We start from the raw sequence: 144179 nt of genomic DNA on the forward strand, positions 1-144179 counted from the left end.
GGAGTCAGGAGGACCTGAATTCAAATATGGCCTCAGACAATTAATAATTATCTAGCTTTGTGACCTTGGGCAAGCCACTTAACCCCACTGCCTTACAAAAGGCAAAAAAAGGCTTTGTCAGTGTGGTACATTCTCCCAAGTGTGCATTTTCCCAAGCCAGAAAAGCTTTTAGTGGTGGCTCAGTGATGGACTGTGGGTCTGTAGAGTGAGGACCAACCTAGATAAGTTTGTCCAGGACCAATTTGGCCACAAAGTGATGAAGCTTAAGGACACTGCCACTTAGTAAGATAATCTTCTCCAGGTATTGAGAGATCATGATTTACATTAGTGAAGGTAGTATCTATGCTCACAAAATTACAATGCTGGAAATATTTGACATATGGGGTGTTCTAAGTTTAAAACTACTAAAGATTTTTACATAACCCTATAGAAAACTAGAACAAACCTAAAGCAACAAAATATTTCCTGAACAAACTGGCATTTCATTTTATTCAATTTCACTAGTGTAACTCCTTCTTTTAGGGAATCAGTTACTGAATTCTTATGTAAAGTTTAGGATTTCTATGAAGTCCTATTCTAATTTTTCTGTTTGGTAGATTCAGAGAGTTTTTCTATTAGATTTTCTTAGAGAAGAACAAATCTGCTCTTATACACAATGAGTTTTCCTTTTGCAATTAAACCAGTAATTGTTCCTATCTGTAAACTTTTCTTTAAAAATTTATTTATTAAGGAAACATCCTACAGAGTGAAAAATGTCAGCTTTGTGAAATGATGATGATGACATTTGTCCTTCATTCTTGAAGAAGACCATGACATCAGGGAGGTGATGCCATGACAAGAATATGAATTGGTTTTGAGTGAGGGGTTGCTGTGCTAAGTCACCAGACTCATTTTCTCCTCTAGGGTCATCTGGGTCCAGTGGTCAGATATGAATCAGGAGTACTGGAAAAGGTCCTGGATGTGAGATAATGAGGTTAAGTGACTTACCCAAGGTCGCACAAGCTAGTAAGTGTCTGAGGCTGGATTCATCCTCCTGACTCCAAGGTTAGCTCTATCCACTATACCACTTAGCTGCCAATACTTTGTGAATCAGGAATAAGTGGAAAGTCCAAAATGGTCAATAAGAATGAAAACTCACTTGTTGACTAAACAGTTATCTTAGGAGCATAGATTTAGGAAAGGGTCATTTAGTTCAATCCTCTCATCTTACAGAGGAGGAACCCTAGAAAAGTCAAATGACTTGTCCAAGATCTCAAAAGCAATCTGGGTTTTTAACCCTGATTTTTTGATTCCATAGCCAACATTCCTTCCAGCACTCTACCAGGGTCCTTCCTCAACTGTTAAACTATCTGTAGATATGAACTTGGGTTAAAAAATCTCTATTTTTCACTATCTGTAAATGAAATTTATTTATTTATTTGTATAGGCAATAAACATGATTCTAAGCATTTATTTCAGTATATAGTCAGGGGAGTTCATTAAACAAATAAAAAGGTTTTAAGAACAGCAGCATGATTTTATGTTGCATTGGGAATGTTTCATCTCATTTACTTGATTTGGCCCATTCTACCATTTTCTTAGACCTCTTATAGACTCTTTCTAATATCTTCAGGGCTTTAGGACCATATTTACTTTGGACACTTACACCAATCTACCCATAGAACCAGGTTTGGAAACTTTCTATTTCACATTCTTTGAAAAGCCCCCTTCAGACTGCTTGAAAAGATGCAGCCATCGGCCGTGAGAATCAGGAGGCCAGAGAATTAACAGCTCAAGGTGTTTTCTTAGACACTTATTAGCTGATATTTGAGCCCTGATTTTGGCCTGGCCGAACCTTTTAGAGGGAATGGAGCTAAGAGTTGTGTCAAACTCTATATTTAGGAAGAACAACTGTAAGCAATGACAGGAATTCTCTTTTAACACTTTACTTCCAAACGGAGTTCTACTCCAGCCTGGAGTGGCTCTCAGTGTCGACTGGGACACAAAGCACTTGAGTTATTTCAGCCACATGAAGAGAACCAGAAACAGGATCACAGCTAACTGAAGATAGTATCTCCTTCCCAGCCTCCAGGAAGCATTGTGCTCGCTCACCTGACTGCTTGGATTTTTTTTTTTTTTATGCACTAAATAAATAAATTATCCAGGTAAGCTTAAGGAATTGACTGTGGAAATCGGGCTTTCTTCTAGGATGAAATCCTTCATAAGTGACTTTGAAGTGGTTACTCCTTTCACTGCTTTGTCTGCTTATTGGCAGGGAGTAGGGGCAGATGATTTGTGAGTTGATTGTACATTGTAATGGCTTTTGTTGTTATTCATTTTTTCTTTCTTTCTTTCTTTCTTTCTTTCTTTCTTTCTTTCTTTCTTTCTTTCTTTCTTCCTCTTTCTTTCTTTCTTTCTTTCTTTCTTTCTTTCTTTCTTTCTTTCTTTCTTTCTTTCTTTCTTTCTTTCTTTCATTGACTTCAAAGGGATGCTGTACTGAAAGGTCTTCTCTGATCCAGTGAAACAAACAAACAAACAAACCAAAAAAAAAAAAAAGCCAGAGTATTAGAGTGAAATAAATGTGACCTGAAAATGTGCTGTGAATTTGGGACATATTAAAGTTGGCAGGCTACTGCTAATAAATTTGGGTTTTATTCCTAGGAGGCTATAATGCTTAATCCAGAGTGTGGTAGTTTGTGAAAACTTATGGTATTATTGCTTTTGTCAAACTATAATGCAAAGTAGTGGTCATGTGTTGTTATCCTTTTCAAGTTTAGAAATATTTTAAATGCTCTGCCTCCCCTTCTGAAAACCAGGCTCTGGTTTTCAGTCATCCGGCTCCTGTCCAGGTCTTCTACACACGAGTCAGTATTCCGTAGCCATCTGTCCAATCACCCTGTGGTAACAATGTGTATCTATATTCAATATGGGTAACAGGGTATCATTTGCTGACCTATTTATTTCTGTTGGCAACAAATTATGAAACATGGAGAGGATGAAGATATCTTTCTCCCTTTCTTCTTTCCTCCCTCCCTTCTTTCTCCTCCTCCTCCCTTCTTCCCTCCCTTTCCTGCCCCCTTCCTCCCTCCTCAGCTTATTTAAGGCAAATTGAATAAGGAGTCAGTCAGTCCAGACAGCTGCACATCTTTCTACACCCTTCTCAGGAATTATTTTTAACTGCTAGGCAGAAGATAATTCCCCAATGGGTTTTAGATTTACCTCTGTATTTGATCTTTGATTAATAACCTCTTTAAACATTGCCCTTATTTCTTTATGAGTACTTCCAATTATCAACTATTCACCTGGATGATGTGATTTTATTAGGAAGTAAAAAAGATTGATTTAAAAGTATAATGTTAAATGCCTCCCACTTGAATGATGGGGCTTGTACTATTTCCAATTTCTATGACTAAGCATAAAATCCATAGAAAGTTAATGCTAATGTGTAGAGTAGCTAACAGATAGATTTCAAGTTTTCATCCTAATTTGGGAAGGGTGTTAAATGCAGTAAGATGTTTCTGAAAGTCAAAATCAATAGAGGACTTTTTGGTCAAATAGTTTCCAGATTTTAGCAGAATACCAAGAACAAAAGGGATACAGTCACATTATACTTCAAAGAACAGGATCCCAACTTAAGCTAAAGTTTTATAAAATCTTAGGATATTATGAGTAAATCTGCCTGTGGTATAGCTTTGCTAAGATGTTTGGAAAATGCAGTAGAAAAATGAAGCAGAATTCAGTACAGTAATGGAGGTGAACCAAGGGATAGGGAAGCAGCCAGGAAATATTGTCTATTTTTACTCATTGGTCTGCTTTGCCCTGATTTCTCTGAAAGTAAATGAGGACAGCAGGAACAGCCGCCTAAGAGATTTACATAAATGTGTCATTTGTATACCTTCTCTTAGGAGCTGGGGTTGGAATCTGACCAATTTTTTATAGACATTCAATATACTTCAAGGTGTGTATCATAATCATAAAAAGATTTGTATGTAGATCTGAACTGTGCAGCAGACATGACCCTAGCTATATGAATCCATAATATTCAGAGATATACAGAAAGACAAGATTAAAATGGAAGATTTAGGAGATACTTATTATAGACCAAAACAAGGTTTTGATTCAGATAATACAATGTAAAGTTAGTTTTAAAAAATCATGGTTTTCCATGAACTGAACTTTTTTACCTCTTAAGCAGTTGGTATAGAGTTCATGAAATCAGTGTTTTTTTCCAAATTGGAAGCATGATTAGGGATCATCAACATTCCCTCATTTTATAAATGAGAAAATTGGGGATCAGGGAAATGAAGTAACTTATCCAAGGTAGAATACATCTAGTCCTCTGATGCCAAAACCACTGGTCTTTCCTTTCCTAAAAGCTCAGCTAGACATAGATTTATTTTATAGCTGTGTATTATACATGTATGTGTGTCTATCTATCTATCTATCTATCTATCTATCTATCTATCTATCTATCTAATCTATCTCTGTTTCTGTCTGTCTGTCTGAGGGAAAGCCCTGTTTTCTGGTGTGAATCTGTTGAATTCATCTTTGCCAGGAACTTCTTGTAAGGAAAAATCTTCTTTTGGTACAGCTTGTCTATAACTTGGCCTGGATTTTGAAAAAGTTAAATGACTTGCTCATGCTCATATAGCTAGCAGGTCAGAATCAAGTCCCCTTCATACTCATACCTTGTATTTTAAGAATCAGACTAAAAAAAATTTGTATTTGGCCATCACCAACTTGAACTGGGATAGAGTTGTTAGACCTGGAGTCAGGAAGGTCCATCTTTGTAAGTTCAAATCTGGCTTCAGATACCTTCTAGCTGTGTGACCCTGGGCAAGTCACTTAATTTCAGACTCAGTTTCCTCATCTGTAAAATGAGATGGAGAAGGAAATGGAAAACCACTCCAGTATTTTTGCCAAGAAAACCCCAAATGGGGTCACAAAAAGTTAGATATGACTAAAAATGACAGAACAACACCAAATCACCAGCTTGGCCACAAGAATGAAATTTTTGTACATAGCCAATAGTACAAAAATCATCTATCATGCGATGCTGTCTCATAACTTTATTAAAAACTTAAACATTCAGGGGCTGCTAGGTGGTGCAGTAGATAGAGCACTGATCCTGGAGTCAGGAGTACCTGAGTTCAAATTCAGCCTCAGACACTTAATAATTACCTAGCTGTGTGGCCTTGGGCAAGCACTTAACTTCCATTGCCTTGCAAAAAAAAAAAAGCTAAAAAAAACCCCTTAAACATTCATTACTTATAAAATAATATAATAGTTGGGATCTGTATAGTGTTTTAAGGTTTACAAAGCAATTTGCAAATATTATCTCATTCTGTCCTCACCCTTCCCTGTTGTTGTGTTAAGCACTATTATTATCACCATTTTACAGAAAAGGAAATTGAAACAGAGATCAAATAATTTATACAGGATCACAGAGCCAGTAAACATTAAAGGTGGGATCTGAACTCCAGTTTCAATGCTTCTTCCATTTTGCCACTTACTTGTCTGCAAAATTTACTGTTTTAATCTTTTTTAAGATTATATATAATACTTTTTTTGAATGTGCTTTTGGAGTATGCTCTTTTTTTATTTAATTTCTAATTTTAGCTAGAAAGACAGAGTACCTTTTTATGAATACATTTGAGATCTATTAGGGGATTGGCTATATAGAGCTTTAAATAGCTTTGGAGAACAGTTGTATTAAAACATCACAAACTAGTTTTCCTTTGAGAATTCCATTGTGTCCTAGATCCAATGATCAGCACCATTAAAAATGTAGATTCTTCTTAGTTCTTACTGACTTCCCCATCAACCCAGAAATTATTTTGTCTGTACTTTGCATATACAGCTAAACTTATATATATATGTAATATATATATATGTATAAATAGCCAAATATCTGTTTTATATAAACACTCTCTATATGCATATCTCTTTAAACACACACACAGACACAAACACACACACACAGACACACATATTTGTATTTCTTTGCCTGTGTATGTGCTTCTCTGTTAAAATGTGAACTCCTTGGAGCCAGGAAAATTTTATTTTTGCCCTTGCAAATTTACAGACACAACCTCAAATTTGCTGTTTCATTATTACTTTTAAAATTTGGAAATGTCTAAGAGAAAAAAGCAAAATGTTAATTTGCTACTGCCCAATATGCTACAAAGGAAGCTAGTTTTCAACTTACTAGAAACTAGTTAGCCATAGTAAGTTAGCCAATGATAATGTGAAAAGGGGCTATGAATCACTTGCTTTGTCTCCATAATATCAGATAGCTACAGTTTTGTGGCAAAAATGATTAACAACATTTCCTTTTTTTATTGTTTTGTTTCAAGTAGAATTATGACAAGATAAACATGTTTCACACATTCCTTTATCCTATATTTTACTTCCCAAAATGTTCATAGGCATCAATTTCTATGCTGATAAGGCTATTCTGATACGGTATGGGCAAGACTGAAAAAAAATCATCTTGTGATTAAATAATTAAATAAAGTGATTTAAATAATCACTTTGATTGATAGTGTGAATTTTCCTTGTTGTTAGGCAGTGAGATATGCTAAAGTTGGGCCTATAAAGGGTCCTCTTAATGAAATTTGTACCAGGGCACTGACATTTTGAGCTATGGAAAATTTTAACACATGAACTCCCTCTGAGTCAGAATAGCATCTACACCTAGTTACAAACTAATAGTTTAGCACTTAGTAAGCAAGAATAATTAATTGTTTTACTCTCTCTTTGATAAAAACTGCTGGGAAAATTGGAAGTTAGTATGGAAGAAACTTAGATTAGACCAACACCTCACACCCTATACCAAGATAAGATCCAAATGGATATAGGATTTAGACACAAAAAACAATACTATAAGCAAATTAGAAAATCAAGGACTAGTTTACCTATCAGATCTATGGAAAGGGAAGCAGTTTATGACTAAGGAAGAGATGGAGAACATCACTAAAAACAAACTAGATGATTTCGATTACATTAAATTAAAAAGCTTTTGCACAGACAAAACCACTGTAACAAGGTCAAAAGAAATATCGTAAATTGGAAAACAATTTTTACAACTAATGTTTCTGACAAAGGACTCATTTCTAAAATATATAGAGAACTGAGTCAAATTTTAAAAAAACAAGCCATTCCCCAATTGACAGATGGTCAAAGGATATGCAAAGGCATTTTATGGATGAGGAGATCAAAGTCACATGAAAAATTGCTCTAAATCATTACTTATTAGAGAAATGCAAATGAAAGCATCTCTGAGGTACCACCTCACACCTCTCAGACTGGCAAATATGACCAGAAAGGATAATGATAAATGTTGGAAGGAATGTGGGAAATCTGGGACACTAATACATTGTTGGTGGAGCTATGAATTCACCCAACCTTTCTGGAGAGCAATCTGGAATTATGCCCAAAGGGCAACAAAAAATGTGCATCCCCTTTGATCCAGCAATACCAGTACTGAGTCTATACCTTGAAGAGATGATAAAAAGGATAAAAACCTCCCCATCTCTGCAAAGGACCAGAGTAAGGTGTTTTCTAACTTTCATTCTTTATAAAACTGCAACTTTCATTTTAAAACTTGTTGTGTAGTTCTTTCCATTTTTTTTAAATTTTTGCAAGACAATGGGGTTAAGTGACTTGCCCAAGGTCACATAGCTAAGAAAGTATTAAGTGTTAGAGGATTTGAATTCAGGTCCTCCTGATTCCAGGATCAGTGCTCTAGTCATTGCACCGTCTACTTGCCACAGTTCTTTCCCTTGTTGCAGTCATTTGTATATTTTCTTCAGGATCTGCTTACTTCATTTTGCATCAGTTTTTATAAAGTCCATGTTTTTCTATATTTCCCATGTCTATTTCTTTTCAGCAAGCTAATGCTCCATTACATTCATTTGCAACAATTTGTTGAGTCATAACCTAAAGTAGAAAGCATCTACTTTGTTTCCAGTTCTTTTCCCTAATGAAAGCTGACACTGTAAATATTTTGGCATATATGAGATCTCTCTTTTTGTCAAATACTCTAGATCTGGACATTTTAGCCATTTTATCTGTATAATTCTAAATTATTTCCTACAGAATGATTATTTAAATGAATTAAATCATAAATCCACCAACATATTGATGCAGTCTTTCTACAACCTCTCCAACCTTGACTCCCATCTTTTGTCATCTTTGTCAATAATCTTAGTTATTTCTTGCATAAATTTTCACTTAATGAACCCCATGAAAGTTCATTAGAGGACCCTTCCATAGAATCCAAAATTATGAATTAGCTTTGACCAGGATAATCTAATGATTTAGAAATTCTGTATTTTAAAAAAATTCAGTTCTGGGGAATCTCAAATATTGTTTTGTTGTTTGGCAGAAGAAAACAATCAACAGAATGCTTAATTTCTAACTACTTCTGATTACAATGCAAAGAAAAATGACTAACATAGGTTAGGAGATTCCAATTCACTATCTGGGTGAGAAGACAAAAGTTTTTCTTTCTATTCCCTATGTTGAGAAAAACAGAAAAGAAAAACTCTTTCATGATCCCATACAATATGCAAATATTTATTGACCATAGACATTCGAAGTAGTAGAAAGTAGACCATAGACATTCAGACTCAGATTTCCTATATTTAGATGTTGGTTTGTGTCTTTGTTACTATTTTGAAATTAACTTTAAAAGATTTACTAATGTCTTTTATTTGTTAGACTATAGTTTTTCCAAAAATGATTCTTTCCTTATACATTCCTCCCTTTGGGAAAGAAAAATGGCTAAACAGATACAACTAACATAACAACCAACTAGGCCAGCTTATGTAACATTAACTCTTTTATTCATTATCCTTCTTTTTATTTATTTATTTATTAAAGATTTTATTTGAGTTTTACAATTTTTCCCCCAATCTTACTCCCCACCACCATGGAAAGCAATCTGTCAGTCTTTACTTTGTTTCCATGTTGTACATTGATCCAAATTGAGTGTGATGAGAGAGAAATCATATACTTAAGGAGGAAACAAAAAGTCTTAGAGACAACAAGATCAGACAATAAGATATCTGTTTTTTTCCCCTAAATTAAAGGGAATAGTCCTCGAACTTTGTTCGAACTCCACAGCTCTTTATCTGGATGCAGATGGCATTCTCCATTGCAGACAGCCCAAAATTGTCCCTGATTGTTGCACTGATAGAATGAGCGAGTCCATCAAGGTTGAGCATCACTCCCATGTTGCTGTTAGGGTGTACAGTATTTTTCTGCTTCTGCTCATCTCACTCAGCATCAGTCCATGCAAATCCCTCCAGGCTTCCCTGAAATCCCCTGGTTTCTAATAGAACAATAGTGTTCCATGACATACATATACTACAGTTTGCTAAGCCATTCCCCAACTGAAGGGCATTTACTTGATTTCCAGTTCTTTGCCACCATAAACAGGGCTGCTATGTATATTTTTGTACAAGTGATGTTTTTATCCTTTCTCATCATCTCTTCAGGGTATAGACCCAGTAGTGATATTGCTGGGTCAAAGGGTATGCTTATTTTTGTTGCCCTTTGGGCATAGTTCCAAATTTCTCTCCAGAAAGGTTGGATGAGTTCACAGCTCCACCAATAGTGTAATAGTGTCTCAGATTTCCCACAACCCTTCCAACAATGATCATTATTTTTTCTGGTCATATTGGCCAGTCTGAGAGGTATAAGGTGGTACTTCAGAGAAGCTTTAATTTGCATTTCTCTAATAATGAATGATTTAGAGCAATTTTTCATATGGCTATGGATTGCTTTGATCTCCTCATCTGTAAATTGCCTTTGCATATGCTTTGACCATTTGTCAATTGAGGAATGGCTCTTTGTTTTAAAAATATGACTCAGTTCTCTGTATATTTTATAAATGAGTCCTTTGTCAGAATCATTAATTGTAAAGATTCTTTCCCAATTTACTACATTTCTTTTGATCTTGGTTACAGTGGTTTTATCTGTGCAAAAGCCTTTTAATTTAATGTAATCAAAATCATTTAGTTTGTTTTTGGTGATGTTCTCCATCTCTTCCTTAGTCATAAACTGCTCCCCTTTCCATAGATCTGATAGGTAAACTAGTCCTTGATCGTCTAATTTGCTTATAGTATTGTTTTTTATGTCTAAATCCTGTAACCATTTGGATCTTATCTTGGTAAAGGGTGTTATTCATTCTCCTCCTTACTGAGAGAAATTTGTTCATCTTCTGTCTTCAGGAACCAAGACTAGTCATTGCATTCAGTTCAAGTTTAGTTCCCTTTTTAAGTGTTGTTTTCATTTAAAGTTTTATAATCTTTTCATATGTACTGTTTCCCTGGTCCTGCTTTCTTCTTTCTGCATCAGCTCATACAAATTTTTCCATGTTTCTCTGAATTCCTTGATGACATTTGTTTTATTTCAAGTTTTTTACTAACGCAAAAAGTGGTGTGGCAATTTTGGTAAATATGAAGTTTTTCCCCCCTCTGTCCTTGACTGACTTATGGTATATGCCTAATTATGGGATTGCTGGATCAATAATTTTGAATTATTTAGTAACTTTCTCACATGATCACAAATTGTTTTCTAGACCAATTGAACCATGATAGAATAGTTCATATTTATATGAGCTTTGTTATCTATACTGTAGATAATACACACAGTTAGGGTTTGGAGAAGAGGGTAAGAGAGGTGAAGTACTCTCAAAGGGCTTAAATTCTGAACTGAAACAGACTCAGATTCAGTCTTGGGGTAGCCTGGCTCATTGAACCTCCCCCCCCCCCCCACCATCAAGGGAAAAACTCTTAAAAAGAGCTTATGTATGCTTTCATATCCAGGATTTTCCCTAAAGGGGATTAACAGGGTCTCTTCTAGCAAGGTATTCACTGTAAAAAGTAGTAGAAAGTAGGTATTGCATAGCCATTTATTTCTTTCACCTCAAAAAAAAATGCTTAAAACACAAAAAAGACTCATAGACAGGCATTAAGAACCACTTAAAAACAAACTATAACTCATTACCTCTATCATATGCTTATGAGATAGGAGGCTCCCAGGAGACTTGTGGGATTGCTAACAGATTCCATTTTTCACTTTAGTCTGCAGTATTTGAAAAGCAATTCAAAGTCCAGTTCTTTTGGTCAGCAAGGGTATGACTCATTCCTCTGGCAGTGGTCATCTTCTCTTTCAAGAAAGGTATATATATGCAGGTCTCTCTGTTCTCACTGGTCAAATTATCATCCAGTTCAAGTCTCTGGATCTCTTGTAAGCACAAAGCATACTAAGGGTGGAAACAGCTATCTCTTAAGATTGCTCTTTGGTGACCTATGCTCAGAGATAGCAACATAAAGTAGAAGAGTTATCCAAGAATCTATCTTAGACCAACTTGGGCAAGTGCAAATTCTCATTGCTCATTGTATGATTACCATTGCTGCCACTAAAGAGGATGGGAGAAAAATCTCTTCCTCACACCTTCCCTTCTGGAAGTTCAAAAGAAATCTGGCAGAACCTTGGGGGACACACTTGAATGAGAAAAAAGAGACAGAGGCAGAGTTGATCCTCTCTTCCTAAAGCCTCTGGAGTGGGTAGCTTTCCTGGCTCATTTGTCACTTGGTTTTGACCCTTTGTGTCATGGGTACCAAAAAACCAACCAATAAACATTAGTCATATAAGTCCTTTGTCAAAGAGCCAGGACACCTGAGGTTCACCAAAGGGCCCAAGATACAAGCCTGTCTGTATATAAGCTCCATGGGGTAACTACCATTACACATAAATTATATTCAGGAAACATTTGTGAACTTCTTACTAATGGCAAGAATACAAAGAATGCTCTAGGGATACAAATAGAAAAACCAAGTCACTTCTCTCTATATAACTTTGGGCAAGTCACTTCTCTCTGGACCTGAGATACCTCACACTTAAAATGAGGAGAATAGATTGGATAGTCTATGATGCTCCTTCCAACTCTAGATTTATGGTCCTTCTATGATCTTATGATGGCAACAGACATTTCTTAACCATCTATATGTGGTTAAGACCACATGTGCAAATGTGGAAATGACAAACAGTCTTTTCCCTCAAAGTGCCAAAAATCTATGGAGGAAGGGACAAAACATGCACAGAAATTACTTGAATATAAATTAGAATGTGATCAGTATGACAAGGAATTTAAGAAAGAGCAATGACTCTGAAATAAGAAAATGTATAAGAATATATATATATATATATATATATACCTCTCAGCTCTGTACCTTACTGTGACTTGGTGCAAATTACTTCAGCACTAAGGGTCTTCAAATGAGAGAGTTGGACAAGATGATCTCGAAGGCATTTACTCAGTTCTAAATTCTAAGTGTGTAAGAAAAGTTCATCAGAAAACAGGACTCAGAGAAGGAGGAAACTGGGGTACTGGGGAAGATTTCCTTTAAAAAGTAGTGCCTTGGGGTGGCTAGGTGGTGCAGTGAATAGAGCACTGGCCTTGGAGTCAGGAGTACCTGGGTTCAAATCTGACCTCAGACACTCAATAATTACCTAGCCTTGTGGCCTTGGGCAAGCCACTTAACCCCATTGCCTTGAAAAAAATCTAAAAGAAAAAGTAGTGCCTGAACTGGAATTTAAAGGATGATTTCAACCTGTGAAGATACTGAAATTATTTCATTTAGTTTCATAGTAACCATTTGAGGAAGTTGAAGTCAGTATTACTATTTTTTTTGAATATTTAAAAAATTTATTTTCCAATTACATGCAAAAATAGCTTTCAACATTCATTCTTTTGCAAGCTTTTGAGTTCCATAATTTTGCTACCCATGGTAGCAAACAATTTGATATAGATTTTACATGTATGTATAATTGTGTTTAGCATATTTCCATATTAGTCGTATTATGAAAGAAGAATTAGAACTGAAGGGAAAAAAACCATGAGAAAGAAAGAACAAACAAAAGAAGTTTTAAAAAGTGAACAAAGGAGGCAGCTAGGTGGCGCAGTGGATAGTGTACCAGTCTTGGAGTCAGGAAGACCTGAGTTCAAATTCAACCTCAGACACTTAATAATAGCCTAGCTGTGTGACCTTGGGTAAGTCATTTAATCCCATTGCCTTGAATAAAAATTTTTTAAAAAATTGAACAAAGTAAGTATATTTTGTTCTGCATTCAGAATCCATAGCTTCCTCTCTGGATATGGAAGGAATTTTCCTTAACAGGTATCTCAGGATTGTGCTGTTGAGAGAAATTGCTTCCATCATAGTTGATCATTGCACAATATTGCTATTAATGTGCTCATTTTACTCAGCTTCAGCTCATGCAAGTCCTATGCTTTTCTGCTGTCAGGCCACTCATGATTTTTTTACTGAACAGTAGTATTCCATAACATTTATATACAATAACTTGTTTAGCCATTCTCCATTTGCTGGGCATTAAATGGAGTATTTCACAAAATTTCACAAATACATCTATTAGCCGTACAATGTCATTCTTTCTTTTTCTTTTTCTGCAAGGCAATAGGGTTAAGTGGCTTGACCAAGGCCACACAGGTAGGTAAGTATTGAGTGTCTGAGGCTGGATTTGAACTCAGCTACTCCTGACTCCAGGGTCAGTGCTCTATCTACTGTGCCACCTAGCTGCCCCTTCTTTATTCCTTTTAATTAGCTCTACTTTGCTTTTGCTTTGTTTGTGATCAGAATTGTTGCTGTTTTTTTAAACTTCAGTTGAAGTACAATATTTTCTGCTCCAGCCTTTTACTTTTACCCTGTGTGTATCTCTCTGCTTCAAATATGTCTTGTAAACAACATATTGCAGAATTCTGATTTTTAATCCACTCTGCTATATGCTTCCATTTTATGGGAGAGTTCATTCCATTCACATTCACAGTTAAGATGATTTGATTCAGTATTTCTATTCATCTTATCTTCCCCCTCTTTGTACTTTGCTTTCTCCTTCCCCCCCCATCCTCATCAATGTTTTGCTTCTAACTGATGTTTCTCTCAATCTGAGACCAGTATTATTAAATTCATTTTACAGATGAAAAACAGACTCTGAAATAAGTGAGTTTTCCAAAGTGATGTGGTTATTTATTATCTTTGAAAGGGCATTTATTCAACTGGCATGGCAAGTATAATAGTTACAAAGCATTTCCCTTCAAAACGTGGAGTATGTTTTCTCACAAATACACACTGAGTCTCTGTGGGGAGAGTTAACACAAAGTTGTTGCTATTTAGTCATTCAGTCCTGTCCAACTCTTTGTGACCACATGGGACATGGTATGCCAGGTTGTCCACTGTCTCTCAAAGTCTGTCCAAGCTCATGTTCACTGCTTTCAGGATGCTATCTATCCATCTTTCCCTCTTCCATCCCCTTTTCCTTTCGCCTTCAATTTTCCCCAACATCAGTATCTTTTCCAGTATAAGGGAGAGAATATGTGTGTGGACAATTCAAAACTCTTGATGAGTAGAATCTTGATGTCCTTTTCTTCTCCAGAGGAACCTCATGAATATTGCTGTGGGATGGAACAGTTCAACTGCCCAGGCTTCTTGTAGGACATAGAGTTTCTGCTGGATGGGCAACTCACCTTGTAGAGGAGGCTGGATGGTCACTCTGTTTTTTGTGCCAAGTAGATCACTTGGCTGGTGAACTAGCTTCTCACTAGACTTGGCTGCTACCTGACTGAACCCAGGGTTCTTCTGGTAGGGAGAGGGTGTTGGATAGGTCAATCCTCTGTACTCTTTAGGTTCACTCTGATGGATAGCTGTAATCTTCATCTCTTCCAGATTCTAGCTTGATTGGGTGTTATGGTACTCTTTTCAGTTGGAGTGTTAAGAGTGTTCTTTTCAGCAAAGGCAAAGGCTCATAAATCTAGAATTGGCAGAAGCCCTGTCTTGGAATCTTGATTCTGAGGTTTGCAATCTTCAAGCAGGAAGTGGGAGATAGATAAGCTCTCCTGTTTGACATTCTTTTCAGGTACAGAGGAAGTTTCTTCATGTGAATGATGCTGCCTTTATCTATTTTTCAATGAGCATTTTTCTTTTTTTTTCTTTTTTCCTTTCTTTTTTATTTTTTTAGAAAGATTTTATTTATTTTGAATTTTACAGTTTTTTCCCTAATTTTGCTTCCCTCCCCCCACCCCCACAGAAGACAGTCTGTTAGTCTTTACATTATTTCCATGGTATGCATTGATCGAAGTTGAATGTGATGAGAGAGAAATCATATCCTTAAGGAAGAAAAGAATAAAGTATAAGAGATAGCAAAATTACATAAGATAATGTTTTTTTTTAAATTAACGGTAAATAGTCTTTTGGTCTTTGTTCAAACCCCACAATTCTTTCTCTGGATACAGATGGTATTCTCCATTGCAGATACCCCAAAACTGTGCTTAATTGTTGCACTGATGGATTGAGCGAATCCATTAAAGTTGACCATCACTCCCATGTTGCTGTTAGGGTGTACAATGTTCTTCTGGTTCTGCTCATCTCAAATGAGCATTTTTTTCAATTAGCAAGCATTTATTTTTTTCTCCTCTTTCTCTGACCCCCCTCCTTTCCCAATTGACATGATTACTTTTGTTTTATAGTTTTGTTTTTTTTTTTTGGCTAGGCAATGGGATTAAGTAGCTTGCCCAAGGCCACACAGCTAAGTAATTATTAAGTGTCTGAGGCTGGATTTGAACTCAGGTCCTCCTGACTCCAGGGCTGGTGTTCTATCCACTGCACCACCTAGCTGCCCCTAATTGACATGATTATTAAGGGTACAATTAGACTCTGAATCTGTCTTACTGCATATTCAACACTCTGTGGACTAGAGCAGAGGAAGTACTATCCAAAGAAAGAACTTTCTAAATCTCAGATATTTGAACAAATGATCTAAAATAATTGAATTAAACTGAGATTCTACAAGGCATAGTAAGAAAGATACCACACCTACATCTGACAATTTAGCATTGGGCAATTACTAGCTGTGTGACTTCAAGCAAGCTACATAACCTTTCAACCTCAATTTTATCATTTGTAAAATGGAGATTATTATACTCATGCTACCTAGGCCACAAGTTTAGGAGGGTAATGTTTAAAAACCTTGAATGATATACAAATATGAGATTATCACCATATCATTTGTAAGATAGCAATTTCTTGTTAAAAGGAGAGATGCAATGCTTGTCAAAATTCCAAAGGAATCAGTCAACATTTGTTGAGGATCGCAGTTTCTTCAAATGTTAAATTTAAGGATTTAGACTAGATGATCTATATGGTATGTTCTGGTAATAAAACCTATAAATTCCTATGAATTCTGAGTGAGGTTCTGTAATAAGTACACACATATACAAACAAATATGATATAGCATCTCTCCTCAAGGAAATGTCAATCTAGTAAATGGAATGAGATACATAAAATTCTAAAACACAAAAGGATTTTCTTAACCTCTGTGACCTCAGATTCTTCTCTAAAATCAGGGTTTGGATTAGAAGGCACCTGAAGTTCTAGATCTTCTTGTTGTTTAGTTACTTCAGTTGAATTTGACTCTTTGTGACCTTATTTGGGATTTTCTTGACAAAATACTAGAATAGTTTTACCATTTTGTTCTCTAGCTCATTTTATAGATGAGAAAATTGAAGCAAAAAGGGTTAAGTGAATTGTACAGGGTCACACAATTAGTAAATGTCCAAAGCCAGGTTTAAACTCAGGTCCTCCTGGCTCCAGGACTGGTATTTTATTCACTGTGGCACCTAGCTGGACAACAGGGACACAGGGATAAAATGACAAACCCCTCAAAAAGCTTAAACTAATAATCCAGGGCAGGTCAAAAGTGCCCAAGGTATGGCTTAGGCAGCAAGTACAGAGAAGTTCAGCAGACTGTTTCTCTAGGTCACCTTCCTTGTCTACAAGTCCAGTTTGAAGAGGAAAGCTTGCCACAATGGATATGAATGGAGGGTTAGTGCCCACAAGGGTCTTTCTTTGCTTTCTTCATATGGGTGGGATGGGGAAATGAGTTGATAGCACCTTTTGAGTTTCTAATTGCTTCTCATTAACATTAGGTGCAAGGGATATCACCATTTCTTCCTATGAATGATTTATCAGAAAAGCTCAGGTGTTCCCTCTCCCTTAGGTATTTGAAAGGGGAATAACTAACTAACTCTGAAAACTGAGACTGAAAGGATATATGACTAGTGAAAGGGATGACTGTCCAGTAGAATCATGAGTTAAATTCTAATTTATCAAGGTGGAGAATCTGAATGCTTCAGGCTCTTACATTTTCTTACTTGTTTTTCAGGGATAAGACTTCTTGAATATGTCGAAACAGCCAGCTTCTAATGTCAGAGCCATTCAGGTAAGCAACAATATTCATATTTTAGTAATAACAATGGGATCTCTATCTTGTTTGTTTGACAAAGTATATACATTTTTTGTGGTACTTGGCTTTGTTCATTTCAGTAAGACTAGTTGATCATTAACTTCAAGAAAGATCTCTTGGGTTATGTGCACAAATGAAGAATATGACCTCTAAATAAGAAAACAAAGCAAAAAAGGGATTTATGAATGAGGATTAAAATTCTTTCTTGTTCTAAATTATAATTATTTTAAAAGGGCTTCTAGGTGAAAGTGAATATGTTCAATTTTATGTTTCTACTGATTGATCTGGGTACATTGCTTTACTGAAGAAAATTTTGTGTGATCTAAAATTTTTTCTTGTCTCATCTATTTAAGCTTTCCTTCTTTCATCCTCTCATATTTAGTATTGACCCAGATTGACCCAGCTTACCCCTGAAAGGAGGGCATATGCATTTTAAAATGAGGGAAAAGAAAGGTTTTTAATATTGCTTGAATGACCATCAAATTGATTTGTTGATTCTTTTAATTACCTAAGGGACCCTTCCTTTTATTGGATTTATTGAGTAAGATCTTGATTCCAATTTTGGTCCTTATCAGTTTCTGCTGATAAAAATGGAGACAATCTCTTTCCCAGGAGGGAATAGTTCCAATTTTTCTGCTAGATTGCCTTGAATACAATAATGTTTTAAAGAGTTCCATTTTAATTTTAGCTCTGAGACTTTATCATGTCAGAAGCAGAGTGGAAAGCTCCTAAGTAATACTGGTACAAGGGAATTGTCATTGGGCTGTGGAGAAATCCTATCACAGTGAGAACTGTGAGGGAATGAACTGCACTTTATCAGTCATGACTAATGCATATCCTTGAATTAATGGAGCTCTTAATTGATGGAGCAAGATGTCCAGCATGCCCTGGATACACTGTGAGGAACAAAAGACCTAGAATGGGCCTCACTAATTGGCAAGAATGCCATTTTGCATGGAGCTTTTTATGCAACCTGATGAACTTCTGTCTTCTGGAGTAGGACACATCCTAATTTCTCATGTGCTCAATTGAAATGACTTGGCCTATATATTGAATTAATCTCTGTTCTTGATTCAGCAACTGATATTTATCTCATGTATTTTCGTGTAGTGGATAGACTTGAAATCAGGAAGACCAGAATTTGAATGTTCCTCTGATATTAACTAGTTGTATAAACATGGAAGAATGAGGATGGGGAGAGGAATTAGATTATGCAAGACATAGTGAGTTGAGTATTATACTTCCTGAAAGGCAGGAGGATTTGGACTTGATTTCAGCTTTTAATGCTTATGTGACTATGAACCATTTCCATGACCTCAAATTATGTATGTAAAGTGTTTTATGCTGTTGAAAGACCTCTACATACAGTTTTTACTGTCTAATAATATCCCATAGGTCTCATGCTATTGTTTTATTATACATCATAAATTTACAATTTGTGAGGATTTTTTTCTTTTGATCTTCTTTGTTGATTTCTTTGCTTCATGCTCAGTCTTAATTTTTCATTTAAAATGTATCAGTATTAGCCCTAATAACTTTGTGGATATAGAAATGTCAGTATCAGTTTTAAAAGAAACTATAAACAATAAACAATCTTAATAATATTTATTCTGCTAAAAACCAAACTGAATCAACCAACAATAAAAAAATGTCCATGCTATCAGCAATTCCTTTCTTTGAATGGGGAAAGATTTCTTTCACTAAACTCTATGGTCTCTAAGTGGGCTGATTTAATATGCCTTCAAAGAAGAAGAGATGTACTCTTTTTCCCCTCAGGAGTAGGATTTACTACTATTTGAAATCTCTTAGCACTATAAATATTGAGGTGAAAAAAATTTCATTTTACAATATCGGGGTTCACAGAGGTTATGTTATTTTAATAAGGTCCACAGATTATATGTCAGAAGTGGAATCTGAACTCAGATATTGTACCAGAACTGCTCATTTTTCTGCTATACCATGTCTTTGGGTACCTGATGTGATTTGAGAGGTACTGAAAAAATATCATAATGAATTAAAATAACTAGCAATATCTAGCACCTTAAAATTTGCAAAGCACATCACATTTGATCCTGATCACAACCCTAAGAAGTAGAAGGAAATATTATTCCCATTTTTACAGATGAAGAAACTGAGGCTAAGAAGTAGGTTAAGTAACTTGTCTATGACAGACAGAAGGTGAGATTTGAATTCAATTCCTGTCTCCAAGCTCAACACTCTATCCACTATCTTATCTAGCTACTTAAAATAGCTTCATATCAAAAAAAAAAGCTTGCAAAGGAAAGGAAAATTTTTCCCTATATTATTTTATTTTTTCAATTACATGCAAAGACAGTTTTCAACATTTATCTTCTCATAAGATTTTGAGTTCCACATTTTTCTTCCACCCATTCTTCCTTTCCCCCACTATGGAAGCAAATAATCTGATATAGATTTTACTTGTATGATCTTGTTTAATATACTTCCATATTAACATGCTGTGAAAGAAAAATTAGAACTAAAGGGAAAAATGAGAAAGAAAGAAAAAACATAAAACAAGTTTTAAAATGTGAAGATAGTATGTTTTGGTCTGCATTCAGAGCCCATACTTTTTTTTACTAGATATGGAGGACGTTTTCCATCACAAGTCTTTTAGGATTGTCTTTTTCACTGAACTGCTGAGAAGAATCCTTCATAGTTGACCATCTCACACTGTTATTGTTCAGTGTTGTCCTGGTTCTGCTCACTTCACTCAACAACAGTTCATACAAGTATGAAAACAAAATTTTGAAGAAGACTTACTATTCATAGGAACTGAAGATTTCTTATCAGTGTATGTTAATCCAAAGCGTGTACTTTAATTCTAATTTAGGTTCTGGATATTAGAACCTAATTTTTCTCTTTTCTGTCAGCATCTCATCTCAAACTGAATCAAGTGAGGTTTACTAATCCACCCTGAACCATATGTCAGGTATTAGAGGAATACTGTTATGGCACCCTTCTTGGGTAGATTGAAATAGAGCCAAAAGCTTTCCCAGTAATGTCCAGTATGGTCTTGTTCCTTTCCATATGGCTTCATCCACAGTGAGAAACTAGAACTTGGTGATTCTCTGCCCACGTCTAAATTAGGTGAACCATAGTATAGCACTCACCCATCACATCAACTTTCATTAGGGGAAAATATGGAGTCCAGTAGCAAAGTTTCTTTTAGTCTGGATAAATAAATCACATTCAGATTAGCATAGATCAAAAATATTTCGGTTGATGGTTACCCAGGTTGGATGGCTTTTGTTCTGTTGAATTTCTGGTTGAACTATGCTATTTCATAGGGCAAGATGTCCAAGTATAGGCCCTTCCAATGTTGTCATGATACTCGAGGAAATCAAGAAGACATAAGGGTATACTGGATCTGATATCTGCAATTAAAGAATTTGACATGACAGGTTGTGACGAAAGCTAGAACTGCTGTGACATCTAATCCTATCAACAATCTGCATGGTAACTGCTCCCTAATGAGACTAAATGACATAGAACTCATTGGCACCACCTCCCATGCATTTTTGCTTTTTGGAGAATGCTCCCTTTTGTGAGAATCATGATAGTCATTGCCATTTTTAAGCTCAATATTAAAGAAAAGTGCCCCCCACCCCAAGATGAACTGAGGATGGCTTCTCACTTCTGGTCAAATTGATAGCCATAGTATCCTCTGACTGTTCCTAAATTAAGTTTGAGAACTTCTTGAGAGCAATTCTAAGGCTCTTATCAAGTTAAACATTCCATTCATGTAACATTCCTTATTCTGAGGGCAAGTATTAGAAAATGGCTCTTGATTATTTAAAAGAAAATAGAAAAAACTAGGTGCCAATGCACAGATCGACATTACTCTGGTTTTTGGGGATGTTTTCTATGAGATGAAGTACAATAAATCCAGAGAGCTTCCATAAATATCATACCTTTTGCCATTAGAACCTCTAAGAAGAAAGGAAACAAGAATGATTGACTTTATCTCAAAGACAAGGGAAAAAAAAAAACATAGAATGATTTAATTCTAAATCCCAAGGAAAAGCAAGGCATTGCAAACAGAAAAATTTCAGTTTTTTGAATCCTAGTTTAGTTTTACTTTGACTAAATCATTATATTGGGATAGATGGTACAGTGAGTAGGGTGCTGACCCTTAAGTCATAGGACAGGAGTTCAAATCTAACTCAGGAACTTACTAATTGTGTAACTTTGGGAAAGTCACTTAACCCTGATGGTTTTGCATCCAGGACTATTTCCAGGCATTTTTATTCACATCTTGCCACTAGATCCAGATGGCTCTGGAGAAGAAAGTAAGGCTGGTGACTTAATATAGCACCTCCCCTCCCCCCACTCAAATCCAGTTCATGTGCATGTCATGGCATCATCTCCCTCAAGTCAAGGTCTTTTTTTTTTGAGAATGAAGGATAAACAATAACAACAACATGTTGGGATAAAGTCTTTCGTCCTTTGCGGCACTGAAATTAATTTGTGCACCCAGACCCAATCCTGGACAAAACTGTGATGTAAACAAATTTTTCTTCCTCTTTAGCATTTTCTCTTTCTAAATTTCTCAAAGTACTCATGGACCCATTGGGGAGAAAAGCAGATTATTCACACAAGATTTTGACAATTTAGAGATTTTTATCTCCCAGGAGTAGATCTTCTTAAATACTTTAAAAAAATTTTCAGATAAAGCAATATTTGATACAAAATAATCCTTGCTTATAAAATAAGGGCTTTGATGGGACAACATCAAATGTCCCTTCTATTCATATCACTATGATTCTCTGAATTTCTATTAGTGAACTTTAAGTAACATTGAGGAAGGTAGTTGTAGATAGATTTTTTTAAAAGCACCTTAATTCAGAACATCTATTTTACATATGACTATGTGTAATAACAACAGCTAGTATTTTCATCTTCAAGCAGCTTCAGTTATTATTTCATTAGATTCTTGTAATAACCCTGTAAGGCTGGTACTTGTATTTTCCCCATTTTACAAATGAGGATACTCAAGCTCACAAGGTTAAGTCACTTGCCCATGGTGTCATAGCTAATAAATGTTTAAAGCAGTATCTATGCAGAGTCTTTCTTTCCTTCCTTCTTCCCTTCATTCTTCCTTTCTTTTTCATGTTTTAGTGTATATTCATAAATATATATTTTTATTTCTAATATTCAAAACCTTATTAAGAAAGTATCTCATTTTAACTTACAAAGAAAATTCATATCTTCTCAGAAGCTCTTTGAAGGAAGCTTCCATTTGTCTTAGAAACAAATTACAAAACATCAACAACTGTTAATGAAATGACAGAATGATTCTGGTAAGTGAAGAGATTAACTTGGAGATGGACTACCATACTTCAAAATGAAGTAATATAGTGTTGCCCTGACTCCAAAAGTTTATTCACCACAGCTAGAGTTAGCAAAGACTATATATGTATACACATACATATCTCTCTCTCTCTCTCTATATATATATACATAAAACTTCAACTTTTAATGAAATGATATATATGGATATATAGATCTGTATAAATATATGTTTGCATATGTATATCTCTATCTCTATCTCTATCTCTATCTCTATCTCTATCTCTATCTCTATCTCTATATGGAATAATAATATATCAATCTTGGCCAGGACATCTGGGAGGGGGTTTAAGATTTTTGAAAACTGCAAAGATCAATGGAAAATAAAAACAAGTATACAATGGGTGAAACCTTGGAAGTGGTAGGTGCTGGTTAGCTCCTGGAGATAGAGAAGAAGTTGAAAAGTAGAAGAGTGGGGAGAGAAGGGTGTAAGTGTGAGAGAAAGGGGAGTTATGACGAGCAATGACAGATAAGAACCAACAGTGTTCAATAACATCACCCTAAATCCAACAAAGTTGGGAAAGAGACCTTATTCCATCAAATGCAAGGCAGATTATTGCCTCTGCAGGCAAAGAGTGTTTCTGGGATTCTCAGTACTCAAAAGATAGGAGGCCATGCAGAGAGCAATACAAATAATTAAGAGAGTGGAGGAATTGGCTTACAAGGACTTCATTTTTACTCCTGTCCATCTGTTGAGACCAATTGAAGGATCAGTTTCTCATCAGATAGGTTGCCTATCGGGGAACTCAACCCAGTTTTGGCAGAGGACAAGCCTAGAGATCTAATTGATCTTTTCCGTCCCTGTCTTCTAGCATGTAACTAGTAATGCCTAATTTGGAAAAGTGATGAGCAATGCCAACTGAGGCAGGAGGGTCTTTTGAAATGCCTGGCAGATGTAACTACAGAAGAGGGAAAGGAAAAGGGAAAGGTAATGAGTATTTGTTTGATTTCACTATGAAAAACAAAATATTAGAGTCTGATTTCCTTTGTACTTATTCAGATATTAGGCTGGTACTAGTATTTACCCCATTTTACAAGTAAGGAAACTCATTTCTTTCTTGCTGTTATAATAATGAGTTTTATAACTAATTCCCTCATCTCAGTTGATTTTTTTTAATTTGGGGTGTTTTGTTTATAAAATTAGCTCATTATTCTGTACAACAGAGGTAAAATAACTTGTATCCAATGTAGAGATGGAAAAATGAAGTCACCAAAGAACTTTATTTGCTTGTGGTTACAAGGAAAATTAAAGAATATATATGCACTCACCCAAATACATATATATATTTATATACTTATATACACAATATAAATAAAAAATACACACACACACACACACACACACACACACACACACACACACACACAAAGCAGTTAAATCAAGATATTTTGGAAAGGAGGGTATTATACTTCATGGAAAAGTTGGTACCTGATCTGGGTCTTGAAGAAAGAGAGGAATTGGATAAGATGATAATATTTTTGACAATTTAAGAGATCAACTGACAATTTTAGAGGGGTTTCAGTTGAATTATGAACCTCAAAATCAGATTATAAGGGGTTGAGGAATGAGTAAGAAGAAAGGAAATGGAGGAATTAATAGACAATTTTTCTAGCAATTTGGCTGAGAAATTAGCAGGGATATGAGATAATAGCTTGAAGTAAGTTCTAGTTATCTGAAAACATATTTTATAACTACTTTACTATATTATCTAAATCACTGAATTTTGAACATTTTAATTCAGTTCCCATGATCTCTCAGAATTTTCTAGATAGTATTTGTGTTAAAAATATTCTGGTGCAGTTTCTTTAAATATTATGCTCCCTGAAAAAGAAAATATTCATGTAACAATCCCAACTTTTTTTAGCCTGATCTTTATTTATTTTCTGCCTTTAGCAAGCATAGTTTTATGAATTTATTTTGAAGACCTTTTTCAAAATATAGACCTGTATTAAAAGTTTGGACATGGAAAGGGTCTTCAGAAATTATCTAATATAATTTCCTAGTTATACAGATAAGAAAATTGAGACCGAAAAGGATGAAGTAATGTTCCCGAAGTAAGTTGCTGGCAGAGATGGAACTCTTACACGGATCTTTTGATTTCCAGTTCAAGGTTCATATTTCCATTATCTCAAACTTTCCCACAAATGTGATGAGATAGAAATGTGAGCAACCAATTTACGTGTGGGAATAGTGCCACTCCCTCTAATCCCAAATCATTTTTTGGATATCATAATTTGGTTACATGAAATCCTATGTAAATGAATCTATTCTGTTTCATTGATCATGTTGCACTGATAACTCTTTTTATTTATCTGTACCCTGTGGCTCAGGACCTGCTGGAGATTTTGGGCTACCATAGACCCTGGCCTATTCTTGGATACTAACACCAAAAAAAAAAGAGACTATCTATTTCTCTGGTTGTGTCACTAGCCTGTATCAAAATGGGGAAATCTCTAAAACAAAGATTACTTATGAATCATATATGGGGTAAATTAGTCAGTCAATAAGCATTTATTAAGTCCCTACTATGTGCTAGTCACTGTGCTACATGATGGGAATACAAATATGAAAAAAGATAGCCTTTGACTTTATAATCTATAGGAGAAAGAAAATATACAAAAGAGAGCTAAAAAGTGGAATATTTGGGTAATAGGTTAACTTTCCACAAAGGTAGTCAATGTATCAGGTATAGGAAAGTTAAAAAAAAAACTTCCACTACAGAAAATACAAAGTGAAAAGTACTCAAGGAAAAAGAATTGTATAGAAGTTGGTATGTGATAAGCACTCAATTTTTTCTTTGTTTCTCTCCCCTCTGCCCCCTCAAAATAAAAAAAGTTTTTTTTTCATAAAAAAACTTGTAAATAAATATTTCCCATTCTCCTCAGATCAGTGATATCTATCAAACCCAGAAAAATTATCATGGAGGACTGATGAGGTCTAGGTCTCTAGACCACCCAACATTATTTTATTAGCTCTCCAGTTACAGGACAATTCTGGGAGTGGTCCTTCCATCTTCTGAGAAGTGTGCCGTTATGGGAAATTTTCTCCCTCTTGTCAACTGACACCTGAATACTAAACTCAAGAGTTTTCACCCCCAAGATAACTGTCAAGGATGGAATAAATTTCATTTATCTTATTTGTTACTTGCTGATCCAGACTCAGAAAAGAAAATGAAAGACAGAAAAAGTCATTCAGGGAATTGAATGGTCAAGAAGCTACCATCTCCTTAGACACTTAATAATTGCCTAGTTGTGTGACCTTGAGCAAGTCACATAACCCCATTGCTTTAAATAAATAAAAGAAGGTACTATCTAAGACAATTTTAGGCAAGTCCATGCCTTTCACTGATTGTGCTTCTGCTGTGAGCCAACATTGAACCTTTCCATTGGAGTTGGTGGAGGGAGCAAAGATCCTCTCCCCATTCCACTATAGAAAAGTTAAGGAAAGAAATTTTGCTATAAGGGGGAAGAGTTTAAAAAGAGAGAAAAATGGAACCATTTCCTTGTGGTTTAGAAAAATTCCTTTAACAAATCTATACCCCAAATTCTCAGTTAGCAATCTTTGATGCAACCTTAATCATGAGGAATCAATCAGAGGAGTTCTCTAAGGACACCTAATGAGGCTCATGCCTCTCTCAGTATGGCCACATTCTATATTCTTAAGTCAGTTGGAGTATTCACCAAATTGATTAAGGATTCTTCTGATCACTGCTCCACATTACAAATATACAAGAAATATACTTCATTTGATTTTATTAGTTATGAGAAATGTCCATTTGTTAACTTTACTTATAACTCCGAAGTCATATATATATATATATATATATATATATATATATATATATATATATATATATATATATGTCAGGAATTAATACATGGGTTGCAGTGGGAATGACTTCACCTCAGTTAACCTCTGAGCAAATAATATTTTTCCAGATTAGTTCCCATTTGGAACTCCTTTCCTTCCCTGTTGTTTTAAGTGGCACAGTTCAAGTCCAGAATCAGATACTTATAATTACAAGACCCGGGAAAAGTTTCTAGATCTCTGCCTTCCTGTTTCTTCAGTTGCAAAAATGTAGATAATACTACTCCCAGAGTTGTTGTGAGGATCAAATGAGCTAATATTTGGAAAGTGCTTAGCACTTAGGGATTAGCACATAGTAGGTACCTCATGTTTGTTTCATTCCTTCTTTCTAAAAGTAACTGGTATATGACAAACACATCTGAAGTTCCTGAGACTGATTCTCAGTATATTCCCTTTTGGCTTCAGGATTTCTGTGCTCTACTACCCAATATTTGCTCGTGTACTTGATGGGTATTCCTCTTACAAAGGAACTGTATTCTGTGGAAAAAACTTAGCATCCGTCTAATCATTGGAATAAGAGCAATCCACAGTTGCTTAAAAAAATCAGTTTTTTATAACATAAATGTGGGAATTTTCTAAGTACTATGATCACATATTTAGATGTAGAAGGCAACTTTGAGGTAATTTTGATTACCCTCCCCCCCACTCTATTTACATTTTATAGGAGAGGAAACTGAAGTCCAGAGGTATCAAATTCTTTACCCAAGATAAATTAGAGTAGGAATTTGAATCCAAATCCTTTTATTACATTTCCATCATGCTTTGAAATTATGCCTCCTTTTGTTTTAGAGGACATAAAACTTGAAAGTATTCTTATCATCTCTTGGTAAACATCTGGTTTTCAGTTATGTAATCTAGATTAAAAACCACAGCAGATTGTTTCTTCCACCTCTTTTATGAGTTGAGATACATATTGCCCTCAGGATGGTAAATATCTAATTATTTAAAAAAAATTTTTAATTCATTTTTCCAACTGCATGCAATGATAGTTTTCATCAGTTATTTTTACAAGGTTTTAAGTTTCATATTTTGCTTCTTCCCTCCCTTTCCTTCCTCTCTCCCTGACAGAAAGCAATATTATACAGGTTTTATATGTATATAACTATGCTACACATAAATCCATATTAGTCATGTTTTCCTAGAAGAATCAAAATGAAACAGGAAAAAAGCCCATCAGAGAGGAAAAAAAAACTATACATAAGACAGCTTTTAAAAACTGAAGAAACTAAGCTTTGGTCTGCATTTAAGCTCCATGGTTCCTTCTCTGGATATGGAAAATATTTTCCATCACAAGTCTTTTAGAATTGTCTTTAATTATTGTACTGCTGAAATGAAAAAGTCCATCATAATTGATTGCTACCTAATGTTGCTGTTAGTACAATGTTCTTCTGGTTCTGCTCACTTCACTCAGAATCAATTCATACAAGTCCTCCCAGGCCATGCTAAAGCCCTATCCCCAATGATTTCTTATAGAATAATGATGCTACATCACATTCATGATGTTCTGCCATTCCCCAATTAATGGACAACTCCATCTTTTCCACCAAAAAATTCTTTTCTTTTTTTTCATTTTAAACAATGGGTTAAGTGACTTGCCCAAGGTCACACAGCTAGGCAATTATTAAGTGTCTGAGGTCAGATTTGAACTCAGGTACTCCTGACTTCACTGAGCCACCTAGCTGCCCCCTACAAAATTCTTTTCTACCACAAAAAGAGATGCTTTAATATTTTTGTACATGTGGGTTTTTTTTACCTTTTTTTGTAATCTTTTTTGTGATACAGACATAGTAGGGGTATTTCTGGGTCAAAGGGTATGCATAGTTTTATTGCCTTTTAGACATAATGGTGAATAACTAGTTAAAAAATTGCAGTAATACCCGGTAGTTTCTTCTTTTAGGTACTCTTCTTAACTCCTACTTGTGTTTATAAAAATAGGGTTGTTGATAATCAAACATTTCCTAATACTTTGCAGAGTGTTCACAACCAAAGAATTCTATACTCTTATGGAAATGAACTGTTTTCAATGACCTATAAATATAAATAATTGCTATGAAGCCTATAAACCATTCTTATTTGATCAGTAAGGCAAGTCTTCAAAGGGTCTATATACTAGGTAATACTTCATAAGTTGTGTGACTAAAATGTACTTGAGTGTAATAAAACTGCAATATTTGCAGAAGTATATCAAAATGCATAGTTTTACACATAATAGACTTTTCTGAAAGCATCATAGTTAACTTTGTGTATATGTATCCTAATTCTCTTTATTTGAAAACTTCAGCTTTTACTATTTTTCTGATATTTTTAGTACTCATTTAATTTTAATGAGCAACATATATCATAGAATTTTAGAGTCAAATGGAGCTTAATTGATAATTTAATTTCAACTGATAAGTAAAATAAAGCCCAGAGAGGTTAAATTACTTTCTTAATGTCCTAAAGCAAATTCAGGACTAGATCTCAGGTAGCCTGCCTCTAGTATCCTTTTTGCTTCTTCTTTGGATTTTTTTTTTGTCCTTTTGATCTTTTGATATTCATGGTGTCTTTCATGTGATAACTCTCTCCACTGATGCAGATCAAGTAAGTCATTTATGTCTTCTCATTCTTCTCATTCTTGTTCATATGTTTTTTCCCAGAAGGGGCAATTAGGTGGTGCAATAGAGAGTATTCACAGTTTGCTTGAAGTTGAGAAGATCTACTTTTCTGAGTTCAAATCTGACCTCAGACACTTAACTAGCTGTGTTTTTCAGAAATCCTCTGCAGAGACAGTCTCTCCAATACATTAATAATAGTCTTTTGATATTTCACATGTACTACTGAAATATTTGTCTTATGTGTTATTTATTCCTTATTTTTCCTTAAGAACTAACCTTCTTCATTTTCCAATAACCTGTACCCTTGATGATGATTTTTATTGCTTTTGTTTTGTATGCAAGTCATCATTAATGATCAACTTTCACTTACTTTCAGTTACCATTTTCATTGTCCTAAGGGCTACTTACAATTTTGATTATTCTGAGATCATACTGGTCCATGATTCACATCTATACAGAATCATCAAGAAATCACTTCAGGATCCCTGTTAAATAAATCTGAATTAACTATAATAAGAAGTTTTTGAATTATTAAAAAATGGTTCATAATTTCTCATGATATGTTTTACTCTTATCCAATGCTAACCCCACCTCATTGTCCATATTGAGTGTCCATAACCAAGATTTATGTGTTAATGCACTGTGAGTGCTGCCCATACAATTTCATGTCATAACTTGAGCAATATGCATCAAGGTGGCACAATGAGCCTCAAATAAGGAAGATCTGAGTTCAAATCTGATTTCATACACCTATTAGCTGTGTGACCCTAGGCTATGTGATCACACCTCTGCCTGCTTCAGTTTCGTTGACTTTAAAATTGATACTGATAAGAACATCTGGAAAACATTGCCTATTAAAAGGATCCCTCTTCTATTTTGACTCAGTCTAGAGTGTTCTCCAAGACACTGGGAATCACCTTTGGTTTTTTGTGTTGATTGATCTTCTATGAAGATATGGGCAAAAATTTCATAAGACTGATGTGTTACAATTTGAACTATTGGAGGGTATGCTTTATATTGTCAAAAATGTTGAAGAAGTAGAATATTGATCTGTCAGCTTATTTGTAGTATGAGGAAAGAGGTAAAACTCTCAAAAACTTGTTTCAAAAGGTATCATTATTGGGTAATTCCTAGAAGTAACATTAAGTCTTTTAAATACTTCCTTCATTGATCTTTCAAATGTATATCCTTTAACTTTCATTTATTGAGTTTGAACATTAAAAATTCTATCTAAAACTCTTTTTTCCCCTCCCCAAAACTTTTAATCTTTTTTTTTGGGGGGGGTTAGGATATACACTTTATGAAATTAAACTACATATTCTAATGTAATTTTCTAATACCAACTGTAGGAAATTTTCTTTACTCTGTTCAGGAAACAATCTTTATAGATATATTTACATTGAAATGTTATATTTAATTATATTATACATATTCAAATGCTTTTAAAGTATTGGACTTTGCCCATTCCCTTCCTCTTAAGGCTAACAGAATCAGATGATAAGCTCCAGTTCCCTCTTTGGCCCTGGTGATGCAGTGGAATGAGCCCTGGATATGGAATCAGGAAGATTCATCATCATGAGTTTAAATCTGGTCTCAGACATTTACTAATCATATGACCTTGGACAAGTCATTTAACTTTGTTTGCCTCAGTTTCCACATATGTAAAATGAGCTGGAGAAGGAAATGATATCCTTGCCAAGAAAGCCATGACACAAATGGGGTCATGAAGTATTGGACACTACTAAAAAGACTGAATAATAAAAGTTCTCTCTCAGTTCTATGATATAAAAAGACATTTTTATTTTCTTTTCAAATATTTTATTTACTTGAGAAACAGAAAATGGGGTCATGTAAAGTTTATTGCACTGGATTTAGAGCTGAAAGAGACCTTAGAGGCCACCAAGTTCACATGTCTCACTTGAGAAAACTGAGGCACAGAGAGGTTAGAAGAATTAAGTTCAAATATTTTCTTTGACACTAACTGAATCTAAAATTCATTTTCCCCATCTGTAAACTGAGGATGATAGTTTCACTTAAATGGCTATTGTGGGGTTCAAATAAAATATTATTTCCTTTAAATCCAAGCTATTGGATTTAAAAAGGAGGATTACTTCCTACCATTTTCTCTGTCATTGGATCCTCAGGTCCTTTGGGGTCCTATTTTCTGCTCAGTCACTATCACTTTTGGACCCTAACACAGTGTCATTGAACTTGTTGATGGACTCTCAATCCCTAGGCTTTGCATTCTATCCCACAATGAACTCTTAGTCCTTCTGGGCCTTTGCATCTTCTCTGCAGCCAAATTCTCTTTTCTTGCTATTTCTACTTATTAGAATGTGAGCTTCTTGAGAACAAGTTCTGTCTTTCTTTTTCCTCTTTGTATTTCAAGGGCTTAGTACAGTGCTTGGCACATCCCCAGCCTTCAGTAAATGTTTTTTAACATTCATTCATGAGAGGCTCTATAAAACTCACAATGTCTTAACATTCTAAGAAGTTTTAAAATTTAAGGTACTTAAGTTTAATATCATAATCCTGATATGTTGTTGATGAGTATAATTACTATATTAAATCATCTAAATGGTATATGGGAGCCTTGATTCTCCAGTCTGCTGCCCTTCTCAGTCACTACCACAAATGACTACATAATGGGGAATAAAGACTCATTTATATGCTGGTATTGTCGGTGAACTTTTATGGAATAAGGATGTGAAGGAAGAGTGTCTAGCCTAGCTAAATCTCCTTTACACTGTAGATAAAAGCCTTGGATGAATGTGGAGGATGGAAGAGATTCAAATCAGGCTACTGAAGATGTTTACCTTCCTGGGCTTAGGAAATATGCATTTCCATCATGAATAGAAAGCGCAGAATAGGAAAAGCGCTATGTATCCTAAGAAATAAAGAACCATAATTGTCTTCAGTTCATACTCTATAATCCTGAAGGGTAGAACTATGGGGGCAGTAATGAGGTAGGCTATAATTAGCTTTGGAGTTCTGTTACACATGTTATCCTTCCTTATAAAATTCAATATCTGTTTGCATTCTCTCCAGCCTCTTTAGTAGGTAACTGGGCAGCAGGATGTCTTTCCAGAAATTCATTGCAGGACTATTATTTTCCTGTGATCACTATCTCAATGTTTTTCTCTCACAGGCGAATATCAACATCCCAATGGGAGCCTTTCGACCAGGAGCAGGACAACCTCCCAAAAGAAAAGAATTTACTCCTGAAACAGATGAGGTAAGGGAAGGAGAAGAAAAGCTGGGGCTGAGGTGCTTTTTATGTGAGCTCCGTCTCTTCCCACTAGAGGGGAGTAGAGGCCAAGAGCTTGGCTATGAGCAACATTCTAGACCTGGGAGAGAATGAGTGAAAGAACAGTCTAACCTAGAGACAGCTCCTCTATCTCTTCAATATATTCAGTGGAATAGCTTTTTTCCAGGACCTAGCTTAATTAGTTTTTGAGTCTATTTTCCCATGCAATTATATTTCTATGCCTATTTCAGTGCTTTGTATGACAAAAAGATTCCCTAAATATTTGTTGATTGATTTGTGGACTGATTCATGAAGGAGTGTAGTAATGCAAGAAGAGAGCCTAGAGGTTCATTTTGTTTTTTATAATTATATCCAATCAAAGTATACTATTCATCCCAAAGACAGAACTGTTGATGTCTGAATGTAAATTGAAGTTTACTTTTTTTTTCATTTTATTTTTCTTGAGGTTTCTCTTTCTTGGGGGGGTGGTGCATCTTGACTTTTACAGCATGACTTTTACAGTAATGTTTTTCATGACTACATATTTTTAACCTACATTAAGTAACTTGCTTTCTCAATGAGGGGGAGTTGGGTGTGAGGAAGGGAGAGAATTTAGAACTCAAAGTTTTGGAAGCAAATGTTGAAATGTGTTTTTGCATGTAACCTGGGGAAAAATAAAATGAAACAAAATAAAATAAAATTATAATTATATACAATCAATTTGCTTTGCTCTGGGTTGGAGGTTTGTATCTGTCTGAGTGGGACTTAAAGCAGCTTTTGAGGTATGATCAAGTTGAGTAGGTGGGCATGTAGTATCAAACAAAATTGTGTAGGAGCATTAAACAAAAAACATTTTTAAAGTGTATTAAGTCAAAAATTTCCTTTCCAAAACATAACAACAATAAAACAGCAATAGCAATAGTAACAGCAACAACACCTTTGCAATGAGTTCTCTTAGGTAATCCTTTCTGTGCCTTATTTTCTTCCTCTTCTTTACCAAGAAATTGCTCAACTAAAATGGAGGTCAGACTATTAAGGCTAATAATGAAGCCAAGATGAAGGTTCTTTGTGAACTTTTAAATGTTTATTTCCTTCCCTCTGTGTAATATCCCTGATAAAATTGGGAGAGTTTGTCTTTAAAGAAATAATAATTTTAAAAATTTTAGAAGCTTTTGCTACAATAAGGCAAAGGAAATGGAATCTAATGGGACTCATAGGGCAAAGCAGTTAAGTGTTAAAACTTTTTTTGAGGTTTTTTTAACTCCTGGACCAAATGGTTTGTGGTTGAACACCAAATTCCAAATTATGGTTTCTAATAAAACTTCATTTTCTGTGTCCAATCTTTCCCCTATGAGCATTCTTGAGGTAGCTTTAAGTTATTGTGCCAAAGAGAAATACAGTTTGGAAGAAGCAGTTTGAGGATTATTTCCCACAGTCAGAGGTTTGCTCCTCTGAATTTCCTCCATTTCTAGTACTAGAGTTCTCCATGCTAACTAGACATTTTGAACTGATATAAATAGATGGTTGGCTGGTTGGCTGACTGGTTGGATAAGATGGATGGATGGATGGATGGATGAATGGATGGATGGATGGATGGATGGATCAGTCATTTATTAAATAACTGTGTATGAAGTACTGTGTCATTACTTGTGATATAAAAACAAAGAATTTATATTCTCAAAGAGTTTACGTTCTAATAGGAGAAGGCAAAACATAAAGGGAGCTGGGAAAAGGAAAAAAAAAGTGCCTAAATGAGGATTAGTGTGAAATATCAAAACTTAATCTGTTTTTGTGAATATATCTATCTTTCTGATTTAAAGCTTTGACTGTCAGTACTGTAATGCCTCTGACCTCAAGTACTGAAGATTCCTCATCATTGGTGTGTCTGATTACCTTAGTTGGCTGGGAAAGTGTAAAATTCAGTCTTCCACCAGATGACTAAAGAGTCAAGACAACATAGCTCTCAGGGGCAGGTGTGATAGTTTCTCCCTTTTCAGGCTTCCCTTTGGCCTGGTAGAAGAGAGGAAAGTTAGTTCTCAAAGAGAAATTTTTGTGAAATCCCTCCAGAGAACAGTCATCACTGCCATTGTGAACAAGATGAACTAGGACAATTTTTCACATAAAAAATGCAGGAGATTACCTTGATAAGTGGCAGCAGGTTTCTTAGAAAATTTTTCACTGAAAGTTTGGTTCACCTTTTAATTTAACTTTGAGGATGAGAAGTTGATCCCCCCCCCACAAAAAACCAGTTAGTTACTTGTAAGAATAAGAAGAAACTAGCCTGAGGTAAAATTATAGTGAAAATGAAAATACTGAGGCATCAGTTTAAAAGATAGTTAATGGGGTGTGACAGACTTGGTTTTCTTTGTCATCTTTCATTCCATCTCTTGGCTAAAGATTCCAAGAGTAACAAGTAGGGTTTTACAACACCAGAGCATTGCCCAACTTGGAAACTACTTGAATGTCAACTGCAAGTCTCTCCCTACTAATTTACTTAGGAGCAATTTTATGGGAATTTTAAAGACCTGTTTCTGTGGTGATATTACTCCAGAATCCCTTTAGGTAGTCATGGCAATAACTTTCTTTAGGGTTCATTCATGTGACCTTTGCTGGCCTGACAACTCTAAGGACCTACATGAAGGGATTTTAGACAGTAAAAGCAGTGCATTGATACTACAAATTCTCCTTCTCACTCTACTTTCCTCCTTCTCTTCCTCTCACATTGTGATTATCACAATAAAATGTTAAGAGAGCTGCCTTTTTTGAGTCTACAATTCATTTTCATTTTACACAATACCCATCCAGAGATCAAGGCATACTCAAAGCACAAACAGGGTTAATTATAACAATGAAAACCAAAGATATTCTATTCAGTCTAGGTCCTTTCTGTTAAATATCCACAGGGGGCCAGGCAGAGCACCAGGCATTGTTTATATTTATAATGTTCTTTTCTTCTAAAAGATTTCAAAGCAAACTCTCCCAACACCATACTTAGTACATAGTGAAAGTAATCCTCTCCATTCAATGAAAAGGAAGTGTTGTATTATCCTTTCACCATTACTCAGAGTCACTGACAGAGAAAGACACAGAATCCTTCAATTCCTTCAATAACCTCATTTGGGATTATCCATTAGCTAATCCATGGCTTTGCCAATGGTCCATAATCTCTCAGGTTCCTAGAAAGGGCACAGGTAGTGGAGGTGTGAACATAATCTGGAAGTTTCTTTAGAAGCCTCCATTACATAGATAGAAGTACCTCTCTCTCTTTGCTGCCATGGTACTGTATTACATTACAAGAACAAAGCAACTGGAAAAGAGTACTAGTATCAGAGGATCCTGGGGTCAACTCCCACCTGTGATACAACTTTCAGCAAGAACCAAGTGACAGAATTTCTGTGGAAAAGTGGTAGGGCAAAACAAAGTTTGATTTACAATCATTTCAAGAAATAATTGTAAATGATCAGATCATTTACTTCCCTAGAGTTGCATGAAGTATCTTCATTTGTAAAAATATAGGATTGCATTAGATGGAATGTTCCTAATCTAGGATAAATGAACTTGTTTTAAAGATATTTTGATAACTGTATTTTAGTATAATTGGTTTCCTTTATGATTCTATGTATTTCATTTATATAAAAATTATTATTTTAAATTTTAATGAATTAAAATTAAACAACTAATTAAAATCTTAATTTAAAACCTTATTTATTATTTATTTGAACATGATTATTTATTTATTTAAATATTCTGAGAAGGGAGCCATGGGCCTCAGTTTCCCAAAGGCATCTATGACACACAGAATGGTTAAATATCCTTATATTAATTGTTTTCTTCTAACACTATGATATATTTAGTTCGTTAACTGATTATTTTGTCTTTATGAAAATAAGCAGTTTTTAACTAATTTTGACAAGGGATTGATGATTTGATCGACTGAAATGATTGTAAATCAGACTTTGTTTTGCTTTGACATTTCTCCTCAAAATTCTGTCATCTGGTTCTTCCTGGTGCAATTAATATGTTCCCTGTCTTCATTAATGTTTAGAGAAGTATTTTGCCATTAATGGTTGTGATTTTAGTATTATATGATGATTTTGACACATCCTAAAAATGGGAAGTTCATTTACTCTCCATGTAAAAGCATTTCCTAACTGCAAAAACCACAGTACAGGTCCATATCTCTGGGTTTTTATTTCCTCACATGCAAAATGGAGGAGCTTATTTTTGTGAAAGGCAGTAAGTTTCTTAGAAAGAACATTGAACTTGGAATGAGGAGATATAGATTTGAATTCCAGCTTAGCTATCACCATAGGAATATTAGTAATAGAAATATATGGTAATTAGCAGGTGACAAAATCCAAGAAAAGATACAACTATAAAACCCATGGTTCATATCCATAAGTGAATGTACAATGTATGAATAATAAATAAGATGAACTAGAGATTCCCCAACATAAAAAGGCAATTTTGTACTTCTAGGTATCACCAAAACTTGAGTGAATTGAACCAGAGGTATGCTGAAGCCTGCTCAAACCATTTTGAGAAACTGGTTGAATCCTTGTTCCCCTACTGTTAGGAACCAGTATTTAGTGATCTAGTTCCAGATAGCCAGAACAGAAGTACAAAACAACTCTGTCCTCACTTTACCAGCTCTGTTCTTAGAGAACATGGGCTTGAACTTCTTACAGTTTCTATATAGTTGTGATCCTACTAAATTCAAAATTGATATTTCTCCTAACCATGGACAGGGTTCCAAAAATCATTCTTTGAGACACTGATAATGGACTATCTGGTTTCTAAACCCAGAAGAGACTTTGTTCCCATATCTCCTGGTAGCTTGAGATTTTTAGTTTTAGAAATTTATTAGGAAATAGCCATCTCTAAACTTCTTCATTCAAAAGTAAGAATAGAAGTAACAAAGACAGAAACAATAGCAGGGCAATGCACTTTCAATTTCATGCCAGCTATAAGTAAGAGAGGGCCTGCAGTCCTGCCTCATTTACAAACACTCAGCAGTTCATCCACTTTCACCAGTATTAAAAGTTAGAAAAATATCCTCTATTAAGAGAGTTTCCTTCACTATTTGTATAGTCAACCTAAAAGGGTTCAACTCATCTAGTAGGTCAAAAACCTTTCTGCACAAAATATGTGCATTTTTCAAAATCCATGTGGGATTTGCAGCAGTCATACTTGGATTTATTGACTGTTTAGTCAGTTCCTCATTACATCTTGATGCTTTCATTCTTTAAAAAGTGCAAGAAACAAAAAGGAAAGCTATTATTTTGAACTTGATTTTGAGTAATAAAGATAAAATGATGGTTGAGATAAAAATGATAGGAACACTGGAGAAAGTTGACTGCTTTAATGCTAAAATTACATTGAAAAAGAGGAAATCTGAAAATAATCTGACATCCATCCTAGATTTTTGGGAAAGTAGATTTTTTTTTTGAAAAAGGGTTAGATTTCATAGGTTGAAGTCAGATCAAGAAGAATAGGAAACTCTCAAAAATCATTTTTTTTAGGTTTTTGGAAGGCAAATGGGGTTAAGTGGCTTGCCAAGGCCACACAGCTAGCTAATTATTAAATGTCTGAGGCCAGATTTGAACTCAGGTACTCCTGACTCCAGGACCGGTGCTCTATTCACTGCACCACCTAGCCACCCCTCAAAAATCATTTTTAAAGAAATTATTTTTATTCTGAATTTGATGAACACCAAATAAAACAATCGTTTTCATACCCAAAGTTGAACCAGAAAAGATTGTACATAATCATAAATTTCTTTTATTCATGGTTTTCTTTTAAGAATATATTAAATCCAACATTTAATTTTCAAAGATGTCTTGCTTGTCTGTGCTTCCTTTTGGTCCTCTTTGTGGTCTATCTTGTGTATTTAAAAATGCTTCAATAGTTCTCTTGTTTTTTTTTTCTTTTTGACAGCCTTGTAGCTAGTTTTCCTCTCCTTTCCAGTCCCACCAGTTGAAAAAGAGGAAAAAAAAGATTCTGTAACAAATATAATCAAGCAAAACAAAATCCCATGCTAGTTATGTCCAAAAATGTATACCTCATTCTTCAACTTGACTCCATTACCTCTCTAAAAGGAAGAAGGTAGCATGTTTTTATCACTTATTGTTTGGAATCATCATTGGTTATTTCATTAACCAGATTTTTAAGAATAAAGATCTAAAAAAGGCACAAAGAAAAAATTCCATTGAAGGAAAAAAAGAATTCTCTAAGGAGACTGATATAGATTAATACCAAGGAAATCATTGACTAATTTGGTGTTAAAAGACAGGCAGGCACTCAAGACAGAAACGACAAGTAATGGGAAATTAATAGAAATGAACATCAGGGTCCATTAAAACTAACAATAAAATGCTCTGGAAAAGAGGATTTGACAAAAGGGCTCCCCCCCCCCCCCATAAGAAGAAATTAGGAGAGGATTAAAGAAGAGACAGGCACTGTTTGGGTGGATAAAACTATGATAAAACATGACAGAGAGAAGAGAAAAGTACTCAATAACTGTTTTGCTTATTTTCTTTTCTAAGGAGAATAATCTTTGGATTAGAAAGGACAGAGCAAAAAGTCTAGTAGAGCTTTTACGTCCAAGATAAATAAACATATAGAAAGACAATCCCTAACTGCTCTCAATGAATTCAAGTCATCAGGCTCAGATTAAATAAATAGCAGGGTGCTAAATCAGCAAATATATTAAATGAGGTGCATCAGAAATTTTTGAAAGGTTTTGGAGAGTGAGAGAGGTATCAGTCTAGAGAGGGAAAATGTACCATCTTTAACAAAAGGAAGAGAATGCCATTTATAAACTACAGGTCAATCAATCAATAAATATTTATTAAGAGTCTTCTGTGTGCTAAGCACTGGGTCAATGATTTAGCTTTAATTCCTGGGAATATTCTAGGATGTGTTATTAAATGTGTAGTCCATAAACATAGTTCAAAAAACTTTTCAAGTTTAAGAACATGTCATGTCAGAACAGCTTCAGTTTTTTAGGGGTTATTATACTGATAGATTAAGAGAATATAGAGGACACAAAGCTTTGAGATAGAGAAAGATCTAGGGATCTAAGTGGATCACTTCCAGGTTAGAGAAGTATAGCCAGGATATAGAAAAGACTGAAGGTCACAAGACAGGTCAGATGGTTGAAGATACTGTAGGTATTTAGCTAGGAGAAAAAAAGACTCTAAGGAATTGAAAAGTTGTCACGTGGAAGAAAGGTTAAACTTGTTCTTTGTTGTTCAATTATTTCTGACTATTGGTGACACCATTTGGAATTTTCTTGGCAAAGATATTGAAGTAGTTTGCTACTTCTTTCTACAGCTCATTTTACAGATGAGGAGAATGAGGCAGAGTTAAGTGACTTACCTAGGGTCACACAGCTAGTAAGTGCTTAATAAGTAGAATCATTCAAAAGTGTAACCAAGAGTCATGGAAGGTAATACAGTTTCCCACTTCACTAAAGATTTGAAGCCTGAATGACTACTTCATGACTATCCTTGCAAGGGATTTTGTAAATGAGATTCTTGGGTGGGAATTACTTGGATTAGATTGCCTTTGAGATGCTTATAATGTTGAACTTCTTTTTCACTATGACTCTATGAAAAGTGACCACCCACTGATTTCCTGCCCCAAAACAAAACAAGATTCTTAAATTCAAGTAAGTTAAAGAAGTTAACACATAATGATAATTTTTTTTTAAAAAATGAAGTCTTGTTAAATAAACAGTGCTCCCATCTTTATAGCAAACCATTTGGATGTCTAAACTGAAAAACTTTTTTTTTTTATCATATGCATCTTCATCAATTGAAAACAAAACTATATATCTTGCCAAAGAAGAATAACAAGATTTGAGTTCCTTGGGGGAAAAGTTCCATTCAAATATTAGATACCATTCTCATCAACATTTATTCTTTGCAAGTTCACAAAACAGCTCTTTGCACATATAAATACAAATGCACATATTACTTTTGTGCATAAAATTTGCAAAATATCAGGGTAGGATGTACAGAGATAGAGAATGTGATTTTACCCAGGGGCTTAACAGGTTGAATTGGAAGCATTTTTCTTTTCTTTTCATTTCCTTACTAAAACTTACCCCTCTTAAAACTGTTGAAATATTTTCAAGGAAGAAAGTAACATTTATGTCACTACTATACATATTAAAAAAAATCATTATAGCCTGCTAAACCTGCTTTCAAAGGAAGTCTCAATAGAATTTTCTAGAAAACTAGTTTCAGCAAAGTGTTTTTAAATTTCTCCATTTTTGTTTCTAAATGTATGTACAAGGGAAGGAAGTATAGGCCTGTGGCTCCTAGTTTATGTACCAATGAGAGGGCAATTATTTTCAGATGTGTGCTGTTGGTGCAGATGGCATTGTGCTATTTTGCCATTATGTAAGGGACTATGCTAGTTGAAGCAGCACCAAGAGACTCAAGCAACAAATGAAGGAAAACATCATTAACCATTAAGCACTTCAATATTTTAGTTTTTCACTTAGTTTGTGAATTTACCCCACTAAAGGGGCACCAATTCATTTTTCTCTTTTTTTTTAAAATTTTTTTTGCAAGGCAATGGAGTTAAGTGGCTTGCCCAAGGCCACACAGCTAGGTAATTATTAAGTGTCTGAGGTCGGATTTGAACTCAGGTACTCCTGACTCCAGGGCCAGTATTCTATCCACTGTAGCACCTAGCTGCCCCAATTCATTCTTCTCTTGACCAGAATTACATTAGGGTCATTCACTGTAGAATTCTCAATGAAGACTGTGAATTCTAGGCATTTAAAAGGAGAAGTAATCAATTTCTTTTACACATTTAGCTTATTATACTTGGTGTCAAAGTTGTCTCCAAACAGGTGGTCATGTTATAAATCAGAATCCATGCAGTAAGAAGTAAGAGGAAAAGGAGGAAACTTTTTCAGGAGATTCAAATGTCAAAAGAAATTTATTATAGAATATTCTAAATAGCTGATAGAGGCCACAGGATGGAGATAGAGAGTTTGGAAATCTCTGGGTCTGTGTTCAGTGTGGGGTGATAGCATGACAGTCTCACAAGATTGGAGGAGTAGACATGTGGCAGCTTCTTCAAATGTTATTTTCTTGCTGTCCCTTTTTTAATAGAAAAAGTTTCATCAGTAATGTGTTAGGGAGGCTCCCTCACTTTTCAGGGGCTCCAGATGGTGATTGGTAGACCACCAAGGAGTTATCTACCATCTCTGCTTCCAGATGTGTGCTTTGGGATTTTTGAGCATTGTAATTAGTTGACAATGCAAAGGAAGGATAAATGGAAGTTGGGGAAAGTTGGGGAAAGAATTTGATTCATCCCATGGCTTGGTTCTGTATGCTTTTTGTGGCCTTGGTTAGATTTGTGCAGGTGCTCATAGGCTCCTACAAAGAACAAACGTTTATTCCTGACTTCAAATTCCCTTTTTTCAAAAAATTATTCTTATTTTGAATTTAATAAACATCTCTCCTCTTCTACCCTTCCTCTATGGACATTTCTACATTCAAAGTAAGACAGAAAATAAGAATTATATATAAATTTTCAGCTCTTTATTATCCATAGTTTGCCTTTTTAAAAAAAGTTTTTACAAGGCAAATGAGGTTAAGTGGCTTGCCCAAGACCACACAGCTAGGTAATCATTAAGTGTCTGAGGCTGTTTTTGAACTCAGGTACTCCTGACTCCAGGGCCAGTGCTCTATCCACTGTGCAACCTAGCCACCCCTTTGCTTTTCTTTTTAACCTACTCTGAATTTCTGATTTAATTCTTAATTTTCTTGAATTATTCTCAAGACATTGCAGAAGTTGTATTCTTAACCTGGGATCCATGGATATATTTTTAAAAAAATAATTCATTTCAATGCTTTTATATTCCTATATCTTTTATTTTATGCACTTAAAACCTTATTCTAAGAAGGGGACCATAGGCTTTATCAGATTACCAAGGGAGTCCAAGGAAAAAATAATATTGAGCACCCTGCTTTTTGAAGCATTCTAAGATATTTTAAAGCCTGGAACCTGTCGAAATGGCTTCATGTCATTTTGTTTATATGTACATAGAGCTGTTATGTGAACAGTAGCAAATATTTCAATGAGAACCCCCCCCCCCCCAAAAAAAAAACTTAAAAGAAAGTTCTTGGTTGGCAATATGTCTCTGAGTTCTATTTCAATTGATAGAAATGTATGTGATGGAAAATATGTAATGGTTTTTACATTTTAGGTGTCTGAACAACATTGTTGTAAGGGTGGGAATGATATTTAGTCAACATAAAATAGAATGTTTTGTATCTATGAGATGGGCAAGCAGATAGTTGTTCAGAGTTAGAATTGGCTATCATGCATTCTTCAAGTCAGTCTAATCCATTAGACTGTGAGATCCTTGAGAAAAGGAATTGTTTTCCCCCTTATTTTTATAACCTCAGTCTGTAGCACAGTGCCTGGTACATGATAGACACTTAAGTAGTAGTTGTTCAGTTGATTGATTTAAAAGCACTTCCTAATCATAACTTCAAAGAGTGACTATAAAAATGAATTTCCTTAAGTCTTATACTGCTTGACACACTGCATCAAAAATGTAAATATATAATATTGTATGAATACATATTTGCAATTTATTTCTTTATTTCTTTATTTAGGTTTTTGCTAGGCAATGGGGTTAAGTGGCTTGCCCAAAGCCACACAGCTAGGTAATTATTAAATGTCTGAGGCCAGATTTGAACTTAGGTATTCCTGACTCCAGGGCCTGTGCTTTATCCACTATACCACCTAGATGCCCCAATACTTTTTTTTTAAACTAAGGGATGTAAAATTGGAGAGAGATGCCTAGAGGGATGAGAAATAGTCCCTGTTTTCAAGGAGTTTAGAAAAGACAAGACATGAAAAATTAAACAAATAATGAAATTCAAAAAATTAAGAAAAATGGTATTTGAGGAATAAACTATGAGGTTCATAGAAAATGAGTTCTCTGAATTCAGAAGGAAATAAGCTCATTGCAGGCTGTAATGGTTTGGAATAGATTCATAGAGGAGGTGGAATTTAAAGTCATCAAAGCCAGAATTAGAAGAGATCTTGGTGGTTGTATAATTCAACCCCATTATTTTATTGATGAGAAAACCAAGTTTTTTAGTAGGAAAGTGGTGTACTCAGGATCACATGATTAAATAAGTGATAGGACTAGGAATCAGGAAGCCTAGCTTTTAGCTCCAACTCTAACTTCTTTCTGCTATACCATTCTTCCTTCAAGCCTGGCTACTTGTACCTCAAGAAATGTCTTGCTAATCCTCAGGAAGGTAGCTAGTCCATAAAGGGAAGTCACATCATATTGTGGAATTAATTTCATGAAACTTTTATACTTGCTGTTGTTGAGTCACTACAGTCATATCTGACTCTTTGGTGGCCCCATTTGGCAGAGATATTGGAGTTAATTGAATTTCCTTCTTCAACTCATTTTTACAGATGAAAAAACTGAGGCAAATAGGGTTAAATGACTTGTCCAGGATCACAGGATTAGGATGTATCTGAGACCAAATTTGAATTCAGGAAGATGAATATTCCTGACTCCAGGCTTAGTCTCCTCATGAGACCTTATTTCCAATTAATGGTAAAAAAAAAAACCCAACCAAACAAGCAAACAAAACAAAAAACTCTGTTTGTATCTCAGCCCAAGAACTAATTATGTTTCCAATGTCATTGTTATGCAAGCACTTTTCTTTACTAGTATTCGATTGGAGCAACTTCTCATATTATCTTGTCATTTTAAGCTTTTTAAAAAGGATATAATATTACTTATAACATTCTAGGATTTTAAATTGGGAAGGACTTTAGAGACTATATACTTCAACTTAATTTCCTGATGAGAAAACTGAAATTCAGTTTAATTATGTGTCTTGCCCTTTCACTTTTAATAACAGTATCAATAGAATTTATTCAAATTAGGTCTTTTTGATGGGCAAATTCCATTGAGAGGGAGAACAAAGGTAATACTCTGACCATCTGTTTAGCCATGACAAGAAAGGGAGTAATCTATTCCTCATGGAATCCAGGGGCTGAAACAGGGGTTGAGGGAGGGGAGATTCTTCAGGTGAGAATCTAGGCCATGGTAGACTGAGGCAGGATGTGGATCATACTATGGAGTGATGTGGACTGGAAAAATTTAAGGCAAAAAATAGTGACAGTGGCCACCATGGGGATGAAATTTAATATTCCTCAGGGCATCTTGGGTCAGTGCCCCACTTTCCCCTGTATTAGTTACAGATCTGTAATTCACACTGATTTTTTTTTTTTTTTTTGGTAAAAACATTTGTTTATTAAGTATTGCACAGGAAACCCTCAAGAGCTTCATGTTTATTAAGTCTATCAGTTGAATATTTTAGGATAGATATTTTGAGAATGGAAATGACTAAAAGTGTGTTTTATGAACATGTATTGCACTCAATCTACAATAAACACACAGAGAATTTTTGAATTGATCTTTCTATATGAAACGGTTTCATCATAGAGGCAATGTAGTCTTTGAATCTTTTGCATGACAGCCTCTTCCCTCCAGGAAGTTTGTAGTAACAATTGACTTGTCCAGAGGTGATGATCACAAGATGCAAAAGAGACATATTTTTGGATGCAGTCACTCTGAGGATTCATTTTTCTTGGTTGTGCATATTTATTCTCTCTCTCAGTTTGGGGGGAGTCTGGGAAGATTTATAAATATTGATGGCAAAAGAAAAAGAGGGATGAAGACAGAGACAAAAGAGATAGAGAGAGGGATGGAAAGAGAGAGAGAGAGGTGGCTAGGTGGTGTAGTGGATAAAGCACCGACCCTGGAGTCAGGAGTACCTGGGTTCAAATCCGGTCTTAGACACTTAATAATTACCTAGCTGTGTAGCCTTGGGCAAGCCACTTAACCCCGTTAGCCTTGCAAAAACCTGGAAAAAAAAAAGGCCGACTTCTCCATAAATTCATTCCTGATTCTTTCCCCTTTGGGGTGTCTAGGTGACATAGTGGATAAAGCATCGACCTTGGAGTCAGGAGTACCTGGGTTCAAATCCGGTCTCAGACATTTAATAATTACCTAGCTGTGTGGCCTTGGGCAAGCCACTTAACCCCATTTGCCTTGCAAAAAAAAAAAAAACCTAAAAAAAGAGAGAGAGAAAGAGATAAACTGAGACAGAGAGAGAGAGAGAGAGTTTTGAAGTCTGAAATTTGAAGTTTCCTTTAATTTAAGAGGGAACAGAAAGAAGTTCTAAGGAAACTATACATAAGCTAGACAGTTTTCAAAATAATGTTTGAGCTTTATATATTTTAAAGATTTAACATGAAATAGAGATTCATAATTTCCAAGCAATCTTCTTTTTGTGTTATTTTATACAAATAGAGTTGAACATTTTTGTTGTTTATATTATATTCACACACACACATATATATATAAAATATATATATATATATATATATATATATATATACATATATATAATATGAAAAGCAATGGATTTGGAATCTGAAAGTATGGGTTGGCGTCCTGGTTCTATTACTGTGTGACCTTGGATGAATCCTTTCACCTCTGGAGATTCAGTTTCTGCATTTGCAAAATGAGAGTTTTACTGGGTAATCTATAATAGTTTGTGACCCTTCTGGGTAGTATAGTAGTGACCAGAGGAAGAATCTGGCTTCCTCTTAACTACAGTGACTTTTTTCTCCCTTTTTATCTAGAGCCTTCCTCCTACCACAGAAGAAAAGAAGGTGCCTCCAGGAGCAAAGAAACTGCCAGGACCTGCAGTTAATCTATCAGAGATCCAGAATGTAAAAAGTGAACTGAAATATGTCCCCAAAGCTGAGCAGTAGTCAAAAAGAGAAAGGTGAGTATTTTCTTAATTTGCAAAACCTTTTGTAAAATATGTTAAAAAAAAAGTCAAGTAGATGGTGTCTGAAATTCCAGAGATTTTTTGGGAGGTAGGTGCAGTTGGTGGGAAAGGACAGATACTTCTGTCAGATATTGATTGATATGATGAAGCCCAGCCACTTTTCTTTCACCTCCTTATATATAGGGTAAAGTTATTAATGTGTGCAGACATAAGTATTAACTTAGGCATTGGCTCTATTTTCCTTTCCTCTTAAAAATATATTTTTATTGATATCTTTTGTCTTTATCCAGTCATTTCCAAACCCATCCCTTCAGACTAAATCCTCTCTTTTGAGAAAGAAAAACAATCAAAAGCAATCTTTAACAGAAACCTTATCTGACAATAAATGCAACAATATAGATTAATATCTTTATTCATTTTAATAGCATTTTGTAAAGATAGGTCTTTTTTTTAGGTTTTTTTTTTTTGCAAGGCAAATGGGGTTAAGTGGCTTGCCCAAGGCCACACAGCTAGGTAATTATTAAGTGTCTGAGACCGGATTTGAACCCAGGTTCTCCTGACTTCAGGGCCGGTGCTTTATCCACTGTGCCACCTAGCTGCCCTAAAGATAAGTCTTAACATTTATTTTAATTGATTTTCTTTTTTTATTTTCTTTTTAATTTATGAAATAAGACAGGTATTCTAGTAGTCTTCTAACAAGGATGTCCATGATACTGTTCAATATTGTGCTAGAGATTCTAACTATAAGAGTAAGACAAGAAAAAGGAATTGAGAGCATATACCTCTCTGACATGAGACAGGAGGTATGTTTCATTTCTTTTCATAGGGACCTTTACCAGTTTTTCCATTATTCAGGATTCAACTTCCTATTATTAATCTTTTCACTTATGTTGTTAAGGTCATTTTCCCCTTGGACCTGCCTTCCCCTGTAACACAGATTAAAAAGGAAAGAAAAAAAAGGCAGCCTAGCAAAGTCATCTAGCACATTGATCATGTATGACAGTATTTACAGGATTCTGTACCTATAGTTCTCAACTCTACAATGAATGGAAGGAAGGATATTTTCTCGGCTCTTCTTTGAATCTACTTTAATTCATTATTATTACACAGCATTCAGTTTTGTTTTAATGGTCTTTACATTTACATAACTTTGATCATTATATATGTTGATTTCTTGGTTCTGTTTATTTTTCTCTTCATTTTTCACATAAATCTCACATTTTTTTTCTAGATTGTTCATATTTGCAATTTCACACACACAATATTATTCTATACCACAATATTTTTCAGTCATTTTTAATTCAGTGGGGGCCCATTTTGTTTCTTAATTTTTATTTTCACCAAGAATACAACTACAAATAAACCTTGCTGTAGTCATGTTTCTTTCATAATTTCAAGTTAAAATAATAGAGTTGGACCCCTTCAATAGTTATGTGTGCTTTATGTTCTAAAATTCTCCAACATTGACTATTTCCATTTATTTTTCATCTTTGTCAGTTTGCATAATGTGAGGTAAAATGTTAGAGTTGTTTTAATTTGCATTTTTCTGTTAGTGATTAGGAATGTGTTCTTATGTGTTCATTCATAGTTTTAATTTTTCCTTTTGCCTGGCTATTTTTTTTCAAATGTCTGACATATTGATGACTTTTGGAAGTCTCCATTCTTTTTATCACACATCTGGTTTTGGAAAGAGTATTAAAAGAGAAAGAGAATGCATGGGGAGGAGACTTATAAAGATGACTCCTTCTCCCTGACTTTTTCCTTTTCATTCTGGAAATCCAAGGAATAACAACCTTATGTTCCATTTTTCTACCTGGAAGCTGAGGAGCAGTCATAACTAGAATAAACTCACTGAGGCTTTGTCTTATATCACTGAAACACAGAAGTAGACGATAACAGATTCCTTTAGCAACTTAGGCATAACTGAACTTTGTGATTATTTAGCAAGAAGAATCAAAATAGGAAGCCACAGCATAGATTATATGCTTCCAATTCCTAAAAATTCCCCCACAAAGTGACCCTTCCCTGTCCCCTGCTCTACTCTGCTCCCAGAATCCCCCCAGAAGTAGCATCTCCATCAATGATCTCATGGTGTCCTGAGTCTCTGCCTTTGTTACAGGGCAGTATCCAGAGGACTATCCCTCAGGAGAATATTATGTCAGGGACACAGAATGACAGATATTCACACATAGAGCAATCCTTTAAAACAAATGTTCCTTGACTGACTTAGTCAGCATCATAGGAACTTAGAATCAGAGCCTAGTCTCAGTTTATAGAATAAGAAAGCCCTCAAAGAACTTAAAATATAAACAGATGAAATGCCAAGATCACAGGCTGTGACTCTCTTTTCATTTTGGTTTAAATCCGTATAACAGTAATCTCCTGCCTGGGGCTTCATCCAGTACTCCATCTGTGGATCAACCTCCCTTGGACTTGAATGGGAATTCAGCCAGCAGGAGTATTAGGCTCAAATCATTACTCCTTTTCTTTGGACATGTGGGTTAAATTCTCTCTTTGTCTAAAATTTGCAACAAAACTATTTCTTACCCATTTGGCATGACTTCCCCTGCTCCCTAAGTTGACTGAACTAATGAGCATCAGTCAGGTCACAATGAGAGAGGGCTACATTGGGCTAATAAGAGGAATTTGTTCATCCAGTTAGAATGAATTCTTTTCCTTCTGTTCCTAGAAATGACACACATTGATTTAACTTTCCTTGTTGGTATTAATGAAGAATTTAATAGTTATATAAATAGATGAGCAAGATGTAGAATGCCAAGGTCCTGAAGTGAATTCACCATCTATTGGGAACAGAATCAGAACAAACATTCTGTTCTGAGGAGCATAGCTCAACCTGGCTTCAAGGAAGCCAAGTAATTTGGGTCACACCTAAATTGATTTAATTCATACATTTGAAAATATCCTCCTGAAACTCACTCTTTTTAGCCCAGAGAATGAGAAAAACTGTTTTGTAAAATAAAAGAGCAGGTTCTGATTTTTAACATACTTAAAGAAACAAAAGAGTAAAAAACAAAATGTAAGTAGACTGATAGCTGCTGAAAGAATTTCAGGGACTTTGATGTATATGATATATAATGGCTGGAAATATGTTGCAACATCATTTACTTCTATGACCTAACTGAGCAAACTGATATTTTGTTATTCTTATTCAATTCTTCTATGCATTTTGTCAACTGAGGTAAAAGCTTCCAGTGTGGTTGGTTGTTAAGAAATTTCATCACTTCTTTGTAGAAAAGCTGATAGGAAATCTACTGATGGTGGTCTATTGATATAATTATCAAAAAAAAGGTAACTTTCTTTAAAAAAAGAATAAAAGAATAAAATGACCACTTCCACAAATACTGTAGAATAAAATGAGAGGATTGTAGGTAAAACTGAGATTTTAGAGTTTGATTTTATTTTTTTAAGCATATAGTAAATTCAACATGTAAATTTCAAAATTTTCTATTTGTCTGATTTCTTCTGACCTTCTTTTGTTTTCTTTTCATTTAAGGAGAGGGAGGGAATGCTATGCCTAACCCATACTCCTTCTTTTCCCCTCAATTATAAAAAAAAGCTCCATGCCATAGCAAATGTATATAGTCAAGGAAATCAAATTCCCACATTGGCTGGACATGTGAATTCCTAATGATATTTTTAGGTAGTTTGCTTTTATTAAACCTACATTGTTCTAAATTTGACCTCATCTCTGGTTCCAGAAGGACTTTTAAAACTAGTTTAAGAAAGAAACTAGTATAATGATTAGTTGGTATGGGTAAGAAAGTTGATTCATTACTCTAGGACAAATGCTTAAGGGAAAAACTTCCAGTTCAGTAAAGTGTTAATAAAGGTATCAGGTTCCAAAACTAAAACCACTTATTTTATTACTCTGAAAAAGTGCTCCTAAAGTCAAGATTTAGATCATAATTTTTTCTTTAAAATTCTAATTGTCTAAAACTTATGTTGTTTTTATTTTTTCCATAAAATCTTAAAGGGAACATTGAAAGTCTTATTTGCCAGAATATTTACATTAATTGCTGTGTTAGGGGTAAAATTGTAATATATTTGATCAACATATGAGAAAGATCAAGGAAATGATATTGCAGCCTGGGGTTGGTGGTACCCTAGTAACTGATGACAGATAGGGTAGTTCTGCTCAATCCTTACATTACCTTGCTTTTCTCTACCAAGGAGAATAAACTTAATGGGTATACTATTTCTTGCCTTTTCAATGGGTGGGGGAGTAGTTAGAGAGAAAGAGAATTTGGAACTAAAAATAAAAAAAATTTAAAAGGATAAAGCAAATATGACTAACAGGAATTGATAAAAGAGATAGGTAAGGAGAGAGTAAGAGAGCACCTAACTGGACTTAAAGAGTTTACATTGCTTTAGATGAGATTGACTCGGGTGCTGAAGGGACTAGTAGATATTCTTGCTAGATGGCTGTCAACGATTTTTTTAATGTTTTTTTTATTCTCAGTTCATACAAATGTTTTTTTTACATTAATAAAATATACTTGTTTACAAGTAAACAAGATACCCCTCCCCCATGAATATAGATAGACTTGCTTGGGCAAAAAAGTAAAGAGAGAAAAAAATTAAAATTAAAAAAAATTATAGTAATAATTGTAGGTATGGCCAGGTGGCTCAATGGACAAAGCACCAGCCCTGGAGCCACGAGCACCCGAGTCCATATCCAGCCTCGTAAACCCAATAATCACCCAGCCATGTGACATGCAAGCCACCCAATCCCCACTGCCCTGCAAAAACCAAAAAGAAGAAAGAAAAAAAAAGACCCAAAATAAAATAAAATAGTAATAATAGTAGGGGTGGCTGGGTGGCAGACAGAGCATTGGCCCTTGAGCCAGGAGCACCTGGGTCCGAATCCGGCCTCAGATACCCAAAGATCATTCTGCTATGTGGCTCCAGGCAGGCCACCCAGCCCCACTTGCCCTGCACCCTCCCCCAAATAATAATAACAAAAAATGTGCTTCAGTCTTTGTTCCAACGCCATCAACTCTGTTGTGAGTGGATCACATTCTTTATGATAAGTCCATCACAAAAGTTACTTCCATATTTTTCCAATGTTGCCATTGCTGATTGCAACTCCCTCCTTTCTTATTTCTCCACTACCTTGTACTATATTTTCTCTCTCCTTTCACTCTGACTCTGCTGTAGGGTCGCTGAGTGGAGCAGCAGACAGATCCCTGGTCCTGGGGCCAAGAAGCCCTGAACCCCCATACCACCCCTTAGGCCCAGAATCCACCTGGCCCTATGGTCCTGGGCAGGCCATCCAGTCCCAGCCCCTTGCAAGAAGTAAAAAAGAAAATGTGTTATATCTGAACACTGTCCCCCCATGGTCCATCCTCTCCTCCTTTATTCACATCCCCACCCCTTCCCCCTGCTCCCCACTCCTTCTTACTCCAGATGTCTATACCCCATTGAGTATATTTGCTGTTTCCTCTCCTAGCCATCTCTGATGAGAGCAAAGGTTCCCTCATTCCCCCTTGCCTCCCCCTTTCCATATCATTGCAATAGCTCATTGTAATAAAAAAATCTTATTATGTGAAATATCTTGGCCTATTTCCCCTCTCCTTTTTCTTTCTCCCTTTCCATTTCCCTTTTTTTCCTATTGACTCCATTTTTACACCATATTTTATCTTCAAATTCAGCTTTCTCCTGTGCTTCAACTATAAAAGCTCCCTCTACCTACTCTATTAACTGAGATGGTTCATATGAATATTATCAGTATCATTTTTCTATAAATGCAGTTCATCCTCATTAAGTCCCTCATATTTCCCCCCTCTCCTCCTATCTCCATGCTTCACCTGAGTCCTGTATCTGAAGATCAAACCTTCTGTTCAGCTCTGGCCATTCCAAAAGGAACCTTTGAAATTCCCCTGGTTCATTGAAAGTCCATCTTTTTCCCTGGAAGAGGACATTCAGCCTTGCTGGGTAGTTCATTCTTGGCTGCATTCTAAGCTCTTTTGCCTTCTGGTATATTGTATTCCAAGCCCTATGAGCTTCCAATGTAGTTGCTGCTAAGTCCTGTGTGATCCTGACTGCAGCTCCATGATATTTGAACTGTGTCCTTCTGGCTGCTTGTAATATTTTCTCTTTGACTTGGGAGTCCTGGAACTTGGCTATAATATTCCTAGGGGTTGGTTTTTTGGGATCTCTTTCTCGGGGGGATCAGTGGAGTCTCTCCATTTCTATTTTGCCCTCTGCTTCTAGAATATCAGGGAAATTTTCCTGTAGTAATTCTTTGAAAATGATGTCAAGGCTCTTTTCCTGATCATGACTTCCAGGTATTCCAATAATTTTTAAATTATCTTTCCTAAGTCTGTTTTCCATATCAGTTGTTTTTTCAATGAGATATTTCACATTTTCTTCTAATTTTTCACTTTTTTGGTTTTGAAGTATTGATTCCTGATTTCTGGTAAATTCATCAATCTCCCTAAATTCTATTCTTTGTCTGAAGAATTTGTTCACCTCAGAGAGTTTTCTTATCTCTTTTTCCATCTGGCCAATTTTGCTTTTTAAGGCATTCTTCTCCTCAATAACTTTTTGAACTGTTTTATCCATTTGACCTAAGCTGGTTTTTAGCATGCTATTTTCTTCAGCATTTTTTTGGATTTCCTTGACTAAGCTGCTGACTTCATTTTCATGTTTTTCCTGCATCTCTCTCCTTTCTTTTCCCAGTTTTTCTTCCAACTCCCTCATTTGATTTTCAAAGTCTTTTTTTGAGCTCTATCATAGCCTGAGCCCAATTTCTGTTTTTCTTGTAGTCTTTAGATGCAGGAGCTTGTGCTTCCTCATTTTCAGACTGAGTATTTTGATCCTTCTTGGGCTCATTTGCAAAATATTTTTCAATGGTCTTCCTCTTATTTCTTTGCTTGTTCATTTTCCCAGCCTAAGCCTGTTTTTTTGGGGTGCTTCCTGAGCTTTTGGGACACTCCCACAAGGGTCTCAGTGTGTGAAGTTCTGTCCTCCCTCCTGGTCTGTGAATGAACATAAGCGCCCCCCTCTGCCACGGGGCTGAGGTTGGGGGGCCCTGTTGTTCTGTTGGGGGGCCTAGACTGGGATCAGGATCTGAATGTGGTCAGAGCCCCAGAGTCCTGTTCCAGAGGCAGAGGGCAGAGCTCCGCAGTCTCTCTCTCTCTTCACTCCCCTCCCTCAACTCAATGGGCTCATGCCCTGGGGGCTCCTGCTTACTGGCTCCCCCAGCTTCTGTTTCCTGGATTTGGGCTGCTGAAAGACCAAGCTGCTGACTGTGTGCCCTGAGGGCTGGGCTCCACGTGCTCGCTCTGGCAAAGGTCCCCTGCTATTCCCCCACTTTGTGCCGGTGCTCCCCAGGGTGCAGCTCAGGAGACTCCCCCGCTGCTGTGAGCTGTGGCTTCCAGCGCCCTGGGGCTGCCTCCGGGAGGCTGAAGTTCTTTCCCTCTGGCGGGCTGCCCCTCCGACCCCGGGAGCAGAGTCTTTCTGCTCTTTTCCAGGTTACCTTGAGTAGTAGAACTGCCTCACTGGGTCCTTTTGTGGTTTCTGTCTCTCGAAAGCTTAGAGTCCTTAGTTTATGAGTTTTTATCAGAGAGCTCCTAAGACTGGATCCCTTCATGTTTCCATCTTGGCTCCGCCCTGTCAATGATTTTTGAAAGATTATGAAGAATGGAAGAGATTCCAGAAGGGTAGAAAAGGACCAGTTATGTCCTAATTATTTTTTAAATATTCTACAAAATCTATAGACCAATTAACATGACTCAAATTTTAGGCAAAATGCTAGAGCATATTATTACATGGATGAGTAATTACATAATGAGTAAAGGGAAGAATTAATCAGGAAGAGCTACTGTGTTATGCCAGTCGAACCAAATTTCCTTTCTTTGACAGTGTTACTAAGTTAGTAGTTGAAAAGAATTTTATAGACAGTTTATCTAGATTTTTTTAGTTTTTTTTTTTTGCAAGGCAATGGAGTTAAGTGGCTTGCCCAAGGTCACACAGCTAGGTAATGTCTGAGGTTGGATTTGAACTCAGGTACTCCTGACTCCAGGGTCAGTGCTCTATCCACTGCACCACCTAGCTGCCCTTACTGTGCCACCTAACCACCTCTTATCTAGATTTATGTAAAATATTTGATAGAGTTTTTCATGTTATTTTTGTTTATAAACAAAATGGAGAGATATGAAATAGATAATAGTTTAATTAAGTAAATTTGGAAATTGTTGCATGGCCTTATCTAAAATGGTCTCATTAATTGTTTAATGTAAATTTGGAAGTATACAGAGGTTCAGGGATTTATGCTATTGATATTTTTATGATTTGTTAGGATAAAGGCAAATGATGATTTTATTATATCTACAGCTGACATAGAACATGACATCAAATAAAACAAGATAAAATTTAATAGAGCTAGGAAGGAAGGAAATAACCATTTATTAATCACCTAATATATGTCAGGTATTGTGTGAAGTTTCCAAAAGTGGAATCAGCTGCCTTGGGAGGTTTCCTTTACCAAAGGTCTTCAAGCAAAGATGGAAATGTCCACTTGTGGGCATGTTGGAGTGGGTTTTTTTTTTTGTACAATGAATTGAGCCCAATAACTATAGAAGTCCCTTTCAAATCTGAAATTCAATTGTTCTGTAAGTTGAAAGGACATCCAAGGAATGTGTGTATGTATATATATATATATATATATATATATATATATATATGTGTGTGTGTGTGTGTGTGTGTGTGTGTGTGTAGGAGGTATATTTTCTCTTTTTTAAATTCTTTCAACTTTTGGTCTTTTTCTTGTATTTTTTCCTCCTATCTAAAATTCTTATAAGAGTAAAGAAAAGATCAAAGAAACCAGTCAGGAATGCACATAGCATATTCAGTTGATGACTGGTTGCCTAAGCTAGGTAGGAAAAAAAAGGGGAGAGAAGATCATAAAGTTGGATTATAAAACTCAGATAATTTCTAATTTCTCAGAAGAATCTATAACCTCTAGCTTTACAATTCAGGTCCAAAGTAGGACATATTGACTTTGACCATGAATTTCATGGCTGTCACAGAACCAGATTATGGAAGAACTGTTTTGCCACTCCATTCAGGGGGAAATAACTTTGTTCTCATAGCAAAATAATTACACACCAGTGTAGAAGTCCTTGACAATCAATCAGCTATCAAATATTTATCACATTCATGCCATGTTCTATGGTCTAGAAACATAAAGACAAAATGAAACAGTCCTTGCCTTTCTATTCTATTAGGTCAACTGATCCTACTATGCTCTCCAAATCTTGCTTTAGGGTAAGGATCTTGGGACAACTTAAATATGAAATTATAACATTATTTAAAGAGACTAAGAGCATTTTTGCTATGACAAATGAGCTCAAAATTTTGCCACTTAGTTCATTGCTTCCTTCCCTTATTTCTCTGCAAATTGGAAGAAGAAAAATGTCAGAAAATAGTTAAAAGATTTGGGGAATTTGGATTATGCTCCCTAGAGGTGGGGAAAGAGAAGGTATGAAAAAATTTTGAGAAATTGTTTTGCAAGTATTCAGCTGAATTTATTGGAATGGATAGCTTTTCTTTCTGGTTAAGACATATTTATAGACCAATAATTCAGAGGCATGTCATCTTTGATTCAAGAAGACATGAGACATTCATTACTTTAAAGCTTTAAGTATTATACAACATTATCATTGCTGCCAGATTCAAGATATAATTTTAATAGAGTTGGCAGGAGGGTAGATTTAATACATGAATAAGGTACTTGCAGCAAATGATCTAGCTTTATGAGAAAGTTGTCTAATACAGTTATTATCCCTTTTTAAAAATTATTTTAACATTCTTTTCTTTTTAAATTTTGAGTTACAAAATTTCTCCCTCCATCCTACCACTCACCTATCCACTAAGAAGATAAGCAAAATAATTAATTATATACGTGGAATAATGCAAAGCATTCCTATATTAGCCATTACCCCTAAAATAATGTAGGAAAATTATACTACAGTTTTCACTCTGAATTTATCAGTTCTCTCTCTGGAAGTGGATATCATCTATCGTTTGGAATTGTCCCAGTTCATTATAATTCATCAGAATTGTCAAATCTTTTACAATTGATCATCATTATAACATTTCTGTTCCTATGCACAATGAATTCCCAGTTTTCACTTCACTTTGCATCAGTTCATATATGTCTTCTACTTTTTTTCCTTCTGAAACAACCCCTTTTATCATTTCTCATAGTACATAGTACTCCATCACAATCGTATACCACCACTTGTTGATTCCAGTTAATGATCATCCCCTTGATTTTCAATTCTTTGCCACCACAAAAAAAGAGCTGCTATAATTTTTTTAAATGTATAACTCCATTTCCATTGTCTTTTATCTCTTTGGGCTACAGATCTAGTAGTAATATTGCTGGGTTAATAGCCCTTTGGGCATAGTTCCTAATTGTTCCCCAGAACAGTTGAACCAGTTTACAAACCCTACCAGCAGTTTGTTAGTGTACCTATTTTTCCCTTATCTTCTTCAGCATTTATCATTTCTGGTAGCTATGAAGTGGTACCTCAGAGTTGTTTTAATTTGTATTATTTATTCAGTAGTGACAGATCATTGTTTTCTCCTGACTATATGCAGCTTTGATTTCTTTTGCCTGTTCAACAATTTGGAATGACTTGGGTTTTTTTTATAAAATTGAAAGTTTATAAAATAAAAGTTCCCTATAAATTTGAGAAATTAAAAATTTTATCAGAAAAATTTGCTGCAAAAATAATACTTCATTGTCTATGGTACCATTTAGCAAAATGATAGTTTCCCTGATTATCTCTTTCAATTAACTCTATTTTTACTGTTGATTTACCTGGGATTGTAGCCTTTACTTTTTTTCTTCAGCTGAAGCATAAGAGATTATTCTTCAGCTCTTTATTTTAACATCATGTATGTCTTTCTGTTTCAAGTGTCTCATGTAAACAATGTATTGTTGGATTCTGATTTCTAATTATTTCTGCTGTTTCTATTTTATAGGTGAGTTCATCTCATCTACATTCGCAGTTATGATTACTATGTATTTTCCTCATTCTATTTGCTTCTATTTATCATTCTGTTTCTTTTTTTTATCCTGTCTCTACTAAAAGGTCCATTTTGCTTCTGATCACTTCTTCCCTTAATCTACCCTATCTTTTATCCTATCTTCCCTCTCCTTTCTCTTATCCTCTTTCCTACTTATTTCCCTGTTGGGTAAGAGATTTTTATATTCAACTGAGTATATTTATATGTGTGTATGTGAATATTATATTATAGGTATATTTATATATATTTCAACCTCAGTTCAAGCATTTCCCACTGCCTCCTAGTTTTCCTCTTACTGTAAAAGCTTTTCTTTGCATGTCTCCTTTATATGAGATATTTCCCCCAATTCTACATCCTTCTTCTTTCAGTGTATTCCTTTTTCTTACCCCTTGATTTTTTTAGATCATCTCAAAATAATTGATCCACACTCCTGCCCTGTCTATGAGGACTAATTTCAAGTACCCCAATAAAGATAAAGTTTTTAATTGCTACTATTATCATTGTCCTATATATAAATTATTAATATTTCTAAAAAGTTTAAGTTTATTGAGTCTCCTACAATCATCCTTTCATGTTTACCTTTTTATGCTTTTCTTGAGTCTTGTGCTTGAATATAAAATTTTCTATTGAGCCATGGTTTTTTTCATCAAGAATGCTTTGAAGTCCTCTATTTCATTAAATATTTATATTTTCCCTGAAGGATTATACTCAGTTTTGCTGGGTAGGTTATTCTTGGTTGGAATCCTAGTTCTTTTGCCTTCTGGAATATCATATTCTAAGCACATCACTCCTTTAACATGGAAGCTGCTAAATCTTGTGTGACTTCTATGATATTGTTTCTTTTCAGCTCCTTGCAATGTTTTCTCCTTGACCTGAGAACTCTGGAATTTGGATATAATATATCTAGGAGTTTTCATTTTGACATATCTTTTAGGTGGATATCAGTGAACTTTTACTATTTTTTGTTTTACCTTCTGGATCTAAGAGATTGGGACAGGTTTCCTTTCTAATTTCTTGGAATATAGTTCTAGAATCTTTTTTTTAAATTATGGCCTTCAGATAGTTCATTAATTTTAAAAATTATTTCTGCTTGTTCTATTTTCTAGGTCATTTATTTTATTCTGATGAAATATTTCATATTTCTTCTATTTTTTCATTCTTTTTGCTATTTTATCTTACCAAACTAAACTAAACTAAAGATGTTTTACTAATATGTATTTCTCATGTATAAGAAGCATCCTTTTTTGAAAAATTTGAGATCTAAAAACAAGAATCATCTTATACAATGGCTGTAGATTTTTTTACTTGCATTTCCTGCTTTTTCATGCTTGTCTTTGTGCTCATTGTTTCACATTTGTTACCATTACATTAGATTATATTTCGCCATGTTCTGTCCAGAAATGGCTAAGAAAAGATTTTCATACAGTGCTGAAGTCAAGTTAAAAGTGATTAAGTTTGCAAAAGTGAATGGAAATCATGCTGCTGACTGCAAGTTTGGTCCTCCTTCAAATGAGAAAATAATCTGAGACTATCTGCAGGAATAAGAAACCCTGAAAACACCATGGCAGAGGAAGGCCATGAGAGGCAAATCAGCAAAATGGCCTGATTTAGAGAGGGAATTGAAATATGGACTGAAGAACAAAGGGAAATTGAAATTCCTATGTCCACAAAGATGGTTCAGCAGGAGGCAAGAAAAATTACTGATGAAGAAGAAGTTAGTGATTTCAAAGGAGGATACAATTGTTGCTTCAGGTTCATGAAATGGAATGGACTAAGCATGTGTACATGCACCAGACTTGTCCAAAAGATACCTGAAAGCTATGAGCAGAAGGTCCTTGAATTTCATGATGAATAAAAATTGAATTTAATAACATTATGTAATATTTTTTCAACATTCAATATTTCAATAATTTTTCAAATTTCAAGCCCCCAAATTAAGGTGTGTCTTATACATGGGGAAATACAGTATTTATACTTGTTCAATTCCAAATGTTAAGCAATTTTCTTCAGTGAGTTTTTATACCTCTTTTTTTCCATTTGGTCTATTCTGTTTGTTAAGAAATTCCTTTTCTCAGCTTTTTTTTTCTTTTTTGGTGTTTTTTTCCCCACATAATTTTCTTGTACCACTCTCATTTCTTTCTCTCCACTTTTCCCTCTACCACTCATCACTTTCTTTAATTTTTCCTGGAATTCTTGCTGGCTTGGATGCAATTTGAATTTTTCTTTGAGTTCTATAGTTTGAAGTTACTTTCATATTTTTGTCTTCTTTTGAGTTTGTCTTGGTCTTCCTTGACATTGTAATAGCTTTTTATGATACAGTTCTTCTTCTCTTCCTTTTTATGTTTGCTCATTTTCCACCTTATTTCTTGACTGAACTTTATATTAAAGTTGGAATCTGCTCATTTTGGGATGAGAAAGTATTATCCTAAGCTTTTGTCTTTTTTATGTTGCTGTTTTCAGAGCTAGTTCTATGTGTCTACAAGTTTTTGGTGTTTCCATGTTTGATTTGGGGAGAGATGTTGTCACTGCTTTTCTGGTCTATATACTAGTCTTTTAGCCAGTCTTACTCCCCTGTAACCAGAACTAACCCTCCTCTTGGCCCTGGAAATGTGACCAAAATTCCCTTTTCTACTGCAGCTCCCAAATGTGAGTCCTGACTGACTTGGAAGTAGAGGGTCCCTGTTCCCCTGTAAAAGAACACAAGCACACTGGAACTATGATTCAGAACTGTTTATAAGTAATAAAGTTGCTACTCAACATTAACTGCACCCAATGCCAGCAAAGGGTTCCCATCTAATATCTTTTTGACCATTTGTCTGACCCCTAACTAAGTCTGGGCTAAGTGTTTCTGAAGCTGCTACTACTGCTGCTGCAAGTTTCACCATTGGTGTTCTGGGCCAGGTCCCACCCCAGTGTCACAGACCTCTCCTGTCAACCTCCCAAATTATCTTACACTGAAAAAAAAATCTCACTCTGACCTTTTGTTAGCTTTGTTACTGTATAATTTAATTTTTTTTTAGGTTTTTGCAAGGCAATGGGGTTAAGTGGCTTGCCCAAGGCCACACAGCTAGGTAATTATTAAGTGTCTGAGGTCAGATTTGAACTCAGGTATTCCTGACTCCAGGACCAGTGTTCTATCCACTGCGCCCCCTAGCTGTATAATTTAATTTTAAAGTTGTTTGGAAAGGAATATTGAGAGTGTTCAACTGGGTTGCTGCCATCTTGCCTCTGCCTTTCCTAATATAACTATTAGCAAAAAAAAAACCAAACCCATGCAAGCCCCCCCCCCCAAAAAAAACCCCAATGTCACAGGAAGCAACAATTTAAAAAAATGTGCCTTTCAGTTTAAAAATGAATTTGTAAATTTTTCAGTCCAGGGGGAATCAACAGTATTCCATTTCCATATAACACTTTAGCAATTTGGATGTTATTAGATGATTCTCTTCTTTTACCATAGAGTATTTCCTATGTACAGATTCCTTCTGAATCTGTGTGATTATTGATACAGTTTCCTCCCTGACTTCAAAAATCCATGGCTGCTCTTAATGGATATCCAGAGTGAATATATCCATAGAGCAAGATTATTCTGGATTTGTTTTTATATTTCCCATTAAATGAACAGCTTCCATTTCACTATGCCCCAGACTACTTCCAATTTTAAAAGGTAGGCATTAATAAGTACTTTCAGGGTGCTTTTTTTTTCTTCAGGAGGAATAGTATGTATCCCATTTCTGTAAAACAGACTCATATGATTGTAAATAGTAATAATAACAATAATAACAAGTAGCTAGTATTTAAGCAATACCTGCTATGTTCCAGAATCTGTACTAAGTGTTTTCTAATGATTATCTCATTTGATCCTTATAACAGACATGGAAGGCAAATGCTATTATTATTATTCTTCCCAATTTCCAGAAGAAGAAACTGAGACAGAGATTCAAGTACTCATCCAAGGTCATACAACTAGTAAATGTCTGACACTAGGTTTAAACTTGAATCTTCCTGACTTCTGGTCTAGTACTCCATCCATTGTGCTACCTGGCTTCACATATGTAATCAGAGAGAGAACTTTATGGCACCTGGGAGACTCCCCCACCCAATTTCATCCATGACTCCTACTAAGCTATTTTAGTTTATATGTAATTTGTCGATAAGAATACTCTCCTTTTACTAATCAATCAAAGCAAAAGGTTCACAAGAGAAGTATTTCATAAAATAATGATGAAATATCAAGAATATCCAATATAACTTCAGGTCCTTATTTTTTAACTCTGAAAGAATGTTTATAAAATGAAGTATGTTTCTTGTCAACAATATATTGTTGGATTCTACTTTCATATATATATGTGTATATATATTTATATAAATATCTATATATATCTATACACACACAAATACACCCTTTTCTCTTTTATTGCTGAATTCATCCCATTCATTTTTATCTGTGATTATTAATTATGACTTTCTTTTGTATCCTTATGCATTTTTTACTCTTTGCCATCTTTATTTTTTTGTGACTCTTCTTTTTCTAAATCTTTCTTTCTTCCTTCCTAAAACTCTTTTTTTCTCTTTGCTTTCTAGTCCCTCAGTTAGCTTTAATGTATCACTACATTTATATATAAATGTGTGTGTGTTTGTGTGTATGTGTGAATATATATATATATATATATGTATATATATATTTATGAACCTTTCTTTGTCCTATTCAGATAAAGGTAGGATTCATGGGATGGCAATTGTTCCTGTCCATCCCTCCAGGTGTGTAAACTCTTCTTTTCATATAACTTAATTATGAGATATAGAAAGTCCTATCCCCTTCTTTCTTATTTCTTCCCTAATACATTGCTTTTTTGGTAACTTTATTTCTTTCTTAAAAACTTTAGAATAATATAACCATTAGTCCCTCAGATCATCTTATTTAATGCTTTTTTTTTGCTATCCTTGAAGACATTAAGATTTTGAAGAAACATCAGTCTCTCTTATTAAAATGCTTCAACATTACTTAAACCCTTCTAGTTGATCAAATATACTTACTATTTCAGGTTTTTCTTAACTTATATATTTGAAAAATCAAAATTTCCTCTCAGTCTGTTTTTACTTGGAATGCTTTAAAAATCCTTTATTCCAATAAGGGTTCATTTCTCCCCCCCTCCCAAAAATCATACTTAGTATTATAAGAAAGTTATTCTTGGTTTTGATTCTTTAATCTTTTGCTTTTTGGAATATCATATGCTGAGATTTTTTTCTTTCTTATAGCAGTTGCTGTGACAACTTTGATAATCTTGACTATAGCTCCTTGTTAGAATATTGGAATTCTTTCTGTTTGGCAGCCCATATAATTTTTTTACTTGACATGAAAACTCTGTATTTTGGCCATGCCATTACTGAGAGTTTTAATTTGAAGTTTTACTCAGGAGGCCATAAATGGGTTACTTATGTTTTTACTTTTCTATCTGTTTTGAGTAGATTTGGACAATTTCTTAAGATAGGCTTTTTTTTTAATCATGGTATTCAGGGAATTTTAAGTGTACTCTCCTTTAGCTTTTTTTCCTCGTCAAATGTTTTGAATGATAGTCATTTTAAAATTTTCTTCTATATTTTCTCTTTTTTTGATTGCATTTTTAAAAATCTATTTTTTGCAAGGCAAATGGGGTTAAGTGGCTTGCCCAAGGCCACTCAGCTAGGTAATTATTAAATGTCTGAGACCAAATTTGAACTCAGGTACTCCTGACTCCCGGGTCAGTGCTCTATCCACTGCACCACCTAGCTGCCCCCCAAATCTATTTTTTTTACTTATTCTTAACATTTTTTGAAAGTCTGAATGCTCCCTCTTTCTCCTTCCTGAATTTGTACCACCCAATGAAAAGGCAAGCAATATCATACCAATTATACATGTGAAAAAATGCAAAACATTTCCATATTATCCATATCCACATCCAATTTAAGGGAGAAATATTACTTCAATTTGCACTCAGAATTCATCAGTTCTCTATCTGGAAGTAGAAAACATTTTTTTCATAATGAGTCCTCTGGAATTGTCTTGGATCAATATGTTTATCAGAATAGTAAAGTTTTTCAAAGTTGATCATTAGAATATTGCCGTTACCATACACAATGATCTCCCAGTTCTTCACTTTATATCAGTTTATATAGATCTTATCATGTTTTTTGTTCCTGAAACACTCCTCCCCCCTTGTCATATACCATAGTTTGGCTATTCCCCAACTGATGAGCATATAGATCCTTTTCCTTTTATTTCTTTGGGGTACAGATCTAGTAACAGTATTGCTTGATCAAATTGTTCTCCAGAATAGTTGGACCAGTTCACTATTCCAACTATAGTTGGAGTAATATCTATTTTCTATCTATATTCCTTCCACTGTTTGTCATTTATGATGAATATGAATAGTACCTCAGAGTTCTTTTAATTTGCATTTCTCTAGCTGATATTGATTTAGAGCATTTTTTCAGATGTGTATAGTTAGTTTTGATTTCTTTTTCCTGAAAATTGCCTGTTCATATTCTTTGACCATTTGTTAATTTTAGAATGGCTCATATTTTTATAAATTTGACTCAATTTGGTACTCAGTATATATATTTGAGAAAGGAGGCCTTTTTAAGCACTGAGAATACATGAAAAGGCAAAAGATAGTTTCTATTATCAAGGAACTCAATTCAGTGAGGAAAAAACTAAACAAATATGTAAAAAAATTAAATACAGGATAAATAAGAAATAAATAAAAGCAGAAAGGCAGTTAAATGATCATCCATAATTCTAGAAGACTGAGAGATGATGAATTTAGGCTACAGATGAAACATTTTTTTTTGCATATAGTCAATGAGGGAATCTGTTTTACTTGACTATGTATATTTGATACAAGTTATTTTTTTCTTTCTCTCTCTCTTTTATTTCCCATTGAGGTGGGAGTGGTTAGGATGGAGAGGAAATAGATTCCTGTTGATTATGTACAGTACTGTATGCACCTTTAGATGAAGGTATTGTATTGCTAGTTTGCATAATTGTTTTACTTTGTTATAAGAGTACTCATGGGGTGGGAACAATCTGGAAATGATTGTAATATAAAACCAACAATACTCAATAAAATTTAGGAGGAAAAATATACCATACAAGTTTCCCTTAAAAAAATTATAGTGTTTCTCTGAGAAAAGACTCATTTCTTCTGTATTTTCAAGCCTTTAATTTTGTTCTCATATTTCTTATTTTCTTATGAGGCCATGATTTCTTTTTAGTCTAGTCTAGCTTTCTCATGATCCAATTCTGTGTTAGATCTTGCACTTTCTTTTTAAAAATAATTTTATTTATTTATTTGTTTATTTATTTATTTTTAGGTTTTTGCAAGGCAAATGGGGTTAAATGGCTTGCCTAAGGCCACACAGCTAGGTAATTATTAAATGTCTGAGACTGGATTTGAACCCAGGTACTCCTGACTCCAGGGCCGGTGCTTTATCCACTGTGCCACCTAGCCACCCAATTTTATTTATTTTTAACATTCACTTAAAAATGTATATCTGAATGAATTCTCTTCCTCCCTCCCAACGCTCTTCCACCCATTATAAAGGCAAAAATATAATATCAATTATATATACAAAATCATGCAAAATATATTTTTATGTTAGCCATGTTGCAAAAAGAACACAAGAAAAAGAAAATAAACTACACTTGAATCTGCAAGCAGACTTCATCAGTTCTTTTCTGGAGTTGGATGGCATTTTCATTATCAGTCCTTCAGAACACTCTTGGATCATTGCATTGATTTAAATAGCTAAGTCAGTCAAAGTTGATCTTTATACAACATTTCTGTTACTAAGTACAAGGGTCTCCTGGTTCTGCTTTATTGATTTTGCATCAGTTAATATAAGTCTTATCAGGTTTTTCTGAAACCATCCTGTTAATCATTTCTTAGAGTACAATGGTATTTCATAACAATCATATACCACATTTTCTTCAGCCATTAACCAATTGATGATCATTACCTTGATTTTCTATTCTTTGCCATAACAAAAAGAGCTGCTATAAATATCTCTCTACAACTAGGTCCTTTCTCCCTTTTCTTTGATCTCTATTGAATACAGACTTGGTAATGGTATTGCTGGGTCAAAGAGTATGGAGAGTTTAGAGTCCTTTGAACCTAGTTCCAATTGCTTTCCAGAATGTTTGAATCATTTACTTTTTTCCAAGTTACATATTACTTTCCATAACAATTCTTTTCTCTAAAGCTATTTCATCTATATTTTCATTATATAAAAATCTCTTGCTTCATTTCTTTCAGGTACTCTTGCAGTCTTTATGATCACACTATTTTGTTTTTCTACTGAGACTCTTTTTGTAGTTTTGTAGAGTCATTTACTCTTGTTGGGGTTTTTAAAGGCTTTTTTGCAAGGCAAATGGGGTTAAGTGGCTTGCCCAAGCCACACAGCTAGGTAATTATTAAGTGTCTGAGGCTGGATTTGAACTCAGGTACTCCTGACTCCAGGGCCGGTGCTCTATGAATTGTGCCACCATTCCTAGCTGCCCCCCTTAGTCATTTACTCTTGATGTACAATATCTCTTGATTGTGTTTGATGTCTTTTGTTTTTTTCTTATTTTCAACCTTAGTTTCCATTGTTTTTTTCCTCCAGTAACAAATTCTACTCATTTATTAGATAAGGTTCTTAGGCCCTTTTTACTCCCAATCTAATTGGGTGAAGTGGGGTGGGGGGGGTGCTCTGTCACTGATTTTCACTTTGCTTGATGTGTCTGTGCTTAGAGCACTGCCAAATTCCAGTGTATTTGATCAGAGATTTATAGTTTTCTGTCCTTAGCCTGGTCAATTCTGTGAGCTACTATTATTCTTTTTTCTTCTCTTCCCTTTAATACCTCCCACTGGCTTTCATATGCTGTTTTAGGTTCCTAAACCACTAACCTATATTTGTCTTGAGTTTCCTGGTGGCATACTTCTTCTTGAGCCATTTGACTTGTTCTGTTTTTCTGCAGTCTAGATTTGATGAAAGAACTACCTATTGTTTCTTTTTGGATTGCTTCATCATTACTTCAAGTGGTACATTTTCAGAGCATTGCTGGTATTCATATTGGACAGCTAAGTTCTTCTACAAACTAGGTTCTTTCACACCTCCATCTTAGTAGAAATTTCTTTTTTTTAAAGATTTTATTTATTTTGAGTTTTACAATTTTCCCTCTAATTTTGCTTCCCTCCCCTCACCCCCCCCCCCCACAAAAGGCAGTCTGTTAGTCTTTACATTGTTTCCATGGTATACATTGATCTAAGTTGAATGTGATGAAAGAGAAATCGTATCCTTAAGGAAAAAAAGGGTAAGTGATAGCAAAATTACATAATGAGATAATGTGTTTTTTTTTTTAAATTAAAGGTAATAAATGGTCTTTGGTCTTTGTTCAAACTCCATAGTTCTTTCTCTGGATACAAATGATATTCTCCATTGCAGATATCCCCAAATTGTCCCTGATTGTTGCACTGATGGAATGAGCAAGTCCATTAAGTTTGATTATCACTCCCATGTTGCTGTTAGGGTGTGCAGTGTTTTTCTGTTCTGCTCATCTTGTTCAGCATCAGTTCATGCAAGTCCTTCCAGGCTTTCCTGAATTCTCATCCCTCCTGGTTTCTAATAGAATAATAATGTTCCATGACATACATACACCACAGTTTGTTAAGCCATTCTCCAATTGAAGGACATTTACTTGATTTCCAATTCTTTGCCACTACAAACAGGGCTGCTATGAATATTTTTGTATAAGTGATGTTTTCACCCTTTTTCATGATCTCTTCAGGGTACAGGCCCAGTAGTGGTATTGCTGGATCAAAGGGTATGCACATTTTTGTTGCCCTTTGGGCATAATTCCAAATTGCTCTCCAGAAAGGTTGGATGAGTTCACAGCTCCACCAACAAGGTATTAGTGTCCCAGATTTCCCACATCCCTTCCAACATTGATCATTGTCCTTTCTGGTTATATTGGCCAGTCTGAGAAGTGTGATGTGGTACCTCAGAGATGCTTTAATTTGCACTTCTCTGATAAGCAATGATTTAGAACAATTTTTCATATGACTATAGATCTCTTTGTTTTCCTCATCTGTATTTGCATATCCTTTGACCATTTTTCAATTGGGGAATTGGCTTGCTTTTTGAAAATTTGACTCAGTTCTCTGTATATTTTAGAAATTTGTCAGACATACTAGTTGTAAAAATTGCTTCCCAATTTACTACATTTTTTTTGATCTTGTTACAGTGGTTTTATCTATGCAAAAGCTTTTTAATTTAATGTAATCAAAATTATCTAGTTTATTTTTAATGATGTTCTCCATCTCTTCCTTGGTCATAAACTGTTTCCCTTTCCATAGATCTGACAAGTAAACTACTCCTTGACCTTCTAGTTTGCTTACAATATTTTTTTTTAATGTCTAAATCCTAACAGAAGTGCTTTTAAGTAGAACTAGGGAGGAAATCTTATTTTTAAACCTCCCATAAAGGACATAATAGAATGGTAGAGGTGGAGGAAAACAGAACCTCTTATCTGGCTTTTCATTTTACAGATAAGAAAACTGAGTCCTAGAGGCATCAAGTGAGTTGTTCAAGGGAGATATCCTATCTCCTTGTCCACTTGTCTTCTCAATGGACTATTTCAGTGGGATACTGATACTTATTTGAACTCTAGTGAAGTTTACTATTCATCTTTGTTTAATGAGTCAGATGGCGGAGATTTATGACACCAAAGGTGAAAAACTAACAACTCACTTAATTTAAAAGTTTCTCTTTCCTCTTTCAGCTAGATTTAGTATACTCACATAAATTACAGTAGATTAATTTAAGAGATTATGTGAAATATCATCTCTCTGACATGTAATCAGAATAATTCATTTTGCATTATCTTTTTCTTATTAGCTCACAAGCTTCACATCCCCTCCATCCATAGTGATGCCAGCTATTTGGCTTATATGACTCTAAACTCAGAAACTATGGCCTGGAAATTTCTGCTGTTACTGTACTGGGAAATTTTTGTCACCAACTTTGAAATATGTGATGTTTTGACCTGATTCTAGGAACTGTGTTCTCTTTTTTTTTTGAATTGAATGCCTTCATGCTGGAATATGCTACTGTCTGGTTGAGGATAATTTTCCTCTGACTTTAGAATGTTCTCTTTTATTGCTGCCACTTACTGGGTCAAGGTTTCAATGCATTCACAAGGTCTGTTTTGTGATTTCATCCATTTTTTTTCCTTTCTGGAAGAAGTCCTTGTTCCAGAAACTACTGCAGCCAGTGAAGGCATTAAAAAAAGGAAAGAAACAATAAAAGATGAAAAAAAAGGAAAAAAGGAAATAAGAAAGGGGAAAAGAAAGAAAGCTTGAAGGAAAGAAAAACTCATTGGGCTAAATAAAAAAAGGCTTTAAGTTAGAGCAATGGGTAGTAACTTCATTTGTTGTATTTCCCTTTCAACCAGTGGACCAGCATAAATGGCATTGTATTAAAATTTAGATTTGTGAGATCTCATATTTAATTTCCTAGGAAGAAACTTGAATTGACAATAGAGGATTTTGTGAATATTTGTGAAAGCACAGAATAAAAAGACCCCTCAACAATTCTGATGAAACAAAGAGATGAGTAAGAATTACAATTAAACTGTATCTTTTTGGGTCAGGTTTTGAATATGATATCTCAGAATCAGATATTCAAAGGGAAGATCATTATCTATAAATATGAAAGCACAGAAGAGCATTATATAATCTTTCATTGGAACTTCTAAAAAAATCGAAATTATAATTTCTAAAATCCAATTATAACTGATACTCTTAGCTACATTCACTCCAATAGGTCTAGGTGCTTAGAGGATTTTCCCATCCAAGATCAATCTTCAGTGTTTCAACTGCCTTAATGGGTTAATATTGGAATAGAATTTATGGTTTAGTAAAATTTCTTTCCCTTTTGAATTTAAGATATCAAACATGATTTTCAGAAACTGAATCAATTGCTTTTGAGAAAAGTATTTATGGGAAGAGTATGCTCTACACTTGGGGCAGTTAGGTGGCCCAGCAGATGTCCCTGGAATCCAGGAGAATCTGAGTTCAAATTCAATCTCGAAGTACTTCAATGTCTTTGCCAAGAAACCCTAAATGGGGTCGTGAAGAGTTGGACATGATTGAAATGACTAAACAAAAACAAAACAACAGTTTACAAGACCTTACTGAAATAGGAATTAAGCACACATATGAAATAGTCCTTTCAGGCTATAAATCACAAAAATTGCTTGAAAACCTATCAAGAATTATTCTTGAGCTCCTGTACTGAGCCTTGGATATAATGACTCCCTCCCCCCCCAACAGCTTTTTAATGGTCATTTTTTACCTTAAAAGTGCCAAAATATAGGGAGAAATCCAGGAATCATTTAAAATTACTTCAGATCTCCAAATTCTAAGCCTTCTTTCAGACATGATGTCTCTAGTAAGAGTAGCCTGGATTTTATAAAGATTTTTTTTTAAATATAATCTATGTATATAAGAGACTTTCCTGGTCTCCCCAGCTGCTAATGTTTATTCCCTTACAAATTATCTTTCTTTGTCTCTGTGTCTCTGTGTCTCTGTGTCTCTGTGTCTCTGTGTCTCTCTGTCTGTCTCTGTCTCTCTCTAACTCACTCTCTCAGACTCTCTCTCTCCCCTCCTCTTCTTTCCTTTCTTTTCTTCTTCTTCTTCTTTCTCTCTCTCTCTCTCTCTCTCTCTCTCTCTCTCTCTCTCCCCACACACACACTTCTGTTGTTTACATGATGTCATTTTCATCAGTCGGTTAGCAAGGACTATTTTTTCCCCTTGCCTTTCTCTATTCCCCCAGTACTTCTCAAAGAGCTTAATAAATGATTGCTGGCTGATAGACTAAATGTATGTATGTATGTATGTATGTATGTATAAGGAAATGAAGATAAAGAAGGATCAGCATGAGGAGACAGAGATGTGGAGACAGAGAAAAAACAGATCCTAAATAGATTTGAGCCTCCACATGCTCCATTTTTACACAAACTAAACCATGTTGAAACCAACACTGTATAAAACTTAAATTCACCAGACAGGGGAAGAGTAGATCCCCATATCTTCCTTTTATTCCCCTCCCCGTTGCCCTCTTCACTTCTTGGATATATTCCCACCCTCCTCTCTCACATTGAGCTCATCCCACTCAAGAGAGCCGAGAGGCTGAATCACACAGCATACAAGCAGGCAGGAAGCTGTTGCTTCGTGACAGCACTGTTTGTTTCAGCTTCCTCCACATTCTGTGTTCCGTGGGCAAGAGAAAGATTCAGGAGAGGGAAAAGCAGGAGCCTGTAATTTAGATTAAAGCTCCTTACCCAAATACGCGATTAGTAACTGTACTTTTTCTTCAAAACTACCGACCTTGGCCTTAGGTGCATTAGGTCACTTGTAAGAGTATTAAGCAAATAACATCTGTATTGCAAGACTGATCCTCAGTGACTCAATTAGCTCACTCGGAAGAACAAACAAATATTAAATTGCCAAACACTACTAGTATTGCGGGTTAAAAAGAATGCTGCGTTGGAAAGTTTTTATGGCATGGAGAAGTTCATCCTTCAATTAGAAAGAAAAAAATCAAAATATGTCCTGCTAATAGATGGCCAGGGCATTGATGTATAGGAAGCAGAGAAGAAAAGCGATGTAATGTTCTCTTTCAGAAGTCTTTTCTTGCAAAACAACTTTAATACTGAGCAGTGAATAAACTTACTTGACTGCTCCCAATTTGGAATATGAAGGAGATGGTAGATACCCTTTCAGTCCAGAAGGACCAATTAATTCAGAAAATTTATCATGTAGATCTATTTAGTTTAAAATAGACACCCTCCCCCCAGGGGCGGGTAGGTGTTGCAGTGGATAGAGCACCGGCCCTAGAGTCAGGAGTACCTGAGTTCAAATCCGGACTCAGACACTTAATAATTACCTAGTTTGGGCAAGCCACTTAACCCCATTGCCTTGCAAAACCTAAAATAAAAAAAATAAAATAGAACCCCCCCCCCCCCGATTTTCATTCATTCATAATAGATTAATTAGGAATTGCAATAATTTAGAGAGAGGTCAGAATGACTTTTCCTTGACTGAGCAAACATATTCTTTAAGGTACAAATTATTATTGTAAACAATAGAGAAAAGAACAGAACAATAGAGCAGAAACAAAATATTTTAAGTGGAAGGGATCTTCCTTTTTCACTGCTATAAATCCTTTATCTTATAAAAGAGGAAACTGATACCAAAGAAGTAAAATGGCCTATCTGAAGTCATGCAGAAAAATGCTTAGAACAAATTATTTTCAAGACCTCATGAAACAATTTAGACAGAAACAATTTAGATCTATTTATTATACACAAATAAATATGTAACCTGGTTTCTAGCTAAGACTTGGATGGGGGAGGGGAGGGAGTCATGCTGCTGTGTAAGAGTAGCTAGGTGGTGTAATGCATAGATGCAGGCTTGGAGTCCAGAAGACACTATTTTTGAGTTCAAATCTGGTCTCAGACACTAGCTATATGATCCAAATAACTTCAGTATCTTTGCCTAGAAAACCATAAATAGGTTCATGAAGAGTTGAACATGACTGAAAAACAACCAAACAAGTATATTAGAGGGGGCAAAACTTCTGATTAGCAAAGAGAATGCTAAGTGCTAGTTATATCACATTCATGGATTTATTCAGTTGTTTCCAGATATTTTTGGGAGAGACACATGGGGAATAAAGCTGCAAACATGCTTATTATTCATCATTCTTATTTGTCCATTAAGGTTCCCTGTAGATAGCTTCTAAGGAACACAGGTTTGGCTTGAATTTGCCTTTAAATTCAAATTCAAAAAACATTAAGGACTCTCCTGAAGATATAAAGATTTTAAAAAAGCAACCATAAAAAAACTATTAACCAGTTAAAAAGTTAGCCTCAAGGAGCTTACATCATCCTGAGGGAGAGAGGGAGGGGAATGCCATCTAAACACAGATAGTAAAAAACAAGGGAATTTTAGAAGAAAGAGGATTTACTTTTAACTTTAGAAAAGACTAGAGCAGAAAATGGTACTTTTACTGATTCTTAAAGGAATCTAAAGGTTCTACAATAAGAGTCAAAGGTGAGGAGGAGGAGGAATATTCTAAGCATGAGGGACAATCCTGTTCAAAGGTACAGAGAAAGGGAATGGCAAATAGAGTTCACTGAAATGTGTGAAGGGAAGTTATATGAAATGAGTCCCCCAAAACTGGTTGGAGCTAAATTGTGTAGGACTCTAAATGTCAGCAGTTTCAATTTAATCTTAGGGGCAATAGGAAGTCACTCAAGGTTTTTGAGCCAGGGAGTGACGTAGTCAGACCTGAGAAATTTTAATTTTGCAATTCTGTGGAGGGTAGCTTAAAGAAGAGAGGGACTAGAAGTAAGAAAACCATTTAAGAAGCTACTGAATTCAAATAATATGTAGTGAAGCCTGAAATTAAGGTGATAGTTGTGTGAGTTAGGATTAGGGATAGATACAACAGATTTGTGGAGCTTCACTCAACAAGACTTGGCAATTGATTGACTGTAAGGTATGAAGTAAAGGGAAGAGTGGAGTGACTTTGACTTTTATTACTTAAACATAACTAAATGCTTCATTTTCTTTAAACTTATCTCAATACTTCAGTCATCCTGTGACCTGTGACTTCTGCTTCAAGCATTCTTCCCACTGATACAAATTATGCATGTCCAAACATCCTGGTACCTCTTTTTCATTCCTTTCCATAAATATCCCACAAGGTGTCTACTCAACCCTCTAGGACTTCTGACTTTTTAAACAATTCATGGATATATGTCTATTTTTCATGTTTTCTCTTACTTCTTCCTCTTGTTATATTCCTAGCTCACTGCCTTTCTTTATCATGCATGTCTCTGAAGTTTTGAATGTTACTTCTGACACAAGTTATTATTGCTGTTTTTATATATATTGCAGCCTGATTATATCTGCATGAGTCCTTTCTTTGCATCTTCTCTAATTATAATTCTAATGAGAATAATGGGGCATTGCACAGTTCACAACTCTTTAGCATTCCTGAGGGACCATTGATGACTTTAAAAATGGTAAAAAAAGTATGACTTTTATATAAGTGAGCAGTTTGGTATCTTTTTAAAAAATTTACTTATTTATTTTGAATTTTACAATTTCCCCCTAATCTTGCTTCCCTCCACCCCCCCCCCACAGAAGGCAGTTTACTAGTCTTTACATCTAAGTTGAATGTGATGAGAGAAATCATATCCTTAAGGAAAAAGATAAAGTATTAGAGACAGCAAAATTACATAATAAGATAGCATTTTTTAAAAATTAAAGGTAATAGTCTTTGCTCTTTGTTCAAACTCAACCATTCTTTCTCTGGATACAGATGGTATTCTCTAATGCAGATATCCCAAAATTGTGTCTTATTGTTGCACTGATAGAATGAGCAAGTCCATTAAGGTTGATTATCGCCCCCATGTTGCTGTTAGGGTGTACAATGTTCTTCTGGTTCTGCTCATCTCAATCAGCATCAGTTCATTCAAATCCTTCCAGGCTTCCCTCCTGGTTTCTAATAGAACAATAATGTTCCATAACATACATATTCCACAATTTGTTCATCCTTTCCCCAATTGATAGACATTCTTTCAATTTCCAATTCTTTGCCACCACAAACAGGGCTGCTACGAATATTTTTGTGCAAGTGATGTTTTTACCCTTTTTCATGATCTCTTCAGGGTATAGACCCAGTAGTGATATTTCTGGATCAAAGGGTATGCACATTTTTATTGCTCTTTGGAAATAATTCCAAATTGCTCTTCAGAAGGGTTGGATGAGTTCACAGCTCACAGTTTGGTATCTTTAAAGATCATACAAAACTCTTACAAATGAGATCCAGTCCTCTGACCTACTAATATTCTGATCCAACTATTATCCATCTGAAACATATATAAGGCAAAGGTATATTTAACTAACTCAGTGACTTGTCTATCTAAGTACATGTTGCAATTTGGGAAATATGAATTTTTTATACATTCTTTTCTTGGTGTAATGGTTAGGCCAACCTCCTTTGAGTGACTGTAGCTATTGTTCTGGGACTCAATACACTGAGAACCATGTCCTCAGCAAATAGGAGTATGGACCAAGCACCCATAGGAAATTCTTCCATTTTGATTTTGTGGAGATAGGACATGATAAAAATCTTCTAAGATTTTGGTGGACATCTTTAAAATATATCAAATAAAATATACGACAAATATGATGCATGCTGAGATTCATGGAAAGACTTGCATGAACTGTTACAAGTAGGAGAAGCAGTCAAGAATGCAATGTACATAATGACTATAATGATGTAAATGGAACTACAAAAGACTCAAAAAATACTGTCTGATTCCTAGTCAAAGTGGGAAAGAAATTGGAATACTTCTTGTTCCCCACAACTACTTCCAGACCACTACTTCCAACTGCTCCAACACAGTGACCTTTCCTGGAATTCTCTCACTTGCCATCTCTGACTCCTGGTTTCCTTCAAGTACTAACTAAAATTTGCCTTCTACAAGAAGTCTTTCTTGATCTTACTAATGCCTTCCTTGTGTTCATTATCTCCAATTTATTCTGTAAATATAGTATTTGTATATAATTATTTACATGTACTTTGGTTCTTGAGACCAGTGATTATTTTTACCTCCCTTTGTATCATTGATGCCTTAAATTCATAGTAAGTGTTGAATAAATGCTGGATTAATGAACTTGAAAAAAATGTTGAGAAGTTTTGGGAGAGACTTGAAAGGACACCTCTTCTTCCTTGTCAGTCAACTTTACCTCTTCTTCCTTGCATTTCTCTTTATTCTCCTTTGACAAAGAAGGGCTCACAGGTATGGAACATTGCATATGTTGTTGATTTTTTTTGTATATGTTGATTGATTTTGCTAATTTTTTTTTATCTTTTCCTCTTCAATAGAAAACCTTTGTTGTGGGGAATTGCTCTCTGGTAATGGGGAGGAGCAATGCAGGGGGCAGCTAGGTGATACAGTGGATAGAGCACTGGCCCTGGAGTCAGGAGGACCTGCATTCGGATCCAGCCTCAGGCACTTAATAATTGCCTAGCTGTGTGACCTTTGACAAGTCACTTTATTGACTTAAATAAAATTTTAAAAAGAATTTTTTTTTAGGTTTTTGCAAGGCAAATGGGGTTAAGTGGCTTGCCCAAAGCCACACAGCTAGGTAATTATTAAGTGTCTGAGACTGGATTTGAACCCAGGTACTCCTGACTCCAGGGGCAGTGCTTTATCCACTGCGCCACCTAGCCACCCTAAAAAGAAATTTTAAAAAGAAAGAAAATGAAAAACAAATATTAAAAAAACAAATATGTATATGGTATATTTTTATATGTATGTATATATATGCATATGAGAATATAAATAGCATGTGCTTCATGGGTTCACTGTGAAGATCAAATGAGATAATATATGTAAAATACTTAAAAACTTCAAGTCATTAGTATAATCTCAATTTGTTTAAGATAAATTTTTTTGCTTGACTGCTCCTTGAGAGAATTCCTAACACATTTATTGTCTTTCTATCTGTCTGTCTGTCTGTCTACCTATCTACCTATCTATCTTTGCCTGTCTACATTTTTGTCTGAATTTCTTTGCTTAAGTTCTCTTTTCTTACCTTACTTCATTGGTAGTGAGAACAATAATAACAAAATAATTCATTTCATTTTGACTGGTATGACTTTTCAGTGTCCCTTTTTCAGGTGTACCCAAATTAGAGTCCATATGAAATGTGCTGAAGGAATCCACTGTGGATTGTAGCCCCAAGTCCTAAGATAAAGTACTTTACCAGAGGTTATGAGAGATCTGTCCAATGTTTTAGTCCAAGTACTAGAACTCTAAAAAAGAGCAATAGCTTCACACATTTATGCAGAGAATATGAGAAACCTCATTTGATATGGAAAGGCTTATTAGTTTTCAGTGCTTGAAATGATTCTGTTACAGACCTTTCAAACATGTGATAGGGAGGATTTCCAGACTGAAGGCTTTCCATCTGATAGGCCAAGGGTTGTTGAATAGTATAGGCATTTTTCCCCCAGAAGGAGGCAGTGAAGTTCTATAGGCCTTTAGAATGTTCAGTGACTTCCAAACTCAAGGCACTTCGCTTTGGAAAAGAAAAAAAAACACTTTGTTTCAAAGCCTTTTTAGCTTGTTTTCAAAATTTCAAGGAAATAATCTCCCCCATACCTTTTTCTTTGTATTTTTGACCAGCAACTCCCTCTGAGTTTTCATATTCTTCTTCAGCTCTTATATGAGAAAAAAAATTAAATTTCTCCATTTCCTTAACTTTTCCGTAGAAACAGAACAAAACACTCAATGCAGGTCTTAGTTATCTTTCTTTGTTGAGCTGACTACTATAGTTTCCTATTCTTTGCAACAATACTCTCCTTGCAGAGTATGTTACATCATAATTTTGTCCAAGATCATGAAATATCTCTGTGCAGTTTGATTGAAATCTCTCTCTCTCTCTCTCTCTCTCTCTCTCTCTCTTCTTTCTCTCTCTCTCGTACCTTAGGTTTTTAAGGTCACTCAAATCCTCTTTCCAAGTATTGTTGCTTTGGAAAGTATCATTTTATTAAAGGTTTTATTTATTTTGAGTTTTACAATTTCCCCCCCAATCTTACTTCCCCCCCCACGTTGTACATTGATCTAAATTGAGTGTGATGGGAGAGAAATCATATCCTTAAGGAAGAAACAAAAAGTATAAGAGATAACAATATCAGACAATAAGATAACTGTTTTTTCCCCTAAATTATTGTCCTTGATTGTTGCATTGATGGAATGAGCAAGTCCATCAAGATTGATCATCACCCCCATGTTGCTATTAGGGTGTACAGTGTTTTTCTCATTCTGCTCATCTCACTCAGCATCAGTTCATGCAAATCCCTCCAGGCTTCCCTGAATTTCCATCCTTCCTGGTTTCTAATAGAGCAATAGTGTTCCATGGCATACATATACCAAAGTTTGCTAAGCCATTACCCAATTGAAGGACATTTACTTGATTTCCAATTCTTTGCCACCACAAACAGGGTTGCTATGAATATTTTTGTACAAGTGATGTTTTTACCCTTTGGAAAGTATCATTTTAAATCCCACTTCTACAGTATCTTAAATTTCAATTCAATAAGCATTTATTAAGCACTGACTAGTCATGGTTCATTAAAAGATAGGAAGATTCAAAAGACAAAGCAAGCATCTGAAGTCTTGTCATGCACCTGCCAATGAAAGGATATTTGTTTGTTGTAGTTTTTAAATCATGAGCTAAATTGTCAACCTTCAGAAATATAATGACAACACCTTATGTGTTTCGTATTCTTAAATCCACTATTTCATTTGATCCTCCAAAAACTCTTGGGAGATAGATGAAAGAGGAATATTTACTGTCATCTGACAAGTAAGAAAACTGAGACACTAAGAGTTCAAGTGGCTTTCCCAAGCAAGGAGAGATTTGATATTTTTCCTTCATAGATGAATATATAATATGTACTTTCCAAAGTGGAAGTAATTGGAAAAGTAATTATTAGTTGAGTCTAATTAAATCCACATGAGTAACATTCTGTATAATTCCTTTTAAACTGAATATTAGGACCTCACTATCTGCGACAGGTTCCCAATAAGAGGACTGATTACATGCAGCTATGGCGCTTTGATAGAAAAAAGTAAACAATCTCCACTATACCATAATGAAAAAAGAATTAGAATTCTTAGTGAATGAAAAAAAAACTCAGTCCTCAGGCTCTAACTGACCTAATTTACTTACTGATTATGAAGACATGCTAAGTTATATGGCTAAATAAGATGGACTAGACTTTTTTCTGATGATCATGACCATGCATACCTCTCCAAAACAGAAATTATGTACTAAAGACAAACACTTTCAGCAGTTTCCATGATCTATGATGACAAGAACCTAAAATAAGGTTAAAAAATCTCATGAATTAATGATTTCTCTGTGATCACTCAGCATTTCCTACCATGCTACTGACAGCAAGGCTGACCTAATGTGCTAGACCCACCATTGTGCAACAAAATGTGGCCCTGCACCTTGATTCCCTTCCCTCTTTCCAGAGTCATAGAGATCTGAGCTCCAAACTGCAGAAATTTGCTATGGTCTCAATAGTCAGTATTCACAATACTGCTACTTCAAAAGCTCTTTGTAAGAAATCAGAAGAATAGATAGAAAGGTATAGGATACATGTCTAGGCTTGAAGTAGAATTAATCCTCTCTATCTTGATTCTTCTCTCTCAGTGGCTCAGAGATTCAGACTCAAAAGGAAAGAACTCATCTCAGTCTTCAGATACTTTGAGAACCAGCCCTCAGGGAAACTGTGATCAGATGGGAGGAAGTCAAAAAGTGAGCAAAAAGAGAAAATAAGGGGGGAAAGGATGATCTCAGAAGAAAGGAAACTGAAAGACTCTGAGCATAAGGAGATAAATCAACAAAGAAAATATTAGTAGGAAAAAGGTAATATGACCTCCAGATCTAGTAAAAGATTTCAGGCAAATACTTGTTTTTGGCAAAGCCATGAGGTTAAGTAACTTCCCAAGGTCACATAGCTAAGTATGTATTAAGTGTCTGAGACTGGATTTGAACTCAGGTCATCCTGACTCCAGGGCTGTGATATTTTTTTTTAACTTTTTCATGTGTCTTTTGAATCTCCTGTTTGATGTCTAAATTTTCTATTTAGCTCTGGTCTTTTCATCAGGAATTTTTGGAATTCTTCCATTTTGTTAAATGTCCATCTTTTTCCCTGGAAGAGAAGGCTCAGCTTTGCAGGATAGTGGATTCTTGGCTGCATTCCAAGCTCCCTTGCTCTTCAAAATATCTCGTTCCAGGCCCTTCAATCCCTTAATGTTGATGCAGCCAGGTCCTGTGTAATCTTTACTGTGGCTCCTTGATATTTAAAATGTTTCTTTCTGACTGCTTGCAGGATTTTCTCTTTTATCTGATAGTTCTGGAATTTGGCTACAACATTCCTTGGTGTTTTCATTTTAGGATCTTTTTCTGGAGGGGATTGATGCATTCTTTCAATAGCTACTTTGCCTTCTGGTTCCATAGTATCAGGGCAGTTTTCCATCACTAGATCCTGTAATATTAAGTCCAGGCTTTTTTTCTCTTCAATGTTTTCAGGAAGTCCAATAATTCTCAGGTTGCCCCTCCTTGACCTATTCTTGAGGTCAGTGGTTTTACTGATGAGGTATTTTAAATTTTCTTCTATTTTTTCTATTTTTTGATTTTGTTTAACTGGCTCTTGCTGTCTCATGGAGTCATTAGTTTCTGCAGACTCCATTCTTTTTTTTTAGGGAGGAGTTTTCTTCATTAATCTTTTGCAAATCCTTTTCCAATTGGTCAATTCTACTTTTGAAAGAGCTTTCCATTTGACCAATTGAGGTTTTGAGAGAATTATTTTCTTGTTGCAATTGCTCAATTGAGGATCTGAGAGAATTATTTTCATTTTGTATTTGTCCAATTGATAATCTGAGAGATTTATTCTCATTTTGTATTTGTCCAATTGCGAATCTGAGAGATTTAGTTTCATTTTGTATTTGTCCAATTGTATTTTCTAAGGATTTGTTTTCTTGTTGCAAGGCATTAATTGTCTCTCCCAAATTTTCCAGTTGATTTTTAAACTCCTTCCTTATTTCTTCAAGGAAGTGTTTCTGTGCTGAAGACCAGATCATATTCTCCTCAGAGGTTCTAGGTCCCTCTGAGTTAGGGTCTTTTCCTTCCAAGAATTTTTCTATGGATCCACCTTTCTGCTGACCCTTCTTCATTTTGCTAAGACTTTGAGTTGGGGAGGGGCTGGTTCACAGGGGCTTGGGATCACTAGAGTGCACTGAGTGCAATTTCTCGACTGGCCAGTAGGAGGTGCTTCTTGCTTTCTCTGGAGTGTCTGTGACCTTGATTGAGGCCTTCTCCCTTAGCTTGAAGGGAGGGGTTGGAGCTACTGAGTGATCTTGAAAGAGAAATGAGAATTGTGAGAGTAAAATTTATGGCCTTCACAGAAGAAATAATTGGCAGAATAGAAAAACTTGAATCTGCAATGGCAACTCTCACTATAGAAACAACTGATTGGGAATGTACTCAGAAAAGAAGTATAATCTAGAAAAAGAGAAGTAAAAAAGAAATAACATTAAAAGAAAACATGTTCTCTATTCAAATCAATATTTGAATATTTTATCTTGAAGAGAGGTTGCTTAGAGACATGCATCTCCTAGAAGAATTTGAGAAGTCATAAAACCAAGCAAGAAATAATGTAAGAAAACTTCCCAGCACTTTTTAACACAAGAAATAAAATGTTGAAAGAATCAATAGATCGCTATAGGCAAACAAACAAACTCAAAATTCTAGGCAGCAAACTCCAAGACAAATAGTGGTAAAATTCAACAATTCAATTAAAAATAACAATTTTTATAAGTGACAAAGAAAAGTCCTTCAGAGGCAAAGGAATGGAAATTTAAAAAACAATAGGTTATTTTACATCTACTGGAAAATTCTGGAGGGAATGTAATACTGTGTCCCAAATAACAATGAAGCTCAGGAGGCCTTCCAGTGTGATCTACTCTGCAAATCTGAGCTGAACCACAAATTAGGAGCACTATGTTTTGGCAGATAATATTCCAAGGAGCATAGAGACACTCCTTGTATGAAGTGACATACTAAGTGATTAACAGGCAATATTGAGCACTGATTTTCTTAGTATATTGCCAGAATGACACTATTTGTAAAATATTCTTGTCTAGGGATATCCATTCTCCTGGGCACATCAAGACTACATTCCTAGACTTTTTGATTGATCTGCCTTTACATAAAGGGCTGGAAGTGTTTGCTATCTGTTTTGGCCCCATTAAAATTCTCCAAATGTTATTATAGGTTTAATTCAATTCAATAAATATTTATAAGGTACTGGTTTTGCCAGACATTGTGCTAGTTATATGAAAAATGAAAATCAACACATTCCTTGTCCTCAAGGAAATTGCAATCTAGATGTATAATTTATGTGTGTGTTTTTTTAATTATCTAAGAAATTTGATTTAAATGATCCAATTAGTTTCCTACTTTCATGCCTGGTAATTTTAATCCTGACCCTCTCACCCCAATTTAAAAAACCAAAAGGGACCTAGCATTAAGGCATCTTTTAGGCAATGTAGGTTCCAGTTTTCTGATAAGCATGTAACTTAAATGCAAGTATTTTCAATGTTCTCTAAATTTTGATACCATAAAATAAAACTCTAAGTACTTTGCTAGATTTCTATCTTTGTTCTTGTTTATTTTCTGTTATTTTACATTTGTGACCATGTCCTGGGAATAGATGAAACATTTATTATGCAACAACTACATAGAAAACCCTATATTAAGTGTTGGGGGTACAAATAGTAAAGCAAGTCAGTCCTCATTCTCAAGGAGTTCACATTCTAATGGAGGAGATAGCTCATGTTGACGGATTCAGCTGTTAATTGGATGAAAATGTTTCATGGTACAAAGCAGATGACAATACTTCTTTTAGTGTTGTTTTCAAGGATAAGGGGCATTGGTTTGTAATGATGAAGCATCTAAAAGTACTAAAGACTCTGGTGGTAAGAACTTTCTTTTCTGGATTTTTACTGTTTCTGATTGTATCACCTAAAAGAACAATTGTTGATAGTCATTTTCAGTCATGTCTGACTCTTTGACCTCATTTGGGGTTTTCTTGGCAAAGATATTGGAGTGGTTTGCCATTTCTTTCTCTAGCTCACTTTACAGATGAGAAAACTGAGGAAAATATAGTTAAATGACTTGCCCAGGGTCAAAAAACAAGTGTTTTAGGCCAGATTTGAATTCAGGAAGATGAGTCTTCCTGATTTCAGTCTGGCACTCTATCCACTGTGTCAATTAGTTGCCCAAGGGGAACATTTGCCAGATTGCATCCCAGACTATCTGCTGCAAAATGGGATTGGAAGCATTGATATTCCTAAAGTTTTTAGGTTTAGGGTGCTGGACTATCTGCATCAGGGCCCAAGGGGATATGGTGGCTTAGGTAGTGATGGGTGGTGCATGCTGCCTTCTCTGTCTCCCTCAGGGTGCCTTGCTGCTTCAAATTGGTGGTTTTGTCTAGTCCCATGAATGGCAGTTGATTGGTACTTGATGGGAATGGTTGACTCTTTTACATTAACTCCTTCTCCGGGTTGAGTTGGAAGCAACATTAATTGTCTGGGGTGGGTTTTATAACCACTCCCAAGGACCCTGTGCTTATAGGTCTCAGATCTTTCAATCATGTCCAACTCTTCATTTGGGGTTTCGTTGGGAAAGATTTGGTCATTGGTCAGCTGCTGCTGCTGGTGGTGATGAGTAACATAGACCCCTTGTTCACCAAGATTTCTTCCCTCAATAAAGGCTATAAGGAAGAAGATCAGGCAGGTTCACTGGTTTGGGAGACATTGTTATTCACAGAATCTTGAGTTAAGGATCCTATGCTGTCTCATCAAGGGCAGAATGGAGATGTTAGTTAAGGTAGAGTGAATCTGGTTTGACTTGCCTGGTACATGTTGTCCCCTCTCCCTTTTGGAGACTGACTGTTTCATCTAGACTGGTTCATTCCTAAACTATAAGCTTCTTATTAAGAGAGTAACAAATAGTTATTAAATTAATGGATGAAGCTCAAATAGAGATAGTTTGTGAAAATATGTGTTTTCATAGAGGCAAACATAGTTAAGTGACTTGCCCAGAGTCAAAGAACCAATGGCTGAGGCTAGGTTAAAACTTAATCCATAGGAATATTGGGTACAAAGCTCAATATTTGATGAGGGATCAGAGTAATCTCTTCCACAATCACAACCACAATTATTTTCAAGTCAGCTTTTTGCTTAGTTCCAGCAGGTATAGACACAAAAAATTGGGTTCTATGAACTTTATTTTAGCCTAATTACTCTGAATTTCAACTTAGTGAGGCTGTTAAAAAAGAGAAAGCTGTATTTTTCTCTCTGTTCAAATTAAAGAGGAGCTAGGACTTTGAAATGTCAAGGTGTCTGACTGATTGATTAATTGGAAGTACATTCTGAAGAAGAGATAAGCCTGCTCTCAAATATGATGACATCAGGAGAAAGGCAGATTTCCCAGTAAGTTAGAATTGCATAGTTTAGTCCTCCAGGGAGAAAGTTCAATTATATTCTAACTAGAGTAACCCTAAATTCAGACAATTGCAGAATGCTGGGTTATCAAAGGTCTTAAGGATTAGATGATATTCAAAGCAAGTGAAAATTCAGGGTCTCAGAGTTGTCAGGTAAGAAGTGAAGAGGCATCAAGGCACAAAATGCTATGCTTTGGAGTCTGAGGGACTGAATTCAAATTTCACCTTTGAGACATGCAGTCAGTGACTTTGGGCAAGTCATTTAACTTCCTTGGGTCTTTAATTCCTCATCTGTAAATGAAGGATTTGGACCAAAGAGCTTTTTTGGGTCTTTTCCAATTTTAGTCTATGATGTCCTTGACTTTCAGTTTTTTCATCTGTAAAAAGAGATGGTTGGGTTATTATGGTATTATTGTATTGTGTTATTGCTAAGGCTAAAATTGAGTCCTAAAGAGTGCTTTAGATAATCTTTAAAGTCCCTCCCTTCACAAAATACTGAGGGTCCCAAAGTCTTAGTGTGATTTTAATAGCTTAATACCACAGTATGACTTTGGGATAACACAAATATATGATTTGTCTTATTCTCTTACTGCAATAACTACAGCTTAAACATCTTTTTTCCCCCTTTGGTTGATGTTCTGATAAGTCACCCATGCTCAGACTTAACTCTGTACCTACTGAGATAGCCTAGTAAGAAAGGCCTGAATAGAATCATCCTACTCAGCACTTTCCCACATTAACTGAACTTAAATGGTTCCACCCTGGAAGCATTTTCTCTTTAACTATGTATACAAAACACCTTTTATTATGTGAGGAAAAATTCCTGAATCAAAGGCTTCAACTGTGAAAAGCAGCCAAGGATTTCTGGGAAGTATGAAAGCTTTACTCAGATGTACAAATATACTTATTCAGTGACCCAGTGATGACCTAATTGCCATGGTGGAGCCATGATCTGGGGTGGGATATAAGATGTGGAACCAGGAAAATCTAAGTGATCTGGACTGAATCACAATGCATTAGACCTGATTAGTTGCTCAAGGGGAACTTACTTCATTCATGAGGAAATAGGCCAAGACTGTCTGCTGACCAGGACACTTTTATACTCACATTTTTCTTAGCAACCAAGATAATAGAAAAAATAACCGAGCTTCAAAAATACCTGGAAAATGGGCTCCTTTCAACTATCACCAAGCAGATAATGTATATTCTAGTATTCTCTCCCTCCTCATTGCTGTCTTCTGGTTTCTCTGGATTCTTTCAAGTCTCAGTTAAAATTTCATCTAGTTTTTTGCAAGTTGTTTTGTTCCATTAGACTATGAATTCTTTGAAGACAGAGACTAATTTTTTCTATCCCTAGATCTTAGTGTCTGTAAACCTTAAAGCCTGTCTAAATGTTCGCCGTTGTTATTGTGTTGTGTTGTTGTTGAGGCTAAAACTGAGTTCTAAAACTTGATTCAATACAGATGAATTCAGGGCCATTTCTATTCTACTTCTCACCTTTCCACTGATGTTTGGGGCTCTCTTGATCTGTTAGAAAAACCTGAAGGCAGCAATGAAAGTGAAATTGAGAAAGACCAAATTTTTCCTGTGAACTTCAGGCTTCAGTAACCTCAAATAAACTAGAACCACCCTGACTGGAGTCATTCCTTGAAAGATTCACTTCCTGAAGGCAAATAGGCTTTTAAGCAAATTGGCAAAAAAAAAAAAAAAGATTGTACTGACTCCTTTCTGTTCAGGGTCATGTTTGAAACTGGATTCATCTGAGAGAAGGTGTCTGGGGAGAGACCTTTTTTGTATGAGAGGTAGTCTTTCAATTTACAGAAGAACAATAAGGTCTTTTGCTCTGATCAGCACAATCAGGCAGAATGTACAACTTTCTCCTTGCTAAGTTTTCTTGGTAGAAAGAGAATAGACCACTTCTTCCTCTGCCTAGATATTGAAATTCTTTTCAAATTAATCCAGTTTATTATGAACTTGATATGTTGTATGTTGTGTGCCTATTATTAATAAGTTTTATTTATAGAAAGTTACAGTCATTAGAAATAGGTATTTACCTAGATGACCTTGGGTAAGTGACTTTAAAAAACCAACTTCCTTGGTCTTCAGTTACCTTCTCTGCAAAATGAACAGTATATCACCTCTTATATATCTTGCAGCTCTAGATCTACTATGATTCCTCCCTCAAAAATCCCATTTTTTACATGCATCAATCAATTAAGATACTAGGACAAAGATTTTATGTCTCCACTTCATTTGAAGCCTAATTCCCTGGAGGTCCCAGAGAACCATAGAATGTTGGGTAAGAATTCAATATGAACCCATCCAATTTCCTAGAAATCCAGGTTCAGCTTTTATTAACTGATAGTTTATGGAGCCAACAAGGATTTTCTTACATTAGTAGCATAAATTTAAAATCTGAACTCAACATAAAAGCTTTGTATAGGGACCCCTTAATCAGAATTTTGCTGATTATGTTTTAAAATATTCTTTCTGGGGGGGGGACCAAATAAATAAACAAAAACTCCCCTTGAGTACATTTTTAACATTTTCTCCACTTTCTTAAATCTATACCCCTTCTAGAATGATATTATTGTGATGATGATATTATTTTGAAAGGCAGCTTGGTGTTCCACTGGACAGAGCATCCATCTTGGAATCAGGAGGGAGTTTGAATCCAACCTCAGACACCTGATAGTGACCAGTTGTGTAACCTTGGGCAAGTCATTTAACTCTGATTGCCTCACATCCGATACCATCTCTAGTTGTCCTAATTCATATCTGGACACTGGATCCAGATGGTTCTGGAGGAAAAAGTGAGGCTAGTCACTTAATACAGCACTCCCTCACTCAAATATAATTCATGTGCTTGTCATGACATCATCTCTTGATGTCATGGTGTTCTTCAAGAATAAAGGACAGTCATTATCATCATCATCATTGTATAAATTGGGCCATCTTTTGTCTTAATTCTTACTTGGTCCTTAGTCATTGAATGAATTTTGCCTCAGATAAACGAGATCTGGGAAAATCCTTAATTTAGAGAGGTCAGCATCATCCATTGTATCTCAGGTCATCATTTGATCATCTTGAATTTTGTTTTGCTACTGAACTTTGCTGATTCTGGAAGAAAGAGTGAGGCTAGTGATTCTGTGCAACTCTTCTCCACATAAATCCAGTTCATATGCAAGTCAAGAATCACCTTCCTGGTCCTCTTCAAAAATGGTGGTGTAGTGGATAGAGCATCAATCCTGGAGTCAGGAGGATCTGAATTCAAATCTGACCTCAGACACTTAATGCTTACTTAGCTGTGGGACCCTGGAGAAGTCACTTAACTCCATTGTCTTGCAAAGAAGAAAAAGAAAATGGACAAACAACAACAACAAAAATGTCATAAGTATCAAACATCAGTCAGCTGACTCAACTGCCACACTCTCAAGTAAAGTGCAAACCAAATTTAAATGTAATTGGGAAATGTTTAACAAAAATAAATAAAAGTATTATAGTTAATACATGGATTTCCAAGCCAAATATGTAGCCTGACTGGATTCTTATGTATGGTTTAGAATTTAGTGACTGCTGTTTTCATTTGAGTTTGATACCACTGATCTATCTAGATAATCAACCAAGCAGTAAATCAAGCCTTGATTTGTAGTATTTGCAGATTTCTGAGGAATAATGTTCACATTGTAAAATTTAACAATAATACTCAATTTTGATCTGTCTCCAGCACACCCTTGCTTTTACCCTTTATTAATTTATAAATAAATAGTATTTTAATATTAATTTAAGAATAAATAGTCATCGAGAGTATTTGGTTTATGAATCACTGTGAGAAGTTGTTTCGAGTTGGGAGCACAGTGGATTTAGAATCAGAAGATCTAATTTGAAATCCAATCTCAGATTGGATTAAAATCCAATTTCAGATTGCTCACAGAAATATCACCAACTCTTGCCAGAACAAATATGAAAGATCATTGAACACAGAATCATAGAAGTCACATTTGTGAATCTCTAAAACTTTTTGAATCTCAGTTTCATCATTTATAAAACGGGACTAGTCAAACTTTTTCTTCTAATTATGGGAAAAGAATAGCTAATCTTTCCTCATATCTCTCTGACACACCCAAACCAGATTCCCAGGGTCTGTCCTTTTGTTGGAGTGGTGAATAGGAGTATAAATTTTCTCCCCCATGCCCAAGTTAATCCCTTAATACTGTATCACAAATGAAATTAAACTAAACGGAGGCACAAATTTTGAACATATTCAATTTATTGGTAAGGATAGTAATTACTCATAAAATGATTCTTTCAGTCCTCAGTCATCTAAAAGACCACATGGTAGAGCTTACCAGTCTTCATTTAATTTTGGGAAGTATCAGAGAACAAAGAAGAGGAAGCACCATGGGAAAGCAATTTGATGGGTTGCAAAGTCTGAAGTGTCATAAATAATGGAAAACAACATGATTGAATGAAAGTCAGAAATGAAGAACTAGCAACAACCCCTCTTTCCATCTTGTTGCTATAGAAAGCTCATTGGTGGTGTCCACTTGCATGTCTAGTTAGTGTCACGGTGATAATAGACCAGTTTTTCTTGAAGGCTAATCAAATGGTGCAGAAATAATATTATAGACTCCCTGGCATCCACTGGTACCCTTCAAGGGTAACAGATTTCTTTTGATTGTATAAGGACAGCTAGTGGTACAGAGTCTTCTTTCAATTAAAGTGATTTATAGGGAAACTTGTTAAATTTAACTCAATAAGAGAAACTGAACACCTGTACTCAAGAACTTCTGAAATTAACTCAGAGGCAAATAAACAAGGGTGAGGCAGTTATAGAATAGAATCAATTATAGAATGGAATAAAATTCAAAATACAAAATCAAAATTTGATTTTCTCAACTGTAATGGTATATTGAGGTTAAAGATTAAGGCTCTATTTTCCTTCATTTTGTTTGATTTTGTTGATATATAAATGATGGATTGTTTATCTTGGGGGAGGAAAGAACAACAATCTATTGATCAATTGATTGATCCATTGATAGACAGATATCCCAAGTCTTATATGTACATGTGTTACATGTGTTGGGAGAATAGAATTGTGGGGGCTTAATGTAATTGAGGAAGAAGAATGGTCAAGAGGAACTACCTATCTTTTGGGGAAGGTCGTTAAGGGTGCTGTTTTCTGAATCATGAAATTTTATATAAATATGAGTTATTATTATTATCACTGTCACAGAGATCAATAATCTGGGGACACCAATGGCCTAAAGAAGCACAGAATCAGTGGTTTGAGCCTGGTTTCATTTTTTTAAAGAAATCAGTCTTTTTTCTAACTTCCTTTGGAAGTGGCATTCCTTTTGAGAATGGGATTCTTTATGAGCTTTTAATTGTACAAAGTGGCAAGTGATTATGAGGAGATTCCAAGGGTATTGGTAGTCAACATAATAGGGAGCAAGGATAGTGGTCTTGCCCATCTTTCCCCCAATACCTCCCCACAGATACAGTGCTATATTCTTTAGACAGCATAGATGAGTGCTATATTCTTTAGACCATTTTGTGGATTTTATTACAAAAGTTTCCAACTTGTGAGAAAAGGAATGAAATGTGAGTGTTAATAAGAAAGTTTTGAATGAATAGAATTGAAGGAGAAACATATGCAAAAGCAGTTATTTTCATTTTACTCCTTTAGAGGAGTGAAGTAGAACAATATTTCTGGTGCTGGTGACTAGGTATTAACCATGTTAAAGGAAGTTAGCACTTTCTGGTGGTTGAAAGAATCATTATGTTAAAATTCCAAACCCATAAAAATGACTCCTATCAGTAGGAAGAAGCAGACTTGAGAAAGATCTTAGCCTTTATTTTCTTTGGCCTCTCTTTTCAAATTTTATTCGCTATTCTTTTCCCATAATTAGAAGAAAAAAGTTTGACTAGTCCCATTTTATAGATGACAAAACTGAGATTCAAAAGGTTTTAGAGATTCACAAAGTGACCTTGGGCAGCTAGGTGGCCCAGTGGATAGAGTGCTGGACCTAGAGATAGGAAGACTCAGCTCCCTAAATTCAAATCTGACCTTAAGCACTTGCCAACTGTTTGACCCTGGGCAAGTCATTGAACCTTGTCTGCCTCAGGTTCCTTACCTGTAAAATAACCTGGAGAAGGAAATAGCAAACCATCTTTGTCAAGAAAAACCCAAATGAAACAAAGAATCAGTTGACTGAAAATGACTGAAGGACAACATAGTACTTCTCTCTTGAACTCTAGTCTTACTTCAAAAACTGCCTGCTGAACATCTATGTCTGCATGCCCAATCATGTGGGCATAGATACTCCCTATACCACATTGGAGCCCATTTCTGTATCTTCCCCCCATTTACATAATTATTGCCCTAGTTTGGGCTATTGTTATTTCACCTTCAGACAGGTAATGACCTCCTTGCTTTCAAGATGTCCCTTCTTTAGTGCATTCCCTATTCATTTGTTCAATTCTCATTGATTAACATGGCAAAATTTTGAAGAGATCACTCAAAAACCTTTAGTGACTCTCCATTGCCTTTGAGCATTTGCTGAAGACACCTTCCATGATGAATAAAAGGACTAGACAGTCAATTGATGCCAAAAATATTCAGTTCTTTAAGTTTTTAAATTTTGATCTCTCTAAGTGTTAAAATGTACCCCCATTTTTTCTCTTTCAGAATCCACATCTTCTTATCAAGACTCAGTTTTGATATCAACTCTTCTTCAGTCTTCTCTAATCCCCTCAATTGTTATTTCTTCTCTCTCCTTTAACTTCCTACAGGTTTCTTATTTCTATACACATTATATCCCTATGGTAGAAATTAAGCCCTTTGAAGGAAGGTACTATTTTATTTTTTCTTTGTATCAATAAATGTGTTTGGTACTTCATAGAAAAAAAAAGACACATAATAAATATATAGATTAGAATAAACATTGAACGCTTTATTGTTGAACTGAATTGAATTTGTATGGTCAATGTATATGGTATAGTTGTATTAGTTTGTTTTTTTTTAAAGGAAGGCAGTGTGCTGTAAAGAAAAGAGATTTGAGTGGAATTCAGAAATCCTGGTGGTCTTCATAATTAGTTGTTTGATTTCAGACAAGTTACTTTTCCTGTCTGGGATTTAGTTTATAAAACGAGGGGATTGGGGGATTGAATTGTATCACACTTAAATTTTCTCTGAACTTTCTGGCTGTCTCCATGTCTGTAATTCTCTCTCTCTCTTCATTCCTACCCTCCTGGCTTCCTTCAAGTCTCATCTAAAATCTCTCCATCTTTAAGAAGCTTTTCTTGATCTTAAATGTCAGAGCCTTCTCTCTGAGATTATCTCTAATTCATCATATATATATATATGTATATATATACATACATATACCTTGTTTTTACATAGTTGGTTTCATATTGTTTCTCCCTTCAGACTATGATTTCCTGGAGTGCATTGGCTTTTTTTGTCTTTCTTTGGATCCTGTAGGCTAAACACTATAGCCTCAATACGAACTAGGTTCCATGAAAGCAATATTTCACAAATCAGTTCTAGGCATTTTTTTGAAAGAATCTTGTTTTTTGGGTATGTTTCAAGGTGGATGTGCTGATTGCTGGTGTTCTAGCACATAAATAAGAAACAAGGGTTTCACAAGCTCAAAAAGTTTGAAAATCCCCTATCTATTGGACAGAACAGAAAAGTTATAAGTGCTAAATTTCATAGCTTAGAACTATGCCTATAACTGAATTAAGGATTCAGTCTTCTTCCAGTCATGGGCACAAAGTAAGTTTTGCCTGATTGTGCTTTCATACCCCTTCCTCAGCAGGCAAGGGGCCAATGGCATGCTTACCCTGGGATAGGATGGCATATTTGGACCACCATTAAGTCATGCCTATGATTACAACAAATAACTATGCTAGAAAGATTTCTCTAAAGCAAAATGATTGTGAAAACTCAGGCACTACTTTTTATCTTTGAGGGAGAAGAAAGGGAAGATCTTATAAAATGAAACAAAATGATCTCTTTACTTAAAGTTCATTGCAATAGTATTGGACATAGTCAAAGACTGATATCAAAAATGTGAGCCTGACAAGAATTGGTTGGGAGAGACAAGAGACTGCAAAATTCTATCTTGAGGGGGTGTGCTGTGGATGGGGTCAGAGCTTCCATCATTGCTCTTGGTGCTACTGAAAAGCTAGGGAGAGGAATAAATCTAATTTTTTTTTTAGGTTTTTTTTTCCAAGGCAAATGGGGTTAAGTGGCTTGCCCAAGGCCACACAGCTAGGTAATTATTAAGTGTCTGAGACCAGATTTGAACCCAGGTACTCCTGACTCCAAGGCCGGTGCTTTATCCACTACGCCACCTAGCTGCCCTGAATAAATCTAATTTTGCTTATGTTATTTAGAAGTAAGTAGATTACTGGTAACAATATATTGTAAAATATAGAGGATGTGAGGGACAGCTAGGTCATGTGGTAGATAGTGTCAGGACTAGAATCAAAAAGATTCCTCTTTGTGAATTCAAATATGACCTCAGGAAGTTAATAGCTGTGTGACCCTGGGTAAGTCTTGGAAGCATGTTTGCCTCAGTTTCCTCATCTATAAAATGAACTGGAAAAGAAATGGCAAACCACTCTAGCATCTTTGTCAAGAAAACATAAAGAGTCAGACTTTAGTCAGAGAAAGGACTAAACAACAAACAACAAAAGAGGATGAGATACCATCCTGAGGTATAGATAATGTTAGAGCAGGGTATTCATAGTCTGTACTTCACAATCCATTACATGGGCCAGCAGAGAGATTAGAGGCATGAACATCATATAGGATGTCCTTCACCTTTTTATTTAGTATTTTTATTTTTTCTTAGTCACATATAAAAACAGTTTTTAAGATGAGTTGAGTTCCAAATTCTCTCCTTCCTTCATTCCAGTCTGCACCCAGCCCATTGAGCAAGCAAAACATTTCTGTAACAGTCATGTTGTGAAAGAAAGCATAGATTAAAAAAAGAAACTCAAAAAATAAAGTTTAAAAAGTACATTTTAATCTGTAGTCAGATACCCTCAGTTTTTTCCCTGTAGATAGATAGCATTTTAATTCTTACTTGTCTTGGATCACTATATTGCTGAGAATAGCTAAGTCATTTACAGATGATCACCTTACAATATTGCTGTTACTTTGTACACAGTATATTTCACTTTGCATCAGCTCATGTAAGTCTTTCCAAGTTTTTCTTTCCTGAGAACATCCTGCTCATTGTTCCCCACAGTAGAAATAAGTGTTACATCACAATCACATACAGTTTGTTCAATTGATGGACATCTCTTCAATTTCCAGTTCTCAGATGCTAGAAAAGAGTTGCTATAAATATTTTTGTTCGTATAAGTATTTTTCCCTTTTGTTTTTCATCTCTTTTGGGATACAGACCTGGTAGTGGAATTGCTACTCTATGTATGGTTTCACAGCTCTTTGGGATGTCCTTCACTTCCTTTCTAATTGTAGGAAGTGGTTCACAGGTATTCCTTTCAGAAAAGGTTCCTAGCAGGCCCACACAACATTTATTTGTGGGAAGCAGGCAATGATGGGCCTATAAGATTCCAACTGTAACTTTGAATCATGAGATTTCTAATCCTAAAAAAGGATATTGTGAAGGGGTCACTGAAGAGGGTGCTGGGGATCATCCAGTGCCTCCTCCCAAACCCATTTAACAGATAAAGACTGAGGCCCACAAAAGGTGAAGTAACTTTTAAAAATCATATGGTCAATAAGTGGTAGAGATGAATCTAGAACACTTACTGTTTGACATTTTTTGTTAGGTTGTTTTTAGTCTTGTCTGATTTTTCTTGACTCAATTTAGGGTTTTCTTGTCAAAGATACTGGAATGCTTTGCCATTTTTTTCTTCCAAAGAATTTTACAGATGAAGAAACTGAGATAAACAATGTTAAGTGATTTGCCCAGGGTCACACAGCTAGTGAGCATCTGAAACTGGATTTGAACCAGTTCTCCCAACTCCAGATCTGGTGCTCTCTCCACTAGATCACCCAGCTGCTCCTGACAGTCTGATATTCATATTAGAATTTTAAGTTTGCAAAATGTTTGGCATACAACAGTTAATTTTGAGCCTCACTGTTACCCTGTGAGTTAAGTATTATGCTTTCTTTTGCTCATTTTATAAAGAACTTGAGACTTGGATTAAGTACCTTTGTTCATGATCATAAGTTAAAACAGGAATTGAAGCCATATCTTTCTAACTTCTAGTCTAGCACTTCATTGATTATATCATAATCTCACATTGTATTTAGGATGGTAGAATAATATAGAGTTGAAAGGGACTTTATTTTATTTTTTAAAGATTTTACAATTTCTCCCCAATTTTCCTTCTCTCTCTCTCTCTCTCTCCCTCTCTCTCTCACACACACACACACACACACACACACACACATACACATACATGCACACACACACACACACACACACACACACACACACAGACACACACACACAAAGAAGGCAGTCTGTTAGTCTTTACAATGTTTCCATGGTATACACTGATCTAAGCTGAACATGATGAGAGAGAAATTAGATCCTTAAGGAAAAAAATATGGTATAAGAGATAGAAGAATTACATAATAAGATAATGGTTTTTTCCTAATTTAAAGGTAATAGTTTTTGGTCTTTGTTCAAACTTCATGATTCTTTCTCTGGATACAGATGGTATTCTCCATCGCAGATACCCCAGAATTGTCCTTGATCATTGCACTGATGAGATGAACAAGCTCATCAAGGTTGAACATCACTCCCATGTTGCTATTAGGGTGTACAATGTCTTTCTGGTTCTGTACATCTCGCTCAGAATCAGTTCATGCAAATCCTCCGGGCTTCCCTGAATTCCCACCCCTCCTGGTTTCTAATAGAGCAATAGTGTTCCATGACATACATATACCACAGTTTGTTAAGCCATTCCCCAATTGAAGGACATTTACCCAATTTCCAATTCTTTGCCACCACAAATAGGGTTGTTATGAATATTTTTTGTACTATTGATGTTTTTACTCTTGTTTTCATCATCTCTTCAGAGTATAGACCCAGTAGTAGTATTGCTGGGTCAAAGGGTATGCACATTTTTGTTGCCCTTTGGGTGTAATTACTAATTTCTCTCCAGAAAAGTTGGATGAGTTCACAACTTCACCAACAATATATTAGTGTCTCAGATTTCCCACATCCCTGAAAGGAACTTTAGAGGTATTCTAATGCACCTCTACACCCTCAGTAAAAAATGATGCCCTTACAATATATTTTGTTCAACAACCATTTTTAAGTTATGTCTAAGTTTACCAATTGGGGTTCTCTTATACTGGAGTGATTTACCATTTCTGTCTTCAATGGATTTTATAGATGAGGAAACTGAGGCAAATGGGTTGAGTGACATGCCCAGGGTCAAATAATTAGCATGTGTCTGAGGTCAATTTTAAACTCAGGAAGATGGATCTTTCCAACTCCAGACTTGACATTCTATCCTCTGTGCCAACATTTTTTATCTTCCTTAATGAATTGGGGGAAAAATGACTTAGAACCATAGAAATCTGAGGAAAAATGGTAATATAGTCTAATTAGATTAAGTTTCTGGGTTGGGAGAGACATAAAAAATTCTCTAGAGATTGGCCTTTGGAAGTAGGTCTTGTTTTTTTCAGTAATGAAATAAGAAGCATACTCTTTGACAAGTTACATAAAATTAGAGGACAATGGCTAGTTCTTGGGAATGCAGGATTGGAATTTAAAAATTGCAAATGAAGTACCCAGAAGTTATTAGAGTGAAGTTCCTATAATCCAGAGTGGTCTCTAGAGCCCTGGATTTAGTCAGAAGACCTGGAGTTGTATCTCAGCTCTACTCCTTATCACCTGTCCTACTTAGGCAAGTCACAGGACTTTTGGGTTTTTATTTCTTCTTCTGCACTGGTTGGACTAGATCCGGTGTGACATTGACCTCTTTGGCATCTGTGGAAGCCTGTGGACATTCTTAGAATAATATTTTTAAATAAATGGAAAGTAATATCAGAGGTTAGAGAAAATTAAGATAAAAGACAATATAGATGAAAAATTTTCCCTTTCATGTTTTAGATCCTCTAAAATCTATTTTGAGACATTGATGTTAAGAACCCCTGGACTAGATGACCTCTAAGGTCCTCTCCAGCTCTAAATTCTATGATGTTATGTTCTCTACACATGATAGTTATAAATAGCAGACACGTTTCCCTGAGTTTAATTCTTAAGATCCCAGATCTTATTCTCTGTATAAAATGTTCTTCCTGTTCCCCTCAGATGAGTGTGATCACTTCCTTAAATTACACCAGAACACTTTGTCTAATCTTTTCCTTTGCCCTTGTTGCTTCACATCTTGGAGCTGACTCTCTTGCTTGTGACCATCTTAAACCCACTTTCTATTTGTTCATTCATTTTAGACATGCCTGACTCTCTGTGACTCCATTTGGGATTTTCTTGATAAAGATATGGGAGTCTTCCCATTTCCTTCTCTAGTTCATTTTACAAATGAGGAAACTGAGGTAAAGAGGGTTGTTACTTGACCAGGGTCACAGAGTTAATAAATAACCCAGATTGAATTCAGAATCTCTCTCTCTCTCTCTCTCTCTCTCTCTCTCTCTCTCTCTCTCTCTCTCTCTGTTGGCAGCCCAGCCCAGTGAAAATTATGGACATGTTCTTAGAATGTTTTTAAATGCATAAAATGAAACACATAGGATTGTAAAGGAAACTCATTATATTGGAATATTCATTAAAATATGTTTATAAAATAGTTCATAGATCCTAGTTTAAGAATGCTTATAGGTGTTTAGTGGAAGTCTGTTGAATTAGGTATGTGACTGTTTACTCTCTTGAGAAGCAGATTTTATCCAACCCTCATCTTACTCCTATCCTTCGCTGATTTCTTGGAACCCAATGTTCAGGTCTTGGCCAGTTTGCTCACTGGCCCACAGTTCTTGAAAGCAGCACCAGGGGGCATGTGGTGCTTCCTTTCCATTGGCTCTTTTCAAAGGAGTCGGTGTTTCTAGGTTTGTAATTTAACACTGCATGAAATTAAAAAGGGCCGTGGGGAGCTAACTGAGTGCCTGGTCGGATGAAAGAGAGCAAGGGTGTGGAGGGTTCCACAGTTCCTAAACTGATGCATGGGGCGCTGTGGCAGCAGTGAGTAACACATCTATAAATGGATCATGACAAGGAATAAACATCACATGTTTTTCAGTCTGGACTAATGGGAAGATACTGACACAAGGTGAAATATTCAATGCATCCTCTCATAGTCAGCAAAATGTTGATTTCCCAAGTAAGTAGTAAATGTTGAATCTCTGTGTGTTTAGGGGTTTGATGCATCGGTCAGATGCCATTAGTAGAATGCCTCAGATTCCCCATATGCCTGTACATGCCATCCCAAAGCAGAATAGCATGCATGCAAAGATCTGACAGCTGTGGCCTCTGCAGTAAATCTGCTTCCTAAAGGGCATATTAGGAAAGAACTTTCTGCTTAAATTCGCTTGCCCTCAGAACAACGTGAACAACAAATGTGGCTTACAGGATGGGACAATTTTAACTCAAGTTTATTCCAAGTTCTTCCTTTACATGTGATCTGCAAAATCTAGAGCTCTGAGCCTGGGACTGTAGGTATTTTTTTCAGCATAGGTGTTGTCTCTTCTAAGGTTGGAAGGGAGCAGATGTGAAGCAGCATTTTATTCTCCTTGGTACATGGGGTGAAAATAGAAGGAATAAGTAAGCTATTGCAAGGATATGCAGAGATCTCTTGTACACAAAGATCTATTGCACAGCTCCTGGGGAATTTGAACTGAGATCAAAGATCACTGCTTTTTTTTTTTTTTATTGAAGCTGTGGCCCATTTTAGTTGTGTTGCTCTGTTGCACTACAACTAATAATTTTGACTACTGGAATAAACTTCACAAAATGTGCAGTGACTGTAGGGAGAAATAGGAAGAGGTAGAACCAATCCCAAAACAAAGGAAGTGTACTATTTGTAGCTTCTTATATTATCTAATTATTTTTATTAAATTTTATTAATAATTAATTAATTATTAATTAGCTTAGTTGTTTCAAAATCCTTTACATTTCTCTCCCCTAGGGACAAAGCCTGAGTTGCTCCACAGTAGCTGTGGGTCTATTGTTATGTTCTATCTAATTCTAAGTTTATTTAGTATTAACTGCATGAATTTGAATTCTTTGCTAAAACTATCCTGGTATTCCCTGTTCCAATCAATCATAATATTAAGTCACTTGTTCATAGTACATTAAAAATTATAGTAAAACACTTGTCCCTCCACAGCCCAATGAGGTAGGTAGGAAGTCTTTTTCAATGAGGCAAGTAAGATTCAGGGAAGTTAAAGGACTAGCTCATCTACATTCACTTAGTCATTAATTATGAAAACTGGAAAACCTTAATTTGACTTCAAGACCATTGCTCTTTAACCTGTTATTTTCTCCAGTCTCCCTTTAGTATTCTAGAGGAAACACATTAACATTTGCCTGTTCTATATGGGAAAAGAGATCCCAGAGAGGAGCAATGATAATATTTTGGGTAAGAAAAGGAATAAATAATGTATTATTTTTCCTCTTTTGACATAGTGGATCCATGACATAGTGATCCATGGTAGATTCAAAGTGATCTACCTTCTTCCTCTAATCTTTTTTGCATTATGGTATCGGACAACTTAATGTTCCAATGGAAAATTCAGCAATGTATAGATAACATATGAATTTTAGAAGGAATGATATAGTGTATATAATGGCAAGCTTGCTGCTGGATCCAGAACAAGAGACTTGAGTATGAATTCTATCTCTGATGCTAATTTTTTATGTGATCCTCAATTTCTTTATTGATAAAATGGGCACAATCATACTTGTAGATGCTTAGTGACAGGGATGTTGTGAGGTTCAAATGAAAAAATTTGTATGGAAAGCCCATGTAAACCTTACAAATGCTACATGAGGATCATTATTTTTATTATTATTATTATTATTTATATTGGAACTGTGATTTCATTAGTGTAGAGAATTCCCAGCAAGGGAAACTTCTCCTATAAATGAAGATCAGTACTTCGCTGTAACCGATTGTCTTATAGAGTTGCCTCAGGGACTGAGAGGGTAGGTGACTTGTCCAGAGTCACACATTCCATGAGTTAGTTGAACTTTTGTCTTCTAGGTTCCAACAGTTCTCTACTCACTAGAAAAGAAAGGCAAGATGCACAAATTCAGAGAATCCACCCCAAATGATCACATGGACTATTTGTGCTTAATCTATGGTAGAGCATTCCTGAGCTCATTATTAATCTAGTCAGCCACAGTTTGCTGCACTGTAATTTTACTCTAACATGGGTGATGTCATTTTGGTTCCTCCTAGAGAACAAAGGACAACGACCAACCAAGCCACCTCAACTGGCTGTCTCTCTTTACTGTTATTGTTGTTTTTATAGTCACCCAGTATAATTGTGTGTTGTTATAGCTAGGGAACTTAGATAATGGATGACATTCTCTTTATGAAGAATTCACTTGCAGTTTCTCCCTTCTGCAGGAAAGATTATTATTATTTTGGAGATATATTCCTGTCTAGGGATCCCTCATATTCAAGCAGAACCTAGAAACAATTGCTTCTGCTGATGCTCAGTGGAGTAGTGGGCACTTCTTGTCAAAAAAGCTGCTTGGCTTATATTTTCCAGAGATAGAGATAAAGAGAGAGAGGGGGAGGAAACAACACACAGAAAAAGAGATAGAGTGAGGATGGAAAGAGGGAGGGAGAGACAGAGAGAGATAGAGTGGCTAAGAGAGGGAAGAAAGAAGGGAAGGGGGAGAGAGAGAGAGAGAGAGAGAGAGAGAGAGAGAGAGAGAGAGAGAGAGAGAGAGAGAGAGAGAGAGAGGAGAAAGAGAAGACAGAAGGGGAAGACTGAAGCAGCGAGAGAGATGCTTCTCATATGCCACTAAGAACAGTAGTTTTACTAGTAAATATTGTTGCATAAATTCTGACCATGTGTACAGTATCACTAGAGTCCAAGCCAGGATGTAGACATTGAGGAGGTGATGGTATATCAGTCTAGTATATTTTATTGATGAGTTGATTTTGATGATATTCTTAACAAACTCAAGCACAAAGATTTGTTTGGTCATGACTAAAGCCTTTGAAGTATTTCTCTTCCCAATTCTCTCCTGCTGTGGTCCAAGTAGGGTATATTCATTCTTGGCATAGATTTTCTTAGGAATAATGAAGATAAAATAAGGCATATACATGGAGGGGTACTTGTATAAAGAACATGACTTCCTTGAACTGAAAATGGATGATTTCTGGTAAATGAAGGCTTCAGAAATGTAAGGGGTGGAGGATTCCATGGGCAGGATTTCCCAGGAGGATTAATAATGAAAGTATCGGTTTCCAGTTGTACAACTATCAATACTGCCAAGATTTTCTTCCTGGAGGTTTTCTGCCTGTATGCTCAACACAGTGACATTCTTAATAGATTCTAATTGACTGCAATTTGATTTTAGTCCTTTGGTCCAACTTGAACTTTAGTCCTTTGGTTTTTCAAGGAGATAGAGTGGGGTATATTGAAGCATTTATCAAGTAGCCTACACTGTATCAGGAGGTCATATCACACATAGTTTGCTTGTACCTGTGATTGCATCATATCCTGGGGGAAAGTTTAATGTAAATAGGTATATATGAGCATGTATGTGTATGAATATATATGTACATACATTCATATGTATGGTTGGTGGCAGAGGCAGTTCTTGGACTGAGATCTTTTTGCTTTAGTGGCCAGATGTCTATCCACTATACCTAGCAGACTCTCCTTTATGTGGTATTTTATATGTTTGATCTCATTTTATCTTCATATCTTCCTATGAGATAGATAGTCCAAGAAAGATCCATTTTATAGATTTATAGGATTTTAGACATGAAAGATAACTTAAAGATTCTCCAGTTCAGTGGTTTTTAACCTGAGGTGTGTAATCTGTAGGAAAAAACTGATACCTAAATTTTGATATAATTGGTGTCCTATCTAATCTTATGTCTTTTGCGTTATGTATTTAAAAACATTCTATGGAGTCTGTTGGTTTCATCAGCCTGTCAAAGGGGTCCTTGACTACAAAATAGTTAAAATCTGATCTTGTTCAAGTCTCTCATTTTCTGCATGAGAAAAATGAGGCTAAAAGGAACATGACTAAAGGGAACATTATGAAGGCACATCACAAAGCTGAAATGTAGAAGAAACAGGACCCCCAAACCAAGATCCCCCAACTCCAGATCTTAGTGTATTGTTGCTCTAGTAGAGAGTAGTACATAGCACTCTGGACCACTTTGCTTTTACTGAGCTTCCATCCATATCTTGCCCAAAGAAATCAAGCATGCAACAGGCCAATTTGGACCTTGCTGTGGCAGTGAGCTTCCCTTTTCATGCATAAACCTTCATCTTGAACAACAGCCCCCAGGAACCTGCTCCTTGTTTATGTTCCCATACTGTCAGAATTCAGAGCTTTAATGGTCTCTCTCATTGGGTTAATTTTCATTCTTCAACCAGTGATAGTTAAAAGGTGAAAAAATAGTGAATATCTTATATAGCTTTCTCAGCATAATGATGCCTGAAGAATGAAATCAAGATTAACTTTTTTCAAAGCATGACAAACTTTTTTGTGTAATTAAATAATTTTTTTCCATTTACATGTAAGAACAATTTTAGTACTATTTTTTTTCACATTTTGAGCTCCAAATTCTCTCCCTCTCTTCCCTCCCCACATTGAAAAGGCAAGTAATTTGACATAGTTTATACATATGTATTCATGCAAATGCAACCCTCATTTCCATGCAAGTCATACTGTAAAAGAAAACATAGCTTAAAAAAAACTGAAGAAAAAATAAAGTAAAATAAAGCATCTTCAATCTGCATTTAGGCTCTACCAGTTCTTTCTTTAGGGATGGACATCTTTCAGTATGGCAGTCTTTAGAACAAGGAGGTGCTCAAGCATCCTCTCGGATTGTAGGTGACTGTGGGGAAGACTTCCTTCACCAGCAGTCATCAAAGTTGTAAGGGGTCCCTTTCTGATATTTTTCAGTGCCTTATGAAGAAGCAGCAGTGGCAGAGGGGAAGGAAAGATGAACCCAGGTTCAATTTCTGTCTTAGATTCATACTGACTATGTGATTCTGATTAAGCTACTACTTATCTTGGCTCTCTGGGTAACATTTTTATTATTTCTTGTTGTTTTTTAACAGTCCCTATCCTATTCCGAAATTTAAATTAGAATAGTCCTCGAGACACAAGTGAGGATTATCTTCTCTAATTACCCAAAAGGAATCCCATTTCACAATCTATTTTTTATATGTGAATAAAAATCCCTGAGTTTTAAATCATTCCACTTATCAGCAATCTATTAAGTATCCCTGATTTGGTTGGATGCTGATGGTGCAAATTTTCCTGTTGAAGTTCACTTTGATTATTAGAGTTGAGGTGATGTTATGTCCTAGGAAAACTGGAGCTTCAGTTTTTTGTTGTTTCTGCCTTGATTTATTTATGAACTGTCTCCCAAAAATAACTTGTGAAAACTAAGAGATCCTTTTTTTTCCTTTTGCAGAGCCTGACTTGAAGACCTAAGGAAAAAAAGAATGAATTCCAATGAATGTAGACTACTAAAATATTTTATATATTTGTATGAAGATTATGAGCTTCCTGAATACCAGAGACTCCAGAAGAAAATTCTATTTATACATTTATAACTTCTCTTTCCTGTTGGCTGTCATTCTTTATTTAAAATATACTGATGGCACCTGCAGAGAAAAACATCCAGATAAGACCTGTTGGGGGGGGTGTTTTAAGTCAAGTTATGATCTGATGAATGGAAACCCAGAATATTAAATCACATTCATTCTCATTGGAAATCATATCAACCATTTCCCATGATATTTTATCAATATTTAAAAGGAATAAAATGAATATTAGTTCTCCCACCTGTATAGTTACATCAATAAAACTTTTTATGAGCTAAAATAAATGTCAAATAAATGTAGAATGTGAATTAAGACCCAGTTAATCTGGTATACTGCTATGTTGACATACTTCTCAGGTTGAAATACTGGGATAGAAATGTTAGAAAATAGACAACTGATCACATTTTTGCATTAACCAAGTGGGCCCCATTTGGCTCCCTGAAGACCAGACAAAAATGTTAACATTGGCCTGAGGAGCTGAATATTCAGATGACAGCTTTTTTAAAAGGAAAGATATTTAGAATGAGAATGGGATAATGATTTATTAACAATCATAGATCTAAGATTAGATCTTAGAGGTTACCTGGGATAACCTATTTCATTTTACAGATGAGGAAACCAAGGGCATGAGAAATTATGAGACAAAGATCACACAGCTATCAGGGGGGCCAGAGTTGGGATCTGAACCTATATCCTCTATTCCCAAATCTAGTTTTCTTTGCACTGCAACACTGTTAGAACAATTCAACTTGTCTTTAAGTAGTAGTTCATAAAATTGGAAATCCTTATGTGGATGACTGATTAATACTGAGTGGTCCAGACTTGCCCAAATTCTAAGTGGTTACTCAATGGTAACTGGACAAGCAGTTAGGTCTTACAGATTTACTAGTTTATGTACTCTAATTGGACAAAATGTTGCTATCACTGAAAATTTAAGGTATACTGCAGTTGGTTAGTGGTTGTTATATAACTTGGAAATAAAAGTATACACTTCTTTATATAGCCTGCTTCCAATTATAAAGGACTATGGTGTGATATCCATGTAGGTATATATGTGTTCACATTGGCCTGTCTAGATTTGACTTTCAATGAGGCTTGAATATATATCTCTAGTATCTCTCCCACCTACCCTTCTGCAGGGGAGACTTTAATGCTTGCCAAGGAGGAGAAGCAGGAGATCAGGATCAGAGACTGGTCACTGTGCTTACCTCAGAAAAAGGGTACGGGACTACAATTAAGTCTATCCACATTTCCCCATGCCTTTAAGAATTTAAGTTTGGGTAAAACAATTTCTAGCTTTAAACTGAGCTCCTAATCACAAATCCTGAACAGGGAAGTGATGTCCCAAACTATATAATCCATGATTTGAAAGAATACATATAGCAAAAAGCAAATAAACCCCACTTATTCAAGCTAATAACAAATAGAAATCAGAGAAGGTATACAAATAAGAATATACCAGACAGGACATAAAATTAATGAGTTCTTCCATTGGGAGAGCTATATCTCAGAACATCCAAGAGTACCAGATTTATACAAAATTCCCCATAGCAAGTCTCTATGGCAGAAATCTGGGAATAGGAGCATGATTGAAGTGTGGTTCATTCCCAGAGTTTTTCTCTCCCTTTAAAGAGGATGAATTGAATCTGGAACTATATGTCTTCTTTCTCTTTCTTTCTCAGTTTTTGTCAAGTCTGCCCCTCATGTAGGCATGGGTATCAAATAATCTGTCTCCACTAATGAGGAAAGTCTTATACAAATGATCTTTGAGCTGCAGGTTACACAATAAATCATGGAATCCCCAAAAATAAAAATGGAAAGTGCAAATATTGAGGAAATTTATATTTCCTTAAGATAAGACACTGTGAGGGGCAGCTAGGTGGCACAGTGGATAGAGCACTGGCCCTGAAGTCAGGAAGACCTGAGTTTAAATCCAGCCTCAGACACTTAATAATTACCTAGCTGTATGACCTTGGGCAAGTCACTTAATCCCATTGCCTTACAAAAACAAAAAGATAAGACATGGTGTAAGACTACATAATTATTATTATTAATAATAGTATTCTAAACAAAAAAACAAAGAAATACCCATCAGCAATTATAAGCCCCTGCCATTGTCAGGACAAAGAACAGTCAATGTCAAGATGATTTAATATATAGATCCCGACCTCAAGGGTTTATAATCTAGTAGATGATTATTTGTGACTCCCTCAAAGCCTGACTACCTCCCTGGTAGGGGGAAGGAAAATTTCCCATGTTGTGAGGAGGTTTCAATGGATGAAGCTCTCGGGAAATTTAATAAATTATCTTGTCTGTTCCACATTACATATGGGAGTGTATCACCTTTCTTGGGATAAACAGTTGTGAATTTGGATGTTACTACTCTTTGTTTTCAAATTCTATGTGATTTTAAAAAATTAATGTGAGCTTTTAGGAGGAGTCTAACATGTATATAACTCAGTCACTTCATACTTTGCTTTAGCTACAATAACCAGTTTCCAAAGATGGAAAGAATAATATTGTATAGAGTGTCTCTAGATATTTCTCTTATAAATCCATCAATCAAATAATTAATCAGCAGGAATCATTAAATACCTACTATATTTGAGGCATTGTGCTAGGTACTAGGGATATAGATGGCATATATTGAGTTATAGATGGTATAAAGAGTGAAACAATCCTTATTTTTTTACATAAATTCAATTCTTATTTTCAATATCAGACTTTAAGCTAACTATAAATGTTAAATTTTTCTCCATGGACTCTGGTACATATTAAGGTTAATGAAACAATATTTTCATCTTCAATCTCATCAGAACTAAGACTGCAACAGCTTTTATTTCTATTGACTAGTCCCACAAAGAAACCTCATTATCATTTAAAAAAAAAGTTTATATGTCATGTTTTAGTCATGTTAGTTAATTATCATAATAATATCAAGGAGCACTAGCCCGAGTTTATATTATTTAATTGTATTGAAGAATTATATTCTTCATTATATTCAATTGGATTCTTCACTTATTATGCATGTTTAATTTAGGAACTGGATTTTGGTTTAAAGTTATTTAAAAGAATCTCCATCTGTTAACGTAAGTGGCTAAGTCAGATTTAAAATATGATACTAACCAGTTATTATGATAAATCAAATGGATTTTGTGAGTTGTCTATGCAATATTTATGTGTTTTATTTGATTTTCATTTAACAATGAAAGGAAAAGATACATCAAATCTTATCAGAGGAATCATATTGAGCTCACATTTCACTCTAAAATGGCTTCTGAAAAATGCATATGCAACATGGTGAATTTTTATCTCTATTATCCACAAGTATTTAGCCAGTTACAATGAAGGGCTTGGGAAAGTAGAGGAATAGACCCAAAGTACAAGTGACTGATATGAGAACAAGTAAAAGAGAAATCAGAAATGTTTCTGGTTTTAGAAAGTACAACATTGGATATTATTTCATATCCCATTTAAAATTATTTTGAACCATAACACCAGATTCTTTGCTCAACAATGCACCTTATGATGTTTTTCAAATAACATATATATATATATATATATATATATATATTAAAATAAAAGTTTTCCTTAAAAAAAGAAAGATGAGAGCCAGATTAAACTCCATATTATGATAATGAACAGAGGAAGAAGGTTCATTGTTGTATAATAGCAAGGAAGGATTGGAAAGACTTCTATGTAAAGTTAAAAAAATTAAATTTAAAACTAGGAATGCTCAAGGCTCAGCAGCACTACCTCAATGACTATTTAGTATTTTAAAAATTTCCTTATTAGAAAATGCCTTTAATATTCCATGTGTGGCTATCTAGTGCTAAGAAACATATTAGATGGCCCAATGACTTGATGATGTAGTGGTTAGGAAGACCTGAGGTAAATCTTGCCTTGTCTATAGGCAAGTTCTTTAACTTCTTTTTGTCTCATTTTCTCAAAGTTTTCATGAAGAACAAATAGGGTAATCTTTTAAAACATTTTGAAACCTTAAAATACTATATAAATATTAGTTAATGTTATTGTTGTTATTTTGATGTATTTACTTCATTCAACACAATGGGTAGGTAGCTATGACAATAAGTATTCATACATAGCTTTCATTTTTAATTACTATCTTCAAACAGTTGAAAAGAGCATTCATGCATTTCATTCATGTCTTTTTTAGTGAAGTTATTGGTACACATGGCCATCTTGTACAAGTCAATTGAGAAAATCTGGAGTTAGAAAATGATGAATTTGAACTGCATGTCTTTGAATGGTCCTTTCATCTTTAGATCTATGATGACATGAAAGATATATCTCACACTTCCTGGAATCTCCTAGCCTTGAATTCCTTCCCTACAAGATTAGGGATAGATCTTTAAACATAAAGAGTATCTGATTAATTTGGATTTAGAGGAAATACAGAATGTTCAATAAAAACTGATTCTCTTAAATGCCAGATTGTGTTATAGAAATGCTTTGCTATGTAGCTTTATATAGAAACTGCATTTAAGTTGGTAATTGGTGCTTTACAGAGATTTTCCCCTGATGTCAAATGTATGAAATTAGCATGGACCAAAAAAAAGCTCTTTACCATACAGGAAATTTACAATGCCTCCTTCTTTCTTCTGATGGATAGAATATATAGTTATATGCCATTTGGGAACCAATATTGCATATTTGCCTTCATTATGAATCATCTGTGCACCTTGAGAGAAGAGAAAGCTGCTTCTCCTCAGAATGGAAAATGATTTTTTTCTCTAAGGAAATGACTCAACTTGTCTAAATTCTTTACTAAAGTCATCCTGCTGTCTAAATAAATGCATACCCATCATAAAAAAATTTAGTGATAGAATCAGATAATAATCACGACAATGTTTTTACCTAAAGGTTTTTGTCAGAGTAAGAAAAAATACTTCACTTACTATCTCAAGACCTAAGATACTTTCAGCTTCAAGTCCACAAATACCATATGAACTCCTTTATCACTATTCATTCATGATTTTTTTATTAAAACAAATTGGTAGTATCATTGAATAGAGGGAATGTGAAATATCAAGTAATGAAATTCTTTTAAAAATTATTTTTACTCTTTCTACTCTCCAGTTGCTCCATTGTAGATTCAGGACAATTTCTTTCCTTCATCTGAAAGCCCAAACAATATAATTTTGAGTTTTTACTATTCTCTTTTAAATTCATCCCAGTTAGAAAGTCATTGAGAGGATTGCCAGCAGTGACTATGAGTTTTCTATTATGTCCTCTGTCAATTACCAAATTTTGATCTTAGTTCAGTCCCTGGTACCCTAGATTTCGGATCACAAAATAACCTTCACTGATGTCCTCAATAAACAGACACATTTGGTTCCTGAAAGGTATAGAAAAGTAAGTACCTTTAGGACTTTCCATCATTTTATCACCTTTTCCTAGTCACAAAAAAACCCTGTAAGAATGAAATACAACTCAATACAATGGACATTGATACAAGGCAGGCATTATGTTAGGTATTAGGGAAAAAGACAGAAAAGAACAGTGTTCTCAAGCAGATTGATTACATTCTAATTGGGGGAGAGGAGATGTATGCAAATAAGTACAATAAGATGAGTGCCAGATACTACCAGAATTTTGAGGAGACAGAATTCACTCTCCCTTGGGGTGAGTCAGGTCAGGCACCATACATAGCTAGAAGTGAGAAGAACCTGACTATGTGGACTTTAGAATCCAGTCTCCCTCATCATGCCTATAGCTCCTTGTAGACTTGATTGCCTTTTCCCAACTTCTCCTCCTCCCTCCTCTTCTCCTTACTTTGGGTTCTCATCTTAGTCAGGTTCTTGATTGACTTTATTTTTCTCAACTTGACAAACACTAGCAAACATGGGTCCTTGCATATATTGAGAATATCAGAAAAATTATATAAGAAATTGAATTTCTATTACATAAACTCATTTTTAAAACAATATTTAATAATCAAACATTGATTTCAAAGATTTCTTACACTCTATGCCTCTCTTAATTTCCTTTTCTTTTCCTTGCATTAAAAAATTCTTCAATTACACTTTTATTTTTCCCCTTTCTATGACATTACTATCTTTAATAGCTTTCTACCTACCAAAATCACTCTACAACCAAAAAAATTTATCCTTTTAAAAAATAAATGCATATAGTCAAGTAGGACATATCTATTTGCTAACCAAATCTAAAAATGAATGTTTCATTATGTACCCTGACTTGATCTCCTCTATTTTGAGGTGGGTAGTATGCTTCATCATCAGTCCTCTGGAATCATCATTGCTCATTGAAGTGACCAGAGTTTTGAAGTATTAAGGTTACTTTTCTTCATTTATTATATGAATTGTTTTCCTTGTTCTTTTCATGGTAACAAATGAAAATCCAAGAGACAGAGTTAATTAAAAATCAGTTTATTAAAATTTAGCTAAAAATCAATAAATTTATGATCGTTGGCCTATCTTGACAACCAACAATACTTCATGGAGATGCTAAATGCCTTAATATATTTTTAGAAAAGAGGACACCTCTGACTGGTGAAAATCATCTCTGATTGGTGAACATTTAATGGGACTTTAGAATGATGAGTTGGGCTGAAAGAATTCATTTCCTCCTGTTGAGGCAGGACTTGATCTATGAGACTCAATCACTTCCAGAAATCTGAACAAGGGAAGTCGATTGGAAAATGAATTCTGGTGGATTCTCTCCTTTATGAGCTGTTACTCCAAACTCTAATGGGTGTGTGTGTGTGTGTGTGTGTGTGTGTGTGTGTGTGTGTGTCTGTGTCTGTGTCTGTGTCTGTGTCTGTGTCTGTGTGTGTGTAAGGGCATATAACACTTTGAAACTAGAATTCACCTAGATTAGATTCTGTTTACAATCTAAACAGAAATAAGGTCTCTTAGTTGAGGTGAGGTCATGCCTAAGCCAAGGATCATAGTCCCAGAGGATTTGGGCAATCTCATCTATCAGAAATGTTCTTCAGAGACTGACTGAATTACAGGGATAGTCCCTGAATGAGGAAATAAGGAGAAAAAGTTTTAATCCTAATTTAATAATTGATAATTAATATAGAAAATAACAATTTCTCTCATCACTTCAGTCTTTATATGCTCATAAAAATATATGAGTCAATCTCATCATTTTTTTCTTGCATCATAATCCACTACATTTATAATCCATAATCTTTTGTCCATTCCCCAATTTATGGGTACCCTCTTAATTTCCAGATGTTGCTATAAATATTTTTGCAAATATGCTTTTTTCCTTTTTTTTAATATTTTTGTGGCATATTTTGGTAATAGTATTGTTTGGTTTAATGACTTTTTTAGATGTAGTTCTAAATTGCTTTCCAGAATGACTGGACAAGTTCTTATCTCCACCAACAGTGAGACTTTCTTCCCACTATAGGAAATCTTCTCCACCATTGTAATTTTTGGTTTTTTTAATCATCTTAACCAATTGCATAAGTATGAGAAACTTTAGAATTATTTTAATTTTTATTTCTCTATTAGTGATTTGGAGCATTTTTCCAGATAGTTGTTCATCTCTGAGATTTATTTTTTTGAGAATTGCCATTCATATCCTTGTTAATTTATCTATTGGGAAATAATTCTTGTTCAAATGAATATTTGGATATCATATCATAAATAAATTTGCTATAAGGATGCTTTCCCAGTAACTGTTTTTCTTCTAAATTTAACTGTATTAAATTTGTTTGTGTAACAGCTTTTCAATTTTATGTAGTCAAAATTGTACATATATCCTTTGATCCTCTCAGTCTCTTGTTTGACCAGGAGCTCTTTCTCATCTCCTTCCCTGCTCTTCAAATTTGTTTATAATGTGACCTTTTATAACTAGGTCATGTTTCCATTTGGAGCTTATGGTGATATATGATATAAAATGTCTAAGTCTAATTCCTCCCAGTGTTCTTTGTAGTTTTCAGTCCATCAGTTGTTAGTATTATAGCATTCTACACTGCTCTAAATGCTGAGAAACAAGAAAGGCAAAGGACATTCTCAGCTCTTAAGGAATTCTGTCTAATGTGGAAGACAGCATGCAAACAACTACCTCCAAACAAGATATGCAGTATAAATTAGAAATCATCTATAGAGGAAAGGCACTAGCATTAAGGAGAATAAGAAAAAAATTCCAGAAGGTGGAATTTTTTTTCTGGAACTTGAAGAAAGTTCAAGGAAACAAGAGGGTAGAGATGAGGAGAATAAGTATTCCATGCTAATAAAAAAAATTCTGGAGTTGGAAGGTAGGAAAACACCAAAGATTAAAATGGGAGCAATTGGAGGGAGTTTCATATTTTTGCTATCAAACTTTTGACTTGTTAACCTGAACTCACAATGACTTTTCTGGAGGGACCCTTTCTCAGAACCTTCAGACTCAGGTTCCACTTCTCTTTTTTTTTGCATTTCTTGATCATTATCCTGTCTGATTTTCTTTTTTATATATTTGCTGGAGTATATAGGGGAAGGTTTAACTGACTATTTGACCTCGGTTAACCTTGATCATTTCTGTCACTCTGAGGTATCTTATTTTGACTTATATATCTCCTTCGTGTGATTTAAAACAGATATTAAAAAGGCATACTCCTTTGAGCACCATAAGCTGTGTTGTCTTTTCTGTGAAAATCTCTAAGTCCCCAAAGCAGCTGCAACAGACTGAGATAGATTTACTCTTGGATGTACTCTGTGTCCTCCCTTCCCAGCTGTACAAGACCCAGCTAGGAACTACCCAAGTTTTTTAGGGACACTCAGACATCTGCCCTCCCAGAGTTACATAAGTCAGAATGATAGACATAAATGAGAAAGCTGGGATGGTTCTAGGCAGGCTGTTCTAAACTTCTCAGAGTTGTCACTTCCTCACTCATCTCTTGCTCTATAATTCTCATGAGGATTGATTTGGTCTTACTAAGACATACTTGAAGGTACTAAAAAGCTGACAAACCCTATTCTTCAGTTCGACTGGATTTAGAGTTCTTATCCTCATTTCTGGTACGCAGCACCAGCTGAACCCATGTATAGACAACTAGGTAGTACAATGAATAGAATGCCAAGCCTGGGGTCAGGAAGACTTCTCTTCCTGAGTTCAAATCCATTCTCAAAAACATAACTAGCTGTGTGACACTGGGCTAATCACTTAAGTTTCAGTTTCCTCATCTGTAAAATGAGCTGGAGAACAAAATGGCAAACAACACCAGCAAAAACACCCTAAATAGAATAGTGAAAATTTGGATATGACTGAAAACAACTGAACACCAACAAAAGCCCCAGATGAGTCCACATGAACTAGTTTGTTGCTAACAGAGAGAATTGGGATCAGATATAGTAAAAAGTCAAAGAGGACTACAAGACTTGAACTTACATGTCTGAGAAAGTGAATTAAAATGAAGACTTTAGGAACAGTTTTTTAAAATGATGAATTTGGCTTGGAGTACATTGAATTTGAGGTGTTAGTGTAATAAATAAACACAACAATTCAACAGACAGTTTGTTTCAAGTGACAGATTCAAACTCAAACAAGGGAGAGGAACAAAGTTAGTTTTGGAATTTATCTGCATAATTGATCATAATTGAAACCCTGAGAAGTTGAAAAAGCATCAAAAGAGACAATATTTGGAGAGAAGGCCAAAGACAGACCATTGGGGAACACCCAAATTTAAGAGGGTAGAAGGCACCTAAGTACCACAATAGACAGTGTGCTGTACTTGGGTTCAGGAAGATCTAAACTCAAATGTGGTCTTAACACTTACTAACTGTGAGACCCTGGATAATTCAATTAAATACTATATATGTCAGTTTCTTCACCTATAAAATGGAAACAATCATGCGTCTATCTCCCAGGGTTGTTGGGAGCATAAAGTGAGAAATTTGTAAAATGCTTTGAAAATCTAAAAGCATTACAGAAATGTTGCTTATTGTTCTTTTTCCTTATTTTTACTATTAAGGAAGAGGAAGAACCAGACAAAGAAACATAGAAGTTTTGGTCATAATGTTAGCGGTGGTATTAGAGTTCAATATTTTGAATGTTAAGAGAGAAAGGGTTATTTTGAAGACGACAAGTTTTAAGGTTAATGCTGCAGAGAAGTTAAGAAAAATGAAACTAGAATTAAATTCATTAAAACAGTGATTGCTGAGAAGTTATCTTGGTTTTGGTATAAGAAAAAAAAATTTCTTTACAACCAGAACTGTTGGAAAGTGGAATAGGTAATTTTAGGAAGAGAATAGATTTCAGAGATGTTACATTTGGGATTTTTGTTCAGAAATGGTTTAGATTAGATGAAAACTAACAATTTTTTTTGTTGTTTGGTTATTTTCAATTGAGTCCAACACTTTGTGATCCTATTAGGGGTTTCCTTGGCAATTGGAAATGTTTTGCTATTTTCTTCTTCAGTCATTTTATGGATGAGTAACTGAAGCAAGGAGGATTGTGTTTACTGATTTTTCTTAAGTGACTTGCACAGGATCATACAACTACTAAGTATCTGAGACTAAATTTGAACTCAGGTCTTCCTGACTGCAGGCCCAGGGTACTATACTTCATCATTACCATTATCATTATCATTAAACCATAAACCAAATTTGTTTACAAAATTAGAGAATCATTTTTGCTCCAGAAATAATAAAAACTAGTGGTGCATTTGATAGAGCTCTGGTCTGGAGTCAGGAAGACCTGAGTTCAAATGTGACCTTAGACACTTACTAGCTGTGCAATCATTTAATCCTCCACCAGATGTTTTCTCATCTATAAAATGAGCTGGAGAAGGAAATGGCGAACCATTCCAGTATCTTTGCAAAGAAAACCCCAAATGGAATCATAAAGAGTAGGACAAGATTGAAACTATCAAACAACAAACAACAATTTATATAAACCTTTAAGATATTCAAAGTATTTTATAATACAGTAACATTACATTACATACACATTTATTTATATGATTATGAAACAATCTGTAACTCTCAGGACTGTTTACTTTCTATCCCAGAAAGTAAATAAGATGTGATCTGTGACTTTGGGGACCTAGCACTTGAGGCAGCGTATGTGTTATTCTTCCAAATTCTGAATATCATGATGGTGATAATTGAAATTTATATAGTGCTTTGAGATTTTTAAAGTATTGTTCAAACACGTTTGAGCCACATATCAACTCTATGTCATTATTACTAGTATTATTATTCCCATTCTTGAGATATAATGTTATTATCATTCCCATTCTAGAGGTGAGAAAACTGAGCCTCAGAGAGGCTAAATTTCTTTTCCTGACAGAAGTTAACCTTCCTAACTCTGAGTAGTACACACCATTCACAATTCAAGCTCAGAAGTTGATCCCCTACACCATAAAACTGAAATTCATTCCCTATCTTCTGTTCCAAGTTATTATCAAATTCAAAAATGAACATAAAGGACTCACACATGGTAAAGTGCTCTATAATCCAGTCGCCTACTGGTTGGGGATCCTTGCCCTTAAGAGTAGTATATTCCTTTTGGTCTTTTAAATAGTTTATGGTTGTATCTGTTTCCTGATTTTTTTTAATTCTTTCCCAACATATTTCTCTTAATGGCAACGGAGGGAAAATTAACTCTACCCAGTATACACTGAATCACAGTGTCTCATTAATTGGATCCCTTGCCACAGATAGACCAAAATGCCTACTGCTTTAATTTCCTAGGAGATCTTGCTTCTACCACAGATTGCCGGGTTATCTTCATTGGGCAAACAGAGTCATCCTGGATTAATTAGTTCTCTTTTGGCTCAGAAAAGAAAGATAGAGCCTATTGCTGGCTAGGAAATTAACAATGGGAATTCAGAGCATGGTCATTGTGAATTCCAATGGCCACAGAATACTCATCTTCAGTTCTTTTTCGTTCTAAGGCTAGATAGTCCTCATAATTATCTGTGATAGGTACATTAAACAAGACCTATCTCTGAATGCATTACTTTTTATGGCTTTCTCAATAATTAATTTATGGACAAGAAAACAGATTATTTGCAATCAGCAATTAGAAAAACATGTGACATCACTTTTTTTTTACCAGAGCATGATTAAATAACAGTCCTTAGTCCTTGGGACTAAGAGCTTTGGTTGCTCACCAATCAAAGTGAATAAGTAGGAAGTAACCTGTAGCTTTGGGGATGCAAATTTGAGGCTTCCAGGGAAGTGAGGGATACATTTTATCTGGGAGAAATGTACTGCATTTCTTGGCAAGACTTTATAACTATTGGGCTTTAAAATAGCCCAACAGGAGCTCATTCCTAGTCTTGCAATTTTATTTGCTTGAATAAAGACTAAAGGTAAGGAAACAATAGTGGAAGAGATGAGGAAGGTGAGGAGGGAATAGATCCTACCAGACAAATAAAGGATGGGAGGTTATTAAAGTCAGACAGGGATCTCCCAATACAAGCAAAATAGTTCAGAATATTTCCTGCCTCTCAGAATCACTCATCAAAATTCTGCTGTTTCAATGTTTGTTTATCTCAGGGATGAAAATGTATCTGCCACATGCACAACTGAGCACTCATCATCTATTTCTTCTGAAGAGAATAAGGAAGCACAAAAGCATCCAAGCTATTTTTCTGAAGCCAAATGAGGCCTAGTAGATAATCTGGGTCAACCTAACCTTCTAAATGTCACATAACCTGGCCGGACATGTGACTGGGAGCCACTACGGACTGGGCGCATCCCCCTCTGCATACAAATGACTCAGCCAGCCACAAAAGCAGGCAAGAGCTTACTTCTCTACTTGGTCTTGCTGAGGGGTGAAGGAAGTATAGTCCCACAAAAGATAAATGCAATCTATTATCTGATAATTATCTTATTTATTTCGAAGTGAAATTGAGATGTTGATTTGTTTTCGATTGGATAATTAAATGCTAATTTTAATTTCTTAAAATCATGTCTTGAGAGTGAGAAGGTACCAAGAAGTTATCATTCTGCTCCCTTTCATTCTATAGGTGAGAAACTGAAGTTGTCCTGTGGGGTATTCTTTCTATTGTACTAAATATTGATCCTCTTTAAGGGGCTTGACATCATGTTGTATTTTCAATTTGCAGAAGCTCAAGTTATATCAATACCAAATTGAAAAAATTTAAAAATTTTCACTGGACAACCCAGATTTTCTGTTCTGTATCTATTGACATTTATAGGTATTTAAAGTTTTCAAAACCCCTGACACTAATTATCCCATTTGATCCTCACAATAATCCTATGAGAGAGATGTTATTGCTAAACACATCCTAAAGATGAAGAAACTGAGGCTCAGAGAAACTATTCTGTTTGTCAGTGTTAAAACTTATTAGAAGCAGTATTCAAAAATTCTTCTATCTCCCAACTCCAAGAAGTACCAAATGTCTGGACTGGCAAATTTTGTTTCCATCAAATTAGCTGTTAAACTAACTGCATCTATTGGTTGTTTTTGGCATAGTAAGGTTTATTCATGCCAACACTCTCAGCCAGTTCAATAAAAATTATTGTTAAATTAAATGAAACATTCTGTTAAATCTATATTCTAGTGCTATGGGAAGATAACATCTGGATAAATGCCTGAATTGATTTTTGTGCTCTAGAAGAAAAAATACTGTACTGGGAAGTATCAAGATTCTGATGTTGTTGTTCAGTCGTTCAGGTTGTGTGTGACTTTCCATGACCCAGACTGGATATTTTGCTGGGAGAAGCAAAGAAATGGAATGGTTAGCCATTTCCTTTTCCAGTAGAGAAAACTGAGGTAAACTTAGTTAAGTGACTGACCCAGGGTCATACAACTACTCAGTGTCTGAGGACAGATTTGAACTTAAGATAATGAGACTTCATGACTTATGGCTGCACTTAGAGACCCAGGTGCAAATCTTAGCTCTGGTACTAAGGTGTGACCTTGAGCAAATCACTTAACTTCCTTGAGTCTTAATATACTCATCTCTAAAAAGAGGAGGCTGATTAAATCCATGTGTATCTGTGTATTCTGCTAGTTTGTAATCCAATGAAATTACTTGGCAAAGATCATATAGCCAGAATTCATGGCAAAGCTAGTCCTAGAGCATATCTCCTGACTTAGCGCTCAGGGCTCTTTCTCTAGAACAGTGGTTTCTAAAGTTCTGGACAATAACCCTAAGGAATTGTGATTAACCAGTTAGAGATTGGGACCATAAATTGGTCTCCCATCCTCCCCAAAATAGCAAATCTTGGAGTTTATCTCCATCACTACCACACCCACACTTATCTCCCTAAACTCCCAGACCTGATGCCTTCCTTCACCATGTAAGTTTCCAACATCCTCCAACTTCTGAGTTTTGTATCAGCCTCTCAGGACAATTTAAAACCAAGCACCCAGACACTCACAACAGCAGAATTTGTGTACCACCAGGAAAATTTTCATTCCCTCCTAGTGTCTTTAGAAGAAAATCTGATTATAACAGGCAACTCTGAAACTTTACTCTGTGCTGGGACAGTCTGTAACATTTACTAAGTATTAACTCTGTGGTAAGCATGGGGCTATTAAAAAAAAACCCAAACCCCACAATTCCTGACCCTGAGTAGCTCACATTCAGATGAAGATGAAATGGAAATAATCATGACCCTAGAAAACATATTTGGAATGCAGATGGAATGTAATCTTGACTGAAAGGGTTGGGGTGAGAGATGAGAGCAACAAGAAAGAAAGCCTTCCTGCAGAAGGTAGACCATGACTTCAAATAAAAGTTCCTTCCCTAGCCCCCATTTTCATTTTGGAAATGAAAGAGTGAATCACAATATGAATAGGAATGGATAGGTCGTGATATGCCTCAAAAAAATCTCATTGCATTATCTTTCTCCAAATAAAATATTATTTCATCTTTATTTTGTTCCTTTTCATTGTTTTTACTTTAAGTTTTATAATGTAGACAACATTACTATATGTCTACAATTATAAATAAGCAAATATACAAGGTGTCTCCAAAATCTTTGTGCTTGTTTAATATAGGTTTAAATATAGCTCTGTATAAGCTATAAAATAAATATAAAGCTTAAATATAAGCTTAAATATAAAATATTGCTATTACTGTGTACAATTATCTCCTGCTGGCCTTACCAGGTTTTTCTGATATGATTGCCTCTGTCATTCCTTATAACACAAAGTATTCCATCACAATCATAGACTAAAAATGTTCAGCCATTCCTCAACTGATGGGCATTCCCTTAATTTCCAATTATTTGCCATGAAAAGAACTCTACAAATATTTTTGTATACCTAGTTTTCCTCCCCTTTCTTTTGATCTCTTTGGGATCAAAACTTAGTAGTGGCATTGCTGGGTCAAAGGATATACATGGTTTTATAGCCCTTTGAACATACTCTCCAGAGTGTCTGGAACACTTTTCAACTCCATCAATTCATTAGTATACTTATTTTCCCTCATGTACATCATCATTTTTTCATTTCTGATAGATGTGAGGTGATACCTCAGAATTGTGCTAATTTATATTTCTTTAATCAATAGAATTTTGTTTTTTTCATATAGCTTTGATTTCATCTTCTGAAAACTGCCTGTTAATTTCCCTTGACAATGTATCGATTGGAGAATGCCTTTTATTTTTATGTTTGAGAAAAAAGGCCTTTATAAAAGAATTTTGCTGTTAAAATTGATATTACTTCATTGTCTATGGTATTTTTAGAAAAATTAAATTTTTCTGAGTATCGCTTTTAATTACATCTTTTACCTGAAACATATTAACAGATTCTGCTTCATCTCCCTATTTTAACTCCCAGTGTGTCTTTCTGTTTCAAATAGGTCTATTATAAACAACTATTGTTGGATTCTGATTTCTAATTTATTTTGTCACCTGCTTCTGTTTTATGGGTGAACCCATTTCATTCACATTCACAGTTATGATAACAAACTGTGTGTTTTCCCTCATCTTATTCGCTTCTGTTTCTTCTTCTTCTTTCTCCTTTTTGTCTTGTCCCTCCTGAAAAGTCTGTTGCTTCTGACCATTGCTTCCCTTAATCTGTCTTCCCTTCAATTGAGGGTGTGTGTGTGTGTGTGTGTGTGTGTGTACACGTGTGCCGGTATTCTTCTTTCTTTGAAGCAATTCTGATGAGAATGAGGTTCAAATATTCTCTACCTCATTTTCTCTTTTACTTGCACACCTCTTTCTATGAAATAATTTCCCCATTCTACTTCTACCTTTCCCCTTCTCCCAATCCATCCTTCTTTCTCAGTTTTGAGATAATTCCAACATAATCTAATTACATTCATCTTTTTGTCTATGTAAACTTCTTGTAAGTCCCCTAATATATTTCTTAGAAGTTATTGTCTTCCCATATATAAATGTAAACAATTTACTTTATTGAATCTCTTATGATTACTCTTTCATATTTTTTTTATGCTTTTCTTGAGTCTTGTATTTGTATGTCACTTTTTAAAAATTTATCTCTGGTCTTTTTTTTTTATCAGAAATGTTTGAAAGTCCTCTATTTCATTAAATGTACATTTCCCCTCTCACTCTTCCCCACCAGATGATTATGATCAGTTTTGCTGGGTAAATTATTCTTGGTAGTAATCCTAACTTCTTTGTCATCCAAAATATCATATTCTAAACTCTCTGATCCTTTAATTTGAAAACTGTTAAATCTTGTGTGATTTTGGCCATGGTTCTATGACTTGCTTCTTTCCCTTTCATCAAAGATCTCCCATTCTAGGGTAGCTAGGTGGCATAGTGGATAAAGCACCCATTGGAGTCAGGATCCCTGGAGTTCAAAACCAGCTTCAAATACTTGATACTAGCTGTGTGACTTTGAGCAAGCCATTTAACCCTTTTGCTCCACAAAAAAAACAAGAAAAATAGGAAATGAAAGATCTCCCATTCTAATAAGGAAGTACCATGTAAATTTTTTGTTCAATTATTTTAGTTGTGTGTGACTTTTCATGACACATTTGGGTTTATTTTGTCAGAGACAATGGAATGGTTTGTCATATCCTTCTCCACTTCAATTTTTAGATGAGGAAACTAAATACAGTTAGGTGACTTGACTAGATTTGAACTTAAATCTTCCTGACTCTAGATCTGACACCCTATCCATTGCACCCTCAAGCTGCTCTTATTATTTTTTCACTCTTTTAATTTAAATTAATTTTTTCTTAATATTTCATAGGGTCATTAACTTCCACTTGCTCAATTCTAACTTTTAAGGAATTGTTTGCTTTTTTTTTTATTTGATGAATGGGATGAAGCAGACTTTAACATGTACCTTTATCATGTAAATCACTAGGTACATATAAAATATATAAAGGGATTTGGTGAAAGGTAATCTCAAAGAGAAGATATTAACAATGGGGGAGGGGAGGAGTTAAAAGATTATAGAGATAGGATGCCTATAGAAGGTAATATCTGAGCTAAGTCTTAAAAGAAACCAGGATACCAGAAGACAAAAGTAAGGAGGAGATACATTTCAGTAAAAGAGGAAAATAAAATTGGGAGATGGCAATGTTGCACAACATTGTCAATGTCCCTTGATTATAGAGTTCCTGAAGGGGAGTGAAATCTAAGAATGAAAATGTAGTAAGAGGTCAGATTGTGAAGAATTTTAAATGCCAAACAGAATTTTATAGTTGCTTCTGGATGTTGATATTGTTTGTCCTTCATTCCTGAAAAGGATCAAGACATCAGGAAGGTGATGCTGTGACATGCAAGTGAATTGAATTTAAGTGAGGGAAGACTGTACTGGTCTCACTTTGTCCTCCAGAGCCACCTGGGTCCAATGGTCAGATATGAATTAGGAGGACTAGAGATGGCCCTGAATTTAGTGGGAAACTTTGACTTTTTTAAGGTAGGGCTTTTTATTTGACTGAGGCAATGCCCATTCAATGAACTAGGCTAGGTTTTTATCCAGTTCAAAAAAAAATCATTCTGGGAAGGGAAGACCTTCAGGGTTTCTGACCAAAACATTCACTCTGAGTCAATCAGGACTCAAATAAATATTAAATGGGGATTAGGGTCTATTGTTGGCCAATCAATGAAAGCCAGAGAAATTTGAGGCCTGTAAACTCCAAGATATTTAGCCAGATTTCAGGAATCAAAATTCACATTCCTTTGATCAGAAGGGGAAAAAGGTAGAAAGCTTCTTTGCCCAACTGGGCAGCTGTGGGGTAGCTCCTACTACTTGCATAAGCTGTTGTTTGTTCTTTGTTCTTGAAGAACCTGGAGGTAATAAGAACCACTGGAAGTTTTTGGGTGAGTGATATAATCAGACTTAAAGAAAATCCCTTTATCAATTTAGTAGTATAGAGTTTGGAATGAGGAGAGACTTGTAGCAGGCTATTGCCAGAAGGGAAATATACTTACACATAAAAATGCATATGCAATGAAATGTTGTGAAGGTAGAAAATATAAGATTTACAACAGATTTTATGTATGAGATGAGAGCAAATGCGGAGTTGAAGATGACACTGAGATTGCAAAGTCTGGGTACCTAGGAAGATGGTGTTATATTCAGAAGGAATAGGAAAGTTAGGAATAGTTAGAATTTGGGGAAAAGATGATAAGTTCTGTTCTGGACATGTTGAACTTCAGATATCTTGGGAAATCAAATTTGAGATGTCAAGAGCTGTTGGTGATTGAAGACTGGAGGTCAGGAGATAAGTTGGGGTTAGATAAGTAGATACAGGAATCATCTACATAGAGATGATAATGGAAGCTAATGAGTACCAAGAGAGACAATGTAGAGTCAAAAGAGAAGAAAGCCCAGGACAAAACCTTGGGGAATATCCACAGTTACTGGATATGACCCAAAGGCATTTATATTATTGCTAGTTATGTGACCTTGGGCATATTTTCAAACTTCCTTTTAACTTCCATTTCAGTTTCCTCATCTGTAAGAGAATCAATAAAACTTAAGTGCCTAGCACAGTGCCTATTACATAGTAAGTGCTATTAGCTAATATTATTGTTATTATTACTACTAAACATTCTCACTTTTTGTACAGTGCCCTCAGTTAAGGTCAGTTATCAATAATCATTTGTTTAACAGTTATTAATCTTTTGTTTTTATATCACAGTATCATATTTGAATTTCAGTCTCCTTGTCTATAAAAAGGGATGAGTATTTACCTCACATAGGTCTAAATGAGACAAATGTATGTTGTGTTTTATAAAATTTAAAATAACATGCACATGCCATGAATTATTAAAATTGAAAAACATACCTTCCAAAGCTATGAAAATGATTTTAACTATAGCACTAAAAATTAACTAAGGTTAACAATATGCATTCTTTCTTGCTTTTTAGAAATTTTCAAATGTAATATTTACACATATCACTTTTTTAAAAAATTAAATATTTCATTTATTTGTTTATCTAACAACAAGCAATGGTAGTTTTTTGCAATTTTTCTCCCTCCCCCTGACAGAAAGCAATCTGATATAAGTTCTATATTTATAATATGCTATGCATAGATAAATATTGAACATGTTGTGAGAGAAGAATCAGATACAAACAAAAGAAAGAAAATATTAGAGAGAAAAAAGTTACATAATACATAAGACAACTTTTAAAAATTGAGGATGATAAACTTTGATCTTCATTTGAATTCCACAGTTCCTTCTCTGGATATGGATGATATTTTTCATCACAAGTCTTTTAAAATTGTCCTTGATTATTGTACTGCTGAAAAGAACAAGTCCATCATGTTGATCATCTCCCCATGTTGCTGTTAGTGTAGATAATGTTCTTCTTGTTCTGCTTATCTCACTCAGCATCAATTCATGCAAGTCTTTCCAGGTTTTCCTGAAATCCCAACACTCTGATTTCCAATCAAACAATCATGTTCTATCACATACATATACCACAATTTATTCAGCCATTTCCTGATTGATGAGTATTCCCTATTCCCTCAATTTCCAATTCTTTGCCACTACAAAAAAGAGCTGCTATGAATATTTTTGTGCCTGTGGAATTTTTATCCTTATTCATGAGCTCTTTGGGATACAGACTTAGTGGTATTGCTGGATATGCACATTTTTATTACCCTTTGGGCTTAATTACAAATTGCTCTTCAGAAAGGTTGGATCAATTCACAACTCTACCAACAATGCATTAATGTTCCAGTTTTCCCACAACCCCTCCAACATTGCTCACTTTCTTTTCTAGTCATACTGGCCAATCTGAGAGTATACGTTTCACCTTTAAACTTTATAAGGAATTGTGGAGTATTAGATCAACTAAAATAACTTTCCTCCCAATATAGTAATATAGTAAATGGTCATAGAATCTTATAAACAAGAACTGGGAGGGACCTTAGACTGTGTTGAGTCCATCTACCATCTTCCCCTTATTTTACAAACTATAACTAAGGCAGGCAACTGAGGTTTTTTCACAGGGTATTGAATTTTTGTTTTTTTTGGGTTTTTTTTTGCAAGGCAGTGGGGTTAAGTGGCTTGCCCAAGGCCACACAGCTAGGTAATTATTAAGTGTCTGAGGCTGCATTTGAACTCAGTTACTCCTGACTCCAGGGCTGGTGTTCTATCCACTGTGCCACCTAGCTGCCCCCCCCCCAGGGTATTGAATTTAGAGGCCATGCATAGCACTTGCCATCTTTCAGCAGTGTAGAATCAACAAAATTTACCATCTTGTAAGCAACAATAATTACTAAAACTATAAAGCTCCCAGATGGCAAGCTGGAACAAAATTTTCCTTCTGTCTTACTCTGTTTCTCCAAACCCAAAATGAAAGCATTCTCCAAGTCATTTCTCTTGGATGTAGTTCATATTTTGTGGCCCAATTGCAAAAATTTGCTGCTTCCCCCCTCTATCTTTGTTCTTTTCTATCATGTATCATTAATAATTATGAATTTATATTCTTCTGAGGGCAGGAAATTTTTCTTATGTTCAGTGCCTAACATATGACATTCATTTAGCAAACATTTGTTAAATGACTTGCCTAAGGTGGCATCGGTATTAACTAAGCAGGGCTGAGATTCAAACCTAGGTCTTTCAGCTCTCAACCTAATAGTGTTCTCTCTATTACACTGCCTCATCTAAGCCATTCACCTACCTTGCTGAAGGAATAAATAAACATATAAATAAATAGGTTACCAGTCAGAGTGGAGAACAGATGCTGGATGCATATTTAGAACACCCAGCCCATTTTTTTCAGGGAGTTAATTTAGTACATGTAACAAGGTTCCTGACAGAGTCCAAGGGATGCCAATTTCTCTGTACCCACCCTAGCAGCTGCAGTGGCACATTCCTCCTTCCATTCCTGCCAAACAGTCCTAGTTGAGTTCTAGAGAGACCACCTGTAGGGGTCAAGGACCTTCCTGGTGTGGCTGCCAAAAGGATTGGAAACTCCACATTGTGGAGAGAGTTTTTGGGATGCCTTCCAGTGCCTGGGTAGTCGAAGCAGTTTGCAAAGGTAATGATGTGCACTTTGGATCACACTTCTGTCAGGAGTGGAATTCCAGGCTGACCCAATGAAGGGACAAGAGCTGCTAAAAATGACAGATCAACTGGGAGATTTGATTTCAGTTGAAAGCCATAAATTCTCATCCAAAACAGAAGCCAGCATATTCTATTTAGATGGTTTGACTTTATGTAAAATTAGAAGCCCTGGTTTATTTGCTACTGATGAAAGGAGTTTTGAATATAAAATCAGTTGAGTGTTTCTCACCCTCTGTCTCTAACTCTACCTTTCTGTCTTTGTCTGTATCTCTATCTCTCTCTGTTGCTGTCTCTGCCATTTCATCTCTTCTTTTTTTGTGTTTTTGTATTTGTGTATGCATTTGCACATCCACATATGTATGAGTTTGTCTATCTATCTCTTGTTCTGTGGACAGAAGAATGATAAAATAACTGAAACAAAGGTTGAGCTTCTGAGAAAAAAGATTTTTTAGACAGTGCATACCAATTGCATAATAAATTGGCACTAGGCCTCCTCAGCTTGGCCCATGGAATCTGAATACAGGGAGAGCCAAATTTTTATACATTAAAATTGTAACAATAAGCAGGATACAAAATAGGATCTATAATTAGGTAATATGATTTCTAATTGGAAGAAGGATTAGGAATTTAACTGAGTTGTTAGGGGGTGAAAGCAAATAGGTGCAATTTCCTGAAATCAGAAAAAGAGATAGCTCATTCCATATATATATATATATATATATATATATGTATATGTATATGTATATGTACATACATACATACATACATAGAAACAGTGATTTATTTTACAGTTATGAGGCAAGTTTTCAGATAAGATATATGGATTGCTTGAGATGTATAATTATGAGAAAACTCCTTGCATCAATCTTCAAAGCTGACTGGGTTTCTAGGTCATACCTAGGTCCTCAGTGAAGAGTTCAAGTAGCTGGTAGAGGTGGACTTGCTTCACAGCCATTTAGGGCTAGGTTCAAACAATGCAATAAAGTTTTCTCACAATTCCCATAATTGAATAGTTTTCTCGCAGAAATTGCACTAGAATTAAAATTAACTAGGAAAGGAACAGTTAGTTCCAGAATAAAGTCATAAATGGAGTTACTTTAATTTACTCAATTCTCAGAACCTTGTCCAAGACTACTTCTACAGTAGGCACTTTTCTGCTTTCTTTTATATATTATCTCCCCCATTAGAATGAAAGTTTCTTAAACACAGGGATTGTCTTTTGCTTTTTTTTTTGTATCCTCAGTGCTTAGCATAGTGCCTAGCACATGTTGTTGTTAAGTTGCTCAGTCATGTCTAACTTGTGCCATGGGGTATCCTTGGTAAAGATCCTGGAGGGGTTTGCCATTTCATTCTCCAGTGTGTCCCCATTTTACAAATGTGGAACTGAGGCAAATGGATTACACAGCTAGTAAATAGCTGAGACTGGATTTGAACTCAGATCTTCCTTACTCCAGATTCAATGTTCTATCCACTGTACCATAGGCAATAAATAATTTAATAAATGCTCTTTGACTGACTTCCTTTATGGTAGAGTGGCTTGCAGATCAGCCAGACTTCTCTGACATGGAATAACTAACTGGGTGACCACCGATAAATTTATTTAACTCGCTGAGTCCAAATCTCTTCATCTCTATACAGTGGGGATAACACTACTTGCATTATCAATTTCCTAGGTCAAAAAAATGTAAACCAAATGTAAAGTATCTCAAAAGTCAGTGCATAAGTGGAATAACCTATATAAAGAATTTTGTGTATCTTAGACTGCCTCATGTTGCTGTATGATTTTGTTTTGATTTTGGAGTTCAGATGTTCAGATCTATGATATTGTTGATACTGAATGCTAATGATGTGGATAATCGACTTGTTGGGGAACAGAAGGAGGCATCTACATGGAGCCAGGCACTGTGTTAAGCACTTGTTTTTTTGATGGGAGGAGAGGGAGGAATTTAGTGAATTGCCTGAAGCTTAAGTGACTTTCTTAGGGTCACTCAGCAAGGAAATGGGTGGAGGCAGCACTTGAATCCAGGCTTTCTAACTTCAACGATAACTCTAAATTTCCAACACTGTGATGCTGCTATTGCTTCTTCCTTTTTCTTATTCTTATTCAACTCTTTTTCCTTCTCTCTCCATAGAGTCAGTTAAATGTTGAAGTAGTTAGACCTCAAGTCAGGAAGATCTGAGTTCAAATTTGACAACAAACATTTACTGACTGTGTGATCCTAAACAAGTCACTTAACCTCTGCCTGTCTCAGTTTCCTTAACTCTAAAACAGGGATAAAATTCCTCTCAGCATTGTGAGGATCAAATGAGATAATATGTAAAGCGCTTAGTACAGTGCCCACAAACATTGGATGCTTGAATCTCTCTCAGCATTTTTCCATTTCCTCCTCTGCTGCAGCAAATTTCTAATTGGAAATCATCTTAATGATTATCAGCTTACTTCCTCATTTTTACAGGAAAGAAAACTGAGACATAGAGACTCTAAGTGGCTGGTACAATATCACATAGGTTGCAAGCTGCAGAGCCAGGATTCAAACCCAGATCCAAATTCAGTGCACCACCATTTAAAACCCAAACTCCCTTATGGAATCTTTCACTAAGTAAACTAAATATTTTCATATGAATTAAACCTTTAACTCACCACTCATTTTCACATTCTCTGGTCCTTAGTTTCCTCCTCTGTAAAATGAGAGTTTTGTACTAACTGGTTTCTAAGATCACATCCAGTTGCAAATTTAGATCCAATGTCCTGAATTTTGAGAAAGATGAACCTGACCAGTTTATTTCTCTAACTCCTTGCACTTCTCTAGATTTCTTTTTTTCTGATGACATCACTCAGGTATTCAATCTAAGTATGGTAGAGTTCTTCCCAAAGTATCTTAATTACTTTTGTAATGGGGGACTGGCCAATTAGTCCACTGCTTAAGTGCCTGTACATTGTATAATCTCTCCACTCCCTCCCACTTGTATTTTGGAGTCCTGTTTGCTGTGGTTCTTTCCTATTTGCTTATCATAAACTTTCTCAATTGACTGTGGAGCCCAAGTTAAGTGGGCATACAAAATGAGTCCAAGGAGGCAACTAGATTTCTTTATTGAAGGCATTGGCAATGTACTCTAACATTGTAATTTCATTTGTTTTTGTCAAAACTCTTCTGAGGTAAAACTGAGCCAAGTGAGGAATGGTCTTTTATGTGTGTGTGTGGGGGGGTGGAATTCAGTCTCAGCAGTAAATCAAATCTAGCAGTCAAGATTTTGTTTTCTGGATCAACCTTATCTGTCTTCTATGCTGAATTTGGAAAAGAACTTGGTGGGTAAATTTTTTAGCATATTAGTGTTGTTCCTCCTTTGTTTTCAAATCAGACCAATCACGTCTCAGGGTGATGATTTGACTTAGACAGGAAATGAATTTAAGTGAGGCAGATCTGTGCAAACTCCCTCAGTCTCTCTTTTTCAAAGTTATCAAAGTCCAGCAGCTAGACAAAAGTCAAGATGCCTGGTAATGGCCCAGGATGCAGAGGTTGATCAAATTCTTTTTTATTTATCTTTTAGGTTTTTGCAAGGAGTTAAGTGGCTTACCCAAGACCACACAACTAGGTAATTATTAAGTATCTGAGGCTGGATTTGAACTCAGGTACTCCAGACTCCAGGGCCGGTGCTCTATTTACTTCGCCACCTAGTTGCCCCTTGATCAAATCCTTAAGTCTCTTAGCACTTAGTTCCAACTGCCTTCATGCCCATTGGAATTCATTGTTATTCACCAACTCACCAATGGCTTTGTGGTCTGCCAATTACTCTCAAAGTAGTTTTGTGTCAACTTTAAGTCAGAACCTACTTTCTCTAGGGATGAGGGAAGAATGTGACCCTATTTCTGTATTTTCTCGATAAATATCCTTTGCAAAATAAATGAGTGTTAACTGATGTATTAACCATCAGGTAAATCAATGATATGCAGTAGATTCTGACTATGATGAGGAATAGACATTAGGGTGAACATATCAGAATTTTTTGTAAGGTTCAGTGGCTATACAAAAGGCAGGAAACATAAAAATGTCTCTGCATGTTTTGAAATCTCTGAAGGACCATTGCATCAGGCAGAATACACTTTACCTTCTCATTAGGACTGGCTCTCATTCTCTATTCTCCTATTCATCGTTTATTCTTAGCCAACATTTTAAGATTGTTATTAAAATATTTTTTCTCCCTAAGTCCCACCCTGATGTCTGATAGTAACTCAGATACAACAATAAGAGTCTTAAAATTTCCTCCTTGAAGCATAAGCTTTAGAATAAGGATTCTTAATTTAAGGTTGGAAAACTAGTTTTTTTTTTAAATTGATAACTGTACTTTAGTGTTTATCTATTTGTTAGACATACTAATCTTCTCCCCCCTTCAATATGTCATCTTTCACCACCATACTGTAATACAGAATATCCTTTATGCCTGGAATATATTTGCTCATTCTCTCAGAATTTCTTATATTACTTCAAGATTCAGTATAGATTTTTAATAAAGCCTCCTCTAACTCCCTTACCATTAGTATGTACTTCTTCCATATTTATATATACATATATTATGTATATTTATGCTAGAGCACTTTATCTGACCTCTCCTTTCCCTCTTGTACTCTATACTTTGTATTATTTTTAGATGTGGATATGTGGTTTCACCTCAGTAAACTCAGTAGCCCCAATAACAGTTTGTTAAATTGTCATTGAGACAATTTTTGCTCACCTGAGATATTTTCTAGTATCACAGAGGATGTCCTGTGTTGAATCCCAAAAGATAAATGTTTTTTTATTGATAGTGGGGTTCTTTAACTGTTATGTTTTGCTAATGGCTTTGTTCCAAATGCATTTAAAGCTTGAAATATTGCAAAACCCTTTCAGTGAAATCCATAATTTCCTGAAAGAGGTTAATTTAATCATCTCATGCTAGAAAAATAAAGTGGATGAAAAATGCCTATCACATAGATTATGATAGACAACTGGATAGTCAGCCCATTGTGTTATTATACAGCTATAGATAAATACATATGAATTGGAGAGGTGTTATAACTGAAGAATTGAGTTGAGTAGGAGAAGATTGAAGTGGTTTGATGTGATGTATTTTTAAAAAGTTTTTGTATTTATATCATTTTTACATCCCTCCCCCTAAGCCATCCTATATTGCAAAGAATAAAAAAAGAAAAAAGATTCAGCAAAACTAATATATTGAAAAAAATTAATTTTTTCTACAAATGTTTCACATGGAATCTCTATCTCTCCTTAAACCTCAGGAAAGAAGGGAGGTAGATGCTTTTTCACATGACTTCTTTGGACCTAAGTTTGGGCATCATAATTACACAGCATTCAGTATAAATTGTTTTGTTTTTTGTCATCATCATGCATATTGTTTTTTCCTGCATCTGCTTATTTGACTTTGCATAAGTTAATATCAATCTTCCTATGCTTCTCTGTAATCTTACAGTACAGTAATATTCATTTACATTCTTGTACCCCAACATTTTAAACTATTTCTAATTGATGAGTATCTGCTATATTTTTAATTCTTTGTTTCTATTAGAAATGCTGCTATAAATATTTTGATATATAGTTAGGGACCTTTTCTTTTTTATTATTTTATCACACCTCCTTTGGGTATAATTTTAATAGTGAAATTTGTGAGTTGAGCATTTCTGAGTATGGGTATTTCAGTCACTTTTCAATAGGACATTTAAGAGGAAAAAATAAATGAGATCACAAAGGATAATAAAGCATTTGAGAATCTTTTTGAATAGGGAAGACCACAACTCCATCTAAATATATATAAATATTCAACTTGGGTACATAATTCCTCTCAAGAGAAGGGGAGATGCTTGGCTGAAATTTTTAAATAAAAGTATCCACTATTCCATCAGAAGAACTATTTAAGGCATGACTTCTACTTGGGAAAGAAAGGCTATATAGAACAAGAACTTCTCACTGAGGAGAATTAAACCCAGTGAGGAACAAAGCAAGTAAATATGCTTTGCCCAGAAATGACCAGATGCACAAGATGATATTTGCACATGAAAAACATATTGGCATAAATTTTTATTTTTAATTTTGGCCTTTTGTGTTTATGTACAGAACACTGGCACTGTTCAGATGAAAGATCTGTGTAAATTCAAAATTCAGTTTTTAAAAATGCATTAAAATTAAAATGCAGTTTAAAAAAAGTTAGCAAATATCATGAAAGATCTGATCTGTGTGCCATTTTCCTCACCTCAGGAGACCTTTAAAATTCCTACTAAAAATGAATTCATTAAAAGAATGCTATTGAAAATTCAAGGGAAAATTTTCTTTTTGAAAAGGGTCCACACCATCTGCAATTATAACTATAAGAAACCTTTTTTGCCAAATAAATGTTTGAGCATAAAATTTTGCTTTAAGAAATGGTGCTTTCATTGAATCCTCTGAAGACTTGTATGATCTGATGTTGAGTGAAAAGAACAGAGCCAGGAGAAAGTTTATATAATGACAACAATATGATGAGACTCCAGGAGGTTTCTATTTTTCCAAGGTCAAACAGTTGTAGTTTGTCCTTTGTTTTTAAATAGGACTATGACATTTCTAAGAGGAGGAGATGGTGCTATGACATTCAAGTGTACTAAACTTAAGTGAAGTTGGCCTGTGCAAAGTCACCAACCTCAGTTTCTCAACTAGAGTCATCTGGGTCTAGTGATCAGATATGAATCATGACAACTAGAGATGGCCCTGGATACATTGGGAGACTTAGTCCTTTTCAAGTTAAGATCTTTTCCAGGTGTCAGTTTGCCTGAGCAATGCCCATTCAATGATTAGGGTTAGGTAAGAGATGAGGCAAAGAATGTGAGGAAAAAAAATATCAGTCTAGAAGGGGGAACCCACACAGGGTTTCTGGCCAAAACAGAAATAATTGCTATTTACATTCACTATGAGCCAGGGTCTAAATGATGACGAAGTGAAGCTTGGACTAGGACCTATTGTTGACCAATCAAACAGATACTAAATGGGAAAGAAGAGATTGAATTGTGGTCTCCTTAGTATCAATCAATCCAGCAGTCTGTACTTGAAACATTCATGCTTCTCATTCATTGAACAATTATATGTTGGGAATGAGCATCAAGATAGCTGAACTGAGCAATGGAAAATTGTCTGTTAAGGGTGAATAACTACTAGTGCTATTGTTGTTTGTCCTTCCAGTCCTGAAGAGGAGGATGACATCAGGGAGGTGATACCATGACATGTAAGTGAATTGGATTTAAGTAAAGGAGTATTGTGCAGTCACCAACCTCACTTTCTCTTCCAGAGCCAACTGGGTCCAATGGCCAGATATGTATGACAACTGGAGATCACCTAGAATGCAATGGGAGAGCTTGTCCTTTTTAAGTTAAGAACTTTAACAGGCTAGGTAATAAAGAAATGAAGTAAAGAATGTCTTAGGGATGAATATTGAAACTCACCAAGGACTCTTGACTTTGGAGGTGTCATTGTATGATTAAAGTACCAATGAATAAATTTTCTACATTGTTTTGGGTGAGATGGGGTATTGGGAATGCAGCTCCTACTTTGTGTCAGCTTTTTGAAACACTAGTACCTGCTCAGGTCCCCAGATAGATACATACACACAAAGGAGGATATTTTGAAATTAGTTTTTAAGACATATTTTTTTGTCAAGTTTTCTTATAAATAGCTTCACTCCAAAAGAAGGAAAAAAAAGTACTTGGCAACAAAAACATAAGTTCATTCTTCTGGAAAAGGTGTCAATCATGTATTCTGCTATGAACTACCTACTATGTATGCACTCTTGATTTTTTTTTTTTGAGGGGAGTCTCTGTTTACCTGGAGAGGAAATTTTTGACCTCTGATTAGAACATACCACTTCAGGACTAATGAGAAGGATCTGCCATGTCTACATGGAGGCATAGATCTCCATATGCAAATCCATTTACATTATTTGCAGTTAGAATTGGTACTTTACATTTAGCATCCAAAAAAATGATTATTAGAGTGGGGTGGTGAGTAGGGGAATGATAACTTTTCAAGATTTGGGAAGGGAACTGAAAGAGGGGAAAGAGGATGAGAGTTACATAGAGAGTAGATGAAAGATTCATATAGGAAGCCAGGTTTAGAAGGAGCCTCAGTAGTTATAACTATGTATATGTCATAGTCAAAGGCTAGAAGGATATAATCTGGTTAGATCAGGCTCCGCTACCTAGAGGAGAAGAGAACTATAGATAGAGAAAGTGGATAAATAACCTTAAAGGTGATACTTGACTCTAATACTTGACCCATGTCTTCTGACCTGCTTTTGATTGGTGTGTTCAAAGTCCTTGAAGAGCTCTTATCCTAAAATCAATGCATTGGTAAGAGATGGTTGTTTCTCTTGCTATGCTATTTCATTATAAGACTACATAACCCCCAACATATTTACACCATTTAGAATTGATCTTTTGCCTGGTAGAAAATTTGCCCTTGTAATGTAGCTTCATTTCTCTGACCAAGATGGCAATGGAAAAAAGGCACATATTTTTGTACCTTTTTTGTATGAGTGGGTAGATAAATCACCTTATAGATTACCAATAAACCTTGTTTAAACTAGTGGGTTTTTTCAGTATATTTTGAAGTTCTAGACCTGATTAGTAAAATTTTTCAGGAACTTTCTAGCTGTAGTGTTTCTCCCACTCTTCCAACATGAGAAGGTTATAACTGGCACTATGGTACTATGGTAATATTCCAGACACAGGTTCTGTTGTTCAATACTCTAATTCTACCCAGACACAGGTTTAAAGTGGAAAGAACAACAGTACAATCATTCCAAGCAGATCTGACTCCTCAGACTACAGAGAAGTTGTGGTGAGTTCCATGATCTGAATTACAATGAAAGCAGAACCAAATAATAATGAAAAAGATGAAGGTTTGGGAAAGGGGGCAGGATAGCTGTGGTACACAAAGAATGACTGACTTTGGATCCAGAGAAGTATCATCTAGAAATGCTCTAATTTTTGATCTTTGCCCTCATTTTCCCTCTTATTGGAAAAGAAAACAAGCAATTTTCTTGTCTCTGAATTGATAGGGCAGGCTGCCCACATGTGCCCTACTTAAGGGTGAACCTCTTCATGTTTTGAGGATTCCCTATAGGAACTGAGGCTTTGAATGACCCTTTTGCATTGAATCAGCTGAACATGGATAATCACAGAGGGAATGTTTTTGTTGTGGATGGTTGAGACACTACTCAGCAGAGTTCCAGGCCAAGGGTCCAAGGGAATGGAAAAACCTAAAGGTTACAGTGAAGGAGCCTCCCTGGAAACAAACTTCTTCCACCAATCCTGAATGTTATTTCACACATTTATAATAGGTATATTCCTCCTTTTGGAATTTCCAGGATGCTCACAATTTTTTTTTCAGCTTCTGATAGGTTCAATAGTTCTCATCCAATTTTTCTGAGAATAAAAAGGGCTGAAAGTAAACAATTTCTAATATAAATGTGGGTGAGCCCAGTGAAAGTATGGGATAATTATGACTGGAGTTGGTGACTCAAGAACCTAAATTTTAATGGGTTAAATAAGGGTGAATGGGGAGGATCTCACCCTAGAAAGCATTTGTCTATTTACATGTTGTACTGTTTCCCTAGTAGGATGTAATACATTTAGGAAAGGAATTGTTTTTGGTTTAATTTTGGGTTCAGCCTAGTATCTTGTCTATAAAAACACTAAGATACTTAATATTTATTATTTACTGAATTGGTTTTCTCAGTATTATTTTTATATTGTTAGTATGCAAGACTGATCCTTTTCTTCATACAATGGGTACAGAATTTCAGGGGAGGTGGGTGATCAATCTGTCTGCCCACTTAGAATTAGATATTAGTCACATTGCCACCCAATTTCCAGCAGATTTGGGATTATTTGTGATTCAAAGGAATTGTTATTTTTATTCAGACCTCAAGCCTCCATAATTAACTTGGTAGCCTGGGCCTCATCCTCATCCTTTTCAATATATATTGATTCACTGACAAGATATAAGGGAGGGCACCAGAAATTCAGAGAGAAAAATGTTCAGAAGAAGTTATCCATCCTTAGGTCTTCTAAGATAAAAGCCCATATTGTTTTGGAAGAAAGGGAATGATGATGAAAGCCCTCCCCTCCACCCCCTACTGAACTTAAAATACCATTAAGTTGCAGAATTGATATCCTCCACTCTGGCTTTCCAATTTCCATCAAGCAGATCCTCAAGGCAAGGTAGGACTATGATATGATTTAGATATGAGAAGATGCTATTTTATACAGTCGAGTGGAAATTTGAATGCTGAATTATGCTGTTTGGGATAAGGTAATAAATACCCTCAAAGGTTTTCAAAGATTCATGAATGCAACTTTTCAAAACCTACCAGATGCAAAGATGGATATTTTGAAGTCTTATGGTATAGAAAGGGGTGGGACTAGGAGTCAAGAAACAGTTAAATTCAAATCCTGCCACATTAGTTTATGTCAACAGGCACCAATCAAATTAATTAGTAAACAAATTAAGTCACTGACCAACAGTCAGAATTTCTGTGCCTCTAGATAATACCTCTATTTAAAACTGTAAGAAACCCACCAGAGACTTCTAACCTTTAGCTTGATTTTTAGTTTAACCAAGATGGATTCTTGCTCTCCCCACACTTGAAACTGAAGCATACACTATGTTTAATTGAGGGCAGTTTTTTATTGACTGACGTATATTTGCAGATTTGCTAAGCAACCATCTTAGAAGGAGACATATGGACTTGGGCTGGACAGAGAGGAAACTTTTTCATTGAGTAGCACCATGAAATATATTTATTGAGATGCCCAAGGAAATGAGATTGTTGAATTGTGTCTGTGGTGGTTAATGTTGGTATTAGTTAATAGATAATGCACACTAATATTTGCATGCATTTGATTAATAAAGTTTAATTGAAGCATTGAGAAGTATGTTTAATTAGTATTTCCATTGCACTAGATTAAGCCTAAATAAAGGTAAACTGATTTTGGGCATGCATCCTAAGTTATAATAGGGACCATTAAAAGTTTTACAGGAAATAGGCAACAAAGGATGGAAGAATAACAAAATTTTGGAGCCAGAAGTGGTAAAATTTTTAATAGAAAAAAAGTCGATTTTGAGACCTGGAAAGGGTAAAGTCATTTGGTGGCAGAGACAGATTTCTTAACCCCCTATCTTGAACTCCATCTCATTACCTCTCTTTGATATAAACAATGCTCAGAGATTTGTTCCACTTTTTTCTAGGGGAAGAAACTGGAGGAAGTGAGAGTTGTTAGAGTGCTATTGAATTTCTTGAGAAATTATGTGAAGAAGGCTTGATCTGGAATGGTGTCTGCGGAAATGGAGAAGAGAGGATATGTAGGAAAAGCAACAGGAAAGGATGAGAAATTGGCTGTCAGGGGACAGTGAAGGGAGTGAAACCTAGCCCCAAGGTTTTAACTTTTTAGGGTGATGGTTTATGGTGGTATTAGTGATGGTGATTCAATTTCAATTTAGCAAATATTTTTGAGCAGTGGAAGCAGTAAGGTCAAGAAGATGAGAAAATAATTGCAAAATACTTAGTACAATGCTTGTCACATATTAAGTATTATATAAAGTTATGTTTTTTTAATATTTGTTATTTATTATTATAGTTTATTTATACCACTATTGTCATTAGGAAAATTCTGAATGGTTGACTAGAGGAAAATATTACATTTTCAAAAGAATCTTATATGTGAGTACCTGTATAGGTAGAGTTATCCTCCAGACCAGTGATCTTCTAAGTGGGGACCCTGGCCTGCCCCAAAGGGAGGCAAATCAAATGATTGGAAAGTGAGAACATGGGTAACATCTCCCTTCTCTCTTCATTAGCCATGAATGGGACTTGCCTCCAAGACAAATGCACTTTCATCTTCTCAATCTAACTCCTTCCTTTACTTTGCAAAGTCGTATATTCACCTGCACCCTTCTGAGCCAGGCTCAGGTCCAATAGGGGAATTTTAATGCAACCTGGTCAAAAATACAACAGCAACTGCACAAATAATTGGGGGAAAATTCCCCCCTATTTTCTCTTACTCTGTCCCATACAGCTTCATTGCCCTCCAGATCATCTCTTGGCTGTAGTACAGAACCCTCAAAAGTTGGACTTTGCACTTTAGGACAGTGATGGGTGAGGAAGAGTCTTCCTCCTCCTAGAATCAGAAAACACTGCTGGGTTGTGATGGGCATCTCAGATCTCTTTAATTTAGTTCCTCCCACTCAAAACCACCCTTTTCCTGAACTTCTCCATTTTACTTGAGGACTTCTCTATCCTTTTAACTTCCTAGGTTTACAACCTCAGTGTCATTTTTAACTCCACACTGTCCCTCACCCCACATATCCAATCAATTGCTAAATCTTCTTTGTTTTTTTAGCCAGGCAATGGGCTGAGTGACTTGCCCAAGGTCACATTAGGTAACTAGTAAGTGTCTGAGGCTGGATTTAAACTCAGGTCCTCCTGACTCCAAGGCCAGTGCTTAAATCTTCTTATCTCTACTTCTATGTTTGCTCTTTCTTCGTGTTACAAGGCACCATTGCAATTCTGCGCTTTATTATTAGTCTTCTAATTGGACGTTCCAGTTCATCCATTCTACAGCTTCCAAAGTCACCTTCAAAAGTCTGGTTCTGGCCATGAAACTCCCCTAAAGGGTAAGCTCCAATGACTTCCTAATGACTCTGAAATAAAAATAGTTTCACCTTTATTTCACTCTTTTAAAATATAAAAAAATTATATAGCAGAATATGTGAATATTTAGAATCATATTTAACTAGACAATTATGTATTTTATATAACATGAAAAATTTAGGAATTATTTCTATTGTATAATTATGTTCATTATATTTATAATATACCACTTATAGTTATATGACATATTATAACACAATACATATGTATACATCATTTTTATATGTTGCATATTATATTTACATTATTTCTAAATTGATAAACATACATATTTGAGGTGTTTGCTTTTTTTTCAACTGATAGTAGTAGAAGTTCAAAAGAGTTTGGAGATCATTGTTATAGAGCCTTTAGAGAGGGTGAAAGGACTTGATAAAGGTAGATTTGAGAGTCACTAGGTAGTAATTGAAAGCATGTGAAGAGAAGAACTTTATATAAGAGTGAGTGCATAGGGAGAAACAAAGTGAGACTGATTGACTTTAGTGAACGATTATTTTGTCAAAAGGGAGAAGAAATATATCAGTGATGGGGAGATGATGGAGAGAGAGAGAGAGAGAGAGAGAGAGAGAGAGAGAGACAGAGACAGAGACAGAGACAGAGACAGAGACAGAGAGACAGACACACAAAGAGACAGAAAGAGAAAGAGATAGAGAGAGAGACAGAATAAGACAGACAGAGACAGAGAGACCCACAGGGAGACAGAGACAGAGTAAGACAGAGACAGAGAGAGAGAGAGAGACAAAGACAGAGAGATAGAGAAAGAGGAGAATTAGGATGTTTGAAACAATCATTATTAGTCACTAGACTAATGATAGAGAAGGCATTGAATTTGGAGTGTTCCAAGCAATGACTGAACCAGTATTGTAAACAGCATATTGTCACAGTAATATCCCTTGGTACTAACTGCCGAACACTGGTTGGAAGAACATGATGCTGAGATTAAGAGGCTGCTTGTAATAAAATAAGCAAAGACTCCAGAGAATGCTACCCTATACTTGCTTCTCAATAACATCAGCATGTGCCAGCTGAGGCCTGGCCTGGCTTTCCTACCAATCTTTGCTCCATCAGGCCAGCAATAATAGATGGTTTTAATTCAGTTTCTAGAATTAAAAAAAGTATTCATATTAGAAAGACCACCCCATGCAGTCATATGTAGTAGAAAGTTCAGCCTATGTTAAAAAATAATGAATAGTTTCTCTGTTATTAGACTAAGCCTCTGTTTGGGGAGTACTGGATAATGGGTCATTCAGCATTAGGTGTAATTTTTTCTCACAAGGCCCTTTAGATCCACGACCAGTCAATGATGTAATCAATAAGATATCATTGTTTGGGCACTGGGTGAATCTATTATTTCTCATAGAAAAGGATACTAGTAATTATTTACTGGAATTCCAAGCATCATCTAAAGAGAGAAAGATTAAAATGAATGCTGATGTCTTGAGTTTCTTGGAGGTAAAATTTTCTTTCCCAATAAAAGGGCATCTAATCCATTTAAATAGTTACAGTAATAGAAACAAAATAAAAACAGCTTAGAAGTAGTCAAAGATATTGGCAATAAGGTATTCTGCAAACAAACAAACAGAACAGCAAAAGACCCCAAGCCAAAAAAATATATATGTTGAAAATATCTTATTGCTCTACTGGAGACTCATAATTACAACTAGGAACATTAAATAGAGAATATATAAAGTTCTGCTGATTCTGTATACTAGCCCATCGGAGATATGGCATCCAATCCTGAACTTTCATTTTATAGGAGACAGAGGCAAGGAGAGGCTAAATAAATGACTTGCCTAGGGTCAGTAAATATTTGAATAAGAATTTATACTCAGATCTTCCTGACTCCAACTTTGTCCCTCTCCAGAAAGAGATTGGAGTAGAGCTCTTAAACTGGACTCTGTGAATTAGAAAAAAAAAACTGATAACTATTTCATTATTGTTTTTCTTTGTAATCCTTTGTATTTTATATATTAGGTTTTTGCAAGGCAAATGGGATTAAGTGGCTTGCCCACAGGCCACACAACTAGGTAATTATTAAGTATCTGAGACCGTATTTGAGCCTGACTCCAGGACTGGTGCTTTATCCTCTGCGCCACCTAGCTGCCCCTTGTATTTTATGTATTTAAAAATGTTTTATTTTGGTAAATCTTTAGGCTTTACCAGATTACCAGAATAGGTTAAGTACCCTAAACTAGATGATCTCTAAGGTGACAGAGTTCCAGATTTTTCTAATATACTTATTATGTTGTTGTTTGTCCTTTGTTTTCAAAGAGTGCCAGTGACAGCACAGGGTGATGTCTTGAATTATGCATGAATTGTATTTTAGTGAGGCAGTTTTGAAAAGTTATCATCCTTTGAAAGATCATCATTCTCTCCTCCAATTACTGGACTCCAGTGGCAAGTCAAAAGTCAAGATGACCAGGATGCAGTGGACCTTGGACTTTATATGCTATATTTTTTTTGGCAGAGCGAGGTTAAGTGGCTTGTCCTAGGTCACACAGCTAAGTAATTAAGTGTTGAATGTCAAATTTGAACTCAGGCCCTCCTGACTCCAGGACCAGTGATCTATCCACTGTGCCACCTAGCTGCCCCTTTTCTTTCACCTCCCAGTGCTCTGGCCTTTTATAGTGGTTGACTGTGTTTCTTCATAAATGTTGAGTTGAATACACACTCAGATACAGCTGTGTTAGTGAGCTTGGCACACTACAGAGATAGTTAATGATTCCCAGCTGTTTGTGGGGATGGTATGAGAGAAATATTGCTGTTATTTGGGCTCTTGGTCTATGAATTAGCAGAAAGTTATAGTTTCAAGGCTTGTCAACTTGGCAAACTTCACAAATGCTGAAATCACGGGTCACTCAAAAATAAACTATTACTTATTTAAACCTTGGGGTCTCAGAAAGATAAAACAAAGTTTCTAACAAGTTGTTCTAGAAAAAGGCTGAATTAAGAATTATTTTTTCTACAAGATGTGAAAAGTTTCATAATATAACTGCTAAAAATCAATTTAGAGCAGAGATTCTTCAACCTGGGGGGGGGGGTCCATGACCTTAAAAAACATTTTGATAATTGTATTTCAATATAAATATTTTCCTCTGTAATTCTATGGATTTAACCTTTTTAAATATTTGAAAACAGAGAAAGGGTTCATAGTTTGCATCAAATGGACTAAGGACTCCATCACACACACACACACACACACACACACACACACACACACAAAATTAAGAACTGTGATTTGCATCAAGAAATATCAAGTGCCAGAAATGTGTGGAATGCAGAAAAATGTAGATTTAAAGTGCATCTGTGACCAAAAACTAGGGCACGAATAGTTTTATTCTTAATATTTGATGTGTGATTGATAGTAAGAAAAATATAAAATCTAAGGAAAGGTAAAAAGGACACAATAGATTTAACTAAATGATCTCTAGTGTACATTTTTTTTTACTTAAGAGCATATTATTTCCACAAGAATAGTTTTTTTCTGTGACTTTTTTAATATTTAAAATTAATATAGAAGTTAGAGCTGTTTTTCTTTATTTATATTTATCCAAGAAGCACCTTTATCAATCTCCCCTTTGTCTCAATAAAAAATTTATACAACTCAAACTGTTCCAACACAGCATTTGGAAAACCATTTAGAATTTTATTAAGAATGTATAACATTGTACAGGTATTCAAATACTGGTATGATACATAAATACCTTACTGAAAGGACAACACCTTTAAATATATTGACTGCTTTGTCTGTTAAATAGACAGGAATTTGTGAACACATCTATTATACAGAATTTCTCATTCAACAGAATTCACTGTATCCATATCAGCAAAGCAGCATGAGCATGGGCTATTGGTTAGGATGAGGAAGTAGCCTTGTTATATAGAACTGAATGTTACAGTGATTTCCTTAAAAAAAGAAAACAAAACAATAAAACACCCCCCCCAAAAAAACCCCAAACCCATCAAATCTTATTCATACCTCTTAAGTTTTATGCTACATTTAAATTTGAAATCTTCTCATGTATTTTGACTTAACTGGAATGTGTATGGTGTGTGAACATCTCATCTTTCTGTTACGATTTTTGTTTTTTGTTTAGAATTTGACAGAATTGATAACTTTTAAAATAATTAAAAATCTGTATTTTAATGTTGATTGATCCTACATGTGAGATTTGAATATAAGCTTTGTATTTCATACCAATGATTTTGTTTAACATCACATTAAGTTTCATGGAAGAAAGAGTCCTAGATCTGGAGACAAGTCCAGGGTTATAGACCAAGGTTTGCTTGTTGGCCCCAGTTTCTACATCTTCAAATGGGATTGATTAGATGAGCTTTGTAAATCTCTTGCTGCTCTAATTTTCTTTGAATCTTAAAGACTTCTTAAATTCATTATGATTTTGTGAAATAAAATAGAAACTGTTACTTCATTTGGAGCCAAGGATCCTAACATTCAAAAATAGATTTTTTTTACAACTCCCTGCATCACTAATCTTCTGTTTTCTTAATCTTAAAACATATTAGCCTGTAGGGTTTAAAAAATATGCAATCTGAGATGACTCTTGAATTTTACAGTTTTTGAGAAATGAAAATTTCATATCTTTTTCTGTTTCTAGAAGATAAACATATACCAAATATTGCTAACTGTACTTTTTCCTAATGCCCCAAATTGATGGAGAGAAACTAAGTAGACAAGTATACTCTCAGAATGTTTACTGTAAACTCTTAAGAGGCTGCAGGTCAGAGAATAAGGGATAAGTGTAATACCATAATGGCCCTTCCTGGTCTTACTTGAAAATCATTCATCTTAAAAAAACACAAGTTATGAAGTCAGAAATAGGAGTTCTTTTGGATCCTATATAAATTTTAAACTTACTAAAAACAAAGTAAGATGAGTAATGGGTTCCCAACACAAACATCCTACATTGGGATGATAGGAAGCCCCTCATATTTATTTATCTGTTAATTTAAAAAAATGTTTATTTAAAAATATGGAGATGCTAAGGAAAAAAGTATTTCAGCTATGCTAGAAACAAAGAGTAAAAAAAAAAAAATCTCTCCCCCTGTATTTCTGCAGAAGCTGATGGGTTTTTTCCCTTCCTGTAGCCTTTAAGAACAATTCCAAGGAAAGAAATCCTTTGAGACAAAGGCCTCTGATGAGCTCAAAACTACTTACCTCATTCTGCAACAAAGGAGGATTGACTATTAGATCAAGTATCAAAGCAAGAACGGGAATCGGAAGAAATTATTGGATATCTATTTCTTAAAGGAAACTAACTGCTCAAGCACATAAAAAAATCACTCCCCACATGCTTTTTGGAAAGGAGACTAGAGATGAACATGCAAATGTGTAAGTTAATAGTGGGGCACGTTTGGGGGAAGAGTACCCATTTAGCATTGGGAAGTCATACCTTTCACTGTAGTGCCCCTGTGAGATGCCAACAAAAGGGATTCTGACTTTGACAACCCCCAATTTCTCAAAAGTCCTGACTAGTTACAGGCTGCTGCTGTTTGTAGTTTCATGAGCCAGAGCCCGCTTGACCCCACAGATCTTGTGTCCCAGCTCAGTAGGAGCTCCTTTTGAATCTCCTGGGTGTTACTGTGAAAATATTACACTTTAATCCCTCTTTACTTCGGTTTAATTTGAATCTACTCCAGACTGAAAGTTGATCTCTCACAGACCCTTTCCCAAGGGGAACTCATGGAGCAAACTGCCCCAAGCCCTGGGCTTGGGGTGACAAACTAGCACAGAGAACAAAGCTTCTATATTAATTAGGTCTTCAGGGACACTTAACCCTGTTCTCCACTCCGCCCTCTTCCACTCTGCTCCCCCGTCCTCCGTTCCATACGCAGTTTTGTTCTATTCCTGATACACTGTTATCCGAAAGGGTCAACCTCGTGATTTCCAGTTAGGTCATTCAAAGTCGAAGGTTTCAGCTCTCCCAAATCTCGGTCCTTGATTTCCAATCCAAAAATGTTAGACCAGGAGGAGGAGCGAGAGGGGCGAGGACCAGCCGGTTGGTGGGGAAGGAAAGGATTGTGTCTGTGCTCTATTCCTGTATCTATGAGCTACGTTGATATTATGTCCAGCCCCGGGCCAGGCCTGCCAGGCAAGGCCAATTATACCAGTGACTAAACGTATTGACTTGCCTGACCTCCTGCTCTAATCCCGTCGGGTCTGACTTAATCCCTCACGCGGAGCAGGGGTAAAAGATCACCCCGCATCCCCAACCCCAGGAGCCAGTTGTCCCCGGCCCTGGTGCTGTATGTGTGTGAATGCATGTGAGCGTGTGTACTAAGCAGAGACCTTCTGAACCTGGACCCTCTGCAGGTGGGTCTGGCTGAGAGGGACTAGGGGGCGACCGGCGGGGAGAGCCCTCCACTTCCACATCCTAGTCAAAAATCTCCACGGCGTCTGCACATCTGTAGTTGCTTTTGCCTCTGCCTGTCAGAGTTCGAAGACCTCCGTCTGATTAGGGGCTAGGGGCAGCCGGGGGACACAGCAGTTCCTTTCATTCAGGTGATGGTGCGGCGCCACAGGTGTCCTTGGTGGGCCGTCTGGGACTTTCTCCCAAAGGCTGCCTTCTTGAAAAGCTTCTCTGCCCCAGCAGCCCTCCTAGCTTTCGAAGCTGGAACCGCTCCAAGTCTGGTGGATTCCACCTTCTTATCTCTGGTGCGCAGTCTGAGCTATGGGAAGATTTTCCTAGCCAGGGTATGGCTCACCTGTGTTAGGAGAGGAGGAGGGTGGCAACTTTCCGAATTAGATGAAAGATGAAAGCTATCCGGGCTTTGGAGGGCGCTTGCCAACTCTGGTAATCGATAGTGAAGCCCGCTCCTCGGGGGACTCGGACCTGAACTAGTTTGTTTGCGCGAGATGCATTTGGGGTCTTGCTCTGGGTTTATCCGGTCTCCCAGCCTGCTCCCCTTTGCATGATGCACCATGAGTTATTTTCTGTCCTACTGCAAGGCTCACGGAGGCGCCATCCTCACCCACTACCAGGCCCTGCGCGACGAGGGCTTTCTGTGCGACGTGAAGCTGGAGGCTGAGGGCAGCGAGTTCCCTGCTCACCGCTCCCTCCTGGCGTGCTCCAGCGACTACTTTAAAGCTCTATTCAAGAGCTACACGCAGGAGTCTCGGGCCCCCGTTATCCACCTGCAGGTGCCCTCGGCCACCGGCCTTCAGCGCCTCCTGGACTTCATCTACACGGCCTGGCTGCCCCTGTCTGTGGACACGCTGGAAGACACCCTGGAAGCCGCCAGCTACCTGCAGGTGAGCGAGGCCGTGGGTCTGTGCAGCCGCTACCTGGTGCGCCACCTGGGCCCGGAGAACTGTTGCTTCGCGGCCAACCTGGCCGCCCGCTTTGGTCTGGCCGACGCTCTGTCAGCGGCCGAAGCCTTCATCGGACGCCACTTGCGAGAGCTGCTGGACAGGGGCCCCGAGGCGGCGGGTCTTCTGGAGCTCAACCCGGGCTCGCTCAAGGCGGTGCTGGGCTCCCCAGACGTGCCGTACGTGGCCGAGGCCCGGCTACTGAGCCTGGCCCTGAGCTGGCTGCTGCAGGACCCCGCGGCCGAGCGCCTTCCGCACTGCTCCGGGCTTCTGGAACGCGTCCGCTTCGGCCTGGTGCCCCCCGAGGTGCTCCGTCGGGTCTACTCGGGCTCGGGGCTCAGTCTCCCCGCCCGAGTGAAGGGTCTCATCATTCAAGCTATCAACTACCACACGGCCGCCTCCCGCCAACCCCTCCTGCAGAGTGAGCAGACGAGCTGCAGGAGTCCCCAA

General features: G+C 35.7%; 2 protein-coding genes across 2 annotated transcripts in view; both read left to right on the top strand.

Annotated features, from left to right (window-relative positions):
• Positions 1–1950: 1950 nt before the first annotated feature.
• Positions 1951–102500, top strand: SMPX (small muscle protein X-linked). The gene is made up of 5 exons (XM_074214256.1): positions 1951–2144; positions 17231–17287; positions 32292–32378; positions 46104–46249; positions 102131–102500. Exons 2-4 carry the CDS (start codon positions 17249–17251, stop codon positions 46233–46235), a joined length of 258 nt encoding a protein of 85 aa, XP_074070357.1. The 5' UTR covers positions 1951–2144; positions 17231–17248; the 3' UTR covers positions 46236–46249; positions 102131–102500.
• Positions 102501–142585: 40085 nt separating this feature from the next.
• Positions 142586–144179, top strand: part of KLHL34 (kelch like family member 34) — a 5401-nt gene continuing 3807 nt past the window's right edge. Inside the window, exon 1 of the mRNA XM_074214263.1 lies at positions 142586–144179. This exon is cut by the window's right edge and continues 3807 nt beyond it. Within this exon, the coding sequence (XP_074070364.1) occupies positions 143343–144179 (837 nt within the window). The 5' untranslated portion in view covers positions 142586–143342.

This window comes from Macrotis lagotis, chromosome 1, assembly GCF_037893015.1.
Source record: "Macrotis lagotis isolate mMagLag1 chromosome 1, bilby.v1.9.chrom.fasta, whole genome shotgun sequence".
NCBI lineage: Eukaryota > Metazoa > Chordata > Mammalia > Peramelemorphia > Peramelidae > Macrotis > Macrotis lagotis.

What these genes read in the sequence shown, in the direction of transcription:
- SMPX (XM_074214256.1), top strand. Translation starts at nt 17,249, where the DNA reads ATGTCGAAACAGCCAGCTTCTAATGTCAGAGCCATTCAG. An exon ending in CTAATGTCAGAGCCATTCAG is followed by an intron (nt 17,288 to 32,291) that starts GTAAGCAACAAT and finishes TTTCTCTCACAG; the next exon opens with GCGAATATCAACATCCCAAT. An exon ending in TTACTCCTGAAACAGATGAG is followed by an intron (nt 32,379 to 46,103) that starts GTAAGGGAAGGA and finishes CTTTTTATCTAG; the next exon opens with AGCCTTCCTCCTACCACAGA.